General features: G+C 43.6%; 4 protein-coding genes across 5 annotated transcripts; 1 reads left to right on the forward strand and 3 right to left on the reverse strand.

Moving 5' to 3' along the window:
* Nucleotides 1-6,395: 6,395 nt before the first annotated feature.
* LOC132996851 (DNA-binding protein SATB2-like) lies at nt 6,396-21,078 on the reverse strand. Its single transcript, XM_061067218.1, has 11 exons — nt 20,862-21,078; nt 18,024-18,209; nt 15,934-16,060; nt 15,708-15,831; nt 14,304-14,406; nt 12,695-12,745; nt 11,930-12,450; nt 11,602-11,814; nt 11,345-11,497; nt 8,587-8,778; nt 6,396-7,022 (listed from the first exon to the last, which is right to left on the reverse strand). The coding sequence occupies exons 1-11, from the start codon at nt 21,043-21,045 to the stop codon at nt 6,396-6,398; spliced, it is 2,481 nt and encodes an 826-aa protein (XP_060923201.1). The 5' UTR covers nt 21,046-21,078.
* Nucleotides 21,079-30,932: 9,854 nt separating this feature from the next.
* On the reverse strand, nt 30,933-54,405 carry LOC132996997 (potassium voltage-gated channel subfamily H member 3-like). Its single transcript, XM_061067369.1, has 15 exons — nt 54,330-54,405; nt 46,041-46,274; nt 45,769-45,900; nt 44,322-44,467; nt 43,135-43,393; nt 42,472-42,629; nt 40,733-40,940; nt 38,619-38,996; nt 38,052-38,251; nt 37,298-37,547; nt 35,050-35,264; nt 32,252-32,526; nt 31,996-32,105; nt 31,788-31,840; nt 30,933-31,646 (listed from the first exon to the last, which is right to left on the reverse strand). The coding sequence occupies exons 1-15, from the start codon at nt 54,403-54,405 to the stop codon at nt 30,933-30,935; spliced, it is 3,408 nt and encodes a 1,135-aa protein (XP_060923352.1).
* A 3,337-nt stretch (nt 54,406-57,742) lies between these two features.
* On the forward strand, nt 57,743-89,303 carry fam184aa (family with sequence similarity 184 member Aa). Its single transcript, XM_061067239.1, has 24 exons — nt 57,743-57,919; nt 66,114-66,191; nt 67,609-67,743; nt 67,994-68,092; nt 69,435-69,641; nt 70,056-70,229; nt 70,429-70,590; nt 71,232-71,367; nt 71,889-72,070; nt 72,148-72,333; nt 74,844-74,966; nt 75,047-75,208; nt 77,085-77,206; nt 77,573-77,723; nt 80,975-81,089; nt 81,703-81,800; nt 83,132-83,285; nt 83,944-84,071; nt 84,170-84,354; nt 85,320-85,466; nt 85,574-85,691; nt 85,822-85,926; nt 87,202-87,314; nt 89,195-89,303. The coding sequence occupies exons 1-24, from the start codon at nt 57,743-57,745 to the stop codon at nt 89,301-89,303; spliced, it is 3,366 nt and encodes a 1,121-aa protein (XP_060923222.1).
* Nucleotides 89,304-93,637: 4,334 nt separating this feature from the next.
* On the reverse strand, nt 93,638-98,571 carry pln (phospholamban). Of its 2 annotated transcripts, none has more exons than XM_061067192.1 (2): nt 98,545-98,571; nt 93,638-95,204 (listed from the first exon to the last, which is right to left on the reverse strand). In XM_061067192.1, exon 2 carries the CDS (start codon nt 95,044-95,046, stop codon nt 94,885-94,887), a length of 162 nt encoding a protein of 53 aa, XP_060923175.1. In that variant the 5' UTR covers nt 95,047-95,204; nt 98,545-98,571; the 3' UTR covers nt 93,638-94,884. The 2 variants fall into 2 exon arrangements, with proteins under 2 accessions (XP_060923175.1, XP_060923174.1); XM_061067191.1 differs by having other exon boundaries at nt 93,638-95,207; nt 98,545-98,567.
* Nucleotides 98,572-107,005: the final 8,434 nt, after the last annotated feature.

Below are 107,005 nucleotides of genomic sequence, written 5' to 3' on the forward strand. Positions count from 1 at the left end.
GGAAGGAAGGAAGGAAGGAAGACGTAGGAACGAAGGAATTAAAAAGGAGAGAAGTAAAGAGGAAGATGGAATGAATTCAATTCAAATTCAATTCAAAACAACTTTATTATTTTTTGAGGCCAATTCTAAGGGAAGGAAATTGTAGAAATGAAGGAAGAAAGTAAGGAAGGTTTCCCACGTTCCCTTCCTTCTTTCTCTGCCATGTTTCCTTCCTTCCTTCCCTCCTACATTTCAGGACGTAGGGAAGGAAGGAAAAGGTTCCAGAACAGAGGCTGAAAGTGAACCGGCCTCCAGACGCAGCCTGTTGTTGTTCCTCGTGTGAGGGAGACACAAGTCAGCGGCCAGCGGAGCGTGCTGAGCCGTGGGCCCGTGGTGGCACCGGGAGGAACAGCCGGTGTTAATCCAACCCAGTAATGGTTCAACAGGCTGCGGCGAGAAACCAGTGGAGGAGGGAAGCAGCGTGAAATCCCAGACACCTGGTGGCTCTCTGTGCACAAGAGTCTGCAGCTGGTGTCAGGAGCCGGCAGCCCCGGGGCCAGCTGTGCTTCCCTGGCTACTCCACCGGCTGAGAACTGTGCCGAGGTTACAACATGAGCTCAGAGGAGATGCTGTAAAGAGGTCAAGGAATCTGCTGCGGCCATGACACTCATGGATACAATGCATCAGGTGTTGGAATTGATTCAAGAGCTTCTGCTGACTCGTTCAATTCCATTTCTAAACCTCACTCAATGGCTGTTGGCTTTATTGTCATTCTCCTGGTATAAATACTCCAATGAGCAAGAAAATGTGTAAGAAAATGTATTAAAAATAAACACATTTCCAGATAAAGGGCAATGGAAAATGCAGTTGTTTATGTATGGTAAAATTATTTCACATTACAGTGTAAATAAAATAATCCCAGAGAAAAGATTCAGGCACAGGTGAGGCCACAACTACACAGCTACTGTCTATAACATGTATTTCTTCCTTTTATATTAATAATAGTTTTGTGAGTCGTCTCCATGATGGAAGACTTCTTGGATCTATGTTAAATGTTTCTGTGTTTTCTGGCTACAATGACTATAATTAAACCTTTATAGAAAAGTGTGGTGTAAAAGTCTTAATAGTAGATTTAATATTCGAACAAATAGCCTCTCACATTTTCAAGAATCATATATACTTATATAAACAACATTTAAATAACGTTTAAGTATAAGTATGATGTGATAGTTTCATCAGTTTCAGATTTTCGTTTCTTTTGACCGTCACCAAAGTATGAAATGTTTGACATGGTGTGAAATCCAGGTGGTGAAGCGCGCTCGCTGTGCAATGACACAATTATTTACAGAGCGTGAATCGAGCCACTGCAGCCTTATGTAACCACGGAACGGATAAATAGATCATTTACTCTCACTTTTTGCTTCCTGCTGGTCAGGAAAGAACGAGTTTGGCTGTAGGAAACTCAATGTTTATCAAACATTTATTAAATTTTTCACTTTTAAGAGAAAAGTGAAACAGTCCCGCTCAAGGAGACGAGACACAAACCTTGATAAAGTCCCTCTAACACTCAGTGAAGTCGGATTAATACGAGTCTGTCATGATTCACACACAAGTTCAAGATGAAATGAAAAGTTTCTCTCATGATATTGAGCTTCACACAACCACAGGCATCCATGAGTGACCCAAAAATAATTCACCCCCCCCCTCAGAAACAGACTGTTCTCTCTAATTTAACTTTAAATTTATTTGATGCCACTTTTTTTTACATTACAGCAAATATAGCACTTTACTGCTCGAAGTGAACGGAACAACAAACGATCAAATTCCAGATGTGTAGAAGTTAAAGCGCTATTAGAATTTAATTGTTTTTCATTTTCCTTTGCTGTGAGTGTCTTTTTTTGGGGGGGGTGTAAAAATCTTACTGGTTTCGATGAAACGCTATTTAGAGGCGCACATCAAAACCCGCTGGACCGCCACTGGTGCAGCGGAGCCGCCATAATTAAATGTTTGTTTTTGAAGGAGATGTGATGTGGTTGTTCTATGACTCGTTTCATCTTTGGGTGTTTGAGGGGTGTTTTCCCCCGTGTGTGTGTGTGTGTGTGTTTGTGTGTGTCATGGCCCAAAGAGTTGTGATGTTTAGTGTTACCATGTGAAGCTGATCGTAATATGTGACAACACTTCTAATATCTAGCAGCACAATACAGAACAAACACATTCACTGATATTCTCTGTGTTTTAGTTTCATTTTGTTTGTTTCTCTGTCTTTTGTCAAACTGTATTTGTCTCATGTATGAAGAAGGACATCTTAACTGTGGGGGTTTTAAACAATAACATGAAAATAAAACCAGAAGAAGAAAGAGCACGACGCACTTTCTCACTCCGAACTCGAACCTTAACCATCGGAGCTACAGGCCTGTCCGATCAGTGGTCTAAAGAAACTTACCAACAATAAATGGGAGAATTTGTTTAGAGTCTAACTTCTTTGTTTTTTGAAGTTCACAGGAGCAACTTTCAAACTATATTTTGTGACCTTATTTAAAGGCTGTAAAGCTCATAGTGCATGGATGTCAGAGATATGACCGGCCACTGCTTGGTCCAGGAGTTTATATTCTGTACCAAAGTCGCTCCATGAGATATCTCAGGATAACAGTCTGAAGAACTTCTGCAACTACTGGCTCATGGTTTTCTTCTTGAGTATTTCATTTGTTAAACATTTGGTTCGTTCTTTTTATTTTCTACGGTGGGAGTTGTGTCACCTGTTGCTTGATCCAAGTCGGCGACATCAGATCCTTCTGAAGACAAAAATAACTGGAATGGCCAAAGACAAATACATGAAATAAATTACACATTAACTTACTTTCGCAAAACCTCCACATTACATAACGTCTATAGATAAAGCTGGTTCTCACAAAGACACAACCACAATTACACACACACACACACACACAAAGACGCAAATGTGAGTATTTTCTAATTATATAGATAAAAATGCTGAGCTTCGCCCTTTCTGCTCCACACACAAACTTTGCCCAGTGTGCAATGTTTGCTCGTTGTATACATGCAATGTAACACACACACACACACACACACACAAACACACACACACACACACAAACTGAGCCACGTGTTGGCTTCACTGATTACTGTGTTGCATTCAATGGCGCGTAAGGTGCTGCCGCCGCGAGTATTAGCCTGTTTATCAGAGTGTGTATTAACGTGCTGCAGCGCAGAGGCTGTGGGGGGAACAGTGTGCGTGTGTGTGTGTGTGTGTGTGTGTGTGTGTGTGTGTGTGTGTGTGTGTGTGTGTGTGTGAGTGTGTGTGAGTGTGCTAGCAGGAGATCACAGGTGTGTTTGCGAGCTCCGCAGAGAGCCTCCTACCCCCCTTAACCCCCATGCCCCTACCCAGAGCATCCTGGGTAATATCGGCCCATGGAGCACCTGCGTCCCTCTCCCACAACACACACACACACACACACACACAGACAGACACACACACACCTCTAATGGCCCTGTATCAGCCTGCCATTCGGCTCTAATAGCCAGCTGTGTGAGCAGGAATCCGGTGGACCGTGCCGACACTCACTGATGCAGTTGTAATATTAGATGCGAGTTAACTCCAATTACTTTCATCACAGTTTAAACACACACATGAAACAGGACTTTTGTTTTTTTACACGTTAGCTGTAATTTCCCCTAAAATAACTCGATTTTGAGAACTTTAATTTGCACGTTTCCCGCCGACATCCTGGATTCAAATTGAAATAAAAAGTCTCAGTTTGTGTGTCTGATACACACTGATGCAAACTTTGTTTTTGACGTGTTTGCTCAAACCAAAACAGTTTAGCACAGGGGCGGTACACTGGCCTGCTCCCCCCCCACATGGCAGCAGTTACATCGGGATCACTCAAATTGTTATCAGGTGCCCTGGCGAGCGAAGAACGAGGCGCAGTTAGCACGACTCGTAAATGAATCGCTTTCTAATGATTCCCAGAGCGAAGAGGACAAATCGAAACAGATCTCTGCACGATTAGCAACAGATACAATTACTGTCTCCAGTGGATAATGGATGGGAGTCAATCATCCTGCACTGGGTGGGTTGGAAATGATCAACTTTATCAAGATTCTCTAGCAAATAGAAAGTTTAGTTTTCAAAAATTAGCACATTTTCTTACAGTGACATCTCAGAGCAGCGTTTATAATTTATTTATTTGTGTCTTATTACTGTCTTAGTGCTCTGGAGTCGCTGTATTTTTTCAATAAGGGGTTTAAAAAGACCCCCACCCATCTAATTGTACTCTGCACTTGGTGTTTGCATTTTTACAGCTGCCGTTTTTATATTCATACGTCTGTGGTTCGCTTGGTGAAGACTGTGAAATTTGCATTCGTTCTCTTTATGGTGTCTGTGGTTGGAGCTGAGGTGAGTGAGGGCAGCGATCAGCAGAGGAATCACAAGGAGTCTGAGCATTTAGGGCCGGTTCACACCTGCTAATGAAATACGTCCTGAAGTGATCACTGGGGATCTGATCTCACTTCGAGTTACAAGATGAGGAGGTTCTGTTTTCACCCATGTTCGTTTCTCTTATAACAAGAGTACGCACACAACTTGTTGGAAGGATGTGATGTGGGTCAAAGAAGAACAGGTGTCACTTTATTTAAGATTGTAAGACTTTTTTAATATTTTCCCTAGGAATAGTTCATGTGTCTTGATGGATAAAAGAATGAAGCCCCTTCAGGAAACTGATATCTACGAGTGTGCAAACTTTGGAGCAGCTTGATTGAATTAAAGGGGCGTTTATAGATTTACATGACTGACAGATTTCTGACTTTTGCCCCCCCCCCAGAGTGTAGACGTGACAAATAAAACAGGAAACAGAAGGTGTGATCACTTCCTGTGGCTGCACAGGTGAGACACAAGGTTACTGGCTTTCTCAAGATTTAAACCAAAAAATGGCAAAAAGGTCAAAGTCTCCACACAGAAAGTATTTTGGAAAAGTTTTTATCAAATGTTCACGTCCTGAATCAAACAAACAATGGTTAACCACCAAAGTGGAACAAATGAGACCCCCCCCCCCCTTCCAGGACAGAGGTGATTGTCAAACTGAATCCTCCATTTTCATTCCCTCTTCCTTTGTGGCACAGAATACAACAGTGTGACAGTGGCTGCTTCCCACACATACCACCACAGATTCCCTCTTGCAGGTGGATTGTCAACATTTACATGATATTTTACAGGAAACTGTTTCAAAAATAGTAAACAAAAGTAAGTTTTAAACGTAAACCGTGTAACACTGAGCTCAAACTTCTTCTCCTGTCACATTTACAAAGTCATAGCGAACAGAATCATAGCAAAACTATGGAAGCAACAATAATACTTTGATTTTAATAACACAAAGATGGTAATAAATATGAAAGTGAGGATGGGATGGGACAGATTTGTCAGTAAAGGCTCAAGTGTCCCACTCAGCTCAGTTGATGTAAGAGCTGCTTAAAGGACACTGTAGATAAATTATATATTACTAAAAATATAAGTCGAACAGAAATACTTGTGGATGTTCTAAGTGTTATTTTCCAGCATTTTCCAAAGTTCACAGACCTTCACATAAGTCTGAAGAAATGAGCCGAGTGTTTCCACCACTAAAGGCTCATTTATACTTAGTTAGATTCGTGTACGGGTCTTATTGTTTCTAATATGTGACCAGTTTCAGAGGATTCTCCTGTTATACAGGACGTACAAATCCAAGTGTTTATATCTCACTAAGGTCACACTTTTACTTGAATGATCCTGAAACAGCCCTCACATACAGTGTTTACTGTTCCTGATGCAGTTCTCCTAGTGAGAACATGTCTAATTCAGATGTTTCCTAATGGAGTCTGGTTGACATGCGGAATAATCTTCCTCTGTAAACAATAATCCTCTGTGTACTCCCTGAACCTCTTCAAATAATAAAGAAATAAACTTAAACTAATTATGGAAACCTCTCCTGCAGAAATCATAATTTACCGTATCTCTAATTCCTTTAAAGCTGAATACACAGTGTGCATTTAGTTTTAGAGAGAGCTGCAGGAGAAGTGTACAAACTACAGAGGGCCTTTGAGATTCCAGTGTCACCATGTGCACTCTGGAAAATGTAGTGATGATCTAATGCTTTTTCCATCCTCACTGGAAAAACTGAAAACAGAGGCGAAAATATGGCTTTTAAAAAGGATCCAGAAAAACCATCGGCACCCAGCATCACGACTGGTGGAATCTGAAGGTCGTGTTTGTACCATGTGATCAGTTTCCAGTTCCCACAGTTGTTCAGATATTATGGAGCTCTGATTCTCAGCTCAGGTAAACGTGACGGATGTGTGTGTGTTCACAGATTGTCTGTGTGTGTGTGCTCTTCACAGTTGTGTCTCTGCTCGTCTCTCTGCTGTTATCTCTGCTGCTCTGCAGAGGGGGGGCTGTCCAGGCTGCTGTCGGGGGACAGGGAGGACGGCGCCGGAGCCGAGGCTTTCCCATCGTCCCCTTCCTCCTTCTCCATCCCCTCCTCTCGCTCCTCTCCTTTGTCTCCTCCCTCTGTTCTGAACACCTCCACTGATCCTCTCCCCTCCTCACTGGACTCCTCCGACGCAGAGAAGCCCTCCTCCTCCCCTCGGCTCCCCCCCGCTCCGGCGCCTCCCTCGCTGGGACTCAAGCTGTCCCTGTCGTCCTCCTCGGGGACGGACTCCCGGGCCGGGTTGTGGTGCTTGACGTTGTAGCGCTGGTTCTGGAAGAACTTGACGATGGTGTGTTTGGGTAGGTCCAGCTGGGCGGACAGGGTGTGGATGGCCTCCTGGTCCGGGTAGAGGCCCACGTCTCCGATGAAACTCTGCAGGATCCCCAGGGCCTCCAGGGAGATGCGTGTCCGTGATCGAGCTTTCTTTGGTCCCCCGAGGCCGGGGCTCATCCCACGCTGGGACCCGTCTTCTGAGACGTGCAACACGGGCATCGGGACGGGCTGCGGCTCTTCATGGACAGGAGACAGGGATGTGAGGGGGGGCAGGGGGTGTCTGTGGAGCGTCTGTTAAAAACAAAAAATATCAAATATACATGTCAAATGTCATTGATCGCCATGGGAACAGTAGATTGATAAAAACAAATGAAAGGACAACTTACTATTTGTCTAGAGCTTTTAGTCAAATGTCTTCATCTCCATGCAAATTCCAAAGGCTGATGAAGAGCATGCAGTCATGCAGAGAAGCAGGCGAATGACTTTAGCTTTAATGTTCTAGTCTCTGCCCAAATGATGCAACACTTACAGCTTTAAACCGGATTTGATTGGACGTATGGAAACAAAGTTCTCTGACGGTGTTGTGATGAATTCATGCAAAGATAGGGGGCGGAGTCACGGCACCGAACATATACATCATACAAAAAACAAATCATGCAAATGAGTTTGAGGTGGAAGATAAATATAAAGACGCAGCAGCCATCTTTCTTTCTTCCACCACTATGTTTCGTAGCCGCTGTGCCACAAACAGGAAAGTGTAAGGATCAAATATTTTCTCTATTCTCACGTCATGTGACTTCTCAATATCATAACCGTAATATTAACAGTGTATGGTAATAATTTACAGTGCAATGATATACATTTAGTATAGACCATGTTTGTGTACATGTCTAAGGAAAACATACATTGAGTACAACATATATCTCATACACATTTAAAATGCGTTGTATCATATATGTAAATATGTATTATGCATTTACTATGCAATTAGTACATTAGGTTTCCATACAATTATATACATATTCATATATATATATCCCCTTTTATAAACACTGCACATTTCCAGAGATTTTTTATATAAAGTCACTGTATAGTTTAAGTGTCTGTTCAGTCGATGTGAAAACGGCTCTGACTAAACAAACCTCAGACTCTCACAGTGAGAGAAAGGAAATGTCGAACACGGGAAGTGTGATTGACCGGCTTCCATCGGCTGCCGGCGTGCACGCCGAATCCCCCCCCCCCCAGATCCATCACTGAGGCGACCACACTGCTCGAGCCTATTAACAGGGCGGGGCGGGCCAGCACACCCAAACACAGGAATCCAACACCATAAATCTGTGGCCCATCAAAATTAAAGGACCTAAATAAAGATAATGGCAATTCCTTTTTCTCTGCTCCAATAATTACAGGCTGTGTTCTGAATAATATTGAGGTTAGGCCCAGACTGCAGAGCGTGATGGTTTGTGAGGAGAGGGTGGGATGGAGGAGTGTTTAGCAGGAAATGTGTGGGCTGGTCATTTACCACTTCTATTTCCAAAGACTTATGGGACACAAAGATGACAAAGAGGAGCTGAGAGGAGCAGGTGGTGGGACCAGTCAGAGGGAACTTCTCAGAGCGATCACACGCTGGTTCTCACATTTGTCTCGCTCGTATAAAAACAGTTTTGATTTGCGTCCTTTGCTTGTACTGCGGTTGTGTATTTTTAGAAAAGTGGATCTTTGAGTTTTTAACTAAATAAACACAGATGTTCCCTGATGTTTCGCGAACACAAACTATGACAATGATCCATGAAGACCATTTGTAGCGGGAAGAAAAACAAGCGTGCTGGTGAATGCGACGCTGGTTTGTGTGTACCTGCTGGTCCGGGATGTGGAGGACGGTCTGGAGCCTCTCGCTGTGCTGCTGCCTCGACTCCTCTTCGTAGACCTGGTCCCGGTCGGCCGGCGATAACGCCAGGAACCTCCGGATGGTGCACAGGTTCTCCCACAGCGTGCGGTTATCGGGGCTCGGGCTCTCTTTCCACCGCAGCAGCTCGCAGAGCCAACCCTGGAACCAGAGACTTCGGTCAACCTCAGCAGCAAGTTCTACTAACACACACCATGACAGAGCTTTTCTTGTTTCCAGGACCTTTGTCCATATGTCACAACCATAAAGTCCCCAACCATTAGCATAGATGACCTATCTTTAAAATAGACTCCCTTAACTGTGGCTCAGTAGAAAGGTCCTTAACTAGGGCAGCTTGCATAGACATCCCTGGATTAGTCAGATAACTAATCACTGAATGCTGCATTTCTAGTTACTCTAGTTCTACTATTCTATTTCTAGATCTTTGTATTTCCACCAGAAGACTCGTGTGAGGTCACTGGGACTTTTGATCTTTGACCACTGATATTGAATCCGTTCATCTTCAAGTCCAAGTCACAACTGGTCAAAATTATAAGAAATTTCCTCAAGAGATCATGTTCAAACGAATGAGGACGGACAGACAGACAACCAGAGGACATATCGAGGCACAACAATCTTTTTATTTCCTAAGACTGAATCCTCTTTTCTGAAAACAAGTTACCGGGTAATAAAAAAAATCATGACACTCGAAATTCTCGGGAAATTGTTCCTCGAGTATAAATAAAGACTGTTTCTTCATGTTGGGTAGAAACCAAAATTGCAAACACGTTGTTTCATGAAAAACAACCGAAGCAGAATTGAGCCGGGAGTCAAAGATGTGTGAGCTCCACTCCAGTGAACTAGCATGTTGGACTAAACCAGGTCAGTAATGATCTCCCTGAGGAGAACAGGCTGTGATTGTTCTGTGATTTAACTCCATTTCATGTTTGGTTTCTCATTATATGAAGATTTATCGGCTCAACTTTTTTAGTACAATACTTTCTGTCGAGTTCCTCTGAACGGATGATTACTTCCAATTGTGAGGGAACTTTTTTTGTAGCAGATTTTATGGGACAAATTTAATGTAACATGAAAGAAATTATGACCTTTATGGTCTATAAAAACGTTTCAGCATCGCAGCAGGAGCTCGGGTGTTTTATGAATCCATGTGGGCTGGGTTCCTCTGCAGGAGTGTGACAAAATCTATTAGTGATGCTGAACTTCACCAGTTGGTTTTGTTGTTTTTTTTGGTTAAATAGAAGAAAATACGTCTTTGTCAGTGTTGCCAGATGCATGTTTTTCTGTTGTCTCTCTGTTCTTGTTTACATGAGATCTGAACGACACATGTTGGGAATTTCAAATGTTTAATTGGACTCAAGGATTAAAACATGTGGTCGTCAAATGTCAAAGATCAAGGTCCCAGTGGACTTATGAAACATGCTTTTGGCCTTTAGCGTGATATTTCAAGTCGGCTATTTTGGTTCTTAAAAATTTGACGAGTTGTCACTTCAAAGATGAACTGATTCGATTTCAGTGGCTTCGTTTTCTGTATTTTCCTAGTTCCTGTACTTTCTGACTTATCTCTTTCGATATGGCTGCCATGACAAATGTATTTCCCCAAATAAATACACTTAAAGTAATTTATCTGCTTGTAATCATAATAAACGGACTATTTTTAGGTCTGTGGTTATTTTTGGGAAAAAAAAGTCATATCCTCTGGAAACATCTATGATGATGATACATGACGTGGCAGTTTTTGTTGGTCTGGAACAAAACGTTGGTCGGACGAACAAAGGAACTGCCCGACCCCAGTGTTTGCAACTCGAACCGTAAGAGATGACTCGCAAACACCAATGTTTACGGACAATTTTTAAATAAACATGCTTTACAATTTGCAGAATACGAAAGGGCTGAAAAAGAGTTGTTCCTGGAGAGAGGAAGAAGAAAAGGGAACAGTCTGAGGGGAACATTGAGAGTCTGTGTGTGTGTGAAGATTGGATTATATCTGCTAGGCTGACCCAGGATCTGCCACCAGCTGTTGTTTATGCGCAGCCTTCAGCCTGGAAATTAATGGTAATAATGTGATCATCCCTCCCATCATCTTGTCCCTCTCTTCCTCCTCCTCGCATCCTTCTGTCCCTCCCTCATCCCTCGCTCCATTTCCCCTCTCTATCACGTCAGCGTCTCTCGCACACTTTCTCTCAAACTTCCTCTCTCCATGTTGGTAACACGCTCGCTGAGGTTTGGTGGATAACGTTTCAAACTGGTTTGAAGACTGTCTTCCTCCTCGCCCTCTGCCTGCCCCCCCAAGTGCACACCCTGCTTTGATCTCGCCCTCGATCATCCACATTGTTTATGAGGATGGAGACATGATGGTATGCCACGGCGGGTAATCAGATACTCCGCACGCCCACACACGCAGTCACACACCTCCCTGTTACACCCTCATCAGCTCCTTCAAACATCATAAACTCAGTGAGGAGCTGTGTGCGTGTGTTACAGGATGTTTGTGTGTGTGAACATTTAAAACACTATTTAACTTGTTAGTAAGACCCTGAACAAATAAACAAATATATGAAATGTTGTGATGAAGATCAGGCTGAAACCTCCTCATCTTGAGAACCTTGACTCTTACACTTTTCACCACATAATAGGACATTTCTTTAAAAGTAAGTTTTGGAAATCAAGGCTTGCATCTTTTGAAAACAGTTGTTTCGTTTCAACCCACCTGACTTTTATTGGCGGCCACCTTGGCGAACAGAGCCTGGGAGACCTTGGCCCTCTTCATCTCCTGCTGGATCTCGTCATAGATCCCGGACGAGATGTTCACCAGCGAGTCGAGCTTCAGCGGCAGCTCAGCGACGGACACGCTGCACTTTGACTACACAGAGTTACAAACAAGTGGTTTTAAATCCTGGTTGAATAAAACCAAAGTGGATAATACTGTATTCATTCCACATTGTTACGTCAAAACCGCGTGTGTACCTGTGTGAGTCTGTGTGGGATGGCGGTGGGGATGTGGTTGGTGGCGTGGGTGTGGTTGGTGTTGGTGCTCCTCTCTCTCTCCTCCTGGTAGATGCGGTCCCGCTCGCCCTCGGGCAGGTTGAGGAAGTTCTGCATGGCCTTCAGGTTGACGAGCAGCGACTGAGACGCAGAGCGAGGATCCTCCTCCTTACGAAGGATCTCCGACAGCAAGCCCTGCAGCGCACACACACACACACACACACACACACACACACAACGTTATGTTCTAAGCGATGACCTTCAGTGCGTCATCTCTGGTGAACGGTGACATCATCCGAGTTCAGTTTACCTGTGTGCGGTTGAAAGCTACGCGAGCAAACACTGCTTGGGAGATGCTGGCCCTCTTCAGCTCATTCCTGACGTGCTGGTAAATGTCAGGGGACACGTCGGCCCCGGAGCAGTTGAGTCCGGGCTCGGTCCCGGACCCGGGGCCCTTGCAGACCCTCGGGATGGGCGGGTGGTTGAGAAACTGCTGGTTGACCCCCTGCGGGTGCTGGTGGGCCAGCAGGCGGCTGACGGCCAGCTGCTGGTTGATGAGGTGGGCCATGGCCAGCTGTTGCCGGACGAGGTGGGGGGACATGAGGCCGCTGTGGCCCATGAGCGCCGGAGCTTGGGGACGCATGTGAGGAGCGGGGTGGTGCTGACCGGCCGGGTGGGGCAGACAGTGAGGCTGGGGGGGGGGCTGAGCATCGCCATGGGCTGTCTTGATGGGATGAGCTCCCGGGCCACTGATGGCGCTCAAATGGGCGGAGGAGGGTAAGAGGGAGGGAGGACGCTGGCTGATGATGCTCAGGTCAAAATCCCTCTCCACTGCGTCAACACAAACACACACAGATTGTTATTATTAGATTACACTGGTTGTCTTTTACATATATGAATAACACAGAAGGGCTCAGATGCTTTCACACACAACAGAATTAGACATGACGTATCTATTCCACTGCAGAAACCACTTGACCCTTATCACAAAAAGCTCCTGAATCTCGTCTTTCCAAAGAAACGTCATCAACACGGAGCTGGTGGGAATAGTTTAGTGAAATAAAGTTGAAGGTACCTTTTATGTCCGACTTGTCCTGTGCCGACCACATCTTCTCAAAGTATTCACCTGAGAGGACACATGAGACGTGAGTTACTTCTTCAGAAATATGTGTAAACACCCATTCTGTGCAAATATAATCTCATATAGTTACATTCATTTGTTAGAGCTAGGATTTCCCTCTATGCCAGAAAGTCATGTTATTTTATCTGCTCCATTCAGAGTTTTATTTCACAAAATTGCATTTTTTAACCTTTTATTCCATTTCTGGAAATCCTCTTGCGACACCAGGTGAGAACTAAATATTTGCCCAGTATTTTTAACATATAAATCTGTTTAAATGATTCCCAGACAGCCGCAAGGATTGGTTTTGCGGGTGCAGGTTTGCAGCAATGGAGCCAAGTGAGACCCCCGACCGCCTGGGGGGTCCCGGCCCCTGGTTTGGGAACCACTTGCTTTAGAGAATCACAATCGGTTGGTGAAGACGTCCGAGGGATGATCTTCTAACCACAGCGTCTATTTTCACCGAGTTCTGCAGATAGGTTTATCAAATAAGTGAAGAATGTTTCCTCTCCGTCGCTGCACTGAACTCAGTCGTCTCTGTTCTGGATTTTAACGGCCTCTTCGCTCTTCCCCACAGAAATCTGCTTCCTATTAGGCTTCTACTGGGTTTGGTTGAGAGTCACATTTTCGGTTATTAAGGGAATAAAAGTTGGAGTGAGGTTTGGCAGGGCTTCAGATTTTTACCTTCCCTGGGTGTGTGTGTGTGTGTGTGTGTGGAGTAAGTGTAAGACGAGCTCTTATTCCTGGGTTTGGTGTGTGTGTGTGTGTGTGTGTGTGTGTGTTGGGGGTGGCTGCTGCTGTTTTCCATTAGGAGTTGAGAGCATTTAGTTTTGTCATGTGTATTAAGGGTGACATTAATGTGAACCATGTGACAGCTCCTTCCTACTGAGAGCTGTCACCGGCAGACATCTCATGCTGCAGATTGGACACATACAGGCTGACGGGGGGGGGGGGGGGGGTTGACAGAAGAATGGAAAAACTTTGTTTGCGTTTCGAAAACGACGAGATCAGAAAAACAAAAGGCAGCGAGGCAGGTGAGCCGTATTAACTCCGAGTTGTGATTAGCACTCGGTGACGGTTTGAAAAGAGCTGTGACAGTCTCTGGGTTGTTAAAGCAACATGAGGCAAATCCAGTGTAAGGAGAAGGACGCTTACTGAACACCTGAAACCTACACACTGAGAAAAGTCCAAGTGTGTTTATACGTGCACACAAAGAATGATATTACTGTGAAAAGTCGTGATCGTATATAAACCAAAACCTAAGAGACAATAGACTTTATAGGTGTATAAGTTAAGTTTTTACTCTGCCTCTGTCGTAAGAACCAAACTTAACCAGGTATTTAATCTCCTGCTCTTTTTATTTATTAAAAGCACCAGATCGTTCCTTGATGTTTATTCCATCTGTCTTTTCCCGGGATGCCGTTTATTTTTATCCTTATAGTTTATTTGCTGGATTCCATCCCACTTGATGTGACGAATCAGGCACGTTGAAATTGCCTCATTCGCCATTTTCGTGGCCGTTTATTCGTGCTGACTTGCAAGGGCCTTTTATCACGGGAGTTACCTTTGATGCGTTTGTACTTCTTATACCAGCGTCCAAACTCCTGGCATTTGGAGGTGGAGACGTTGGCGTAGTAGGAGCTGTTCACGATCGCCGAGATCATACTCTGAATGAGAGAGAGAGAGAGTGAGGAATGAGAAGAAGCTGAGGAGGATCTGGAAATTAAACAGTCTGAGCTGGAGATGTGCTGCAGTCTTGGAAGTGGCTCAACTCCTCTGCCCATTTCCCAGCATGCCCTGTGGTCACTTGTTCAGGAGATGCACAAACCAAGTGAGCATCGAACGCTCCACATGGGAAACGCAGAGGATTAAAACTCACATGAGTCAGAGTGAAAACACACACCACCCACATGCTTCCCCTAATCACTAATTACATCATGACTAAATCCTGAGCATAAATCACACGTCCAAATGACACACTCTCTGCTCTAATGACTGCAGGGTGTGTGTCAGAGGGATAATTGAGGTGTGTGTGTATTTGCGTCCTTTCCCATGGGAGGGTATCAATATTTGTGTGTGTGTGAGAGAGAGAGAGAGACAGATTACACATTGCAAACTCGTGGGTAACTGATGATGAAACCACATATGTTTATAGAAATACTTTCAGCTGTGTGTGTGTGTGTGTGTGTGTGTGTGTGTGTTGCAACAGAATACACACATCTAACTATTTAGTTTTAGAAGAGGAAAACCATCTCTCTCGTTTTGCATTTATGGAATAATAAAAATAAAGTAATAATCAATAATCATATTCAGGATATTGTCAAGTCAATAGTCAAAATGAATTAACTGATTGACAGACAATAAACAGACAACTTCTGATTTCACCTCATTTCTCTAACGTGATGCTGCCTCTCAAATACAATCAATATACAAAATATTATTTGACTGTTTGAAATAAGCAGTTATTTGCATTTGATGGATTAAGAACCTTCTTCAAAAAATAGACTTAGATTAAATTATATTCATTGATAAATGAATGACAGGTGCCCTTTGTTAGAACAGGAAGTCTCTTCAAACCAAATCAGGCATTAAAAGGCTTTTCTATAAGAATACATGTACCGGTATATTGATTTAAAACATAAAGAGTGCTGTCAGGTCTAATCTGGAGAGGCAGGTTGCTCCAGAGGTTCAGGGCCCTGATGGAAGAAGCCTGCTCACCTTCAGTCACCAGCACTAACTTAGGAATTACTAGTAAGTGTTGGTTGGACGATATCAGATTACAGCTCAGAGCAGGAGGAGGAAGCAGCTCTGTAATATAACTGGATGTCAGACCGTGCAGAGGGTTATCACTGCAGGTGAAACCCAGTCTGACCAGTGGACAGGAGCTTTCAGACACCCTGAGCTGTTTCCATGTGTATGAGACATTACCCAGCAGCTGATCTGTGCCTTGGTGCCAGTGAGCAGTTACCTGGGAGAGGGGGCACTCCTTGGCCAGAGCGCTCTGGTTGGTCTCTCGGAGCAGCTCTTTGAGGGCGTTCCTCACCGTGGCGTGAGTCCACTGCTCCGACGGCAGCTCCTCCAGTCGGGCAAAGCTGCACGGACGGAAAGATTGTTTTGATTGAACCAGCAACCTGCTTTAATCGTCATATCACTCTATGCTGACACACAGACACACACACACACACTCAGCTGACCTGTGCAGGAGGATCCGCAGTGTGACCATGTGGTAAACATCCAGCAGCATGTCGGCCACTGTTGCCTCTGGTGCGTCTGTCAGGTAGTGGATGGGCATCGGCTTCCACCGGCCCACTTTAATGATGCCTGGAGAACACACACACACACACACACACACACACAATTAAAACATGCTATCAATGTAAATCTGTCGCTGTGGGAAGCGTCTGTGAAACTCTCCTGATCTTGGAGCTTGGGCTGAACATTCCCTTGGCCTTGATACGACCGTGACTACAAGTGCAAATCCAAACAAGCTTAATCGCGTTAGGACCTGCTAAATCAAACCCAGACGCTGCCTGGCCCTGGCCTGCCTGGCAGCCTCCGTCCTGTGTGTGTGTGTGTGTTCGTGATGGTGGGGATATGGTGATAGGGGCACAACAAAGGCTCGCTCTCTTTGGACTCTCCGGCTGATTAATCAGAGGAGAAATGTAGAATCGGCTCATGGTGGAAGATGAGAGCGGCCCGGGAACGAGAGCGGCGTTTTGATGTCCGTGCGCTGAATAAACACTGTGACGTTTCCTCCGGCAGCTGCCTTTGCTTTGGAAATGATTGTTTTCTTTTCTTTTTGTCATGTCATCAACTTGTTACCGACGTCTTAAACTCTCCCTGCCCTGAAATGCATTAATGAGCTTTTTTCTGTGTGGAGTTTGCTTGTTCTCCTCGTGTCCAAAGACATGCAGATCGGAGACAGATTGATCAGAGACTGTAAATGGACCTAAGGTGTGAATGTGAGAAATCATATAAGTGCATGTTTTTGGAAGGTTGGAGGAAGCTGGAGAATATCACAAATATCAACAGTTTAGATCTTTGTATTGGAACTGAAATAAGTCAAACTGGTGACAAACAACTGATCTCATTAGAGCTTTGGAGGAAACAGGGGACAGCAGAGCCAGGAAAACTGTCAAGGTGAAGTAAGGATCTAAATGAACTTGCTCTACAGGGTTTTTTCTAAATTAAATTGCAGAAATTTACATATTTCTTTGATTTCTCGTTCTAAATGGAACCGGAGCTCCTGTTTTGACATTAAACGATTGTTTCATGTTCAGTTTAAGTGGTTGCAGAGAGAGATTCACAGGTGTCGTTAGGTGCTGTGGTTGTGTATTTAAAAATAAAAATAGAATCATTTGTTTAAGAGATGAAACTCAGTGTGTTTACTAAAAAGGATCTGGTTGGTTTCTTGGATCCACTTTGCAAACCTTCCAACGCAGTAAATGGATATTTTTAAGTGAGGAGTCAGTGACTGTTTCCCACAACATGGCCTTAAATTACAATTTCTTATATATTTTTGAAGCTCAACAAGTCTCCGAAACCATACACACCAAATAAGAAATGGCCTCTTTTTAATTAGCCTTAATGTGCGAGTTAATTGAAGAAGAAAAAAAAAATCCCCCTGTGCCAGTTAAGAGCTTAAAAATACTCGTGCAGCCAAAGTTATGAGATGCAATTCAAATCGCGGAAGAAAATAGCCGAGACTCTGTATAATTTTGGTTGTGACCACACTGGGGGAAAAAATGCACGACTCCAGCCAAAAAATATTTATTTGAAAAGAAAAGGCTTATTTCTCAGAACAAAACCTAGCTATTTGGGAGAGGCGGGGGGGGGTCGCAGGGCGTCGGCCACTCGGTTACAGCGCCCTGTGTTTATGGGGACACCAGGAATGTCAAACTGCCCTTCTCTGTGTGTGTGTGAGTGTGTGTGTGTGTGTGTAGGCGGCTGTTTGGTGGTTGACTGGATGTTGTCTTCCCTCTTGTTTGGATCTTAAAATGATGAGAAAAAGAGTTTTGGTGTCGGCCTGAGATGCACGGATACAAAGCTTGGGTTTAACCTTCATGCTTCCCAGGTGAGTGATAGTGAATCTGCAGATAAATGTTGGATCATCTTTAAAATACCTTCCCTGGAATCACCTAAACTCTGGAGAACCCATTGCACCCACGTGGCAAAGCCCACCAGAATAACCGTGATTTATTCTGGATTAAAGTTACTGAGTGGGACTGCAGGAGATGGAATTTCAAATCTAATATACGGATTTGAATATATTCACATGACTCACCACGTGCCTGCACGGCCGAGCTGTTCGAGTATCCAAGGGCGACGAGCGCTGTCTCCACCAGCTGCGTGAACAGGACGTCCTTACGAACCAGAACGAACTCGGCGTGGCGGTCGCCGCGTCCCTCGCCGTCGCCAGCCAATCCCGTCTCTGCGTGCTCGACCACGCAGTAAACCGGGATCATCAAACCTGGAAGAGAAAACAGATTTATAGAGACGCACAGGAGAAGAAGACTTAGCTGCATTGAGTCTCTGCTCTTTCCAGGTCTGTGTTGTGGGCAGGAAGTCATTCGGTTGATGTTACACTGTGAGGTCGTAACCCTATAACTTTACATAAAGTAAAATAACTCTATTTGTGGATGAATTGCATGACGTTGGTCATTCCTGGGTGCAAACTGCATCTAAAAATGTAGAGTTACCTCCCTGTGGTTTTTTGCCTCCACCAACCAGAGCAGGTTCAGTCTAGATATACACTTTCCAGTCACTGTGACCTTTGACCCTTGACCATGGATATCTAATGAGTTCCTCTTTGAGTACAAGTGACAACTGGTCAAAATTAAAATGAATTTCCTAAAGACAGACTTGACAAATCCTGTTCATAGGCCAATGTGACCTTTACACCCAAGTCTAATCAACTAATCCATAAATCAAACTAAAAATTTGATCCAAAATCTGACGGAGAACAACTTTTCTGGAGGAATTCTTAAGCTTCCTTTCTGTCGTGTATGTTTTCACACTGAGACCAGATTCTCCGTGTCAGGAATTTCTACAAGAACCGAGTTTTAACTGACACAGTGTCAGTGTAGCTGCTTTGCGGTTTAAGAAGACTGGTTAAACTGGGCAGCTGCCAGTGTGAGATTTGTACAACTGTATTTGTGTTTTCACCACACATTAAAACCCACAAGGAATAAGCCTTGTATCCAGAACCGCTCTTAAAGCGCTGCTGGATATAATATCTATATCATCTCGCACTCGGGAGGGAACTCCGGCGGTGGAACTGGATCCCAAACAAGACGCTGGTGTAGACGAGACTTGTTGGGAAAGTACCAAGAGCTCCTCAACGCCCGGACCCTTCACACCCACCCAGTCAGTCACGGCCGGGTCCCACAGGAACTGCTAATTATCAAACCATCAATCCTGCTTAGTGACACATCAGCTGGAGCCAAACCGCAGCAGCACCAGGATCAGCCATCAGCTCAGTGGAAGGGCAGAGGCAGGCAGCTCAGCACAGTCTGTGTGTGTGTGTGTCTGTGTGTGTGTGTGTGTTTGTGTGTGTGTGTGTGTGTGTGTGTGTTCTATTACCATGTTTGTGTGATGATGCATGATGATGTTTTCAACTGCATGAGAGAATAATGGGCATTTGTGCATGAGTGTTTCCTATGTTGGGTATTTAAGACTCTGCATGCCATACCCACACAGTGTGTGTGTTACCTGTGTGCAGGGGGGTTGTGTATTGACAAGTTACATTCACTGCAGTGTGTGCACGCTAAAAATAACCATGTTGTCATTTGAGATTTGAGGTTTAAAGACTTTAAATCAAGAGGGAGAGCAGGATCCTAAAGTCGACTTTACAAAGAGGAAGTGAAAAACAGTGTTTCACGCTTTTATACGTCACTTCCTGTCTTCCTCGCCTAAATGTTCTGGACTCCTTCTGTTGTGTTGAATACTTCTGATCCAGACAATCTCCTACATGACATCCTCAGCTGCTCCTCTCCCTCAGCACAGTTTTTATACATTTTTATAAGTCGCTCATCATTCCAAACATTCTCTGCCGCTCGTCTGTTAAAACAGAGGATTTCTGATAAATAATCCTCAGGCCGTTAATTACAGTCTCACCTTGTGCTCCGGGAAACTCTGATGGGTATGTATTTTATAAACAGGACGGACATAAATGAAGAACAGATTGAAAGCTCTCTGAGGCTTCTGGGATAAAGTGTGAAAAAAAAAAAAAAGAAAGAGTAACAGTCATGTGTCAAAATGGACGAACATCTGAGGAACATTTTCAACATCTAACTGAATCCAGGCCTTGGAACATTCAGGTTTCGCTCTCCCACTTAACTCTATACTTAAATATATATATATATATATATATATATATATATATATATATATATATATATATGAAGCTACATAATATGTGGTGACGGTGTGTACTATATAAGGTCATGATTACATGTGACTATAAGAAACCATTAAAGAAGGAATGGCACCCAGATTCTGCCTCTGTGTAATATAAGACATATTTTGGTTAATATATCTTTTCCTACCATTTTCCAGAATTCTGGACTTTTGAGGTTGTTTAGTACAACTCTTCATAAATACATTTTTTAAATGTCTGATGTTTCTCAAAAATTGCCGGACCTTGTAATCCCTCTTTTACACCGACATCAGGTTTTGTAAAATGCGGATAAACCTGCTGAAAAAGGCGTTTGACTCCTTTCCCTTTGCCAGTAGAGTTTGCTTCTCTTTATGTTTCCCCCAGTGAATCTTGTTCCCAGGATGTAAAAACAATAAGTACATAAATGTTCATGGCTTAAAATGTCTCAGAAAGGTGCACCGTCGGTTCTGCCAAAGCTTCTGTCTCTGTTGATCGGAGCCGGAGCCGATAAAAACCAGAGTTTACAGAACAGACATTTGACTCGTGAGTAAATACTGATTGTATCCATTCCCACTGTGACAAAAGCCAGATGTTAGTGGGTGTTGGTGGATGTTTGGACCAGTGAAGGGCTTAATAAGGGTGAATTAAATATCTAATGTCTTAATATTGTCTCCAGATTTAGTTAAAAACTGGATAAAGCAGGCGTGAGTCTCTGTATCCCTGCAGCTTGTCTCCAGGCCTTACCTCCGAGGGGTCTCAGTGGGGTGCCGTTCTGCCGGCCTTGTGGGTTCGCTGGGCTGCCGTTGACCTCCAGGCGGCTCAGCTTGCACGGCGGGGGGCCGCTGGAGGCCGGGCTCTCCCCCCGCTCCTCCGGGCTGGCCCTGTCCTGGAGGACGGGGTTGTCCGTGCCCCCTCCACGCTGCTCCATCCCAACGAAGGCTTCAGGGGGGGCGCCCAGCACAGAGTGTGGAGCTGGAGGGAAACAGAGGAACACGCTTTAACACTCTGCTCACCCTCCAGATAACATGACGTGATCTATAAGATTTAATACATAAATCGATCGCTTCCAGCCTGGTTGTCTAAGGAAAGTCCTCTAACTCGAGCCCAATTCTAATTTATTGATTTTATACCACATGGTTTTACGCAATCATTCCTCATAATGTAAATCATTTTAGAACTTGAGATGTTTTGAAATTAAAACAGAAATGAGGAGATAAAAGTGGAGTTGACCTAAAACCATAAAACTTGGTCGCAGTTAAGTTTTTGTTGTTAAATACTAACATGAGCAGGAATGGAACTGTTTAAGTCTGTAAATTACTGAAAAACTAAAAAATAATGTGTTTTTTATTCAAGGTTTTAGTTGGAGAGCAGAAAGCATGAGTTACTGTACGAGTACACATCTCCTTTTGGAGAACTCAACTCGAGTTGATCTAAGCTGGAGATCAACCATCTTTGTTTAGAGTCATTAGATTCTGTTGCTATTCTGTTTCATTTTTCTCCTCGATCCAAAACCCATGTCTCTGTCACAAGAGAGGCCCGGACGAACCACAACAGAGGGACGGACTCATCTGGAACAGATCGCAGGTCAACAAGTGGCTTTCACTCGCAGACCAAATACAGACGAGTGGATTCTCCAGTGTTTGGACGCAGAAGCAAACAACGCATGACGATGACAGACGTGAAGGTGTGGGAAGAGAACTGCAGAGAACACAACTGTTGAATAAAAACAGTTTGATGATGATGATGAACTGATCATTTTCACTCGAAGCACAAGGATTCTTAACAGACGTGTGTTTAATGTCTGTTAAGAATCCTGTTCCTGTTCCCTCTGGATCCCTCTGGATCCCTCAGGTCCTCGGGCACTGGCCTCGGTTTTGTTCCTTGGGCGACCACACAGAATTCTGGGGATTTGGCATCTAGTGTTTATGGTCCTGGCCTCTGGAACGGTGGAACTTAACATCAACCTTTTTAGCTTAACATTCTTTTATGTTATTGTTCATTAAATTGCTCTATTTTTTTGCGTTTCGACATATACACACAATATAAATCAAGTCTGGGTTGATTCCTCGGTACAAAGTTACAATTATTATACATCCACATGTGCTGATTAGGTCATAAATATCAAATATTTCTTCTAGATATACAGTTTTTTGTGATAAAGGTGATATTAGGGTCAGGATTGATACAAAGATACCAACACATGCAGCTACATGATACAGTGATTAATCATCTCACTTCCATGGTGAAACCTGTGGTGTGAGTGGGACGCTGCTGTCGTGGACCAATCGTGATGACGGGAGGTGAATAGAGGAACACGTTCCAAACAACACAAAGGGACATGATGGTACATGATTGGACAACGCAACAACCAACACAACCGGACAACAGTAAGACAGATAAATGTGTCTCTTTTGTAATATAAATATAAAAGATTGAACATGTTGCTTGTTGAGTTTTGAGGTCGTTGTGAAAAAAACGATAAATTCTCTTTGCTTTGTTGTACTGTCAAAGAACTTTAGCTTAAAACAACATTTGTTTTGCATTCAAAAGTCAGCAAAGCGTGGAAAGAAATGTGCATGAATAGTCGAGATCTGCAGCATCATGCGCTGCTTCGTAAACTCTGCACCATTTCTCTGGAAAGGCTCGCTCTGCTTTGTGTTGTCGTGCCTCACACACAAACTGTGCGGTTTTCTCTGGTATGACTGTAAATCCACACAGACACACGAATCTGAACCCGAAAGCGACACATGATAATAATAAAAACACACACACACACATGCAAAATTAATTGCTGCCAATAAAAATTTAAAAAAGCCAGTCCAACACAAACAAGGAAAAAAATAAGTAAATAACTCACAGCATGGAGCTGAAAGTTTCTCTCCTAAACTTACGTAACTGAGCTTGAATTTTAAACTTTGCACCCGAGGCTCCATCGATACTGAACAATGACAAGTTAGTGGAACCTCACATTTGGAAAGTTAAAGATCAGCTGTTTAGTTTGTCTGCTGCAATTTTCCACCTTCTATCCTTCCTCGCCGTCCCTGAAAAGACTCGAGACGAGGAATCAGTTTCATCTCCATGTGCTTATATCAGAGATTAGAGGGTGGTTAGCGTAGCTTAGCACAAACACTGGGAGCAGAGAGGGGCTGTAGCCTCAGTAAAGGGGAACCAGTCTGTCCTGGCTGGGTTGGACACAACAATTTCTAATTTTCTTTCTCGAGCAGGTCGCAATTTCGAATTTGAAAAGATAAATGAAATCCACAGACACAAATGTGAAGCCAACACAAAGCTACTCGATGCTGGTTCCATGAAATCTGGGTCTGACCACACACTGGTCCTGATCACAGAGTCTGATCAGTAAACATTTTCATAAAGACTTTACGGTCTCATTCTCTAGTTTCTAGGTTCTCGGGGCGTGGGGACCTTGCTGAAAGACGTCCCAGTCAGTCCTTCTGTCCCACTGGATCCAGCTGCCCGTCCCACACGCGTCTTTTCTAATTTCCTTATCAATCTATTATCATGGAAGATTGAATCAATACTGAGTTTTCTCCAGTCCACTAAAAAACCCACAAGCCACTGAGGCGATTTCCTCTTTCCCCTGGTGGAGCTCAGTTTCTCCCCAGGGAGGAAAATAACTAAATGCTTGATTTCTGTCAGTGATTTTCTCAAATCAACACACAGCAAACAAGGCAACGCTGCCAATGACACAACACGGTTTTCTCACACATTTTAACACAACACGGATCCTTAACATAGAGTGTTACTCTCTCTCTCTCTCTCTGGTTCCATCTATACATGTTCGCCCTGCTTTCAATAAACACATTTTTGGAATATTTGGGGTAATGGACAATAATCAGCCCCCGTCCCTCCTTCATAATCTCTAACCAGATATTTAAGTCATTAATGAGGAGACATAAAAATGTGGAGAGGGAATAAAAAAGATGATTGTGGTGCATTCTGTGCATGTTCTGATAAACTTTGAATACAGGGAACTGTTGCTTTCAGCTGGAGAAGTTTGTTAACGTTATTCTCGGCAGCATATCGATAATGGTGTTTATTTAAATGATGCAGAAAAGATGTGCATCTATGTAATGTATGTCATTTTTTACAGTAAATATTAAATCTGTCAAGTCTCTAATTCTATCATCTATTGAATGTTATGGAACAAAGTGACGCAAATTAAACAGCAAAGATGTTCCGTCTACAATCATGATCATACAAGCAAGAACCAACTTAGTCAAATTAAATCAAAATGACTTGATTGACAAATTGCTTCATTTCCTACACGTGAGCCATCATGAGGATGTAATGTCTGTGGGTCACAGTCAGGTCAACAAATAAGTTATTTCTCCTATTTTATTATGTCTTAGTCTGGAAAATGAAAAACTATCCAGGATTCAGGAGAATTCTTGTTTTAAAAAGCTGTATTGTCAATATTTCACATCAGTAATACGGTTAAAAGAGGTGTTTTCTGCACTTGGGCCTCGGTTTATTAAAAGTGTCTGTTGCTCACACACACACACACACACAAAAACACACACACACACACACACACACACTCTAACCACTTCAAGCAGCACACTCCCAGCGACAGACTCCTGTTCACTTTACCAGCACACATGGAGGCCAAATGTACAGTGGCTCCCAGTAGCCTCCCACTGACACATCGCACAGAAACGCACAGACAACTGCAGGCGGCTGCAAATTAATTTAGGCAGGGTCTAATTTAGGGGAAGGGGGGGGATCTCTTGAAGCGCTTAAGAGTGCTTAAGTATAATTGGGTTTACTGTGGATCCTCTCCGTGTGGGGTCACTCAAGTGGGGGGGTGATGACACCCGAGTGCCCTTGAGAGGTTCCAGGGAATCCCACCCATAATTAGGAGTTGAGCTGAAGGTTGGTTCGGTAAATAAATGATGGTTCAATGGGTCGATTAGTGGGTTAAGCAGGTAAAAACCGTTTGGTTGAAGGATCGACTGATGTGGTCGTGCTGCCTAAACGAAAACTTGAAGCCTAAATCGCTTGCAAATAGGAAAACCCAGTAACACCTCCCAACAAATAAATATTAATGTAAAACAAACTGATTAGATCCCAGACGCCGAAACAAATTCTGTGTACAATAGAAATGTTTTACTCCAATAAATAAGAAAGCATGCATTCCCTCACTGCTCAGAGTATAAGGATCTAAAAGTTATTTAAAAAATTTTAAACCATTTACTTGACCATATAGAGGAAACCAAAATAAACTCATAGGGCCACTCAGCAATATTAAGTATAAAATGTTTAATTTCTGTAATTACATCAGATATTCTTAGTAGAAAAATCATTATTTTAAAAGCTGATAAAACTGTAAAAAATTTTTCGTAGTTTTTTTCCCCCACTGTAAAATAAGTACATTTAATTTAAACCACCTATCGGAGTGTAGGAGTGAAATTAACATTAATTATGCTTATCAATATTTATATTTTATCATATATTTAGCTAGAGCAAAGCCACATCAGGGTCATAGAGGTCATTCCTCTGTTGTTGTTTCTCCACATCACATTAAGTTTTAACACAACATCATGAAGTCACATTTTGTTCCTAAAACTCTTAATCTTAAATCATTTAATTTGTATAACTCGAACATCTTTAATTATGAAACTTGTTTTCACAGACGTTGCTCCTTCAGCTTCTGGCAACGAACTCCATTCAAATCCATGTAAAAACAATTATTTATGACTCAATGTTATTAATGACGAGCAAAGACACACATAGATTAAATACTGGCAATATTTTGAGGATATTCCAGTCAATCCAGGAGACATGAATCCATGATAACTTACTTTATGTGGCTGAAAGTGAACTTTTGCAGCTGGATCCCTGCTGACAGGGATGTTAGCAGCGCGGCCTGTTCACCTGACAAACACAGGTGCAGCTAACATGATTAAATAATGGCTCAGTCACCCATTGTTAACGCTCAATGGGTCAGTAAATCAAACGCACCCTGGCTCATTATTAATGTAATAGCTGCAGCTGTGTTTGACCAATGAGCCGCCTGTGAAAAGGATACCTTTAACTGCAGGTTATTAACCACGGTGGGTGGGTTACGTCCCTTTAAAGAAGGCCAATGTTAAATTGAAGGTATTTTGAATTGAGTTTGACGTGAGTGAAGAAGATCTTGCAGTGGGAGCAGGGATCCACCGAACTCCTTCATTCTCTGGACCACTTTTCTCCACGTGCATGTAAACACAGAGATTATATCCGAAAAAAATAATAAATAATCTGATCAATAAATGACCAAAGTGGAGGTCAGTCTCCACCAATCAGACAGGACCCCTGAACCTGCTGCATTCAGATAAATAATCAGACATGCTACAGGAAGTTCTCCTCAAAGTCCAAAACTCACAGTAATCAAAAGTGAATTGATGTTAATTGAATGTGAAACACCTCCAAACAGTCAACTGCTCACTTTTCCTTTATTCTGTTGTTTTATTTTGCTGTTTTAAACAAGAAGAATTAGAAATTAATGGATCTGTATTTTTTTCACTTATTAAATTGTAGGAATTTTGAGTTGGGTTTGACCTGAATAAAGTAAAACTGCCTATTTTAATAATAGAAATGAAAGTTTATTTCTATAGCACTTAACAAGACCAAACAGCAGCTTCTACAGTTTAAGAAGCAACACCTGCCACAAGACGTTGTTCTAAAAGTAAAAAACAAACACTAATCAAAACTGAAATATTCATAATTGAGAGTAAAAGAATAATTTCCTAATTTTCTATGTTTCTGTGTTTAGAGACAAATCTAAAAACTTGGGTGAGAAAATTTGATTTTAATTTGAAGTAGCAGGTTAAAAGCTGTGAAGAAGAAAAGATGAGACAGATCTGACATGAGCAAAAAGCATGAAGCTGTCAAGTATATGAGGATGAGCGCGACCAAACTGATATTGATTTAAAAGTATGTAAAATTTATATATTACAATATTAAAACTGGAATCACGATTGATATCTTTGTTAAATGACCGTAATTGGTCCTAATTAAATAACTCTACATCAAGTTTAATGTTAAAAACCAAAATAGTCGACAATAAAAACTACGTTTCATGTCATACTTAATAAAAAGATGCTGTAAATGACTAAAAAGTATATTTTTTATGGATAGGATTACATCTGGTTATGGTTATTTTTAATTGTATAATAAAACCAACCAGTTTAAATCAAGTAAAGCTACAATTTTTATTTATTTATTGCTATAGTGAGATATTTTATAGCTATAATCAAAACTGCCAGAAAACTCATTGTGCGACACGTGTGGATATTTACACTATTTACCTTTTTCTTTAACATTTAAACTCATTTATTTGAACATTTTATCACCGTTTTCCAAGTTTTAAATCCCCCAATCAACTTTTAAGTAAACGCTCACTCACTTTTCAGGACGTCGCTGTACTTGCTGGGGAATAAACTCCATCCATTGGCGAAAACGAGGGAATCCAGCCTGAGAGAATATGGGTTTTCCAATGTTTCCCTTCTTAGAACAGGACAACAAAGTAAGGAAAGCACACGCCAGGCGAGGAGAGCAGGCAGGGGAGATGTCAAGACAAGGAGAGATGAGGAGGGACTGCTGCTGCCTGTGAGTAAAGAGCAGTAAAATGACACATGTAGGGAGGGAGGGAGGAAGAGGGAGGAAGAGGGAGGGAGAGGGAGGGAGAGGGAGGAGGTCGATGGGCTTTGGGAGGGAAACCTGGAGACAGAATGACACACGTTAAGTTATAATTTATTCAAACAATCCCAGATATGAGGCCCCCAGGTAAATACCAAGTAGGGTCGTAAAGAACGTGCAGGAAAAAAGAGCTTCCATCTTTTTTCTGGAAAGACAAATGAATAATCTGATGACAAATTTAGAAAAGGGAGAATTGATGTCCCAGATGCTGTGAGGAGGACGAGAAGACAGAGGGTAGGAAAAGGTGACTGATGATCATCGTGTTGAAAGAAGATTGAGATAAATGTGATTGTACAGGAAGTGAAGGAACAACTACACTGAAGAGAAACGTCCAAAGGTGAAAATAATTTTCAAAAAGGGCACATAAGAGAGAAGCTCTTTGTCTGCCGCCTAGTGGTGAAAAAAAATACAACAACCTCAATTTAAAAGACTGAACCTGAGAAAATATGGCTTTGGGAATTTTTGGAACATTCCCGGCCAAACCTCCCCTGTGCGTGTGAATACTTCCTGCTTCACTACGACTGCTAACCATGACCCACAATGTGGCATTGTCACGTTGATATGAAACGTTACACGCGGGTGGGGAGGAGTGAGGCAGAGGAATCTCCACCCGGGGCCAGATGGGCACAGGCCCCTCCATCGCACGGCTCTGCAGCCACAAATAAACACATACTTTTTTTTACTGTGAGTCAAAAAGTACAATAACTTAATTTTTACATTATTATTTTCTCCTACTTCTGTGGAAACAAGTGTGTGTCTAAAACTTAACACACACCTTTCTTCAATACCTAATGGAAATGCATAAAAAACACAGTATTTTTATTTTATCAATTGTTTTAATTTGTCTCAAAGCATTTTCAGAGTGTCCTGTGTCTGCTTTCAGTCAAAGCACTTTGTAAACCATGTTTTTAAAGGTGCTGTATGAATAAATAAATTGTTATTATTTGGTGTATATAGAGGAATAAGTTATAGGAGATACATGAGTAACAATTCAAACTTAAAAATGTATATGTGGATAGCAACAAAATGTTAAATATATTTGCAAAGAGCTTCACTGCGTCATAAATATCTATTAATGATTTTCGGGTGTTTGAAAACCGAGTCTGGTAAAATATCCTTTAAGGGTTTTACTCCACTTCAACAAGATAAGAGTTTCCTGCTTTTAAAGTTTGAACTTTGAGGTTGGACCTCAGAGCAGCCTTCATTCCATAAGTTACATGTCTCTCATTTTTAGATCTTGATTATCAAATGGCTGACAGATAGGGAAATATATATAAGTATACTGTATACTGTAAGTTTCTTTTGCCCATAGAAGCAAAACTGATTGACTGAAATGAGTTTATCAGAAGCTTGTTGGTCTTTTTAATGTAAAATAATGTAACTGTAAATGTAAAAAATGCTTTAAAGAAGGACATCAAAGTTTGTTGTTTACTTCACATACTTTCTCTCCATCCATCACTTACTGTATGAGTTCTGTATGTTTATTTATGTGTCCGTTAAAGTGGCGGCTCTGGATCTCACAGTGGTCAGCATTCCTGGATTTATTCTCGATGGAAGAATAGTCACCTATCATTACTCCTCAGCCTGTCTGCCTTCCTGTCGCTCCTCCTCTGTGGTGTGTGTGTGTGTGTGTGTGTGTGTGTGTGTGTGTGTGTGTGTGTGTGTTTGTGTGTGTGTGTGTGTGTGTGTGTGCACACTGCCAACACTTGTCTGTCCTACATCATCTTAAGCATATTTGACAGCTCACCACAAGTCGCTCACCATGAGTAAGAGCTGTGTGTGTGTGTGTGTGTGTGTGTGTGTGTGTGTGTGTGTGTGTGTGTGTATGTATTTGTGTGTGTGTTGGTATGCTGGAGGACTTTCACAAGGCCTCAGTGAAAACAAACCAGCTTTTTTTACCTGTATTGATGTTCGTATGTTCAAATGTCTAATTCTGACATTTGAGAAGCTGGAAGCAGTTTTACTCCTAAAGTAAATTCAATTAACTGCAGATATTTTTTCTTTTTGCAGCTCTGGTCTTTAGATGCCATATCTTTATACGTTCCTCTCACTCAGGTTATATATAATCTGCTATATTCTGACATTTCAAACTGTAGATAACCTCTGAATCTTTGAGAGAAGAGTGAAGTCGTGGCTGTTGTTCTATTTTCAGTGGGGAAATGCTGCCCCCTTGAGGCGCCTATGATAATCACATGTAACTCGCGGCCCAATTATTTATTTACAACATTAACAGATCTCAGTTTTTCTGTGGCGTTTGAATATAATTAGACTGGTAGCATTGCCAACACTGACCTCTAGTAGTCATTAAAGGAACTGCAGCTAAATATGCATTGCATTGACTTCAGCCTGATTAAGACCTTAAAATACAAACTATCGTGAGCTATCGTGTGTTGGACATTGTTTTCTTAATGATACACGTCCAGTTATTTGTTGTTGCACACAGGGAGCTGAGAAGAAGCCAAAGTCATTCATGAAATCATCAAATAGAGGCTGAGAAGCACCTGAGCTGCAGGAACGAGTGTTACAGTGACTCCTACCTGAGTCGCTGTGACTCCACCCGGGTGGAGAGGAGGACCTGGGTGATCTGTGAAAGGAGATCCAGACTCTGATGCCGGTCCCTCTGTGCTTCAGAAGCTCCAGGGAGAGTGCTTCACTCCTGCAGGGTCCTGGGGGGATGGGGGGTCTTCAATGAGCATCACAAATACAAGGGCACCTGCAGGGCGCCATCTGCCTCACTATCCATCTATCTGTCTTTTAGGAAATGAACTGAACTTTCATTGGTTCTTGATTGACTGGTGACAGACAAGTGTGTGTGTCTGGTAATGTGTAAACAGTGTTTTTTCACGTTCACAGATTTTCACATCGATTCTTCTCCGTTTCAGCCGAAGCACCAAACTAATCAAAGTGAAACTGTAAAACAAACTCTTTTATTATCGGATCTGCTTCCACCTGGTGCACATGATCATAGTTGAGAATCCTTTCAAATCAACTTATTTACATCGTAGCTCACATGCCAAACTTTAGGCAAACGTTTGTCATGCAGAAAGTCGTGTGGTGCATGCTGGTCCCCGTCTGTCAGTCCCGTGCAAGTGTCAGTGCCTCGTTCTCCTCGGCTCACGCTGTGGGCCGCCCTTCGTCGACGAAGCTGAGCTGAGTGGTGCTCTCCCCCCACTCCATCTCTTGCAGGTTCAGGATTGGTTCTCGGGGGTGCGAGGGCTGGAGAAGGGGCTGGAGGTGAGGCTGGGAGAGGGAAGACTGGGACATGAACGGGGACTGAGGATGGAACTGGAGCTGGGACTCGGACTGCGACAGGAGCTGCAGGTGTGACTGTGACTCGCTCCCAGGTCCTGATAAGTGCATCAGGAGGGGGTTGATGGATGATGGGTGGCTGGATGAGAAAAGAGAAGGGATGGAGGAGGAGGAGTAAAGATGAGGCGAAGCTGCGTGCTCATGGGGCGAGCTGTTGAGTGAAGGAGGGGCGGAGCAATGGGAGACATGGGGAGGCGTGTGGGTGTGGTGAGGAAGAGGAGGATAATGTCGGGGGGGTGAAGACGGATCTCCTGGGAACGCCGTCATGCTGAGCTGAGGAGAGGACGGCTCGGGCGCCAGAACGCCCGGGCGGCTCCGTTCGACCGACCCGTCCACACGTGTGTTCTGGGTGAGAAGGGGCGGGGCCGGGGAGCAGCTGAGCGAAGACATGCTGGGAGGCGGAGTCACAGCGTTGGGTATCAGCAGCATGGCGGGGTTGTGGAAGAGAGGCTTGAGAAGACGTGTCATTTCCTGCAGCTCCTGACTCACAGCTGTGACCTGACGGGAAAGGACGCTCATCTGGAGAAGGTGAGTAGAAGGTTACTCACACGTCCAATTTTGGCGATACAGTAGCTCTGCATTATTCGTTAAACCCTTTAAGTTTTTTTCATGTATTTTGGTTTTCACTATTTTGCTCTGTAACACATTTATGGGCCTTACCTCGTGTTTGAGCTTAGCAATAGTCTGCATGGTGTCCCCATCATCCAGGGCCCCTGTGGACACACACATGCTGAGTGAATAACAGCTTCTACAGCGGATAATTAAGAACAGATTAGTCATTCATTCAATTACATGTCACGGAATCCGAGGCTGAAGTTGTCATTTAAAATAAGGAATGATCGTGGTCCGGTGGTTTGTGTGTGTTCACCTGGGGAAGCTGCATCAGGGCTGGGTAAGAAGCTCGGAGATGCACTGGGAGAGAAATCAAACTTGGGAGCTGTGGCGCGGTGGTTTTCTGTCTCGATCCCGTCCACGAACCTGAGGACACGCAGGAGAAGGGACACGCTGAGTTTCACATGAGACAAAAAGGTCATAAATCAAGAACTGATGAGTCGAATCCCCTCTGAATGAACTCCGAGCCATCGCTCAACGCCTGCTCGATGAATCAGTGAGTGGTTCCCTACCGAGGGCTGAGGTCCGGCCGCAGGCAGCTGAAGCTCACCACGGGGATCTGCAGGCTGGCCGGCCGAGCGTGGTCGCCCGACGGCCTGAACGGTCGCGGCGGCAGCAGTGGGGAGCGGAGAGGGGAGCGGAGAGGGGAGCGCAACCCCCGGCCCAGGCTCCCGAGGGAGGGTATCCTGGTGAGGGGGGAGCGCTCCCCCTCGGACCCGGACCCCTCCTCGTCCTCCTTGATGGAGGGAAGCTTCTTCACGAATCCTCCGTTGCTCTCGCAGTCTGCCTGAAGAAGGAAAAATCAACAATGAAGACACAGTCAACACGGGGATCAGAGATATGCTGTCATTTCATCCTATCATGGAAAGTTCTGTTTTGAAAACCCAGATATCGGAGGTAAAAAGCTGCTCTCAGACATTCAGTTTGTTATTGTCACTTCTCAAAGGGAAACACACGACTGACTCACAACCTGAATTAAGTAGCTCGGATGGAACTGGGACACAGCTTGTGAATTAATGAGAGACAGAAACAGGAGGAGAGTGTTGAGGTGGAGCTCTTTGACCAGGTGGTGGCGCTGCTGAGCCGTAGACGAGTGCTTGCAATTCACAAAGGCTGCAATGGCGCCGACCTCCATTCAGTTTATCGGCTGCGCTGCAGAAAGAGCGTTCTCATTCAGAAGCAAGCGAGCGTCGAGGCTGTTCACCCAGAGACACTGAGGCTTCAGTTTTTAATCTCAGAATAAATTTAAAAAATGGACGACCTTTAAAAGATGCTCATTACTCCTGACAAGTCACATTCAAGCTGATCACCCTTTCGGCATAAAGTTCCTGCAGTCAGCATCTTCCTTCTGGTGGGGAAAGCTAATAGACGGACATTTCCCTTCATCTTCACAGGAATGAAATTGAACGTTGATTAAAACACTGGCACCCAAATCCCATCTCCTCCCTTCATTTCATTCCCCGCTCTTCCTCTTCTTCCTCTTCTCCTCCTCCCCTGTCACCACCACCCTTCCCCTTCCCCTTCTCCCCCCCGCCCCCTCGGTTTGTTGTCTTCCCCATCCAGTCTTTGGCTCACGTGTCCGGCTGGTATTTTTAGATCACCGAGGTTTAATTTTAGCAGAGGTTTGCCTGGAGGGATCGCAGCGGAGAAGGGGCTGTTTGGAGTTTCAGTGTGTGTTTGTGTGTCTGTTTGTGTGTGTGTGTGTGTGTATGAGAGAGAGAGAGAGCGCAGCACGTGTCAGCCTTGATATGCCCTGCAGCATGTCACAATAAGGGCATCAACAATGTGTGTCTTTGTGGGTGTAAAGAAAGTGAAGTACGGGTGCAGCACGTGAGAGATGTTGCACATTCATATGGGCCCTATGTGTGTGTTTGTGTGTGTATGTGTGTGTGTGTGTGTGTGTGTGTGTGTGTGTGTGTGTCTCTGCATCCTTCAGCAAAGACAAATATGCTGTGTTGTGATATAAAGGTGTGATGCAGCATATCTCTGCCTGTGTGTGTCGGCACATGAATGCAAACATCAGTGTGGTTCTTCCTCCCTCCTCTTCCTCCCTTCTCTTCCTCCCTCCTCTTCCTCCCTCCTCTTCCTCCCTCAGCCTCCTTGTCGTCCTGATGTTTTTTGCGACTCGTCTCCATCTGGTTGTTCCTCTATATTTATCCAGGCAGGGATGACCCCGCCCCTCCTCCTCCCATCTGACAGCGCTATTTTTAGCCCCACGCCACGCTCGGTGGAGGACACACTACTGCTCCTGCTGCACGTGTTTACATGTGTGTGTGTGTGTGTGTGTGTTTTCTCAGGCTGGTGTCAGATACAAAACTCCTTGTGATGGTGACAGAAGAGACTCAGCTATTGAGATTCACTTTTTTGTGCTAGTTTCTGATATAAAATGTAAACATGTGTTTTAAGGGATATAATCATCACATTAAAATGCTGCAAAGAGATGGAATACATGTTTTTCCTTTTTGTGTTTTCTCTAATTAACATAATTTATTTCATTAGATATTAAGCTACTATACTTTACCTGATTCCAATGCAGTTTAAGTAAACTGCACCTATTTAATAGTATATGTAGTATCTAAGTGTATGATGTTCGTCTAATAATAACATGGCCAGGTGTTGTTATTCTGGTCAAAACACAAGTCGTTGAATTACGATGATACAGTGTCTGTTCTCTTGACGCTTCCCTTGGATCTCTGCTCTGATTACCAGGCTTACTCAAACAGAAAATGTGACGTGGTTACAGTGTACGCTGGTCATTCATGTGAACGCCGCAGCTGAGTTCCATCTGTAAATCACTGGCACTGGGATTGTCCATGTTTAGCTCAAGTTCTATTTGTTGGCTGCATCTCGAGCAGAAGCCCCGGCTTCCTCCTCATTCCCAGTCCAGATGGCTAACCTTTTTTTTTTTCAAGTGCAAAGCCATCACGCCGACGCTGCGTTAAATGCCGGCCGGAGGAGGTCACCGCACAGCTGAGACGATTGTGTAAAACAGAAGGAGTCTAATTATGGGATTTAGCCAGAATCTTCTATAAGGACACTGGATAAAACTGTGCTGCATTTCCAGGCTGTGACTTTAAAGATTCTTCATTGTCGCCCCAAGGGAAAGAAAAAAGTATCTCAGGGTTTTGAGTGAGGGAAAGATGGAGTGAGAGATCCACAGATGGCACCTGACAAACTGCAAAGCTCAAGGTTTTAAAGCAGCGATGGATGGACATTGGGCTTATTCACATGTTTGATGAAATACAGAAACTATGTGTAACATTTGAAACCAAAGAGTTCCAGCTGCGTGATAGCGTTTCCACCAGCCTACCTCTGTGTTGTGTCCTTCCCGCAGGTTGTATGTCAGGTCGTGTTGGATCTCGGTGATGAACTTTTGGGCGTAGTCAGAATACAGGCAGAGCACCTCGCGGAGGCCTTTGAGGCTGATGTACTGCAGGTCGCAGTAGGTCAACGCCTTCACACAGGCGTTGGTCTTAATCACTTCCTCCTGCGTCAGACAGTCAGAGCCAATCAGGTCGCCCCGGCCTGGAATGCGGAGACACGGCAAAAAATCATTAACTTCAATGGAACGGGCCTTTGTTATTTTGAGTAGTTTGGTGTTTTCCACCATAAAAGTAATTTACAATATTGCAGCAATATTCTTTATATTCTTCCTGTGATTTGAGTGGATGAGCTCCACAGCTGCAGATCCAAAGTGGCAAAGCCAGAATAATTTGAGTGCACAAGTGTGTGTGTGTGAGAGAGAGAGAATGAAAGAATGTGTGTTTGTGCGTTCATGTGTGTCCTTGCATTTTTTGTAGGGGAACATGTGTGTGTGTGTTTTGTGCACATGCACGTGCAGGTGCAGCACATAAGCAGCAGGTATGCTATGCTAATCAGCTCTCCCTCTTTCCTCTGTGGGCAAACCGCCACTTCATTATTTACCAGTTAGATCATTAACATGAAAAACTGTATTGCCAATTTGCTCCCTCTGCAATATATGAGCCTGATCTGATTCCAGCGCCTGTTTGTGAGTCTGTTTGTGTTTATCGATTCCGTTTCATCCGTGTTGTGCAGAATGGAAGTGTTGTCAGACTCGGCTCCGGAGAGAATCTTCTTCTGGAGGAATGACAGGCCTCTGGTTCGAGCTGTTTAATCAGCTGAACTACTGGAGACATGTCGTACTTTGTTTAGTTTGTATTATGTGAATTTCTGAGTTGCAGAGTTTTGGCTGACTGGAACTGTGTCTCGATATTTATAATTGGTTTTCTGGTATTTGTAGGTAACTTGGATAACTAATGCTGAGGTTTTTAATTGGGAATTTGTCTACCGCCGTTCAGCTTGTCAGCTTGTCTCAGCAGCTAAAGAGCCTGATATTTCCTTAAGGAGCTAAAAATAGGACTGACCACAGGATTAACATGCATGAGAAGGCAACACAGCTCCAAATCTATGTTAATGTTGCCTTATATATGCCGGATGAGTAAATGTGTAACTGCTGGCTAGTGCTGTCACTACAACAACAACTTTATAAGGTGATAATAGATCAGAGCTGTTTACAGTTCGTTCCACTGCTGCCAAGTAGCAGAATAAATACATAAATTCATTCATTAAATTGTGCATTAATGTCGTTTATGGATTTCTCAAGGGCTTCTGGCTGCTCCCCAAACGGTTCCATCAATTCCCGGGTCACGCACAATCTTTCACCCAACGGCGTGCGGAGCGTTCGCCCACAGGGACAGTGTAATATGGGAATGATTGCACATTTTATCAGCGCAGGGCTGCTCTTCTTCATTATGTTCGTCTTCACAAAAGCTGGCTGGCTATTAAACGCTGCCAGTCCAATAACTTGATGGTGGTAAAAGCCTTTTCTCATCTTGGGCTCTTAAAGCCCCGACCAGACTCCAATATAGACTGAAGAGAAGAGGTATCGCAACCTTGATTCCCTGCGCTGCCCAAATTGGTTGGTAATTGTTAAGCTGCTTTTAAATATTTTTTTCTGAAGATATTCCTTTATAAAGCACTTTGTGGCTTCTTCTGCTTGAGGCGGGTTTAGAGTCCAAGACAGAGAAGTCCCTCTAACTCAATGTTTGCCCAACAAGAAGCTTGACTCAAACCCCCCCAACCTACTCGAAGCATAGCCCATTGATGTACTTGCCTACTTCTTAAACCTGGCTCTGTACAAGCAGAAATAAAAGGGGCTGGACAAGGGATTGATGGAGACTCCCATATTAACCAATTACAGAAAATGGTGCTGTCCATGGTGCTGAACTTCAGCTGTGTCATTTAGGTTTGTGTCGAACATGTATTATAGTATATTTGATCAGGATTTTTCAATTAAATATCTGCATCTTAACAGAACAATACTAATGGTCGATATATTATCGTTTTAAATCGTAAAGTACTAAACGTCTGTTTAACGTATATGATTAAACGTAAGAATTTCAATGAAAAAGAGAAGTTAGCTTTTACTTGATCATGAATATTGACTGATTGTTGTATCGTTTATTTTCATGCAGCTAATTAGGCACAGTTTGAAATCATCCAATTGTTATGCTGAAAAACGTCAGTTGGTAAGTTACCTAGAATGGCCAGCACGGTGCTGTCCTTCAGCACCTCCATGGAGCCCGAGCACACGAAGTAGATGGCCTGGAGGGCGTCTCCCTGGCGGATGAGGAACTCCCCGGGGGCGCAGAAGGAGGTCTTGATGATGAGGGAGAGCGAGCGCAGGCACCCCCTGCTGGCCGACTCGAAGAGCGGCAGCTGCAGTAGCTCATTGTTCAGGTGCATGGCGATGTCGGCCCGCAGCTCATCCGGGAAGTCCTTCAGCAGCTGTGGAGAGAAAATTTGTTTTGCAATGACTGCAAATCATGTGTCTCTATCTCTTTTAGCTTTTCTTTTCCTTGTTTGACTGTGAGTGTGTGGGAAGGTGAAGGCAACAGGACCAAATAAAACCTTTCACCTTCCTACATAGCAAACAGTTCCTCTCGGTGTTTAAAGTCTATCTTAAGTCTGTCTTATTCTCTGGGACATTATCTGCTGAACGACTCCTGCGAAGGAAAAACACATTTACCCCAAAACATTAGTGCCTATCCAACAGCATTATATCAATCTAGAAAGGATTATCTGTTGCAGGCAAACACACAGAGTGATTTTTGTGACAATGACGCCATTAATCCTTGAAATTAAGATAGCTGCCACAGCATGATGGAAACCAAAACAAAACCTAAATCCTTTCTATGACTTTGAGCCGTTTCTTCAGTTTGCCTGGAGGACAAATCAGCCGAGAAAGAAGCTTGTTTGCAATTAAGAGCTAGATTATATTAATTATCCTACCTCGCTGACGTCGATACCGTTGTTTACAGACCAGGTCGTCTGGAAACACTCCATCATGCGTTGCTCAAGAGCCTTGGGCAGCCTGTGCACGCGGATGAAGTCCTTCAGGTCCTTGGTGCGGGTCTGGTAGAGGGAGCGGCGCGAGTACATCCTCTGAATGATGGCGGTGACGTTACCAAACACCACGGCGTGCATCAGTGCTGCAGAGGAGAGGGAGAAAGTGGGAAAAATGAGTGGGACGAAAGTTAATAACTACTCAAAAACTAAGAGAAAAAACTATTTCCCAGTAGTACAGCCCTTGCTAGGTGCCCTTCCTTGTACCTTGGTATTGCAGTGAGCTGTGTTTTGCCTTGAAAGAAATCGAAAATGCTAAAACAAGTGATTTATGCTGTTCTGCCTCTGCTCAGATTTGCCTTTGATTAAAAATTCATGACCCTCAAAATCCTTGTATTCTTTAATGACCCACAGCTTCACAGTTTCCCAATAGTGTAAAAGTTCCTAATAAAAATGTGGATTATTTTGTCTAACTGAAAACAATGTGACTGTTGCGTGTTGTGTTTTGCTCACCCCCGATCAGCATCGTGCAGATGGAGAAGATCTTCTCGGAGTCCGTGTTGGCGGAAACGTTGCCGAAGCCCACGCTGGTCAGACTGCTCAGAGCAAAGTACAGCGAGGTCACGTAGGAGCTCCGGACGGACGGGCCGCCGCTGAGCGTCGTCCCCGAGCCGTTGGGCGTCCTCGCCCTGGCCCTGCTGCTGTTCCACTGGCCCGAACCCAGCAAACCCGCCCCGCTCAGCTGCTCCAACCCGGAGCCGTTCCACTGGCTGTGGTTCGTCAGTCCTGCCATCATGGCGGCCTGCGGTGAATCGGAGACCCCCAACAGGGAGGTCAGCGGTGCCAGGAAGTATGGCGTTCCCAAGCGTTTGGCAAGTTCATGGAGCCAGCCTGTTGGGGGGGGAAGATCAGGGGACAGTCCAGAATAGTTTGTCAGTTTAATGAGACTGCATCCATGCTTGTAAGATGACCTTTACTAGCAGGCTTCATTAGCTGCGGTAACAAGGCTGGAAGGGCAGAGTAATTACTTCTGTGTTGGTGGTTGTGTATTTGGGAGTCGAGGCCAGACACAATGCACGCTCACATTTCAGATAATGTCAGCTTACATTTATATTTATGCACGGGGCAAGTCTTTTGTTTAGCTTCTGAATTTGACCTCTCTGTCTTTTTTTACTTTTATTTTAAACAGCTTGCAGGGTTTCTCTCATGTTTACTCTGATCTTTTTAACATTATTCTGACCCGGAGCTCTTTGCCATGGACACAGATTAGTATTTATTTATTTATTTAGTATTTTACAGCGTCTCATTTCGTCGGCCTCTTTTGCACATGAGAGAACGGTATCAAAAAAACAGGTAAAACAATTCTTCTTTTAAAAAACTCAGGTTTTAAGATAATCTTTCTCCTTGTTACTGGCAGTGTTTCAGGAAATCTGTTCATTTTAGTCCAGAGTGATAAATGTGAATTTTCTGTTATTATGACCAGATGGTGATTTGACCATCAGATCAAAATTCACAGACACATTGTCGCCAATCTACGAGCCAATTTCAGAGTCAATGTGCTCCTGATAATGACCAATACAGCTTCCACACTGGACAAACACTGGAGCCCTATGCCACTAGCTTTCTGCTAATGGTTTGTAATGGTTCAGTTTTAGTCCCAGTTAACGCTCCTGAATATATGTGTGATTTTAAACTCACAGTAAACACATAATGTTTCTCGAGCCAAGTAGAAAAAAGCCCTTTTGAAAGCCTTCCTTTTCCCCAATGAACATATCTGAGTGAATGTCTCTAGTCTCGTAGATTAAAATCACTTAAACGCCGTCGCCACATGCACCTCCCAGTATTGTTGTTGTTTGGCACCGGTGAGCACAGTAGGAGGGGGAGACGGATCACCATAATTAGAAGTGTTTTCTCAGTAAAAGGACGCACGCAGACATCACACGCTGAGTGCACAAGAGCTCTGGATCGATTCAAATTCAAAATGTGTGTTTTTGTGATGCAGCTCAGGCCCAAACACTGTTCTGCTTCAGAGGTTTGTAGCAGCTATCACTTAAGAATCCTAACGAGCTGTTACGCTGGCAATTGTATTGAGTGGCGTAGTTTGACTTTGAGGTTTGTCAATGATTTTCTTACTTGAATTGAGTTTTTTAAGCATTTTTACCCCATTGACATCAAAATGCATTTTTGCAATCAGATCATGCTTTACCACAAGTAGGAACAGGTGCAAACGCACATGTTGTGATCCGCTCGGCCAAAACTAACCACCTCTGGGGGGTGTAATTGCGTTGTCAGTCTGTGTACAACAACTACTGAGCTGGAAATTATAAACACGTGCAACTGTTCCAAACAGGGTTGCAGCAGCTGGGAAGTTAGCTGCCATTTGCATCCTCTCAGACATGTGTGGACAATGAGTGTTGAGGCCAATCACGTTCTAATCAGGAACTAATCACAAAAACAGAGCGTTAGGAAATTGAGGAAAGTTAATTTACGATGTGAAAACGTTTTACCCTTGCAGTGCAGCATCAATTTCATAACATTTTAGATGAGGCGTCATGCACATAGGAAGAGCACCCATTTAATTGTCACCTCAAAAGATGAAATTGCTAATAACACACAGACTCACAAACCTATATCCCAGGAGGCGAGGCTGTTGCTCTCAATCTCGCTGCGTCCGATGAAGTACCAGACGCAGGCCATCCAGTGAGCCAGCAGGGCGAACGTGGACATGAGCAGCGTCAGGACCACGGCGCTGTACTGGGAGTAGCGGTCCAGCTTCTGCAGGAGGCGCAAGAGACGCAGGAGGCGCACCGTCTTCAGCAGGTGAACGCCAAAGTTCTGGGAGAGGAGTGATGGACGTGAGCAGAGTTTTTTAGAATTTGGATTGGATGAGTTCCTGTGATATAAATAGGAAATCTATCTCTTATTTAATCTTAAACGGTTTCTCTCTAAAGCCAGGGGAGGGGTGTAATTAGAAATTACTTGTGCACCCGGAGATTTTTAATTAGTCCTGATTGGAAGCTCTGATAGAGAAGAAGCTTCTCGAATGGGACGACTCAAATCCGTCATATTTAACTCCAGATGAACTTAGAAAAGATATTCAGAGACAATCGCTGCCATTATCGTCCACAACCTGAAAAATGACTTTACCTCTCATCTTCTGCTTATTGATTTCCTCCCTTATCTCTGTATTAACTGAGGATGCAATTCCCTTGTGTTACCGCCTCTTAAGTGGCCTGTTAAATGGAGGAGAGCTGTGGTTCTGGCACAACTGATGATGAATTACATCACACTCAGACAGGGTCTAATTCTGTGGATATGTGGATATGCATCCATTCAGGCAATTGAATTCAGCACAAAAAGCACACGTGTGTATAAATAGCTTTTCTCCAGTGTTACTTCATATTCAGAGGTGCTGACAGACACAGTGGTTCCTGTCCACAGTAAAAATTGTATATTTCCCTGGTGTGAGCATATTTTCATCATTTTCAGTGTTGCCTATTATCTTTAAAATGCAAGCCTTGGAACACAACTCAACAATATGTCAAGTATTTATCTCAAATGTGTCGAAAAGGGCGATAATAATATTGATGGTTGGGGAAGAATAGATTAAAAACATATTAAAGATTATGAGGAATCTCAGGGGGACTGATCCAAAAACTTATGTTAAACGTGATGGGAGCTGTAGGTTTTTGAACGTTAACAAACATCATTGCTTTAACAATTGCAATCTTCCGGATTCCTCCTCTGCAGCACAGTGATCACAGTGATAAGGATCCACATCATCTGGCCACTCTCGACAGCGCACTCATTTATCAGCTTAATTACCAGTTGAGTAATAATGACTTTCTTGTTGTGACACCAGTGACATGCTAGCTCGTATCTCTCTTTAATTCAAATGGAAACCAGATTCCTCCTCTGATTCTCACAGGGCCAGGCTGGGGTTACATCAGCCTGACATTGCTGCAGCCTGAACCCAGCTGTGTTGTGACTTACTCAAAGTAATCACTTACCTTAAAAAATTGGAATCGCTCATGCATAGCCTATGATTCTTCGTATGTCATCCGATAGCAATGACAGTCGACCACAGACAAGATATTGAGAAAAATCTTTGTAGAATAATATATTGTTGTGTGTGTGTGTGTGTGTGTTCAGTGTGCGTGTCTATTTGAAGGATGCTTCATGGTTGTATTAAATCAATGTCGAGAGATGAAGGAGAGTGGTATTGATAAAAGAAAGTTTATTACCACCGGCAAGGCCCATTGAGCTTCTACCTCTGCATCACATAAAACATTAATGTAGAAATGCCAACTAAGGACATACAGAGGTGTTGTGTGTGTGTGTGTGTGTTTGTGTGTTTGAGGCTCACCACACTGATGTTGAAGGCGTAGAGCAGGTCAAAGGGCAAGGCGGCGATCAGATCCACAAACAGCCAGGAGGTGACATAGTGAATGCAGATGGAGCGGGAATCGTACACGACCTGGCCGGACGTGCTCACGAAGGTGGTTCGGAAATTCAGCACGATATCTGACACAGGGAGAACAAAACTTCATACATAATTAGCTTCTATAAACCTCGGCAGGACTACTGGGCTGTGGGAAAACGTCACAAGGGTTTACTGGGGTAAGAGTGCAGAACTGTGACAGGCAGATCCGAGCTGAAGAAAAAAAAGAAAAGAATATCCCCTTTAACAAGCCGTCTTTGATTGGGATTAGTGGAGTTGTTTGCCAGAGGAGAGAGAGCAGGTTGAGATAGAAGAATAAGTGGAGATTGCTTGAGAGGGAGGTTGAATTAGCATAAAGCTCGGAGGGGAGTTGGATGGAGGGGCCAATTTAGAGATGAGGAGAGATTGTTTCCAGCCCGAATTCATGGGCATACTAAGGCCAGGAAGCTTAAACTGACAGAATATTGGACGAAATTTATATTATATATATGTAAAGATTTGATTAAATGGTAGGTATTGGCTTTAATGGTTGGGGATCAATGATATTAAAGTTAGAAAACAAATGCAATCGTGTGAAAGCAGCCTCACCGATGATAAAGAGGATCTCCACCAAGATGTCGCTCACACTGGGGGGGTGTCGGGCCGCCGCGCCGCCGTCCCCCCGCGCCTCGCCCGCCGTGAAGCACACGTTGTAAGGGACGGTGACGGCCACATAGAAAGTGGCCAGCAGGATCAGCCAATCCCAGCCGGCCTTGAACGCACCGTAGTGGAGCAGGATGAGTCGGGACCTCTGGACGTCGGCCACCTTGTACTCGGGAACCGGGTTTGCGTTGGCTCCAAGAACACTCTGGGTGTATGGACACGGACACACACACACACACACACACACACACACACACACACACACACACACACACACACACACGAACATTAATACTGAACTCACATTAACCATATTAGCATCCATGCAATTACCAGTGGGAGCCCTTAATTTGGAAGGACCTCAACTTGTCAGTATAAATATTTTATCCCCAGTTCTACCAGTGCAGGATTATCATTGGTTTCTATTAGAACTTGAAGTGTTGCATCAAAGGAAAATACAGATAATTAGCATTACATTGTGTGTAGGGAAGTCGGAAAATAATATAAAACATAGGTTTCGTTGTTTTTAGACATTTTAACGAAGCACGGTTGCATCTTGACATTTTAATCTTTTGACTAGAATACATTATCAGCCGTTCTCTCAATGGATTCTCATTTTATACCACTTTTCTTACTCTAAGGTCCAGAGTCATTGAGATCGTGCTGCCCGGGGATTTTCTTCCTCCTCTCACTTGCTTGAATTTACATGTTTTCAACTTGCTGGGTTTAATAAGAATATAAATTTGTGGAAACGAGGCCCTTGAAGAGCGCCCAACAAACTAATTACCCCTTTTTCTGGAAATACAAGATGTACGAGTAATCTGCTGACACTGTGCATCGCAGCCCTTCAGAAGTAAAGTCAGTGAAAGATTAAATTAACTGGAGGCTGCGAGGTTTATTAAAATCCTGTGACACTACCTTCACTAATATGTTTGCTTTTCTACGGGGCCTACAAGTAATCTGACAAAAGGTTGATTGTGAATGACTATGAATGTGTTTGCTCTGCAGATATCATAGTTGCTGATTCTGTTTCTTCTCTGTACGAGTAGAAACTGAGAGCAAAGATTTAATGAATCCAAAAATACCAGTAGGTCAACATCAAATTAGGACAAGAGATACCAAACGTGTCTCACATTGTTGATCTTGAGCTTGCTCTTGGTCTTGTCCTGTTTCTGTAGGTGTCCGGACAGCTGGTAGAGGACAGCGCGACTGCGGCGGCGCTCACTGCTGAAGCCTGGAGGGCGGCTGACCGGGCGGATCTCCAGGCCCGTTTCCTCATCTGAAAATGACGACACACAAAAATCTGAGATAATCGGAGATACGTGAAGTCGACGCGTGGAAGAAACCGAGGCCGTTCAAGAACAAATTCGAGTATGAGGATGAGGATGGCTGCTTTGACCACGAGTTTTATTGCTCCAAGTTAACGTGTAGATCTTGATACTTGCACGGAGAGTCGCACTTAGCAAAACACTTCTTCTGGGTTTAAATGAGGCTCTGGGGTCTAATGCTACCACCTGCAATCAGGTTTGTCCTTTGGGTTAATTTTCACATTCAAATCCCACTTAATGTTGTTGCTGACGCTTACAGCTGCAAAAATCCGACCATAATCCAAATTGATTCGGCCAAACAACACATTACACGGCCTGTGCGTAATACAAGCATTAGATTGTTGAAGCCGTGGTGTATGTGTACTGCTCCTGTGAGTCACGTTAGCACAGTGAAAGTACTACGAGCCTCAAAACGTCATTGAGACCCTCAACTTTGCAGGAAATCAGTGGAAGAAATGGTTTTCAGAAAGTCAACATTCATGTTCATGAGACCCTCAAATCACCTTGATTTGAAAAACAGGCTTCTGATGATGTACTCATTCATAATTCAGGTGTCCACTAGGCCCATGTTAACCTCAGATATGTTGACAACTCAATGAAAGTATCGCAAAAGAAAGTTAAGTTACAGTTAAACGACAACAGCACATAATATGTAAAGCTAGGCCACTTGGACCGCTAAGGCTAATCCGCTACACTGTGTCCACTCTGCTCAAAGTGTTATATTCTGTTTACATTCTATAGACCTCTTATTCATATTTTTATATTTCCTTGCCTTTTTATTGCATGTCTACAACATTTCCTCACTGTGGGACTGTTTAAGGATTAGTTTATCTTATCTTAGAGAAAGTAAGATAAACATCATAGATCTTTATCTGAATCTGCTCTAATGGTTTCTTCCTTGGATTACCGTGGTTTTTGCATAATCCTGCAGACAACAAGATGACGACCATATCCAGAGAAAACACAATCTATTTAAATGACACTAGTATTGTCGGAACATGGAAATAAACAAAATCTGAACTGTAGATTGCTGCTGAGCAGTAAGTTTGAAAACAGCAGACGATAAGAGGGGGAAAAGGGAGACAGGGACATTACATGGTGATTTCCTCCAGCCTCCTCCATAAAACCCCAAATCATCTCTGCAGCTTGTTTGTGCCTCAGCTGTGAAGCCTCTATTAGATCATTTTCGTGTGAGCAATTTTGGAATGGGATGATGCGTTTAGTTTTTATCCTCGTTCAAACTTTCCCTCACCAGTGTCGGACTCGTTGCCATGGTCCTGGTCCTTGTTGTCTGTGATGTCTTTGTGCGAGACCAGGAACAGAACCACCTCGCTCTTCTCGTTCTTTATGGGCACGATGTCCAGCAGACACCAGAACCTGGAGCCTGTTTGGAGAAGAGAGATTAGAGAATATTCCAATAACCTTGAATTCCACAAGGGAGATAATACAGTTTTTTTGTCGGACTCCACCAACAGTATTGAACATGATTCAAATTGACAACATCCTCCAGCACATCGGCCTCACCGCTCTTCTTGTACAGAACGATCTCGGTCTTGAACTCTCGCCGCTCGTCCAGAGCTTTCTGCATCTGCGGGGGGAGGCGGTCGCTGGTCTCGCTGCCGTACAGGAAGTGACACATGCAGCTCTTCTGCATCAGCTCGCCGCGGGCGAAGCCGGTCAGCTCGCAGAAACCGTCGGAGCAGTAGACGATGGGGTAGAGGGACTGGACCTGGGCGTTTCCCAGCACGAAGTTACTGTCTGAGGGGAGAAGAGATGGGAAGGTAGTAGAGCAGAAGACACAGTCGAGGGAAACCGAGACACAGAAGCACTGTTAATGAAGAAAGGGAGCAGTTAGACGACCAGAGGCCTCAAAGCAGCAGCTCAGGAGACCCATTATGGTGACTACAGATACATGAGAAAACTGTTTAATCTCATCTGTATGAAATCAAGCATTTTAAGTGATGCCTGTTTTGTTCTTTTTTGCACAATTGTCCTCTCTAGTACTTCCAATTCTTTTCTTTGACAATCCATTATTATTTGCTTCATTCTGAAGACATTCTGCAGGTTGGTTTTCGTTTTACTTTGACATGTGCTCCCTCGAGCCCTCATTGGAGTTGTAGCTGTAAATATCACAGACTGCATATAAAGATGGCCATATAACCAAATGTGGTTGCTTCTGATTTCAATATACAGATGGCGCTGAACAAAACACCAAAGCTGAGGTTTGAAAACAACTTGGGGTTAATTTCTAATCATTCACAATCAAACCTCAGCCGGCAGGAAGCACCATGCGCTGTGCCTTTAAGGTTTGCTGCCAGTTTTGTTCCCCGTGCACCTTCACACTTTCCTCAACTGCAGGGTCATCACCTACGATTTCACAAAGTTAAATCAAAGACAATATGACATCATGAACTCTCTTTTTTTCCCCGCAGCGTTTACTCTCACTCTGAAGAGCGCCCACCGGGGGAGTATTTAACACACCTGCTGCTTTTCCTTAAACTTTACATAATCTCCTTTACCTCCGTCTACCGCCTGTTGTTCTCGTCAAATAATATCCCCATTTCTGTGTTTTTCCGATGCGTCTCCCCTCCTCTCTCTCTCTCTCTCTCTCTCTCTCTCTCTCTCTCTCTCTCTCTCTCTCTCCCTCTCTCTCCATGTCCTCTACAACGCCTCAAGCAGCAGCAGCTGCTTTCTCACACATTGTATGGAATTGAGCTGCACAACTAAACCCTACCACTAAGCGCCAACATCCCAGATTTTAATTATGCAAGTCATTTCTGTATTTTACCAGCCTTGGGCAATTTGCATTGGTTATACAATTTTATTTCAGTGCAGCACAGAAACAAATACAACCACTAACCTACTGCTTATATCACTGGGGGGATTTGGGATTCTCATTTTGTATCCGCTCAGATACGCTGTGTGTCTGATATGCACTGCATGTGATATATCTGCACCTCAAAGCAACACAATGCTGGGTCGTGTTTTCGTTCAGGCATGAAGTCATGAAGCCACACAACAGAAATGAAAGGATGGAATGTGATGTTTTTATGACCAGTGCATTAGCCGCCCAGCCACTCTCACACACGACAGCCATACCAAGCAGGAAGACGAGCGATGCAGCCCCACACATTGAAAAAAATCACTTTTTGATTCACTCCTCAGGGACTTCTTTTGCTTTCTGTTGACAGTGATGCTTTAAGTGCTCAAGAAATCTAATTCAAAAATACCACGTGAATAATTTTATTTTTTGAAGGATTGCAGAGTGTTCTCAGCCTTCTTATTTTTCCGCAGTGTCTTTTTTTTCTACCAACAAAGTCTGGAACTTTTCTGGAAGATGGAAGATATGAGAGCAACCAAAAAGAGTAATCTGCTATCATATGATTTGCAGTCACTTATGACACAGGAATTGATGTTATAAATTCATACCGCTGGAATTTGTTTTGTTCAGTTATTATTATTAACAGGGGCCCGAGAGCACATTTCGTCACTATGTCACCAAGCTTCCCTGGCAGGTTTAATTAAGTCGAAGCTGGTGCTATGTACACAATATAAAATAAATACAAATAAAGGGGGTGAGATATTAACCAATAATATTTCAAACTGAAATATAAAACCCAAAAACAAGCATGTGTGTAGATTGCAGGGCTTTACTAGAAGCCGGAGCTCTGAATAATGGTTTTGACGGCATCAGTTATGGGCACAAACTTGAATAATTCATAATGAAAGTGAGTTAGATATGAAAGGTGGCTCACACAGCCGAGACACTCGTTCCACTGAGATCATTAAAGTCCATACGTAAATGACTCCGCAAGGCCGGAGCACTCAATTTGAAGAATGAAGGCAATATAAGACGAGAGAGCCGGCAAGCGAAATATTGAAAGAGAGGGATGGACAGAGTGAGAGACGGATGAATTAGTAAAGACACAGGGAGAGTGAGATTGCATGAAGATGAACGGGGGAAAATGAAATTAAATAATATGTGTGTTAATAAAGCATGTCCAGTGTAAAAGGTCCAAACCTCTTTAAAGCAAATCAAACTGTGGAAGGCTCAGTGGAATTCACATGTTTCATCTGAGGCAGCAGAAAACAAGTGAATGGATCACAATAATAATAATATCTAAGAGTTAGATACTGTGGTAGTGGTTGCAACAGGCAGCCCACTTAATGTAACCATCATAAACAAAGACAATTATATTTATATCTCTCATTAAAATAAATCGTGTGTAACCTTGAGGCTCAAACAAATGCGATGAACACATTTTCATCCTCGTTGAGCTGTGCAGGGATGTGTGCTCATGCAGGTGCATCACATATGTGTCCACTTAACTCAACTCGTTTTTACTGATCAGGGAAACATGCTGAGCAAATGCATTAATAATGATAATGTAAATGTCGGAGGCAGAAAAACCACATAATTATTGAGCCTTGTTGCTAATTTAACAGCGTGAAAATATTTGGGATGGAGAAGCAGAAAGTCCCTTCCTTGCATCTGGATGTGTTTTGGTTAGAATTCAGTGAGTGTGTAACGTGGTCCGACTCTTACTCACATGAGCATTCTCCCCCTCAGACGTGATCTGGTTACAGAGAAACACTTCCATGTCCTACATCCTTTCCCTTTCACCGTGGCCTATTGCTGTGATGTTCTGGCGTTCTGCATTACTCCCTGTGCTGTATTCATCTCCATCACATTCTCCAGGCACCAGGAGAGGCCCGTCACATCCACACCACAGCCCAGGTGCAAGAAACTGGGGCGAGCCGAACTACAAAACCACTCAGACTCAGCCCCTGAGCTGCTGAGGGAACCCCGATAAACCTGGTACTGATGACAGGGCCGTGCACAGTGCACTGACACACACACACACACACACACACACACACACACACACACACACACACACACACACACACACACACACACACACACACACACACACACACACACACACACACACACACACACACACACACACACACACACACACACACACACACACACACACACACACACACTGGTATAGCACCTTTTAAAGGACACTGCTTGGATTTATATTCAGTTTCAGAAGGCTTACACCATACATTTTACCATTTGTATTTATGTATAAGTATATATAAGAATATGTGAGTACAAGATACAATAGTTATTAGGATAGATTTACAGACTTTAAACTATCAGACTACCGGACTCTCAAATCACCAGACTCGGAGATAACTCACAGTGTGAGTGACCACAGACCAAAACGCCAATTCTTGATTGTTGTACTTGATAAAATAATAATACTTATAATAACAATGATTCAGCTCTGATGGATTTATCATGTACAGAAAAGAGATGGAAACATTCCCCTCCCGCACCATTATTGCATCTAACTGAAAGTTTGCAGAGCTTTCTGTGCATCTGCCCTTGAGTCGGTCGTAACAGCGAGATAATGTATTTATGTGAGTTTCATCATTTTATTGCTGAAGTTGGTGCTGGTAAAATATTGATGACTTTCTTACACAAGGTGCTCTCATGTTCTGAAAAATCTTACCAAGGGAAAATCCAATTTATCAATTTTCTCTTGTAATGAGATGGACCTGACCTCAGTGAAGACACTGAATGATCTGTGCACTTTTTGACCCATAAACGACCTCAATCATGATCTGATTATTTTTGTACTTGCCAATAATTTGCGACAAATAGTGAGTAATACTGAATCTATGCCAAAGAAATGAAAAGATGAACACTGACTGCAAGACGACGATAATTTGTGAAATGTGTTTCCTAAACTTTAACTGAAAGCACATTTTCACTGTTCATCAGCTTCAAAACTTTATAGCCTCCGGCTTTGTGCCCGAACTCCTCTGAGGAAAACACGTAACTCATTCCCTCTGCCCTGTTCACTCACTTTTCTTTTATGGGAGATCCAATCACAACTGCTGTATGATATTAATATATGTTCTTCTGCGAAATATTTGCAAAAGAAAAGCTGATTCTCTACATCCCTGAAGACTAAATATCCCTTTGGAGTTTTTCACAGCTAGACAAACTAAGTCATCTTTCATTTAAAATATCTGTGGATAATTAGTTACCAGAATTTTGTCATTATTGTTGGACATTTAACAGTCTAAACAATCAATTAGTGAATAAATGACAAACAAATCTTAGTTTCAGCAGCTAACCATCACCAATTTGTGATTTTGAAAAATGATTAGAAGGTTCCTTTGATATTTTGAGCTTCCTCCGCATGACGGGAGACTGTCGAACACATTTGTGTCAAACACCATGCATATAAATATGGACGACACGTCTCCGCCTCCTCCAACTACCCAGAAATTAAGCACAAATATATAGAATAGCTTAGCATTTGGAGCCCCGGTGTTTGCAGTATCGAGCATGGAGCAGGCAGGGTTTATGACCTGTATTAGACTTTATATACGGCCTAATACAGGAACTACCTGGATTTAAGGACTTCATTACCCAGAATTATTGCACAAAACAGGAAATTAGACGGTAAGAAAGCTAAATGTCCATTGAAAACCACCAGTTAATGGTCCAACCAGAAAATTATACAAACAAAGCACATACAGAGCCCAGTTTCCCTGAGGTTGGGGAGAGGGATTGAGATATCTCTGGGTTACAAAGGGCTCTAAAGCTCTATTCTGAAATGTAAGAAGCAGAGAAAAAAAAAAAAGAAAAAGAGAGGAACTCCCTGGAGTCTCCGTGGTTATCGTGCCGCATTAATGATGTATGGGAAAGATGGAAGATCCCAGCTTCTGACCTGAAAATCCTGTTCTGCTCAGCTGCCTTTGAGAAACACTATCACTCACAATGAACATTCGCCGCACTGTTTTCCCTGGAACTGCTTCAAGTCATGAGTGTGGTGATGTACTGGTGATGTACGTGTGTGCCACAAAGACGCTTGTTGTGTTTCTCTGAAGGTCCCAAATACTCCTGTTTGTCTTCTTCTCTGAACCAACACTAACAACGCTCTGTTCAGCTCCTGCTTCTCGACGCTTTCATGACAGCGCCCCACAGACAGCTGCCTGGAGTCATACGGTTGTTTGGTCATAGAAGCACCTCATTAAAATGCCCCTACTGTGTTTTTTACCACTGGCCTGCCAGAGGTTAGGAGCAGGAGTGTAATCATGAATGAAGTGCTCAACGTGAGCATCGGTCCAGACTTCATTTCCTCACACGAGGTTGTCCAAGTGTGAGAATGTGCAGCTCACCAGACGTACATCCTTCATCTTTTTATACCCAGAAACAGAAAAACTCAGCGTTGATGGTGCTGGAGGCTTCTGGAAGGACTTCGAACAGATAAATGTTTAGGGTGCAGGGAATAGGGGACCCACTGACAGAAGCTTGTGTGTTGGCAAAGTCTGGAAACCTTTAACTCTGGGTGGCTCATGTTCAAAGCCTCATTTCTGGGGCCACTCAAAGGAGGGCCATCAGCTCCTGCTGTGACGCAGGCTGAGAACCAACAGAAGCAGGTTTGATCGGCCCAGGGAAGTTGTGACTCAGTGGAGAGGTATCAGCCTCCGTGGTCAATCAGGCAAAGGAGTAAAAAGAGAGGGAAGGTTGGGGAGATCATGCCGTCAGACCACTAGAGAGGGGGAGATAAATGCATAAGGTCCAGTTAAAGAAACTCTTGTATTTTTCCTTAGTTTCCTGTAGAATGCCTCATCTTCACCAACTTTGCAATCTCCATCCAACATCATATCTGACAGGAGCAGCGAGCATGAACTGAGCTGAAGACCCTGGAAGCACACATGCTGTTGTTTTTCCCTTAAGTGACTGACCTTTAGTTTCTTTTCCCTCAGCCTTTCCAGCTACGTGAAAAGGTTTTATGTGCCTGTAAGCTGGCAAAGGGAAACTGTGATTCACATGTGTAAAAGGGTTTTATTCATCTCAAAGAGAGCCGTCCAGTGCATGTTCTGTGGACTAACGCTCCTGGGGTTGTTTTATGGGAGGGGGTGTCATGGGAATAGTATATAGTGTGGGAGCCGTTCCCCAGAGAGAGCCCTCTGATCCCTGTTTAATCAGAGCAGGAGATGAGCTTGCAGAAAGTGGATTTTGGTCTCTTGCAAGGATTCACTTCATAATTTTAATGAACACGGCTTGTAGGATCAGCCCAGGAGTGGACACTGACCCGTTGAACATGCAGCCATTTGAATTTAATATAGTTCTCAGGTAAATTTGGGTTTATGTAGCAGGTGGATCAAGAGGAGAACTACTAAAGTGAGTATAAATCTCTGCTCAGCCAGGAAAGTCCTGAGTATTATGGATCTCCATCTGCCGGCCTGAACAGCGTGGCTGCCGGGGAACTGCAGGAAGCGATCAGATACACTTCCATTAGAGGAGAACTGATCGCTGTTGACACAAATCGAAAAAAAGGATATCCTAATTGAATCAAAGCTACCTCATATAGCTTTGTCCTCAGGGGACAAACGAAATGTCACATACCTACAGATGCCACAATAACATCTCACTACTGATCGTATCTCTGGACACTCTGCAGCAGGAATCCAACTATGACCCAAGCACATTTATTTGACTGTAATTTACTAATGTGTTTCATGAAAATAGACAGATTCCGCTCGTCCTTCAACCACACATCTGCCGCCCGGTCCTGCCTGCGAGTGTGTGCCTTCAGAACTGTGTTATGTAACCGTGCTAAGCTTTAACAACTGCAGTTTGCACATTGATCGACAGTGATTTCTTAATGCGCAGACTGATGTGAAGGGTTCTGCAATGACTCCTGGGGGAAAACAGGTGATGAACATCCAGAGGTTAGAGAAAGAGTCTGTTCAATAATGACCGGGTCTGCGAGGCTCAGATTTGTGTCTTCTTCAGAACCGTGCATTAACCATAAATATCAATATCTGATCTGAAAGGTGTTCAGGTTCCACCTTTACTTTATGATCAGCTTTGTGCTGGTTGCTGATGTAATGGTTTGAAATGTTCTCGTCATATAGAGCTGGTTTATAATACAACATGGCATGATATGATCATAAGGCCTGGTCTTTAAGAGTCAAAATCAAAGCTGTCTTTTGTGCTCATATTTTGCAGATTCTTAAATCCATGCATATAATCACATTACCACAGCAGGTTGGGAGAAGATGGGGTTAACAGGGGGCCAGCAGCTCTTAATTTTCCGCCTTGGGTTCACCTGACAGGTTAATCCACACCCGTGACTGCTGTGTGAAGTATATCTCTAATTGAATCTGCGGCAAACTGAATCCACATCGAATCGCAGCGCAGCGTTATCAAATTGACGGACAGCTCTCGGTTGCAAAGCTGCAGCCCAAAGCCTTATTTGAATGGTAATTATGACACTGCATTAATTCACACTGTACATTATAGCTGCTGAGCATATTATCACAATAGACACAGACAGGAAACCACATCTTTGCCTCTAAATTCTTTAAAAAAAATGATTTGGTCCAAAATATGTTGTCTATTATCTATCTATTGCTATAATATTATAAATGAATAATGTTGGATGGACCTAAACTACTTGATTGACTTTAAACAATCTGTATATTAGTGCATGCAGGGACAAAAGTAGCCCAAGCATCAGATCAGGCTGTGTAGTGGCCACTAGACAGAAGGTGCTTCATGATTCCTTATGTTTGGGAGATTCATTCATCCTCATTCATTCACAAGTCAGAGTATCAGTCCGTCTCTCCATGTGCCCTCAATCCTTATTAAGCTCTTTGTAGGTCGTTGGATTAGGACTTTCAGAGTTTAAACTAATCAACGCATCCACTCATGTGCCCCAAAACACTCAGGGATTATCGGGTGAACTCGCAGATGAGAGAAGCACTCACGGGTCCCGTCGAAGCGCGTCGCGATGGTGTCCAGGAAGGTGTTCTGCGGCGCGATGAGACCCCGCATCACCGGCATGCGGGACCGGGTGGACCCGCGTCTCTCCCGGCGCTCCGTGCCGTTGCTCTCCGCCGGGGCCGACACGAAGCCCGGCAGGAAGCGGGACGTGGCCCCCGGCGCGCCCCCCAGCCCGGTGAGGAGGGCGCCGAGCCGAGACACCCGGGACTCCACGGTCACAAGCAGGAGGGACCACCCGAGAGAGAAAAGGAGGAGAGAGGATCCGCTGGAGGCTGCAGGGATGGAGGGATGGAGGGGACCCGCGGAGAGGATGGTCACCTTTACGCACAGGGGGTGTACTGCGATGTGATCTCTCTCTCCTCCTCCTCCCCTTCACTCTCTTCCTCCCTCACTTTCTCTCTCAAAACAATCCCCCCCCACCACCACCGCTGCTTCAACCAAAACAAGCTTTTTCCTTTTTTTAAATCCCCCTCCTCCCTCCTCCCTCTTACCCAGTTCACCCCCTTCTCTCCAGCTCCTTAACATTCCATCAGTGTCTCTTCTTCACCTCTCAGCCTTTTGATGGTGTGATGAATGCCCCCAGGCTGATGCAGGTTTTATATTTTTATTCTGGGTAATGATGATGAATTCACTGAGTATTCTCAGCACCGGCTCTCTGCCATGTTTTACACTTTGAAGCTGCAGCATCTGTCACAGAAAAGATGGAAACATCACCCATTGTGTGTCTGAATCTGGTGGTGGACATTATTGTGGAATACAAAAGCCACAGGGGGAAATGTACTCCTCTGCGTTTTTCTGAGGGATGCATTCCAAATACTAGGATGGGCAAATTGGCTTTTTGCTATGTGGAGTTTGTTCTCCCTGTTTGTGCACTGGTCTCCCATGGGTGCTTCTCCCACTGCCCAAAAACCTGCAGCCTATAGATGCAACACTGAGTCTAGATGACTGACTGTCAGCTTCCTCTCAAAGACTGGCTTCCTGTCATTAATCAGATAGTGCACACTCGAGTCCATAGATGTTCGATTTCCTGTTTGTGGCATCTTGCCTCCATCTTCACAAGGTATTCTGCTTAACAACAACGTGCACATTCACTTTTCTGAAACCATAAAGTGTCAATACTTTGTTTAATCTTTTTATCTTTCTGATATAAATGTAAATTTGGCCACACGTACAAAACAATGCAATCACTAGATATGCAAAATGGTGGACGCACATTAACCACTTTGACCCAATTGCAGTCAGGTCATTCATATTTGATCCATCTTTGCAAACGTCCACCGGGCTCCTGGGGTTGCCTACACACTTTATTATTTAAAGGAATAAACTAGGATCATGATTCAGTAAAGTGAAGTGCAGGCCAAGAGAGGTTTTAGTAAAGAAACGCTGCCATCTACTGGACATGAAGCGCAAATACAGCAACATCATGGTGTGGTTACAGTATTTTTGCTGTAAAGTCTTTTAAATCATTGAAAGTTGTGATAGAAATAATCTAATTAAATACTTAACAGCTTACTGCATGACACTAACCTCTTTAACGCTGGAACTGGTTCTCCTTGGCGAGGAGTCTGAAGTCAGATGGTAGTGAGGATGATAGTGATGAAGATGAAGATGCTGATGGTGGTTATGATGAAGATGAAGACTCCCACAGCCGTTTTTAATCGAAACAACCTGCTCAATCAAACCGGCCTCCTCATAAACTCCACGTATCGCTTGAAAAAACAGTAGTAGCTCCTCTCATGAAACTCAAACACAGAAAAAAGTTCTTAAAAGTTGCTGTTTGTTGAACCTGTTGTTTCATTAGAGGCAACAGAGAAAACCAGAGTTTACTTTGTCCAGTTCTTGCAGCAGCAACACATTAAAAACAAGTTAGCTTTCAGGTCATGTTGCTAAAGTTCCTTCTTTTAGCTCCAAACTCCACCGAGGAGCGTTCAATTTCATTCAAAAACATTTCTCCTGGTAGCTCGTCCACTTTCTCACGTTTCCAGATGTAAAAAACCGACGGAGTTTCACGCATTTTCGGTAATTTCGCTTGGAAAACGCGTAATTAGCAACTTTTCTGTCGACAGGCGCCATGTTGCTTACGTAAGAGCTACGCGCCTGTTGCGTTCAAGTTCACCCGGAGCGTGACGTCACAAGCGAAGCGACCACCCAGAAAAACGTGTATATTTGATTTTTTTTCTTTTCGATCTCCCTAGAATTACAATAAATGTTTGTTCAGATTTTTTTTACATAAATCTTAGAGAAATCATTTCTGTGACAAATACAAATGTATAAATTAAAAATCCAGAAGGAAATATTAGTTTGTAATTAGTTTTTTTTAATTCATTTATGAATTTTTTGTTTAGTAGTACACAACACATATATTGAATCAACAGATCCTTCAATCATTTCTTCTGCAGTTCAAAAAAACGACTAGTAGGTGTCACTGCAGGACCAGTCGTCGCTTCAGCTTGAGAGTGATGTAATGCAGTGAAGTTTATTATAATTTATTTAGACAATAGAAGAGGTAGACATAAAAAATAGATTATCAAACTATTATAATACACTTTTGTTTATCAATTTATGCAGTTTTTGGTTTATTTAAGTAAAAATGACAGTGTAGAAATATAAGTTGTGAAATACGAAAGTACAATCAACAAATACTACATGAAGAAGTACCCATTGATATATATTTTACAATATAAGATTATAATTATCGTAAAATAAACACATTAACATATAATAACAACACAAATGAGAGTAAAAATGAAGAAAATAAGAAAATAGACATAACTTTTTTGTTTTGAATATCCTGATTGTGAAACTAACAAGTAAGTGATCTGTAAAATACAGGTAGTGGAGTATAAGTATTTCTTTAAGTGGAGTAGGGTAAAGTGGCATATTTACAGTACAGGTACTAGATTACATTACTTGAATTAGTTACATTCCCTCATTGGTTATTGCGAAAAATATGAAAGCATGCATGTGATTTAATGTGTATTATGATGTATTAGTAGTAGTGGTGGTAGTAGTAGTGGTACTAGTAGGATGCATCCTATATTTACGACAGCCGTGAAGGCATCATCCTGCAGATTGTGTGAGGCTGTAAGAATTTTTTTATATAAAAGCTGCATTTTCCCACTGTGTGCTGTAATTAAACACACCGCGTGCACGTACGCGCTGCGTTAAACCAACTGAGCCCGGGCGCGCGCCTCGTAGCAGGGGGCGGGGGGCTTGAGCATCTGGCGCGCGTGCCCGCTCCTCTCATCACCTCCTCCATCCATCCCGTGCCCGCGCCTCCGCCGCCGCTCGTCTCCCTCCGCCAGTGAAGACGAAGCACAAACACAACAATGGCAGCTTCTGCCGCGTAGCTGCGGCTGTGGTGCAGGAGAGAGCGATTTCTTCATTCCCGGGAAAAATGGCGACGGGGGCGGCGGGCTGGCAGCCCCCGTACAGCACCTCCACCTCCGGCAGCAGCAGCACCAAGTACTCCCTCTCTCCCACCCCCAGCATGTTCTACGACGGGAGCCTGGCGCTGGAATACACTCAAGACCTGCATCTGAAGATGAGCAAGAAGATAGCACAGCTCACCAAGGTGCGTGCATGTGCATGGGGGGGTGTGTGTAGTGATGTGGATGTGCGTCCTGTAGAGAGGATGCTGATGCGGGATCATATGTAAACATGCTGGTGAGGAAAGGATGGAGCTGCTGGTGCTGTCCTGCAGGTCTCCATGTTTGGTGCTGATGCTGAGAGCTGCTGGTGAACAGTTCTTCATCCCTGCATGCTGCACAGGTCAGAGGTTTCCCCCGGAGACTCAGAGGCTGGGGCTGTTATTCATCAGCAGTTTTTAAGGACTTGCCCAGAAGGAGTTGTGATCCACTACAAGAGAGAGAGACGATCAAAGAAAACTCTCCTCATAAGAAAATGCAACAGCGAATAAGAAAACACTACGGCAAAAGTAATGACAATTGCATAGATGGAAACACAATTGGAAATGAGAAAACATTCGCATTAAAAAGAAAAGACAACAGTGAATAGCAACATACAACTGTAAATAATCAAATATTACATGAATAAGGAAAGTAAGAAAACACAACAGCCAATAGGTAAACCCCATAGTTGTATTTCCTAATTGTCCCTTGTGATTGTCACCTCAGGGCCACCGTAGTCTCCTCCTGTGATCTTCCTCCTCTCTACAGGTTTCTCCTCTTCCCCCATGCAGAGCTGTGACTGTGCTGGATTTCATGGCCCCCATAGCTGAGAGCTCTCCAAACGCCTGGAGGAGTGTGTGGCTGTGAATGTACCCTCGGCCACACCGCTCTTAAACCTGTGTGTGTGTCTGTATGTGTGTGTGTGTGTGTGTGTTTCTGCCCTGCTCGCCACCCAGGGGCTGAGGGAAGTTATGTAATGTCGGAGGGATGCAGGGGCTCGGCTGCTTCTCTGTTGTCCACCTGAAACCTCCGGAGCGTGCAGTTGTGTAGTAGCCTGAGGTTTCAGGTGGCAGCTGCGTTATTAATGTCTTATAGTGTGAAGGTGGATAAATAAAGCAGCTTATAGGAGCATGCTTGTGCAAGGGGGGGAGACAAAGGCAGGAGGAGAGGGATTTTACATAACAGACACGGTGATACCATCCCAGTGCAGAATTACACAGTGTGGATAAGCTGCACAGATATCCACAGGAACGTGGACATCCAGGATTAGAGAGAGGCGTTTCGGGGGTTGATTAAAACGAGGTTGGCAGGACAACGGCGGCGGAGTTACGGTCCAGAAACGACAAACTGATCCCGTTGATATCCCTCGTGAGAATGTTTGTTGTGCATCCGTCCAGATCCTCCCCCCCTCTGGTGGAAATGGAGGGGAGAAGAAATCGATATCCAGATGTAAACATAAGTCTTAGTAGCCACACTGCTAATGAGCTGCCAGGTCTGTAGAGAATGTGGAGATTACACAGTGAATAATATCAACCTGCGACTTCTGCTGTGTGAGAAACTCTCTGTTAATCTTTCGGTGGATTAACAGAAACATAATCTATTTCATTATGAGTCACAAAGTATGTTTATGTTCTTCTTGAATGGGATAACTTCAGATCAGCTTCAGGGAAAGTCTTCAAATTTTGGGAAAACGTTCACTTGGAGTCAAAGATGAACTGATGAGATTTTGGCGCCTGGAGGTCAAAGGTGACTACCTTATTTGAATCTGGTTTGAATAATATTTAATACGAGGAAACTATGATAGCCATAATGAAAGTTGAGACAATTTATCTTTAATTTTCTAATTATTTCTACAGTAAAATGACCTGAAACTTGACTTACAGATAGCGGGGCTCAACCTGAACAAGAGTAAAGTGAAAGTTAAGGATTTTTTTATACTTCTGCACCATTAAATATGTAGAAATATATACAGAGAGACTGCACTGGTTGGTGGACGCCTACAACTGCAGTATGGTAAATTCTAGTTTATTTTAATATGACCTGGTACAAGCTTATCTTGGTATATCTGAATATATTTGGGTTTTGAGTTGTATAATAATTGCAATAATACAAATAATTGTTATTAGTATTCAATCTTTTCCCACCGTAGTAAGATGTCTGAGATCCTTAGTCTCAAAACCACATGTAAAATGTATCTGTCGAGTTATTTCAGGCATTAGATCGTATTTTTTGCTGCACTTCTGCTTTTGTATTCTCCAGCCTCCTTGAAAGCCCGGAGCACTTCCTTGTCTCCTGTATCCAGATGTCTTTAGCTTTTAAAAAATTGAAAGTGTTGTGGCAGAGCTGTGGCCCCTCGCTCATCCTCGTGTCCCGGCGTCCGCAGGCTCCTGCTCTCTGTTCACGAGTCGTGCTTAATGTGGCGCATGTGTTGCTCGTCTGTGGAAACGTTTTCAACTTCAAATGAGTGAATCAGACGTCGCTTCACGGCCAGTCCCGTGTCTGATGTGTGAGGTGCAGGAGCATTTCTTTTGATTTCTGCAAAATGAAGCTACTGCATTGTGTTCATTCATTCTTCAGCGATGCTTTCAGGTAGAGCAGGAAAGTGAAATAGAATTCTGTTCCTGACGTAAGGTGTCAGCTCAAATAGCATTTTCTGCAGAGCATTGTGATGTCACAGTGAAGTTGACCTTTGACCTGTTGCATACAAAATGTCACCTCTTCATTATTTTATCCTATTGTGCATTTGTATTACATTTTCTTTCAATTTTAATTCTTGAGCTACGGCCCAATCAAAATGTCCTGTGTGTGGTCATTGTGACCTTGTCCTTTGACCTTTGACCATTAAAAGTGTATTAGGTCGTCTTTGAGTCCACCTGAACGTTTGCACCAAATTTGAAGAAAATACCTCAAGGCAATCTCAAGATATCACGTTCACGAGAGTAGAATGGAGAGTCAGACGTGCCAAAAATCCATAAACAGTGAATTAATCAATGAAACGCTTCATATCTCAATTTCCCAGAACCACCACTGATGTCTTCAGATCACAACAGTCCAGTTCTCTGTCATTTGAAGAAGTAAAGCAGCAAATCCTCCCTGTTCAGAGCGTGTTTGATTTTCGTTTGCTTGAATATTCAAGCAGTAATTACAGTTGACTGATTGATGAATTAGCTCATTATCTCAGCCTCACAACCAACTGGACAGAAGTGGTTAACCACCACTCCAGAGAGAAACTGGCTGACTGATTTTATTCATAAACCAGTAGGAAATGTAGAAGATTTTCCTTTGCTTTGGTTGAATCTCATTGATTTTATTTCTCTGCTGCACGCGAGTGACAAACGAACCCTGAGAGGTGTCAGTGGACGGTCCAGGATCAGTTGTGGTGCTGGTACAGTCGGGGGGGAGATGCTCAGTTCTGACTCAGACTCTCGTCACATGTAATCGGTTTAGTGGCCTGGAACCGCAAAGATTTAAATAAGACATCGTGAGTTTGGCCTTTCCTCCTCTTGCATCATTTTCAGGAGCAATAGCTGTAATCAACCACTCAGCCGATGTACACTGAACAGCCGTCAGGAAGAAGGAAATCCAGATTCTTTTGCCTTGTTCAAACACCGACGAGCCCTAAATCAATTGATTTCCCATATTAGAGGTCAGAGGTCAATTAAAGGCGTGCAGCAGTACAAATACCAGCATCTACAGGACGAGATAAACATTTATAAAATCTCTATTGAAGCAAATGTTGTAAAACTACCCTTTCGATCGATCTGTTTGATGGAGGAATCTCGTCTCATGTTTTAAACACGAGTTCCATCAGTAAATGACCACAGCTGAGATGAGACTTATGTTGACCGGGCGCCCGAGGATGTTTCCCCTCAGTTTGTTCCTGAATCACAGGAAACACTATTTCCTTCTTCCCAGAGAGGCTCGGTGTGCCATCACACTTTCCCTGCTCTGATGTGGTGTGGTGATGCTCGGGGAGCAGCGTGTGTCCTTGGAGCCTCGACAACAAAAGGAAGGAGCCGGCTCAAAGAGCTTTTACACCACGACAGCGAGGACACAGAAAACAGTCCTCATCCATCAGTGTGCTCCATCCGAGACGCTGAGGGATCCTGTTCAAACTCCAGCACCACCGAGAACCAGGCTTTCATTAATCCTTTAATTAGCGAATATGATGCTAATCCCGTGAAAATGATGAGAGCACAGCAATAGAGTTTTGTCGGAGGAGAATGCTGCAGTTGTTCTACAGGCATTCGCGGCCTTTGATCTGCGGCTCAGTCAATAGCGATCGAGTGTAGAAAACGTCCTGTGGCCTCAGAATCCTCCCTCCTGTGTTTCCTCACTTTCGCTCTGTATTGGACATCGTGGTGATGAAAAGACTCGGACTGTAAATCTGTTATTTGGATTCAATTTTGTGACTGGCCACTTATTCGCCCACCTCTGTATTATTTACAGTTAGGGTTGCAAAATTCCGGGAATATTCAAAGTTGGAAACTTTCCATGGGAATTAACGGGAATTAACGGGAATTAACGGGAATTAACGGGAATAAACTGGAAATGTTGTGGGTAATTTATACTAACTGTATTAACCTTGTCATTTACAGACATATATATAAACATTTTGTTTTTTCATTGGCTGATTTGAGCCCTGAGGAAACTTTGGGCACTTGACTATATGCTTCTGCATCGTTGTGTCATTCTTAACATAGGTGTTTGCACAGTATTTGCAAATGTACACAGCCTTTCCTTCCACATTGGATGGGGTGAAATGTCTCCACACATGAGATAGTGCACGTGGCATTGTTCTGTAGAAGAAGATGAGAAAAAAGTTTGTAAAAAAACACTAATGCAATGCCAGAGATATAAATAGTTAGCCAAACAATTGGAATAGTCTGTAAAAATATTTTACAATTGATGGATAAATTAATGGAAATAGGCTAGATGAACAGATGGACAATCCTCAATAAGCATGCTAATATATTTTCCCCAGTAATATCATCGAAACTTACCTGACTAGTCCTGTACACTACAGCAGGCCTCAATAGTGCTGTAGTGTGCAGGATGCTGGGAGTTATCTGTGCATGTGATGGAAGAATGCCCTATTTACAGTTAATGTTCCCAGATGTAATTGTGTCCGATTGGTTGAGATCCATGCGTGGATCGGCAGAATCTCAATACCAGGTGCACGATGGTTCATATCCAGGAATTCTCGATTCCTATCTGGACTTGAGGGAGGAACAGGGACCTGTATTCTAATGTCCACAGTGATGATCGAGGCGGAAAGAGAAAGCTGTGATTTTACAGCCCAGCAGTTCACATTAAATATAAATTATAAGGAGCATGAATATTATAGGAAAAAACGAAAAAGGGCACCTCCATTAAAAGTCCATCGTCGTCCACCTGAAAGGTTTTTTATTTTTAACTGTTTCCTCTGCAGCGTTCGTATTTGGGCTATTTTAGCTTCTTCTATTTTGGATCACACAACCACGAGAGGAAGCTTTTATCTGCATGTACAAGCATCTTTAACCAGTTTGTGGATATCGTATGTTGAGGAGGGGGCACGAGGTAGTTTCCTCTCACAGCAGAACCTATAGGAAGTGGTCAGCTGCAACAGGGACAGTGGTGCACGAAGGCCATTCTGGAGATCCTGCTGCTGTTTTCCAGCTCTGAGTGTGAGGCTGCTGCAGGCTGCTGTGTCGCCTTCAGGCTCGGTTTGATCGGAGCCTGTGAAACCCCCCAGCCTCTCGGAGAAGGGAGGAAGAAGCTATTAGCTGTCACTCTCTCTGTTTTCTTTCATTTCATTGTGAAGCAAGTCACATCCAGGGAAGACCGTTCGCACGCTCTGCTTCTCTTTCATGTGTCTGCTGGTGGGGGGATGAGCCCAGAGGAGAATTACATGAAAAACAAATGCTGTGGCACGACGGACATATTCAAATTATACCTGCTGTATTACAAATACATATATTTGTGTTGACCTGTTTACAGCACACACACTTCTCAACTCTCCTCTGAGACTGTTAATCAGCCGGTCGCGGCTTGTCAGCTTGTCAGCTCTCACCTGTCCGCTTGACAGATATCAATAAATTCTGTTACAACACGTTTCAGAACACACAATGTGCATAGAAATGTGGATTTAAGGTTTAAACCTGAGTATTGCAATGTCAAGAAAGAAATTGTAGTCATTGATGTCAGGACGGATAAAAGGTACAGTTAATATCTCAAAACCATCAAATCCCGAGATTGAATTGTACAAGTTCCCGATTTTAATTTGTTTTAGAAAAAAGACCTGGATCTGAACCTTTCTTGTTCCAGATCCTCGCCCAAAATTTGAGGTTTCATGGAAATCTGTTAAGTAGAAAAAGAAAGAAAACTAATAATACAACCAGCAAAGAAACAGACTTAACAGACCCATATACAGTGTCCTGGTAACATGGAATTAAAATGTGTACAAGGAATGTCATTTGGAAGAGCAAGGGATCTGCAGGGGCCCCCACAGTGATCCATCTCATTATTTAACATGTTCATGAACCATTTATTTTAGTTTTCTCCACCAATTACAGTAATTGATTATCTTCCTAATTATTGCGGCACAACCCTGAAAGAACATGTATCTTTGGGGGTTGTGATGTACAGATATTTTTAGAAACACTTGTTATTATTCCAGTCCTTTAATGGATATATACGTTATTGCATAATTTAATTTGCAATAGAGCCGTGTTTGGATAATTCAAAAATATATTCAGCTAATTTGTGGGAAGCAAGCGTTAGTGTTCGAGACTCAAATAGCAATGCAAAGTATCTTAATTCCCTTCGAGATGGAGAGAGGAAGAGGGAAGGGGGAGGAGAGGAGGAGAAGAAGAACAAAAAGAGGAAGAGATAAAAGGGGTGAGAGCAGAGGGAGAGGAGAGAGAGAGAGAGATGAAAAGCAGCAGGCACAGCAGCATTATTAAAATAATCATGTATAATTGAAGGAACATTTCTATAGCTGGCTCACTGAATCAAAGGCTCTCGGAGAACAGGGGTCTACCTGACTCTGATTCTCTGTGGAGGCACCAGCAGTGATGAGGTAAATAAACACATGAGTGTGATGATTGTCTCAATTCTTCCCATTTCAAGTATTAACTCATTTTTCATTTATCATCATCTGACTTTTGAATCAAGGTCAATTGTGAAAAGGCCATTGAAGATTGAATTAACAGTGCAGCAAGTTTTACAACACAATTTGAAATCGCTTCTTCTTCGCCGCTCTTAAAACAGTCCTTACAAGTTACAGAATGTTTTATTTGTGCAATATCAACAACACACTTGGTGAAGAGAAAAGTTGGTGAAAGTGGTGAATGTTATTCGTGGTTTAAGTTAGTTTCCTGCCAACAAACTGTGGCTCTCCTTGCTCTTGGCGGGGGTGTAATTAAGCTGACCATGACTGAATATTAGCTGCTCACCAGGGGCTGCAATTTGCTGAAGCTTTTTTTTTTTTGCATATCATTTACCTCCAGCACTTCTAAAACCAACTCCTAATCCTGGTGGATGGAGCAGCCATGACTGACAAGATGTTATTAGGTTTTTGGTGTGTGCAGCAGCCCGGGGGGGGGGGGGGGGGGGGGGGGTGTCTCACAGGTGATACTACATGAGACAAACTGAGATGGAAAGTTGTTTTTTGTGCTGACTCTGAGACATGATATGTAGGACAAAACACTTTAGAGAAACCGCAGACAGAAGAAATGAGAAGAAAAACACCAGAGTATCTAGAGACAGCAGCACAGTGCAATGCAGACTTTTTATTAATATTTTTCATAATTTATATTCAATGTGAGCTGCTGGGCTTTCTCTTTCTCCCTCCATCATCACTGCGGTCATAGATAGATATAAAGATGGACCACCTTCCAGAAATGAAGCCAAAATATCTCGGATATGTTGCTGTCAATCACAACGTGTCACCAAGTCAAATAATAGAAACTAAACTTAGCTTAAAAAGCATAAATACAACAATAAACGACCGTATTTGATGTGTGTTTACATATCATGTTCTTGTTATTCTGGCTCTATTTGTTAAGTTTGCCTGATCCTGATTTATCTTGGTTTCTTTGACAGTTCAAACGTTAAAGAAAAATGAGACAAACACAAAACGCTCAGTAAAATTGGTTATGAATCATCGTCTTCTGTCTGTGGATTACACTTCTCTTTAATCAAACCTGCTTCTCTCCTCTCTTGAAGATACTAGGATTCATTTTGTTGCCGGGCTGAGCTTCATTTTGGAACTATTGATCTGATATAGAAACAGTTAATCAGAGCCTTTTCTCTCGCTCTCGCTCTCCCTCTCTCTCCCTTCTTCACTCTGTTGTCTCATCTTCTTCCTGTCTCCAGGTTATTTACGCTCTGAACACCAAGAACGACGAGCACGAGGAAGAAATCGAGTCTCTGAAAGACGCCCACGAGGACGAGGTACGTACGTCACCACGCTTCAAACGCTTGTGAATGTTTACAGCACTTAAAGTCACTATCTAATCATCTTTGAAAAGGTCAAAGGTCGTCTCACTACTCCAGAAATCAGTTATCATGACCACTGATATATCATAGGTTTCCATGGGGATATTTGTTCTCCTGAAGGAGTCTTTCCTTTACATGTATAGTTTTTTAGCGACTCAGAATCGTGCACCAGTGGGTGATTCAGCTGCACGCCACCCGCCTGCAGGAAGCCAGGTCCACGCTGCATTGTGCACACACAGCGAACACAGATCCGAAAATCTTGCAAAACACATTTGCTGGGAAAATAAATCAGGCGTTTCCATTAAGGCAGCGCAAAGAGGAAACTGCCAACCCAGTATAAAAATGTCCAAGTGAGGCCCATGTGAGAATACAGCAGGAGAGCACCTTCACCTGCAAAAGGCAAACCCTGGAAAAACGGCTTGTTTTTTCAGAACAGCTTCGATGCTGCTCTGCATTTGCGCTCAACTCCAAAATCCCCTAAAGGTGTTTTATACCCATCAACCTGTTCATTGACTCCTTTTGCTCTGTTTGCAAACATAAGAATAACCGGTTCAATAAATCTCTGCATGCAAGATGCTGCTGTAAATAATATGCAGCCGCAGCATCTTTTGTTTTCCAAAAGCTTCTCCAGATTCTCCACTTCACTGCCTGTAGTATATCATCATTGATGTTGATGGGTAACAGCCAACAACACACCCACCACCCACCGTTACTCCAGAGATCAGAATGCTTTCTATTCACCGTGCAGTGGATTTTCTCCACTGATTTCGCTGACGTAAAACAAATCTGACTCCAGATTAAAACTCGCAAGTTCATCGCACGGAGACCGAAGCTGATACGAGACCGTTTGAAATGTGTTGGTGTCTTCGCAGCTTTACCGTACCGGGTTCTGAGCGGGTAATTACATTTGTGTCGCTTTCAACTGTTAAATTCTGCGAGTGGGACTTTTCGCTGCTGCCAAGACACATTTCTTGGAGGCAGTCGTGTTTTTCTGGCACTCGCTTTTATTTATTTCTATGTTTTGTACCGTTAGTTGGTGTTCCCACCTACACTCTGTAAATCCTCCATAATAAAGTGATGAAGCAAAACCATGGCATTCTATTTCAATTTATATTACTATGGAGTAATAGGGGCATATTGACAAGGGATAACATTTGGAGATTCTTTTGTTATTACAACTTTATTTATTCACGTCATATTAGAACTTTAATCTCATTAATTTTACGACTAGATTACAAGAATCAAGTTGTGATATCACGACTATATTCTCAAAATCTAATTAATTTTTCGGCTTCTACAGGCCCTAATAACTCTGGTACAATTGTTTCTAGGGCATTACAGGTGTTGTCTGTTTTTGTGTTCTCCTGCTCAGGTCCAACACATCGTGACAGAGACCAGAGACAAAATCATGCAGTACAAGAGCAAGATGGTGGACGAGGCGGACCTGCGGCGGCGGCTGGCCAGTCTGGAGGAATCCGTGGAACTGCACGAACACATGAAGAGACAGGTCGCTCACTGCTGCTGGGCACCATGGGGGGGGGGGGAGGGATGTGTGGAAACATCTGTAGAGCTTTACAGATGTCGTTATCTTCACGTCATCAGCCGCCTTTTAGTGACGGGAATTACAATCTGAGCTGAGCTGCTTCCAATAATCTCATGATACATCGCACACAGTGACGTAACCGCACAACATTGGAGTGTGTCGATATAGTGTGAAGTAATGTAATGCCGTTGTCGTGATGTTTTGTCGCTGTCAGGCTTTAGCCGAGTTTGAGATGTACAGACAGAGGATGGAGGACTCCCAGCTCTGCACCGAGGCCCAGCACACACAGAGAGTGGTTTCTATGAGCAGAGAGGTAAGGCTTCACCACACACACAAACACACACACACACACACACACACACACACACACACACACACAGACACACACACACACACACACACACACACACACACACACACACACACACACACACACACACACACACACACACACACACACACACAAAGACACACACACATGAGACTGGAGATTCATTGGGATTCCTAGGCCCAGTCCATGAAATATTTAATACTAGACTCACTCTAGCTATGCGTAAAAACAAAAATATCAGGTTTCTACCACCAGGACGACTAAATCGAGCCGTGACTCCAGTGAGTGGCTGCTGCTTGTTTTGCATTGTTTTAGTTTTCTCGTATGCAGCACTTGCTCCTCCGAGGTTTTGCGCTCGTCCACGAGGTTTCTCCTCAAAAGCCAACAGTGGCATCCCACTCAGACACAGCACATGCCAGTGGAATAGCTGTAGTTTACTTACGTTATTCATGCCATGTTTTCCCAGCGGAGTGAAGGTGTTGCAGGATTTGTTTGCTTCTTTTTGTCTCTCATTGTAACATGTTCTAGACCTAGACTGTATTTAAAGATGGACGACGCGTCTCCACTTCCTACCGTTGTACAAAATACAAATTTTGGCTGACTGGTTTAATTCGTGTCCCATCCACGAACATAGAGGAGGCGGAGTTTATGATTTATACTGCAACAAGCCACCAGGAGGCAATCAAGATGATTTAGCTGTCGACCATCTTTATATACAATCTATTAAAAAGTGTTAATTGGATCTGATGTGCTTACATACATCCTGTTTTGTCATGCCATGCATCACATCCCGTCATGACACAGCATCATACACGCCTGCTTCTGTCGAGTCTGATGGCCGTGGGCGTAAATGACCATGTGACGTGTGTTTCTCTGCGATGAGCTCGAGGCCCAAAGCGCTCGGCTCATCCTCACACCATCTGCGTCTGGAGTGGTCTGGGTCCGCTGTGGGACATGTCCCCCGTCTCTCCCTCTCGTCCCGGTTTGACTAAAGAGACGGCCTCTTTAGCAAAAGTCTGCTGGCGCCGCACGTCATCACATCTCACGCCACATTTTTATGTCTTGTTTTTCCAACCTGTCTGTCGCAAACACGGTCAAGTTGCTTTGTTGCTGCCGTTCGCAGGCGTAGCTTTGAAAGAACAAATTATGTGACGGCATGTAAGATAAAGGAATTCAATCATTTGCTCTTTTCTTAATTATGACAGAGGGATTTCGAAGAGATGCTCAGAGCATTTAGCTTGGCACAGGTAGCGATTACGTTGGCAAACAACACACTCAACGATTCCAACGGAAAAACTTAGACAAATGTTTCGTGGTTTCATAGGTGGAGGAGATGCGTCGGGATTTTGAGGAGAAGCTGCGGGCGTTCAGCCAGGCTCAGGCCCAGTTTGAGGCTGATAAGCGGCGAGCGATGGAGGAGATGAGGACCACCCACCGCCAGGAGGTGGAGGAAATCCTCAACAACCAGCAGAACCAGAGCGCCACCTCCACAGAAGACCAGGAGAAACTGGCCGAGCTCCATAGACAAGAGGTGGGCTGAGAGTGAGAGAGAAAAGGAAGATAGATGTGTCTTTTTTGGAAGGAACAAACCTTTGGATTTCAGTTAATACCACAAGTTTCTTGTTGGGGTAGCTGCTGTGTGAGAGGCTTTTTAAATCTTCAGTTTCTGGCATGAAAACTGAACAATGTAGGATTGTTTTGGTGGCGCACTCGACTTTTGAGTATAATGTAAACTTGAAGTGGTTAAAATCGGACCATGGACCTTTGTTGCATGTCATCTTCTTATTTTCTTCCCATTTTTTTAATTTCTTATCAACTGTTTACTGTCCAAAATATAACAGCTTTCCCAAAGACTAATCCTTTGAAACATAAAACAGTTATTAAATAGCCACAAAAGCCAGTTTGTGTTTTGGCATTTGACATTGAAATCCATATGGCGCTGCAGGTGGAGGCGTTGATGGAGAGGGTGGAGGAAATTACGAAGGACAAGGTCCGTCTGGTGGAGGAGTACGAGGCCAAGCTGGCAAAGGCTCAGGAGTATTACGAGCGGGAGCTGGAGGCCATGAGGAGGACACACCAGCTCACCACTGAGAACCTGCTGGCCTGGAAAAGGACGGAGGTGAAACCACAGACTCACTGTCCAAAGAAACCAGCAGCCATGTTTAATGAGATATATTTTAGCCTCCTTTTCTTTATTTTCCATATCAAACTTGCACTTTGTCATATACAAACCTCCAAAATGTGTTTTCCATGATGATTAACTAAACCATGCAGCAGAGTTATATTGAAATTATTGTTCATTTTCTGCTCGTGTCCAGGTGGAGCTGCGTAAAGAGTTCCAGGCTCAGGACGCGGCGCTGCAGCGCTCGCTGTCCAAGCTGAGGAGTGAGCTGCAGAAAGCTCAGGAGGAGGCGAGAGAGAACCGAGACAAGACCAACAGGCTGCAGACGTCCCTGGCCAACGCTGAGGGGACAATCAAGGTGTGTGTGTGTGTGTCTGTGTGTGTTTTCCAGGCCTTACTCATGTTGTGGAGACCTAAATCTGTTTACTTAAATCATATATCTATTCTTTTAAGGTTTAGGTCAAAGTTTTAGGTAAAGATTAGGCTTAGATTTAGGCTGGGTAAGGTTAGGCAAGTAATAACTGAGGTTAAGGTTAGAGTAAGTCTCCAGGAAGTCAATGTAATGTCCTCTGACAGAACTGTGTGTGTGTGTTCATGCATAAGTGGATGTCGTAGATTATTTTGGTAAATCTGATTCATCATCGCTTAGGACCGATCTCCCCAATAAACAGGAAGAGCACGAGAATCTCCTGTTGGTTACGTTTGGGCTGGAAATTGGGCTAAATTGGATGAAAAACTGTTGCTGAAAACAGATAAAAGTAAAAGCTCCGGGGCAAAAGTGAAACGGTTTTCAAGAATCGCTTAAGTGGGAAACCTAATGTAGTGTGCGCTGATGGTCCTGCAGGCAAATCTGTAGAGCAGGACGAGCTGGAAAGGTTCCTGTGACTCCAGGCGGGAGAGTTGTGACTGGGTTTTAAACCACACATAATGTTGGATTGTTAGAATTTGTGTTTAGGAAGTGTTTATGTGTGTGTTTATGTGTGTGTTTGTGTGTGGCAGAACCTGCACAAGCAGCTGGAAGAAGCCATCCAGGACGGAGAGATCTGGGTGATGCAGCTGAAGGACACTGAGTATGAACTCGACGGCAGCAGGGAGCGAGTGCAACAGCAGGCCACGGAAATCCTGCACAAAGCCAGTAAGAGACTCATTAACTGTGGAGTTTAATGGTCACAGATGCTTTTTAAATGTGTTAAAGGAATTATTCCTCATAGACTATCAACAACAACATTGTAACGCTACAAAGGGGGTTGAAAAACAGCAGTTTGCTTTTAAAGGGAATTTCCACCGTTGCCTATTTTAATATTTTGTGCATTTCGACTGTGCAGCTCCAGACTCATTCCTGAGCAAAAGGGCGCTTCTTGTTTGGAAAATTGTTTTGTTCACTTAGAAAGCTGTGGATTAATTTCATAATCCATTCACAAGATGAACATTTGTCATTTAAACTCTCCTCGTGCCTCTTTTTAAACATCTGCTCACATTCTTTTCTCTTGTTTGTCGTGTAGCAGTTTTCTCGCTGTTTATCAAGCGGCGTTTCTTCCTCAGAGGAACGTTTGAGCAGCTTAACACGAAGCTGGGATTCTGTTTGTTCTGTCGCTTCGGCTGCGAAGTCACAACGATTCCGAATGTGCCGAATGAGTTTGATGTGACTGTTCCCAGGTCAGATCGGCTCGCTGCAGGCCACCCAGATGTCCCACGAGGCAACCATCAGGAACCTGGACCAGGAGCAGAGTCGGCTGAAGGAGAAGATCAGCCGGCTGGACGAGGAGAGGGAGGCGCTGCTCAACCAGAGCCAGGCCACAAACGAACAGCACAAACAACAAGTGGTCGCTCTGGAGCAGGTGCTTTATTTTGAAAACACAATTCTAGTCCGACTCAAAAACTAGAACACGACTAAATCTTCTTCTCCCCTCCTCAGTCTCTGCGCGAGGAGCACCAGGGCTTCGAGAAGGAGCTCTCCCGACTCCGGGCGCACTACGAGGAGGAGACGCTGCGCTACAGGGAGGCGCAGGTCCGGGCGCTGGAGGAGATGGAGGAAAAGCACCAGTCCATGAGGGAGGAGGCCCAGCAGGAGAAGGAGGAGGAGAAGAGTGTCCTCATGGCGGTGAGCACCAACATTTTTCTGGTTTCAATTTGTTTCAAACAGTTTCTTTGTAATTTGCTTTAAGATATTTTTCAACTGTAGAAATAAATGTCTTGATCTGATGTTGTATATCACACGTACAGATTTGCTCTTATGGAATCAAACACTGTGTTTTCTTTGTGTTATATATGACTCACTGCTGTGAATGTGTCAAACCCTCTGCTGCCAAAAAAATCACAAGCTCAGCTCGAGCTGTTCTCTTGTGGTTTTTCAGTTTTCTGGACACAATTTTAAAAAACAGAGGGAGCCAGAGATTGTTTTATTGTCTTAGTCATTGATTAACCTTTTATATATTTATATATATGGACCCCATTGGTGATTAAACACGGAAAAGGCCCCAAGTGAAGTGACAAATTTCTTCGACAAAACCATTAATTTCGACAAAGCCCAGCTGGATGTTGCTCTCAGGGCTTTTATCTCTCTCTCAATTAACTTCCCTCCTCGGAGCAAGTGTCCTGGGATTTAAAAAACCAAGAAACGAGCGCCACCCCCCCTCCAGTGACTGCACACATTTAATTAGGTCAACATTAAGACTTAAGACATGAAAACAACATTGCTATCTCCCTGTATTTCTCTCTGCGTCCTTCATTTTCTCATCAAATGTTCCCCCGGTCTTTCATCCTAAAGGTTTTTTTTTTCCTCCTCCTTCTCCGTCCTCCGTCTCTGAGTTCAAAGTTGCTGCGCGGAGCGACTACAAATGTCCTCGTTGCCGAAGGAGCAAGAAGAACATAATCAAATTAGACAGGTTAAATGAATTCCCCCTGATTCGTTCACCAGCTACAACAACGTCGCATTACCGAAAACAAATGGTTTAAAGCAGGAAGGAGGAGGCGGCTCGATGCCTCAGCGTGCTGCCATTGCTCGGCCGGTGTGGGCTGTGAGCCGAGCATGATGGGTAATCCAGTAGAAGAAGAAACAACATAAATCATTTGGCAATATTTGAAAACTAATTCAATATGTAAAAACTAGAATAGAGCGCCCAACAGTCGCCTTGAATTCAGTCTCAAGTTCAAGTTTCAACAATTTTGTTCATCAACAAAGATCATAATCAAAATACACATATGTCGCAATGTTAAAGAAAATGGAATCAAATGATTCACACTTATCTGTCTCCACCTGCACTCAATGTAATTCACTTCTTTGTCCTCAAAACTCCAGATTATTCCCTTAAAATCTCAGCTTAAGTAAAGACGTTTTTTCTGTTTCAGTTCTTGAGTTTTAAATATTTTTTCTCTCTGTGTCTTTCCCCATGTTTCTCCTCTTTTATTGCTGTTTGAAGCTGACTGCTAATTGACTGGTTTTCATTGACATTAAACCCTGCCTCAAAGCCAAGTGACAGCGCAGTGTGTGTGTGTGTGTGTGTGTGTTTGTGTGTGTGTGTGTGTGTGTTTATAGATCCCCTGAAAGAAAGGAAGGGAAATGGAGAGAAGGATTACAGAGGGGTGGGGGGGTGAAGAAAGGAGACATTATGTAAGCCGGAGCAGTGCTGTGCTTCATTTTTGGATAAATGTCTGTTTTTATTTGGAGCGAAATTAAAGATGATGCACAGCGACAACTAGGGTGAAACAGAGAGGACGACAGAACTGGTCCTTTTATAAAAGAAAATATTACATTTAATGAATCCTTTTAAATGTTATCATTATTGTGAACACGATTTTTCAAGTGTGCTTTAACAAAATCTTTTTCAAATTTGGTACAAACGGACTCAAAGATGAACTGATTCCATTTGAGTGGTCAAAGGTCAAAGGTCACGCAACCTTATATAAGTCTAGAAGAAATTGTGCGTAGACTTAAACTGCACTGGTTGGTGGAGGCTTTCAACCGCAGGGTGGTTATTCTATTCTATCTGTTACAGTAACATAAATAGCAAAGAATAAACTTGTGTTTGTAGATTCTGCGCTGTGTATGGAGTGTGACTAAACTGCTGCAACAGAGCACAATGACTTTTTATTTCTTAAGATATAACCACTCAAGATTTCTATGCGAGGGATGAATAGAAAAACGAGAAATAGTCTAAATATAGGGAGAAAAGGAGAATTTCACGAGATAAATTCCGAGTGGCCCAGAAAGGCTTTATTGCTGTGGTGTGAGGATTATAGGAACTGGTTGGTTTTCACTGGATGGCCTTTTAAGTTGAAATGACAACCCACGTGTCCCTCCCTCATTCAGCGGCCATGCTTCACACCCACCAGCTGCCACAACACTATATGGCACAAATGGGATTTACTGTTCAGTGGCTTCCCAACGCTCTCCTCCGTTTTTTAAAGATTATACTCTCAGGGTATTTCACTATAAACGCCTTTGGAACTGTATTCCTGTTCCTGCAAACGGGTCATCGTGCTTTCATACACACACACTTATTTGCAAGTACATGACTGGGTTCTTCGTCAAGGAACATTGCCAAATTTCTAATCGATCCTTTCTGTCCTTCCTCACTGGCTGATCCATCCTTCCTCCTTTTGCTCCTGCAGAAAATGAGTCAGGAGTTTGAGATCAAGCAGCTGTCGCTGGAGGAGCAGCGGGACCGTCTCCAGCAGCAACTGGACAACCTGAAGGAGGAGCTCTCGGCCAAACTCAACATGGCCAACCAGGAGGTACGAGACCTCGAGTCGGCTCCTCTGGAAAACGTGACCCATCTCATTGCACGTTCTAACCCTCTGGTGATCCCCTTTAGGTGTCCCACCTCCAGGAGCTGGTGAGGGAGGGGCAGCAGAGCATGGGCTCGGCTCAGACGCAGATCAGCTGTTTGAAGGAGACTCAGGAGAAACTCAGGATAGAACTGGACGCGACCAGAGCCCGAGTCCGGGAGACCAGTAACCTGCTCACTGACCTACAGGTAAAGAGAAGAAGTGGTGTGATCCAGAGTAAAGTAAATAAATAATAGTGTCTGGAAGATGCTGTTCGTCTAGTCATTCAGGTGATCGAGGGGGGGGGTTAAACACAGCCAATCAGAGACTCTGTTAATCCTTGCTTAGTCATTCAATGTGACATTCAGCCAGCAGGTTTGTCAGTCACACACTGCAGTCGAGCATAAACCCGTCGGCCAATCAAATTCAACTTTTCAACTGTAATGTGCTTAGTGTTAATGATGTCAGGAAGGGACAGAGGCAAACAAAGGAAAGGAGAAAGAGAGAAGAGGATATTGATGGATGCACTGATGGCTTGCCGGGTGAAGGGATGGATCCAATAGAATAATTGTGCAGGAAAAATTAATTGTTGTCAGAAGGGACGGACGGAAAGAGAGGAGATGAGAAAGAGAGAAGGGGGATGGATAGAATAGAATATGGATGGAAGAATGGATTGCTTGGAGAGGACATTGAGAAACCAGGGGAGGAGAGGAAAGCAGGCAGCACTGAAGGCCAGCTGTGAGTTAATGATGATGAGGCCATTATGAGTTTAGTGGTCCTGAGATTGAAGAGCTGGTGTGAGACACAGAGAGAGTGTGAGTCTGAAATTGGCTGAATCTTTGTTTATTATTACCTTTTATATAAAGAATAATGTTCGTCTATTCCTAGTAAAAAAAGCCACAGTACTTTAAAAACACCCAATGGAGATAATTTAAATCATCACCATGGCTACTAAGTATCCTCAGCCGACAATGAAAACATCAACTCTGAAGTCAAATAAATGAGTAAGACACAACTGCTGGAAACTGATGAGAGACACAGCAGACAGAGCGGCTGAATGAGGAGCAGATAATTACATAAAACTGCTAAGTGGCGCTCTTTGCTTTTCCCACCAGCTCGTCTATAAAAAGACGGAGGATTGTATCTTTCACCCGCAGCCCGAGCGCCGCTTCACAGCCAATCTAGACCAGCCATTGTTCGGCGGGATATGAACCCTTGAATGCCTCATTATGCTCTAAAAGGGATTGCAGAAAGAAGCGAGAACGGAGTGTGTGCAGAGACGCGTCGTTTCTTTGTGCCACTTGTGATGATAACACAGCGCTAATTGTCAGGTGCATGCATTTATGTTTGTGTGTTGAAATCGTAGAGTGTAAATAAAGATGGACGACGCGTCTTCAGCTCCTCGCGCCATCCAGAAATGAAGCTGAAATATCCTGGATGAGAACTATCCAGATGTTCACCTTCATTAACATTGTTTAACATTATCTCAGAGAATAATTCATGGCTCTTGATGAAAAACTGATATTTATGAGTGGGTGCAGTTTGCTGAATTCATAAAAAGTCAACAATGATCCCTTTTTTCTAACCTTCATCAAAAAGGAAAATTGCAAATAGTTCTCGTCTGGATTAAACTGCTCAAACTTTCCGCCCAGAAGCTAAAACACGAGAGCAACAGGTCTTTTTCTTTCTTAATGAGCTCGTCAGCAGATAAACCCGGAGCCTCCTGGAGCAGCTGCGAGCGGGTGACCCGGTGAAACGAGCTTCTGCCTTGAAAACCTGCGCATTACAAATGGCCCGTAGCTGTGGCATTATAAATAGACGTGGAGGTGGGCACGATGAGTCACCCAACTCTCGGCTATTGAAGCGCTGCATCTGGCCAGGGAGGAGAATTTGGGAGAATTTTCTGCTTCTGTTATTGTTAAAGGCTCAGGACTCTTTCAGCAACACTCACTCACTTTGGGTCATAGCCTCAGATTCACACTTTGACTCCCATATGTGATCGATTCCTTAACTGGACGAGTCTGTGAAGGGACGAACCAGTGGAGCATTCTGGCTAAACGTCTGTGTGCATGTGTGTGTCTGCAGGAGGAGATCGAGACTCAGAAACAGCAGCATGAGGCCCGAGTGATGTCCATCCGAACGGAGGAGAAACAGAAGATGGACAAGATGGGAGACGACTTGGACCAGCGATGGCGAGATGCACTGCGGTAAACGAAAAAAAGACGAGAAACATCCCCTGTCTGTCCTCACACATCTCACGCTGACAACCTATCCGTCTCGCTCCATCGTGTTTCGCTCCTTCCATTTGTTTTCTCGTTCATCTCTGTCATCTCTCGCCCCCTCCCCTTCACAATCACACTTGTTATCAGCGTAACAAGCAGACTTTGTTTTGCCAAAAAACACTCATGGATATTAATAAGGAGGGATGACAGAGGAACGAGGGTGGAAGCAAGTTAATTGAGGCGTGCGATATTCACCGATCTCCTTTTAGCAGGACGAAGTGCAGCAGAACGAGGACGCTGACAGGATGAATGATCATTCCCTTAAACTGTGTCTGTGATCTGACTGTGTAGGGAAGAGGTGCGGATGTTGAAGGAGGAGCTGACGGAGGAGTACGAAGCCGACAAGCAGGCGGCGCTGACGCAGCTCTCCCAGCAGAAAGAGCTGGAGATGATGGCGGCAAGAGAGGGCTGGCAGAGGAAGGTGGAGGACCTGCTGGAACAGGTGACACACACACACACACAAACACACACAGACACACACACACGTCCTAAAATGATCATAAAGGATTGCACGCACGACTCAGACAACATCATAATGTACAATTCGAAAAGAACACCGGTGCAGGTTCAGAACTGTAAATATGAATGGGAAAATATATATATTTAAATAAATCACTATAAGAAGCATGGATCAGTTTTCTTCTTGCAGCATCACATACGTTAACTGAGCTGCTCCTGGAAACTGCTTCAATGTCAGAAGGACGTCAACACCACTCACTGCTCGGTAATTCAAAGGAGTACATCCTATGAACTCCTGGAGAAGCTCTGTGATTGGACGGACAACTTGACCCACAAATTTGCAGCGTTGACCAATAGGAGCTCCTCCTGACGGTGCCGGAGCCACCATGGAGGAAGCTGCAGAAGCGTTTGAGCTCAGTTTGAACCGACCTATTTTCCTCTAAAGCCTCCTCTGCTGCACACAAGAGGAATGTTTTGCCGACACTTATTCAAAACGTCTCTTGAACAAATAGCGTGAACTTTTCTTTACTGACAAGTTTGTTACGCCAGGGAGATTTTTTACCTACTTCAGGGAAACTTTTAGATTAAATAACAAATGCAGAACGCCCAAGAGAACAAGCTGCCCAAAACAAAGAGAACAGAGAGAAGCTCGGCCCGTTGTTAGCCAGCCTGTTCTGTGTTTTACTTTTCTGTTGACAGGGTTTTTAAAAACTCTAAATCCCAAAACTACAGCAGAAGGTACGGACCACACGCACGCCACGCTGCATTGACCACAGTCTGCTTCCACAGCCAACACCTGGTGCAGGCAGGTGCACTAACTGTCACATATGCACGTACATCATCTGCTTTTAGAGGCTGATGAACGTGTTCTAGATGCGTGTTGTTCTACTTCTGTGACCAGTGGTGGTAAGGATATGAAGAGAAGCTTCCTTTTTCAGCTGCTCAGATCAGGAAGTTAAGATCTGTTGTATCAACAGTGAGACCCACTCGGCGCCGTGCTGAAAGCCCGGGCGCCCGTCCACTCACGCTCACGCGGCTGACAGCGCCGAGCAGAGTGCCCCCTGGGTAATTCAGAGCTCGGCTGAGTCACAACTGAAACCTCAAAGAGGCTCGTTCGGATTTTGCCAAGACGCCGGTGGCCTCGGATAAACGCTTTCTGACAAGCCGGCGCCAGCGTCCACCGATGCCAGCGTGGTAACTTTTCAGATGCACCCGCCCCCTCCTTTCCCGAGCCGTGACAAAAGTAGCTCAGGACAAGGCTCTGCAAAGTTAAAGGAGCCGTCTGATTCTGAAATTAATGTTGGCTGTTTTACACATTCATTAGTACTCTAGTGTTAATTTATCATTTGACTGATGTTGGCCATTAGCAGACATCTGTATGTGTGTTTGTTGTTTATTTAAAACAGTAGATGCTCAGTTTGAGAGGAGTCTGCTGATAGGAGTTTAAAAAAAGGGTAATTTCGCCTCATACTTCAATAATTCCAATGGGAAATTGAAAAGAATTTCCCATTAAAATGTCAGCCTCTTGTGTCCGTCTTTATCGGACAGAAACAACCATCAGACCATTCGATGGACACGACAATTATATGTGCAGCTGAAGTGGAAAATACATGGAGTGTCTGTGTTGCTCTATGTGTGTGTAGATGTAACATCATTATCTATAATGACTTATTTTTCATTGAGATAGTTTCATTACAAGGTCCCCACCCCAGGCTGCTGCTGCATGTGTGTGTGTGTGTGTGTGTGTGTGTGTGTGTGTGTGTGTGTGTGTGTGTGTGTGTGTGTGTGTGTGTGTGTGTGTGTGTGTGTGTGTGTGTGTGTGTGTGTGTGTGTGTGTGTGTGCATGTAGGGTGTTAATTGGCATTGGGATCACACACATGCACTACAGTTTTACTCAGATACTTCTACCGCATTAAGTCCTGGCCTGAAGACATCCACATGCTTATATTCAGTTACAGTCATAGCGCCACCTACTGGCACCAGGTCAAAAAAAAGATTTAGAGGTTGATGATGAATTATTGTGAAAATTGGGAGGTACCACGCAGAAGAGCAGAATATGATATATTATTTGTTCTCACAGTGTCCAGTGGTAACACACAGCTGAGTCAAGCAGTCTGTTCAACACGGCTCTCAGCTTGACTTAATCTTGCAGTTCTACTTATATTTCTGTAAATGAAAAGATGACAGGTCACGGACACAGGAAAGGGAGGATCAAGTGTACAGGTCAGCTGCCGGTCTTCTTAAATCCCTAACCCCACAAACTTCATCCCGGCCCTGCTCTCCGTCCTCTCATTTTAAATCCATCTTACCTTACAGTGGTTAATGTAGCACTGCTCCAGCACTAAATCCTGGGGGGGGGTTTAGCTGCAGCAGCCTGAGGAGGAGTGACGTGTGGAAGACCAGAGTCTCTCTGTGTGAGAGAGCTCCGCCATTCACAGCCACTCAGACCCCTAATAGTTCGGATATCTCCTGGAAACAAAGTAGTTTTCTGCTCTGTAATGAGGCTGACGAGAGTGGGCTTCATGTTGCTCGGCTGTGCCCGCTGTCACTCGCTGTCTGGAAGGCTGTCAGCTCATTGTTATGGGCTGTGAAACCTCCAGCTACAGTGTTTGGCTGATATCCATATGCCGGTATCTCCACCAGTGAGTAGCTGTCAAAGAGAAATCTAGACTCTCTCTCAGAAGCCAAAACAATCCGCGAGAAAGTGAGAGACTGACGCAGGAGGAAATACAAAGACTGATGTGCTTCTTGTTGATCTAATCAAGTGAGAGCAGCGTGTCGAGTGTGTTGCTCATTTTCTGGAGATGCATATTTTTATCAAATGACTCATGGGAGAAAGAGGGAGAAAGTTCATGTGATGTTACTGCACAGAAAACCCACGATTCCCAATATGCAGTTACAGTTTTTATGTTGTTGCTATCACGTTTTCAGGTCGTCCATTTGTCCGTCCTGTACTTGTGAACACGATATCTCAAGAACGCCTCGAGGGAGTTTCTTGAAATTGGGTACAGACGTCCGGCTGGACTCAAGGATTAACTGATTAGGTTTTTGGTGTCTAAGGTAAAAGTCACTGTGACCTTTCAAAAGCAATTTTTGGAAACACAAAGAAACACAATTAGAAGATCCCAAATTAGAATCATCCCATCGGTCCATTCCACTCGGAAACAAGCCTGGTGCCGTTCAGTAATTACAAGCTTACCCTCCCGCCCCCCCCCTCACTCTTCCTCTGTCCAGATCTCTCTATTGAAGCAGTCCCTGGAGCTGCAGCTGTCTCAGTCGCAGTCGGCTCTCCAGCAGCTGCAGTCTCAGTTCAACCAGGAGAGAGAGCTGCTGAGCCAACAGCTCAAAGGTAAGCTGCCCTTTTGGATTGGAATGACCTTTGACTTGGTGGACGATCCAAAGGCATATTGAGGGGAATGATATCTATGACTGTGGGAAATGTTGTGCTGTTCAGGGACTATTGCAGCCATTCAGTGTTTTTACAGCAGTCCACATTTCCCATGTGGTATTTAAAATCATACAAAGGGCATTTACTGCTGCTGCTGCTTCGTATTATTAGTTTTCAGGACTGTGGAACCATGAGGTGACTTTTATTGTAAAGCAGCCTTTCAGGTTATTGATGCTCCTATGAAACAAGGGTCATTTTCTTGTGGGGATTCAGGAGAGAGGGATGTTCTGCTACAATACTAGACTGTTATTAGTAAAACTCTATGGGATGTGCAGACAGCATGTGCTCCAGTCCCAGCGTGATGGAAGAGGCACTACAAAAAATGACACAGTGGGTTGAAAGATCAATCCACTTTCCTTTTCATGTTCGGTTCTGCGGTTTGCCTGGCGCCGCTGTGCGAGTGAAAAGATCACCACGCCGACCGCCTTGTTCAGCAGAACGGAATAACGCGCCGGCTCCTGATGGATGGCGGCGTACGGCGCTCATGTCTCTGTTTGTGCGCGTGTGTTTGCAGAGATGCAGAGGGAGCATCAGAGGAGAGAGCATCGATTACAGGAGGCTCACTGCTGCGCCCTCAGCACCATGGAGGAGGCCCGGCAACACCAGATCAGGGTGAGACACACACACACACACATGAGCTGCAGTCAGACAGACACTGAACAATGTGATTTATTGACCTGTGATTACCCAGAATTAATTTCCCACATAAAGGAAATCAAAGCCTCATACACTTTAGAAAGGTTTCTCCTTCTCCAATTTATTCTATAGCAAACTAATTATTTATTTGTCTTTATGCGACACAGTATTAGTCACGAGCGTCTGTGAGAGACAACAGTATCGACACAAGACACTAGGGGTGGGAATTGGCAAAAATGTGACGATTCAATAGTATTGCAATATTTGGGCCACGATTCAATAGTATTGCGATTCTGCGATATATTGCGATACTGCAAGTATTGCAATTCGATTCTGCGATGTATTGCGATTCATGTCCCCCATATTATTCATCCACTTTTATTCTATTTATTTTTTTAAATATTGCAATACTTTGTGCTACATTATCGATATAATCGCGTGCGCAAAATATCGCGATACTGAACAGAATCGATTTTTTTCCCCCACCACTACAAGACACAGCGAGTAGCTTTTAAAGGAGAAAAGAGTTTCCGTTGTTTTAATTTGGTGAGTTTGAATTTAACGGCTCTTTTCCCTTCAGCAGATTTAATTGGAGGTAAATGATTCATAAAGCAATCAAATCAGTCATTGTTAAACGTTTCATCCGCTTCATCTACTTTAATGTCTCTAATTTCCTGGTTAAATGACAGTGAAACGAACGCAGGAGGGTGATATAGTATTGTCTCATATATTTACATTTGCAAGGGCTGATCATATTTTTACTGCGCCGTGTCTTTAAGAGGACGTCTCAGACACCTTCCAAGTCGTTTTAATAGCTGCTGATTGAGGTCAAAGGTCATATTATTCACTCAGCTACTGAATAAACTTCACACAGAGAAAAGATTTCATTCTTATTCTAAAGTCTTGCCAGGATCTTAGAGGAGCAGTCTTTTCAAATGTTGTGAACCTCGTCTTTCTTTATGCAAAGCACTCCATCAGCAGTGCACTCAATGAGCAGACAGATTAACTCAGCATTGACTGTTTTAATTATTTTTAATTTTGTCCCTCCTCACATGCTCAGAGACTGCTTGGAATTAGTATGGAATTGGGACACAGCTGCAGTGTTTAATGTTGGCGCATTGTTTTGTCTTCGGGGTTTCATTTTCCTGCAGTGCTGAAATTATTATATGTCAGAGCGTCCTCCCAGGCGCCACCAATCAGGTTTCAGAGTTGACACTGTCCTCCCGACAAATGGAAAAGCAGATCTTTGATGTCAAGTTACATTCCTCCTCGTTAATCTCCTCTTCTTCTCCCCCTCCGGCGACCAGGCGCTGGAGGAGCGTCTGAAGCAGGAGCAGAGGGAGGAGGTTCACGCTCTGAAGGAGGCCCACAGGAGGACGTTTGACATCCTGAGACAGCAGTCCGACCAGGAGCTGCAGACGCTGCGATTCGAACTGGAGGACGAGGGGAAAGCCAAGCTGGGTAGATGATGAAACACATTCAAAATAATCTCTCTCCCTGAGGCTACATCCACACAAACACACTATTGTTTTACAACTGAAGCTACCTCAGTCCAGATAAGCTGCGTATGGTCCATACTAACACACCTGGAAACATGAGAATTGATGTATCCTGAAACCACGATGGTTCTTCTGACCCTCAGGTTTTATTCCTTTAGTGATGCTAAATGTCTCGACTGTTAAAATAATGGAGGAAAACACGAGCATCCATAAAAAATGAGATTAAATCAGCAGGTTGCATTAAAGACGTATAATAAACAATAAGCTCATCTCATGGGAAGTAGAAATTAACGACTCCTGGGTTTAATAACTTGAAGTATTACAAAGGAAGAAATGACAGATCAGCTTTGTGATATAAGATATGAGAACTCAGCTTTATGTATGTGTGTATGAAAATATATGACAAGTTCTACAGTTGCCTCTGATGTTAAGCCAACCTTGAAATGAAATCTCTAATTCAAGAAGTTTAGCAGGGATAATAAAAGTTCCCCTTCTGTTGGAAAAGGAATGATGTAGTACATCTTTAATGATCGACCATCACGTCTTCTCTCAGTGAGCACGTCTCTATATGTGGAGCCACTGTGTTCCTCAATGTTTCTCCCTTTGTCTCCGTCTGGCAGCGTCTCTTCGAGCAGAGCTGAACCACCTCCACGCTACGGCCATCGAGCACATAAAGCAGATTCACCTCAAAGAAAACAGCGTGGCCAAGCGGGAGCTGGAGAAGGCCATGGAGCACAGCCACCAGCAGGTAACTGTCATCGTCTCTTCGTTCTCCTCGGGCGTACCTTTGTCACGTGCGACTGATTGTTTTCTCAGTCATTTTCTCTCCATCTCTTTTTTCTCCAGGAACAAGAGCTCCTGGTTCGCATGTCCGACCTTCAGTCGGAGGTGTGTTGCCGTAGCAACCGCATCACCGACCTGGACCACGAGATCCACTCTCTGAACGAGACCATCGACACTCTGACCAGAGAGCTGGAGCTGAAGGGCAAAGAGGTTCTTCGGGTCCGCAGTGAGGCCAACCATCAGATTAGGTGAGTCATGTTCAATAAATATTCATCGTATGGGAAACTTTCCCATTCATGTTGTTAATATTATCGATGGTGCAGAACTAAACTGTGACTCAACAGTAACTGACCCAGTTTGCAGAAACCTAATCCTCATATGACTCGCATCATTTGGGAATAACCATCTGAACATCTAACGATTCAGAGCAGCATCTTGGGAACTGTTCATCCTTTGAAAATCATTAATCATCACAGACACATTTAATTCAACCTCAGTATATCTGTAGCACTGAGGTGCCTATAGTTGTGCAGATGTACTTCATAAAGGTACTGCAGTTTACTGTCTCAGAATAGCATCAGAAATATTTTGACTTTAATCCCTAGTATGTGTTAAGCCCCAGGAACACAGATCCTGCCCTACCCATAATGCAACTCGGCTGTATCATTTATTAGACTGTCACTGTCAGGAAAACACACATGACTGGGTCCCAATTCAGGGGCTGCATCCTCCGGGGCATGGCCTCTATGCAGGATGTGAATGTAACAGACTCTTCACTACTTTCTTCCACTCTGATTAAATTAAGAGTTTTGCATTTAACCATTAGTCATGGACACCATTTGGTTTCCGAAGAGGCCGCACACATCCCCAGTACTCTCCACTCTGAGCTGAGTTTTGCTCGCAGCTTGTTGTCGTCGTCTGTAATTTAGTAAAACGGGGCGTCAATCTCACGGTTCCCTACCAGGAAATTAAATGTATCAGAGAGTAATGTCCATGATGAGACCTCGTGCGTGTAAAGCCCCTAAAGGCATATGATATATTGGATGTGTGTCAGGAAGACGAAGAAATGGTAGAAAACACATTGTTAAAGATCTTTTATATTATTGTGAGACGTTTCAAACATTTTTCGTGATATTCTGAAAGTCTGGCAGGACGCTACAGTCGAGCTAATTATTGGGACACGATGTACGAGTTTTGTCCGTCCGCTCCGCAGGGCCCACGAACAAGACTTTGCAAAGAGACACGAGAGGGAGCTGGGGGAGATGAACATCCTGCATCACAGAGAAACACAAATCATGCTGGCCGACTTCAACAAGGCCCAGGAGGTGCTGAAGGACAAGATTACTGCTCTGCAAATACTGTGAGTCCAGGACACGTGTGAGAAAGTCTCTTCGGCTGCAACTTTACACATTCTCACATCTGACTCTCCCTCTGTCTTTGCTGCTTTCCCTGTGTCTGCGTGTCCAGGTTGGAGGGGACGGAGGATAAGATGAGGAACAGAGAGAGTCGACCAGAGGACCTGCATGTCATAGCAGAGCTCAGAGAGATGGTCACAGAGAGAGAAGCTCTGGTCAAAAAGCTGGTGGTGAGTCCCCTGGTAAAACAAAACTAAAATCCCACTAATTCTTACATGGTGTTCTTTATGATTCAGATATTTTAAAGACACTCTGGCAGACGTAACAACTCTTGTACCCGTTTCTGACGTCTTCTTACAGGATGATAAGAAGTTCTACCAGTTGGAGCTGGTCAACAGAGAGACGGGCTTCAACAAGGTGTTCAACTCCAGTGCCAACGTCGGGGTCATCAACCCACTGATCAAGGTGAGGCCTCTGGTTTCCCTCTCACAGCGAGCGGCTTGGATGTGTCCAAATGAAATGTGGGCGACTGTGACGCCCACTGGGTTTTCTGAGTGTCACAGATACGACTCAGCTCAGTGTGAGTGGGTGTTTTGTTATGAGTACTCTCTCCATTGTCCTGCTCTGAAAGCCACACTTACAGTTTGATTTGGTTTAGAATGTAAAACCACATGTACACACATCTAACACGCACTCTCTCAGACTGCAGACTCAGGAGCAGCACAGACGACTCATTGCTGCCCATCATTCATAGATAAACTGCCTCTCCCTCATGACTGAAGAAAGCAAGCACAACCTCATTAGGACTCTGTTATCCACCACTGTATACAGCTGCCAATAAAGTGTTTGTCATTGACACACTGTACCTGCCTCACACTGTAAGAAGAGAGCCTGATTTAACTTTTCTGGTATTTTTCTATTCTTTCACGTTGATTTATCTTCTTCTTGTGTTTTTAATGGTTCCTAACTTTAACGTATCCTGTTCTTTGAGCACAACAAGCCACCAAAGCACAAAATCCCCATGTTCCTCCTGAGGAGCTGAACATGGAGCTCCGTCTCCCCTCAGGGTTTTCGATGAAGGACAGATCTCTGTCAGCCTTCTTCATCCCAGTGCACAGCTGTCAGACCAGCTGTTGATCCCTGGAGTGGCTCAGAAACCAGAACGCTTGATTTCAGCCTCACTCCTCCTCCTGGGTTTCTCACCGTGGGTTCTTGCTCTTAGATAACACACCCGTCCCTCACTCACTCCAGCTCCAGTGTGTGGGATTGTGCGATAACAACAGATCCTATCGGGGTAATGACGAGTCACCGTAGGCCTATTTCTGCCTCCGCACATTTCTCTGGACTAGAGTTGTCATCATCGACGCCTTGTTTTATTTTGTTATAGTTTCCATCACTTCTAACTGTCTGCACTTACAAAGGCCACAGCACATCTTATTCTGAATGGAAATAGTATCCCTGTGATACAGACTCCTCCCCCAACCCTGCCTCTCTTTCCATGTTTTTCTATAGTTAAAAACAGGCAGCCAATCAGATCACCACCTGGCCAGCCTCCCTAACCAGGAAGCTCTCCGATTCGCCAGCCCTCCCACCGCGCCTCGGGCAGGAGAGGACGAGGAGGTGGAGGAGGCGGGATCAGGAGGAGGAGGGATTGCGCCTCCGCTCTCCCCCCTCCGGCGGTCCCTCCCCCGATTTAGGAAAGCCCCGCCACTGTTCAACTCTCTTCCTCCTCTTCCTCAGCATCATCCTCCTCTGCCTCCTCTTCCTCCTCTTCCTCCTCCCTATCCTCATCCTCCACCTCATCTCGCTCCTCCTCATCCTCAGGAACCCCCCGGGCAGCAAAGCCTTAGGAGGTGAGAACTAACGTGATTTAAATCCCCTGCTGCCCTCAGTTCACCGTCACACCCCCAGGGAGGGACTTACTGGATGCTTGCTGCCTCCACCGCCTCTCCCTTCACCCTGTAGTTTGCCTCCCCTCTCTCCTCACCCCTCTCCCCCAAACCCCAACGGAGATTGACATGTATAACCCACCTCTGATGTTACAGACATTTATGTATTTTTTCCCACTCCTGAATCATCTATATTTAAGTAGCTGTGGTGGCAGCTTCTCACTGGGCCGACTGTCCATTACAGAGATATACGGTCGCAGATAAATGTCGTGAGGTTGTAAATCTGCTACGATCCTGAAGAGAATGAAACTAGAGGAGACCCTGGACTACATGCTGCATCATCTTCTCATGAAAACTTATACATAAACACACTGAGTTGCTGTTGTGGAAAGATTGCCACCCAAGCAACAGGGTTTGGTTTTTAGTGTCGTCATTATATCGAATAAACAAAATGAAATTGCATGGTGTCAAAAAGAAAAGAATAGATTCCAGCACTTTATCCGTCTCTCAAATCTATCCGTGTTGTGTTTTTATCTCTCCCAGTGATGAAGTGTGAGACAAAACTAAATTCTTTGTGCCGTTTGGGATTTAAAGGCCTTAATGTTCCTCATGGAGTTTTAATTTAAGCCTGAGTCGATACTAAGCACCGCATTGATCAGTTCATTTCACAGAAGGCTGCAGTTTTCCTCCATTAGTCAGCAGAAAAAAAAGAATGTATTATCCCTTTTTGATGCATTATGCCTTAACATCTTATTTCCTATCGCAGACAGAATCTTATTTGAAATATACTTCAAATCGTCTCTGTCTGCTTCCTGTCGTCATCCCCTGAATCCTGGCTTGGCAAGAGTTGCAGCGACTTGCGGATGTGAAACTTGTGAGATTACGCCGTTGTGCTTTTGTTCAGCCAGCAAAGAGCGGTGGAGGCAGGGAGTCGATGGAGGAGCGCGAAGCAGGACGCTGCACACGCTGACAACAAAACCCAGAAACCACTGGGAGGTCTGACGCCGGAGGGCGAAGCAGCTGGACCAGACTTAGTTTAAAATCGTTTGTTAAGAACGGCTGATTTCATGTTTTTTTCTTCAAGCCATTTCAGTGGTAGTTCAAAATGAGAGGAGGGAAACCTTATGTCCTCAGTTTTTTTGTTTATCCTGATTTTTATGCCACCGGCGACACCCAGTGGCAGGAAGCATGTTTTTTCGTCGTCCGATTCTCGTGAACACGATATCTTGAGAACTCCTTCAAATTTGATACAACCGTCAAGTTTGATTCCCAGATGAGCTGATCAAAATTTGGTGGTCGCAGGTCAAAGGTAAAGGTCACTGCGACACGTCTTATTACATTTAATCCTCCGACTCCTATTCTACTCTGCTCTGTCCTAAATCGAGGTTTCCTGCGTCTTCACATCCCTCTGCTGGGCTCTTTGTGAAGTTTGCATCCCCTCCCTGTCTTGGAAATCTGTGTGTGTATCCACCATGTGATAGACGGGTCCCAGCCGACAGTGTAACCTGAATACCAACCTGTGACTCCATGCTGGGAATAAAAAAGAAAGGATAGAAGTTTGCTTGTGTTTCTGAGGTGGCTGGTGCTCAGGTGGAGCTCCTCCTTTCACCACTGTGATATTAATGTAAAACCTCCACTTCTTGCATGGACTCCTGGACTGTGCTCCACTCACCGGACCTCCCTGGATACACTGCGGCACGGGTGCATGCCAGGGAATGCCACTTCTATTTTCTGTTCAAACACACTTTCTATTTACCTGCTGCCTCCCTGTGAATTTCTGTTTGTCTCTCCCTCCTCCTCATTCTAACGTTTTTTTTCTTTCACATTTGTCTTCCCTCCCTCAGCCTTCCTGAGGCCAACGCTGCGACGCCCTCAGACCCGAGGCCGACCGAGGCCGGGGAGAGCAAAGAATGTGATGCAAAAGAAGAGGAGCCTCAGTACTTCACTTTCTGACCGGCAAAAAAAAACCCAACCCCGTCAAAAAATACTCAACAAAGCAAAGTAATGGGACAGAGAGCTAAAGCTGGACAGCAATCCAACTGCAGGTTTTGAAAGTAATTTTGAACGATATTCTTTTTTGAAGCGTGCAGCTGCAGCACTGGGGTTCCAGGGTAGAGTCGACAATGGGAAGAGGGAATCCAAAAACAGTAGTTAAGAGTTAATTGTCTCTTTATTCTTGTTATATTATAGCATCTGGAATTCTGCAAAACAAACAATCAACCGGAGAAAAAATATATCCCATATAATATCCGCATGATTGGCAGCGGTAATAAAACTGAATAATAAGGCCCAAGTTTAAAAACAACGGCATCTGTAATTTTTTCTAACTCCCATAACATATTTCCCCCCTCAATCTGGCCCTGTGTAACACAGACTGCAGTGCTGCATGTGTGTGTTTCTCCTTGCGAGCTGTGATCTGACTGGACGTGCTCTCAGCGTTCAGCCAGGAAAAGCAGATTTGTTGCCTTGATAATTGCCTTTAGTCTTTCATGCGTCCCACGGAGCGAGCTGCTGATTTCTGGTTGTTTTTCCCGTCCGCAGAACATTAAGTTGCAGTACACCACGATAACGACACCAGCAACAACAATAACAACAACACAAACAGCCAACTTTAGCTTCCTGTCCCAGAGCTTTGACTGTGTACATATGGTAAATGTTGAAAGTCATTTCCAGATCTGTTGAGCTAGCTGAGGGGCGCTTGATTTACCATTCCAGGTCTCTCAAGAGGAGAAACACAGAGATGAACCGAATCAAGCACCCCTCGTATTTTTATTATTATAGTATTTATAATCTAACAAGCTACTGTTTTTCTACGGTCTGCTTGCGACGCCAGTGGACCGGGGACATGCGCAGGAACAGTTCTGTCAGAGACGTGCGGCCGACGAGCAACTCCTAGCAACCTTTTTAAAGCCAAGGAGGGTTTAATCAATCATTTCATTACAAGCCAGGAGTTCATGTCGGGGACAGAAGTCTTCCTGCTGCGTGTCTCTTCCTGTGGGGCAGACCTTAGAGCATGTGAAAACAGAAACACTATCATAATGCTGCTGTCACTCACTTGAATCTCCATATCTCTTTGGTGTGCTGTCTGTTTTCTAACTGGACTCTAAAGTTTACATCGTTCGTGTGTAGAGTAGTTCTCATGACCCGAGGGTCCGTGAAGTCCGTCCGGTAACCTGTACAGTTTCCAGACTGCATGGTCGTCACCAGCCCCGAGAAGAGGCTCTTGTTTTTATTACCTTTTTCAAAACGTGGACAGACGAGACGTCAGGTTTTGGGAGTTCTACCTCCTCTCACCCGTTCAGTCACCTTATACAACATCAATCATGCTCGTCTTCCATAACAGAAGCAACTGAGGTTCAGGAAGTGTTTGTACTTTACTTACTTGCGCTCATGGATCAGACTGTATTATACACACAGCTACTATTTGTGCAGTTCCATATCGGTAAAGGATCTGTACCAAAATGACCAATTTCTTCTGGACTTGTGTTGAATTGCATTGGACTCTAGTTTGTCCCTGTTTTTCTCAACACTTTTTATATTTTGTGTTAATCTTTACATAAAAATGTATGCTTTTTCCCCCCAAATCCCTCTCGTGCGTGAGGATGAAAATGTTTCTAACCTGTCAACGTGAGGAGTAGAACACTTCCTGAAACCAGGTGTAGACGTGACCTCTGCGTCCTGCGGGAAACACGGTAACATCGGATCGTAAATTCGGAAACACAGGCACCTCGATATCTTGATTACAGCTTCGACAGTATATACATATGTATATCAGAAAAAATCCATTCAGAAAACTCTGCACATGGGCGTCCTAACGTCCGGCTGACTTGAATGCAGCACCATGACGTTGAAGCTTCATTGAAATTAAATGGTGTGTTTTGTAAATACTGACCTGAAATGTGAGGAACACGGGAAGGAGACGAGGGGGGGGGTCCTCTCCGGAGATCGTCCCGACACTGGACCGCAGTTGGTTCACTCCTCCATGCACACTGTGACCATTAGATTTATTTAATTGACATTTTGAGCTGCGGCATCTGCACCAGCGCAGACGTCTTTATTTCATTTTTTTTTTTTTTACAATTTTCTTACGACCACATCTGATTTTACTGCCCTGCGTTTATTTCCCCCCGCTGATGATTTCACACACTTGCCTTCTAAAAACAGGTTTCAATGCACTTGACATTGGAGACTCCCACACGAGGGTGACACTGTTTCCCCAGCTGAGAGTAAGAAGCACATTCTGGGTGACCACCCTTTTTTTTAACTGTGACAGTTAAAGGACCATTCCAATGTTTTTCTGCATGAGGAAATCCGCGTGATGCCAAAGTTAGTGTGTATTTTGAATGCGTTTATTTTTCTGCCTTTTCATATTTCCACTGTCTTGTGGTTTAAAATAGGTGATTTATTATTTTCCAATATCTGCTTTTCAACTCTATTTTATTGACTCACAAGTTTTCAGTCATCTCAAGTCGTCAGGGAGTCGTAGATGTTCAAACTTTGATTGATTGGTTTCTCCGTGAGATTGTTCGTACCTCAGCTGAGGTCAATGGATGAGTACACATGTCAAAAACACTGGAGTGGTCCTTCAGGTTTAGTTTCGCTTATGTGTTACAAATAGCTAAAATGAAATATATTTATTTGTTTATCTGTTTATGTTTGTTTTTGCTTTCCTACATGATTGTTCCCGTCTTCTTGTTTCATGTTGTTTTGTTTATCTGTCCGTCATCTCCTCATTGTCATGACCTTTTTAAGATAAATGTGACATACATACGAACTCTTGTTTCTCGACATGTGACAGAAGAAACTTCTGGAGTGTTCTGATTTATTTTTTACACAGCACTGACATCCGATGACCATCAGTGAACCACAGGAACTGCAACTTATTAAATGTCTGTTTAGATGATTTTTTTTAATGTGACGATATACAGACCAGGGCTCAGTTCATTGCACTCTCAACTCGGTTTTCACAAAAATTGCGGGAAAGGAAAAAACGTTTGTTTCTGTCTGAAACTGAAATGGAAAGTTGGAAAGTTGTTTTGCAGTTTGTGTCTTGAACTGAGTTGACAGTGACTGGATGTCCCCCTTGTGACTTATCATCGAATGATGTCTGTCTTGCCATTTTTGAATTCAATATATGAGAATTATAACAATGACAACATTTATTTACATTTGTATCATTTCTGTTGTATGTTATGGAAACAGTAAAATTATGATTGTGAGATAAAGCCTACTGTTGCACTTCTTAAGTGTGTGTGAGTGTGTGTGAGAGTAAGAGAGAAAGAGAGAGAAAGAGAGAGAGAGAGAGAGAGAGAGAGAGAGAGAGAGAGAGAGAGAGAGAGACACTCACCGAGAGTTAAACACACAGGCTTGGGGGTTGTCCTCTGGGCCGGAGACAGGTCCTCACTTGATGATTCAGTTGGACTTCCGGATTCCCCTACGTCATCAGCAATCTCCCTCACCTGTGATTCCCCCGCTAATGATGCGTTCAGGTGTTAACGTGACGGTCAGCTAAAACAATGACACCTGCTGTATAGCCCACCAGGGGGCCGCGGCCCACAGCTTGGGAATGACTGGTTTATATTATTACTTTTTGCATCCAGATAATAAGTTGTTATAATAATTAGAAATCCTACAGAACAGAAATCGTTCATATTTGATACTTTGTTTAACTTTAAGTTATCACCCTAACATTGAGATGCTTATTTCACTTTTCCCCAACTTTTTCCATGTTTGTGTTCTTGTTATCTCTGTCGTGACTAATAAAGAATTTGAAGAAGAAAAAATAATCCAACAGTGAAGCTAAAGTAAACAACTCCGGCTAAATGGTGATAATATCAGTAAGTTTAATTATAACGCGACTGATCGTGGATTTAAACGTTGAATTGTTGAAGAGTGAAGGACATTTGACCTGCTGCGTAAGTTCTGGAGCATATTTCCTTATTTTATTTTCCTCACCACTACTAACAGGTGAGTCTGCAAATAGTCATGTGTTGCTAACCTAAAAACAGACATGATTTGAATGAGTAGGTGTTAAAATGAATAACAGAGAAGGAAATGGAAACAGTAAACAACTTTAAGATGTTCCAGCTTCACCAGAAATTAACTTCCTTAGCTTAGCTTAGCTGCTATGTTGCTTAAAACTATGTTGATTAGATTGATTGATAAGAGCAAATTAAAAGTTGTAAATTAGCTATTTCAATATGAATGTGATTAGCAATCTGCACAGTGATAAATACAAGATAAGGCTAAATTATCTTTGGATCTACAGTAAATAAAGGGGACAAACCTTTTCATTTGTCTTCATGCAGTTTATTCAATGGTTTGTCATTTAAAAGTCCGGTGGTACAATCTTCCAAACACACATAAACAGATCAAAATGACCCATGTGAATTTCGTAAAGCACTTCACATTCAGGAATCTGATTCCACAGATTACTTTCTACATCTTCTCTGCAACAATCAGGGCACTCGTGCTGTTATAAACCCCAAAACTGTCACTCAGCAATAGTTTCAATAGCAGAAGCCGAGCTGTGAGGGTATAAATAGGAAACGTTGAGTGATATCACACCATGCAAAGTGAAGTTCTCATCGTGGATAAACAGGCCTGACATCAGAAATACATGTAGGTAAGGTGCACTCAGTCTTTAACTCAAATGTGATTTCCCCTGTGGTATATAAGCTGACATTTCTAAATAATCAAGATTCTCCTCATTTTACTGGAGAACTTCAAAATTAATCATCTTTTTTTTATATAAATTACGCAATGTACATTCAACAGATGGGTCAAGTTGCACTTCCCTTCCCCTCTGCCTTCTCTAAAGCCGTTAATTAAAGGGGATGCATTTCATAATAATTTGTGTCCCATTTTCAGAATTCTCTTTTAATGATATCATCTTTTTCCGGCAGACTATTCTGCCTCTGGATGATTCAATAGGTTCATGACAAGGCCACAAGTTCTAACTCTTTTAACTTTGTTTCTGAAAAGTCAGGCTTCATGGTTTTTTTGTTCGGCTGTGCAGATGGCTCCGAATTCCACGACACCCATGAGTCACGGCGGCTGTTGTTGGTGCGAATCAGAGGCAAATTAACAACAAAGGTACTGATGTTATCTAAAACCAAGCTACGAGTTGTATAATAAGTTATATAATAATATGTTTTCTTAACAGTGTGACCTCTGCTGTGTGATGTCATCTTTTTCTTTAATGAAATGCACCCTGGGAGTCATAGTTCATGCATCATCTTGTCTTGTTGTATATGCAGCATGTGCAGTGCTGTATTGATATTTCAGTATCATACACACATAATATTACTGGAGACATTGTCCAGGCTGTCTTGTCTTGTTGTTTTCACATGGAGGCGTATAATCTCTATGGCCCTTGTCAGACAGAGTGGGGCTGATGCAACGGGGGAGGATATTATTGCTTTTGGTAGAAATCGGATGTGTGTGTATGAGTATGACCCCAGCATCAGCCGAACCCAGAGCCTTGTCAAGCTCTCTCTCTCTCTCTCTCTCTCTCTCTCTGTGTCTCCGTCCCTCAGCTGCTCAGCAGGACGATGATGTAGATGAGGAGCAGACAGATGAGGATGAGGGTGAAGTTGACGAACAGCTCCTGCAGGTTCCTCTTGACCTGCGGGGTCACCTCGATCATAGACGCTCGGCGGATGGCCGACTTGGTCATGTGCTGCACGCGCTCCATGGCGACTGGTGGGGGGGGACCGGTTAGATTTTGACTGGCTTGGATGAAGAGAGGGGAGAATTCGGTCAGGCTGCCGGGCCTGTTCCCGCTGAGAGGAGAGTTACTGATGCTGGACGGGCTGGTGAGATCAGGAGGTGAGAGCTTCTCTTCTCTTCTCTCTGCTGTTGATAAGGAGAGAGGAAGAAGAACATTGACAGTTAAAACAATCAGTGTCACTTTGTCTCCGCACACCACCTCCCTCCCACGAGTGGGGGTCGCTCCTGTGTGACCTTTCCTGCGTCGATGTACTGTACACTGTGCGATGATTAGAGAGCTGCTCGGAGGTGTCAGCTGAGGCCTGCTGAAGTGTGAAAACACAATCTAGTGGGAGCGGTGGCAACACAAATGTAAAGACAACAATGTGAAAGACAACTTGTTTCTACAAAGTATTTGTAATGTACTCCAATACTAGGATAATGTGATAAAACAGTCTGCAAAAAAACTGACTTTTCATTTGTGCGATAAGGAACATGTTGTTTCTTTCATAGATTCTTTGCAATCGTTTTCTTCTCGCCACACTCTGTGAAATCCCTCTTGTCATCTGACGTGGGACTTTCCTGGGATCAGAGTCGCTGTGACGACATCAACGTGTTCGCTCCCACAAACAGAGCATTCCTCAGCCCTTGTAGATCAGCACAAATCTATTTGGGGCAAGATTAAAAGTCCTGCTATAGCTCCCCCTGCTGGGTCAGTTGTTCCTTACAGTCCAGGATACAAAAGAGAACAGCATATAAACCCTGAGCCTTGTAACTTGCTGTTGTGGTGGTAATGAAGTGTTCTCTAACTAACTTTACTATATCCCAGTCCCTAAATGATTGGATTCTATAATCTTATGTTGTGCAGAGATTTTCATGCAGCCATTAGAGAAACTGCAGCTCTTGAGCTCTAAGGCACTTTCCTCTCTCACCTCTCAGCAGCTCATACTGGACTCAATAGAATGAATCTCCCTAATCCCTGGTATTCTGTGAGGCCCCTGTCCGTCTCTTGACCCCTGAATCCATGACACCTCAGGGTTAATGTTGGACAGTGTGCACGGGCCTCTACAGTTATCCTCAAGCTCATCTGCACACGTCCACCATTATGAACTGAGTGCTGCTGGCTGTCAATCATGTCATGCTAGTTGGGTATGGAGGGAGGGGAAGTGAGATCGGATCACAAGTGGTCAGAGGAGACACGTTCAGAATGCGTTTGACTGCCGGGTGTGAACAGACAAACTTAACACTGACCTCTTGTGATGGGATCTCTCAGGACGGATGACTGAAGCTTCAGATGAAACACGGGCTGCTTGAGACTCAGCTTTGAATTGTCCTTGTTGGCGCATTAAGTCATGATTCAAAAAGACTAATTAAGCTGAAGTTTTACAGTTAGTGTGAGCGTGAACGTCAAACCCTCCCAGCGTCACCCAGCATTGATCCCTAGTCCCCCATTGAGGCCTTGATTAAATCTGAAAGATCAACAAGGTAGTTTAAAGAATCACATCTCTGCTGCACATTTCCCTCCTGATGGTTTTCAAAGCTTGAGGCCTCTAATGATGGCGTCGCTTGCATATAAACACTCACAAGCCAATAAGTAAATTGCCTTCAGGGTAGTTATGACAATATTGATCCATTAAGGAGAAATTAAGCATGTTTAATCAACAGCTGTTTTAGTCTTTCACAGTCCTCCTCTCCAGAATCTTTTTGAAGCCTGGTGGTTCTCACCAAAAAGACCAGAAACAATTCCAGAAATATTATCTTGAATAAGCTTTTGCAAAAGATGGCTCACCTTGAACACAGTAGCGTGATTCACTGCTGCACTTTATCTCCCTTGGCTTGGAGAAGAATTATAGAGACAACACTGAATATATATATAGATATTTCAAATGATTTCATTGCGTCCATGTTTGTGAAGCCTTAAGCTTTGTCCGTAAATCAGGTTTTATTTTTAGATGTTTACGACTGTATGAGCAGAGTGAACTCCTGGGTTCTGTTCAAAGGACCACGTTGTACTTGTATAAACACAATCAGCTGTTGTCGGCCCTTGTTGCCAACGGCTGAATACCTTCAGTGTGACCAACACAGTGGGAGTGACGCATTGTGTTAAGCTGGATATGAAAGTTACTTCATGTTTCATCTGTCAAGTTAAGACTAAAATGTTTCCATTTGAAAAAACGTGTGTGTTTGTGTGAGTGTGTGTGTGTGTGTGTGTGTGTGCTATAGATGCCAGTCATTCCATGGGTGTGAGTTTTATCAGTGTGTGTCAGCACAGTATGCTGTCGTCTTGAGTAGCAAATGAGGCGGCACAAACACACACACAGACACACACACACACACACACATACACACACACACATACACACACACACACACACACACACACACGCACACACACACACACACACACACGCACACGCACACACACACACACACACACACAGACACACACTTGTTGCTCTGATCTCCTAGACACTAAGACCACTTTTCATAGTTCTGTTGTTGTTATTTGATTAAAATTCAATGTCATTTCTTAACAGAGAAGCTTCAGTATATTTTACAACCGTGTAACGGATGTGTGGTCAAATGTAGGTCGGACAGATAATTGGGTTTGCTGATGTTGACCTATTATTCTAACTGGGGCACGACCAGTGTCACTCGCCCACCGATACAATCTTTTAGGTGCATATATGAACTAATGAAAACATCTATTTCCATCAACACAAATATATGTGTGTTTATACCTTATACCTGAACTTTGCAGATCGGCCAATTCATAGTACGGATCCAAAACAATTTTCTAACTCACTGGGCAACGTGTCACTGAAAACCCTGAAACATTTAAACCAGAATGAAGCCTCCGATAACACATCCAGCCAGTTTGATGCAAGAAGACAACAGACAGATCTCAAACCGAAGGCCGTTATCTTTTACTCGCATATCCTCCTGTAACCTTAAACTATGAAATCAGTGCTTAGACGGAGTCGATTCGGCTCCTCGTCTCCTCTAAAATATAATCATGTGCCTCGGATGGGAATGTAAGAAGTGCAGATGAGTGTTTATCCCTCTGGGAGATTCAGTCCTGTTTCCATCCCCCCCTCTCTCTCTCTGTGTTTACTGAATGTGAACAGTGACTTTTTTATAAGGAGATTTATACAGTGCTCTTCTTTATCTGTACTTAAACATGGCCTCCTCTTACCCTCAACGTAAATTAACGGATGTCCCCCTGTAACTGTGGAACATCTGCAGAGTCACTTACTGGGAACATTTACCCCAAAGTTCTGTAACTGGCTGATTGGTCTTTGTCGGCTTCATAAGAACACATCACACGATCAAAACATACTAACATATTTCAATAACTTGTTTACTAGTTTCATGATTGATTCCAAGCATTTTTAGCATGTATACGTCATCTGTTAGGATTAACCCCCCCCCCCATCAAATATCTAAAGAGGAAATTGAAGGAGTGCAGGATGCTGCTTCTTACCTTCCAGATGAGAACAGAGCCGGCTGGAGTTTGAGAGAGAAATGTCAGATATGCAACACACTCCGAGGCTGTAAACATGATGAGAGAGAGGGAGGGAGAGAGAGAGAGAGAGAGTGAGAGAGAGAGAAAGAGAGAGAGAGAGAGAGTGACGGAGGTCGTACCAGGCTGGTGAATTACACAAGCAGTAGCTGGTATCTGCCAGGTTCATTATGTTTGAGACCTCAAACCTGAAAGTTTTAAATTGTTCATCCAAGTGTCCACGACTGATAAAAGGTCTTGAAATGCACTTGGAATCATGTGTGTGAGTTTTACTGTGACACGAAGTCTGCATCTGTCTTTATACCATGTCGTATCTATTATAGCATTTTTAAATCAAACATTTCTCCAATAACACAAATCATAACAAAGACAGTATGGGAACATGAGCTGTGGCTGGACATGGCCCACGGAGGTCGCCTCCTTCGGGGCAACAGAGCTGCAGCTGGACTTGATAAGATTTTTTTATGTAATGTTATTTTAAGTTATTTTTGTGTGTGCCATTAGTTGTTCGATTTAGCGGAAGCCTGATACTTGCATTTCAAGGTTTAAGCATTATCTCTTTGAAAACAGCTTGTTACTGAAGTGCAATGGGAAAAAAGTGAATTGTATGTTTGACTTAAAGTAGATAAAAGTGTTCACAGAAGGATGCAGACAAACAACAACACAACTCTTCTCTCCCCATCCTCTGCTGCTGTGGGTGAGCAGTGAGCACCCTCAATAGAACGGATAGGTTTGAATTCCTCGTCCGTTGTTTAATACATCCATGACGTGTGGAGTGGGAAGAGTCGGTACATCAACGGCGAGCTTTGCAGTCTGGCGAGGAATCAAACATCCGGGCTTGACCACTCTATTGTCTTCATTATCCTGGCAGGCCGATCAGACACCTGGCACCAGCGTGGTGCCTACAAACAGCTGATGCCACCTCTAAATATAAATATTTGGCGGTGAAGGGCCTGAGGATTGATTCCTTGAGATCCAGATATTGTCGAAGCAGCCATGACAAAGTACTTTCCCAAATAACCTTGTAAGGATACAGGATAATTTATTGTGTCTTTGTTACCTTTTGTAAATTTGTTATAAAAACACCAGAATATAGATTTAAACCCATTTTGGGGGGTTTATGACAGAATGTGGCTACGGGCTGTGCAGCTGCGTTCACTTGGGGGGAATCAAAAGAGACGTGGGTCGCACAAAAAATTCTGGAAAAAGTAAAAATAACATTACCCCCCCTCTTTGGCCCAGAAAATCTGCCGTATAAGGAGAATCTGCATGTAAACAGGCTGCTAGTCACTGTGCTTGGACACAGGGATATTAAACAATCACCTGCATTCACTGTGTTTTCCAACAGATAAGATGAGCCTCCCTCAGGGAAAGCTGGTTTTCTCAAGTAGGAGGAAACAATTATAGAAAGAAAACAGACAGAGCAACTGTTTCATTAACATAAGAAGTGTGAGAAAAATGAAAACACTTTTAAAAACAACCTAAATGTTATTAGATAGAGAATTATGGTGGATGAGGTTGTCAAGCAAAAATACTACGTTGGTCGGTTTGATGGATCACGTCAAAATAAATATACGTTCACGTTTTAATTGATTTCTATATTATTGCGGTAACAACTAAAAGTGACCATATATGGAGTAATTGCTTGCTCATCATTTTATACAGAATGAACACAGACTCACACCAACTTTACACTAAAGAAGAGTTTGAACTGTTGTGAACTCTGACATGCAATTTAAAAGCCATTGACCAGGTCTGGACAGCGCCGACCTTTGAGGAAATTGGGGTTTGTGAGGAGCAGACATCACATCAGACCGTAGCTGCTCTGGACACACAACCTCCAGCTGTGAACAGTCGTGAAACTAAGAGCATTACTTTGTCTGGAACTTAACCATGTAAGGTTGAAAAGAATTCAAGTATGTGATTATCCCCGTGCTGTCGTGTGAAATCTCCCTGAAGTGGTGAGAAGGACGTATGTGTCTGCTGGACTGAAGGTGTCTCAACAACTCAGCCACTTAAATTTCAAACTGAAAAATAATGAGAAGAAAAAGAATTCCAACAAGAAAGTTGCTCTCTTTTTTTATCCCCCCCCCCCCCCCCCCCCCCCTCAGGAGCCGTTCAGCTCTGCAGCCTTACATGGTGAGATGCCAGCAGCTCTGACCTCAGACCAGAACGAGAGGAAGACACAGACTGGAGGATACAGAGAACCACAGCAGGCCAGAGAAAACACTCTCCGGCTGCCAGTCAGAACAGAGGGAGATTCCTTGTCTCCTGACCACAGACGTGAGTCCAGAGCCCGTCCTGACATCATCACGTACGACAGAATGAGGTAGAAACAGAGGCTTTACTCCCCAAGTACAATAAGAATGATTGTTCTTCGTATTTTTAGGTTTTATTTTAGATTGATTCATACAAACCACAGCCTCCTGTGACCAGCTAGGGGGCCGCCCGACCTTTGACGTCCCAGCACCACAACAATCAGGATATAAATATTCTTATTTCCTGTTTTTCAGAAGTGGAGACTTCCAAAGGGAACACGTGTTTTGTTTTGTTTTTCTCCCACAGAGCGAAGCTGCTCATATCCTCGAACATGCAGAGTATGAATAACTCTCATGAATGCTGGGGGCAGTGGATCAGGATAAGAAACATATGGAGCACAGTGTTGAAGAGAAACACAAGACCTGCTGCTGCTACTTATCTAATAATGAACACAACAATTGCCATGTTTTGGCACAAGATATTCTGCTATTCGCCAGAAACCACTTGGCCCTGACCTTATAATACTCAAAATATACAAAAAGGATGCATATATGGAGCGGCACGTACACTATGTCTTATTTAAAGGACCTGTATGAATAAAATATTGTGTGTCTGAGCTACGCAAGAAGAATTTCAGCTCTAGTCTTGCTGCAAAAGTCAGGAAAGGAGTTTCAGGAAAACTGCACATTATGAATGTCCAATAACTGCAGTGTATCATAAACAAACCCATGTATGTTTAGCTTTAAATGTCGCTTGTTACTCAAGAGGGAGAAGTGTTGAGGAAACGTTTTCCCTCAAAGGCCAAAGCCCCCAACACTCATCTCTCTTTATCCTACACAGAGCTGTGATGTGGCATATCCACTGATTATGGATGGATGGATAAGATAAGATAGATAGATAGATAGATAGATAGATAGATAGATAGATAGATAGATAGATAGATAGATAGATAGATAGATAGATAGATAGATAGATAGATAGATAGATAGATAGATAGATAGATAGATAGATAGATAGATAGATAGATAGATAGATAGATAGATAGATAGATAGATAGATAGATAGATAGATAGATAGATAGATAGATAGATAGAGGACATTTTAGGGGTGAAGAAGGATGGAGGGAGGGGTCGCCCCATCAGCTGTGTTGACTCTGGAGGACTTACTGCCTCTGTTGGCAGCTTCACACACATTCTCTCCCTCTCCCTCCCTCGTTCTCGTCCTCCCTCTCTGTTCTCCAGATATAGCCAGCTATGTTGAGAAGCCTACTGCTGACTTTTCCCCAGTGGCCTCCATCTAAGTGCAGGGTTTATCTGATGTGAGCGTTTGAAGCCCAGCTCCAAACCCGACACAACAATTCTCCCTTTGAATTCCACTCTAATGGCATAAAAGTGGTTGTGAATTGGATTGAATTAGGATTAGATTGTGCTGTACATGTTTATTGATCATTAAGGGACAGTGTTGATATGAATGTATGACGCTCCTTGCTCTTTAACGCTGTTCTCCTCAGTGGAATCATTCCACTACCTGTCATGTTCCTCCTAGTCAAGATGTATCTGATGGGTTCAGGCAGCTGGACATCCAGACCCGTGTGAGTCTGAGTGACATGGGGGCAGCAGCCGCAGGATGAGAGGCCTTGACCGGTCAGCCTCGGAGAAAACATCATCTGGGTGAGTTTACAGCTCACAGCAACTTGTAGCAGCATTTTTATAATAGATTAATAGAAGTGTCAACATTAGTTTGATGGTTCACTGACTTGGAATAGACGGAATGTTTCCTCTAACATTTCTATTCCTCTCTCTGAAGGTCTGGTCTTGCTCTATGTAACTTGACTCAGGGCCAGCCAGTTTAAGAGGAACACTGAACTGCAGATGAATTCCAACGACGTAGAATTAAAAACCAGCTTTTATCTCCAATAAAAGGATGGATACATTCTAAGTTGGCCGCAGCGCTCATTATTTATCTGTGCCCAAACAGATCATTAATCCATCACTCAGCTGGGTCACAAACAACTTCCCCAGATGTTCCTGTCACAGCGATGGCGGCACCAGTATGAACACTAATGCCCTGAACCTAATGTGATTACAAGAGCGCCACGATTGAAACACACACCACACACACCTTAATCTGATGATCTGATTTTAATGACTCATTCATTCTGCTAATGTCGGCAGCGGAGACATACGGGGGAATCCAATTATTTAACCATTTGGCGGCGTGAGGTGCGTGTTTGTGCGTCTCGTCCTTCCGGTTGTCAGAGCAACTTATGTCTCAGTAGAGTTCTGGAGGTGACACGACAGCGACACACACACAACAGCAGGGACGTGATGGGTTGTGACATGAGGGATGTGACTGACAGCAGGAGCACGTCAGTGATCAACAGGAGACGATGAATCCTCACAGGTCACAGTTTCGAGGGTCTTTATGGAACCATAATAACTCAAGCAACCATCTTATTTTTAATATATACATATATATATCCTAAAAAACACATTATTTTGCTGTTATATACATTTTTATCGCAATAACGGTAATTTATTCAACTACGATCAATATTTTCATCACAATAGTTCGTTCTCACATTTTGCATTTGCTTCGTCAACTCCCAGTGCTCCCAATATAAAATAACACATATCTAACGCTACCAGTTTGGCTAATGAACTCTTCATCTATCTTTTTGAGCTAATATCCCAAAATAATCCACAAGGCCAGCACACCTCATCTGTGTTGCGGAAATAAACCGAAGGCACCCGACCTACTAAAGATGAAACACCACAAATCCAACAAGCCCAGTTGGCTCCGTCTGGTCGTTTCCAATCCAGGACACTTTATGTTGGACCTAAAATGGCTGATGTACCACAATAGCCTGAAGTAATCACAGCGGGCTTCTGTTGTCGCAGTAATCCACCAGAACACTTTCCTGGCATGTGCATCGTACTTCTGGAAAAAACAAAACGGTATCAAACAAATGCAGCAGAGCCATCCCGAAATAAAACCCGCACAAATCTGCAGCACCTGATCAGCGCCGTCCGCTGTCACGTCTCCAGAAGCATCAGGCAAATCCAGCACCTCTAAAGGACCACGTTCCCCAGAGATACCCGGCAACCATCACTCAAATCTGGAATGCCCCGGGACACTCTGCCGCTAAAAATAGCACAAATCCAGCGCACCGGATTTTTGGACACACTTGTCATTCCTCTGAAATTGGAAACCCAAACCACCACCCCCCAATCGGCCTGGCTGCTGTCAGATCAGAGCTGCAGTTGTAATGTGTTTTTCTGTGCAAAACACTTCCACCATCATTCTGTTACATCTGTCAGAAAAACGATGAACGCATCTGAACACGGAGCAGAGAGATGTTCCTGGCTCTCGTTGATTCTCCATCAGACACAGACGACAGCTTTCAACTGCGTCTCAAACTCATCTCTGAGACGTGACCTTTCCATCGATATGTCTCATTTTGATTTTCTATATTGTGAACCAGAACAAAGCTATGAGGGAGTATTAGGGCCTCTTCAAGGGGAAAAGACCGAAATCATTCTCTCCATTGATACCAATCACATCATCTCATCGAGTCTGTAACAACACAGGATATTCTGAGCTCTTCACTGGTGAGCCCTTTAAAAAAACATTTCTAATTAAGATGCAATAGCGCATGCGGACTACCTGCTGTTTGTTAAAGACCCTTACACACCCTTAGACCCCCTAACAGCACTGTCTCTGGGATAATAAATTGATTCGAACACACTTAACCCATCCTGAACATGTCAGCTCGCTAATGGACTGCTCTTCTGGCCCTTGGGCTGATCTGCAGTAAAACCTCCCACTCGAGATGTGATGTGAATGCAGAACAGCCACAGAGTGAATAATGGATCCAAGAAAACTTCAATTGGCTTTTTCAATCCTGTAAACGATTTGGCTAAATAGTAAATTTAATAGTTGCTGTGTGGTTTGATTATTTTGAGTTTCATCTCATGCCGAATTCACATTAATGTGTAATTTGACTTTTTAGTTCCGACCGTGATCCATCCACTAACATGGAGGAGGCGGGGCTTAGGACATGTAGTGTCGCCGGCCACAAGGTGACTTTGCTTTTGTGTCATGTCGTCCATCTTAATAAACATTCTCTGACTCACACTTGCACTATTTGTCTTTATTATGATTAACATCTGTCTTCTAATTCCATATAGGGAAGACTGCTGGTTCCCTTCCACCCGCAGGTCGGAGGTCGGAGGTCACGTCATGTGGAGGAGAGCCTGTACAGCTTCAGCATGAGGCTCAAGGGCCCTTCAGCAGGACGTCCACCCTGTTCATTACAGCCCTGCTGATCGGAGAGTGAGAACCCTTTTCGTTCACACAGTCTAGTGTCTGATTGGCTGCGGTTATTTAGAGCTCACTGATATGATGATGATGATGATGATCATCTGCGGCGCTTTGATTGGCTGTTTGGGTTGAGCACGGACGCTGGTTGGATGCTGGATTATCCAAAGGGTTTGTTCGGTGTCTCCAGTCTGATGTGCAGACAAGTTGGAGCGGAGCGACGGAAAAATAACTCCTCTATTTATAAAGACCCATTTAACAGAAGAGGGTCATCTGCGTCGCTCACAGCAACACGGTCCACTGCAGGTCAAACTCATATCTACCTGCTGACACAGTTTGTACATGATGTCACATAAGGCAAGAGATTTACGATGTGTCTTTACTGAAGAGACAAACTGGCGATGAACAAAAGGAAACTCGGGGGCTGATCCTGAACTCACCCACTGGCCCCCACTCACTATACAGGGAGTTTTAAGTAGAGAATACTGAAGTGAGCTCATCTGAAAAAGAACAAGAACACTGCTCCAGCGATTATGTCACTGTCATACTGGATTATTACAACAACAGCTGGAGAAAAAACTGTTGAAAATCCCCAAATGAATTTCAAATGACTATATTAAATAGAGAAATGCATTAGTTTGCTGCAGCTTGTGCTGCTCTGCTCTGATTTAGACTCGTGTGACAGGCTGTTCCTTCTCCTCCACTTTTCATCCTGTCAACGCAGGAAACTATAAAATATAAAATTCATGAACTAACAAGACAGAGAGGAAACGGGTATAGGAAAACAGAGAGTGGCAGGAAGTGACGTGTTCTGAACTGAGAAACACAGATGTGACTAAGAATGTGCAAAAGAGGAAAACAAAACTGAACTCATAGTAGAAATTAAAGAATATTCAACTCGAGGGTCAAACATTTCATTGCCCTCATTTTAAAGTAAAGTTGTTTTCAAATTCGAGAATCGTGAATAATCTTTTGTTAACATCTTATAGTATTTGCTCTATTTTAATTTCTTTCTCATTAAAGGAAGTTTTCACATGTTCATACAGTTGCTGAAAAACTTCACATCTGTATTTGCACATTTAAACTGACTTTTACTGGAATATTAGATAAAGAGATGTTTGTCTTCGTGGTTTCATTCAGAGCTACATGCACGTGTAATGCAATCCAATTGTGCCACGTTGTGGACAACTTGAAGTACTGCAAGTGCAATGCTGCTCACTACTGAGTCCTGACAGTGATGTTGTTGCTCCCCAGGTTTCACTTGGTGTCAGTGGTGAGTGGTAAATGTCGTCAGTCGAGTTGTTGAGCAGACATGTCATCTATCTTTTATATACATTCCATGCCACACACAAGCTCACACCCCCCCACACCCACAGGACGTGCAGTAACAAGAACTAAAATCAAAAGTGAAAGAAGAATAAAGTTCCCAGAGGATGTGAACGGTTATGTTTTGCCTCACTGAATTTCCTCCTCTCTTATGTGAACATGGCATCTCAGTTGCCAGTTTTATTGTCTTGGGTTCACTTCTACAAATTCAGTGATAAACAATTATCAGCAGGTTTAGGCCTCATATTCAGCATCAAATTCATTTCTGACTCCTATTTAATACACGTGCATATCATGTGTTCTCTCTCGAATTTGCTTGTGTGCTACTTCCACTTCCTCATGAAACGGCTGCGGCCAAAACCCGGTCAGTTCAAAATCTGGAGCACATCTTAAAATCTTAACCACGAAAACAACTCATAGAGCAGTTGTGTTCATCCAATGCTGAAAATAGTCCCCCGACCGATTTGCTGTTTACTCTTTTTCAAGCTAATGTCAACTGCCCTGCTGCTTTAGGAAA

This window comes from Limanda limanda, chromosome 23 (assembly GCF_963576545.1).
Source record: "Limanda limanda chromosome 23, fLimLim1.1, whole genome shotgun sequence".
NCBI classification, from domain to species: domain Eukaryota; kingdom Metazoa; phylum Chordata; class Actinopteri; order Pleuronectiformes; family Pleuronectidae; genus Limanda; species Limanda limanda.

What these genes read in the sequence shown, in the direction of transcription:
- fam184aa (XM_061067239.1), top strand. Translation starts at nt 57,743, where the DNA reads ATGGCGACGGGGGCGGCGGGCTGGCAGCCCCCGTACAGCACCTCCACC. An exon ending in ACGAACACATGAAGAGACAG is followed by an intron (nt 67,744 to 67,993) that starts GTCGCTCACTGC and finishes TGTCGCTGTCAG; the next exon opens with GCTTTAGCCGAGTTTGAGAT. An exon ending in TGGCCTGGAAAAGGACGGAG is followed by an intron (nt 70,230 to 70,428) that starts GTGAAACCACAG and finishes GCTCGTGTCCAG; the next exon opens with GTGGAGCTGCGTAAAGAGTT.
- pln (XM_061067192.1), bottom strand. Translation starts at nt 95,046, where the DNA reads ATGGAGCGCGTGCAGCACATGACCAAGTCGGCCATCCGCCGAGCGTCT.
- LOC132996851 (XM_061067218.1), bottom strand. Translation starts at nt 21,045, where the DNA reads ATGGAGCAGCGTGGAGGGGGCACGGACAACCCCGTCCTCCAGGACAGG. An exon ending in TGGCCGCCAATAAAAGTCAG is followed by an intron (nt 8,779 to 11,344) that starts GTGGGTTGAAAC and finishes CTCTGGTTCCAG; the next exon opens with GGTTGGCTCTGCGAGCTGCT. An exon ending in TCCACATCCCGGACCAGCAG is followed by an intron (nt 7,023 to 8,586) that starts GTACACACAAAC and finishes TGTTTTTAACAG; the next exon opens with ACGCTCCACAGACACCCCCT.
- LOC132996997 (XM_061067369.1), bottom strand. Translation starts at nt 54,405, where the DNA reads ATGCCGGTGATGCGGGGTCTCATCGCGCCGCAGAACACCTTCCTGGAC. An exon ending in CGTTCTGTACAAGAAGAGCG is followed by an intron (nt 45,901 to 46,040) that starts GTGAGGCCGATG and finishes TTCTCCAAACAG; the next exon opens with GCTCCAGGTTCTGGTGTCTG. An exon ending in GGAGATCCTCTTTATCATCG is followed by an intron (nt 42,630 to 43,134) that starts GTGAGGCTGCTT and finishes TCCCTGTGTCAG; the next exon opens with ATATCGTGCTGAATTTCCGA.